We start from the raw sequence: 123,583 nt of genomic DNA, 5'->3' as shown, positions 1-123,583 counted from the left end.
CCCATTTAACCCATTAATGACCCATTTAACCCATTAACGACCCCAATTAACCCATTAATGACCCAATTAACCCATTAATGACCCCAATTAACCCATTAACGACCCCAATTAACCCATTAATGACCCAATTAACCCATTAATGACCCAATTAACCCATTAATGACCCATTTAACCCATTAATGACCCATTTAACCCATTAACGACCCCAATTAACCCATTAATGACCCAATTAACCCATTAACGACCCCAATTAACCCATTAATGACCCAATTAACCCATTAATGACCCCAATTAACCCATTAATGACCCAATTAACCCATTAATGACCCAATTAACCCATTAATGACCCAATTAACCCATTAATGACCCATTTAACCCATTAATGACCCATTTAACCCATTAACGACCCCAATTAACCCATTAATGACCCAATTAACCCATTAATGACCCCAATTAACCCATTAACGACCCCAATTAACCCATTAATGACCCAATTAACCCATTAATGACCCAATTAACCCATTAATGACCCAATTAACCCATTAATGACCCAATTAACCCATTAACGACCCCAATTAACCCATTAATGACCCATTTAACCCATTAATGACCCATTTAACCCATTAATGACCCATTTAACCCATTAACGACCCCAATTAACCCATTAATGACCCAATTAACCCATTAATGACCCCAATTAACCCATTAATGACCCAATTAACCCATTAATGACCCATTTAACCCATTAACGACCCCAATTAACCCATTAATGACCCAATTAACCCATTAATGACCCAATTAACCCATTAATGACCCAATTAACCCATTAATGACCCATTTAACCCATTAATGACCCATTTAACCCATTAACGACCCCAATTAACCCATTAATGACCCCAATTAACCCATTAATGACCCAATTAACCCATTAATGACCCCAATTAACCCATTAATGACCCAATTAACTCATTAATGACCCAATTAACTCATTAATGACCCCAATTAACCCATTAATGACCCATTTAACCCATTAATGACCCAATTAACCCATTAATGACCCAATTAACTCATTAACGACCCCAATTAACCCATTAATGACCCATTTAACCCATTAATGACCCATTTAACCCATTAACGACCCCAATTAACCCATTAACGACCCCAATTAACCCATTAATGACCCATTTAACCCATTAACGACCCCAATTAACCCATTAATGACCCAATTAACCCATTAATGACCCAATTAACCCATTAATGACCCATTTAACCCATTAATGACCCAATTAACCCATTAACGACCCCAATTAACCCATTAATGACCCCAATTAACCCATTAATGACCCAATTAACCCATTAATGACCCCAATTAACCCATTAATGACCCAATTAACTCATTAATGACCCAATTAACTCATTAATGACCCAATTAACCCATTAATGACCCATTTAACCCATTAATGACCCATTTAACCCATTAATGACCCATTTAACCCATTAACGACCCCAATTAACCCATTAACGACCCCAATTAACCCATTAATGACCCATTTAACCCATTAATGACCCCAATTAACCCATTAATGACCCCATTAACCCATTAATGACCCAATTAACCCATTAATGACCCCAATTAACCCATTAATGACCCCATTAACCCATTAATGACCCCAATTAACCCATTAATGACCCAATTAACCCATTAATGACCCCAATTAACCCATTAATGACCCAATTAACTCATTAATGACCCCAATTAACCCATTAATGACCCCATTAACCCATTAATGACCCATTTAACCCATTAATGACCCAATTAACCCATTAATGACCCAATTAACTCATTAATACCCAATTAACCCATTAATGACCCAATTAACTCATTAATGACCCCAATTAACCCATTAACGACCCAATTAACCCATTAATGACCCAATTAACCCATTAACGACCCCAATTAACCCATTAACGACCCCAATTAACCCATTAATGACCCTATTAACCCATTAACGACCCCAATTAACCCATTAACGACCCCAATTAACCCATTAATGACCCAATTAACTCATTAATGACCCAATTAACCCATTAATGACCCATTTAACCCATTAATGACCCATTTAACCCATTAATGACCCATTTAACCCATTAACGACCCCAATTAACCCATTAACGACCCCAATTAACCCATTAACGACCCCAATTAACCCATTAATGACCCATTTAACCCCTCCCCAGGTGCAGAACATCTCGCAGTCCCTGGAGCTGCTGGATCTCCGCACCTTCCGGGACCTGCAGTACGTGCGGAACACGGAGTCGCTGCTCTCGGGTTTGGACTCGCGGCTCCGAGCGGCCTCTGAAGGGCTCAGCCCCCGAAATTTCCAGGTCCACAAAAAAAAAAAAAAAAAATAATAAAAAAAAATTTAAAAAAATTCCCTTTTTTTTTTTTTTTTTTTCCCCCACCCTAACCCCTCCCCTCCCCAACAACAAAAATAAATAAATAAATAAATAAATAAATAAATTTCCCCTTTCCCTGCTTTTTATTCCAACGGTTCGTTCCGGGTTTTTTTTTTTCTCCCGTTTATTCCTGTGATGTTTCCCGTTTTTTTTTCTTGTAGCCGAAGTTCGGATTTTTTTTTTTCTTTCCCCCGCCCCATTTTTCTCCCCACAATTCCCCTTTTTTTCCCTCCCCATTATCCCCATTTTTTTCCACTCCACAATTCCCATTTTCCCCCCATTTCCTCCCCAATATTTCCCATTTCCCCCCCATTTTTCCCCCAATATTTCCCATTTCTCCCCTATTTTCCCACCCATTTCCCCCCCATTCCCCCCCAATATTTCCCATTCCCCCCCATTTCCCCCCCCATTTCCCCCCCCATTTTCCCCCTATTTCCCCCCATTTTCTCCCCATTTCCCCCCCATTTTCCCCCCAATATTTCCCATTTTTCCCCCTATTTTCCCCCCATTTCCCCCCCCATTTCCCCCCCATTTCCCCCCATTTCTCCCCCATTTCCCCCCATTTCTCCCCTATTTTTCCCCCCATTTCCCCAATATTTCCCATTTTTCCCCCATTTCCCCCCCATTTTTCCCCTATTTCCCCCCCATTTCTCCCCTATTTTCCCCTCCATTTTCCCCCATTTCCCCCCCATTCCCCCCATTTTTCCCCATTTCCCCCCCCATTTCCCCCCCCATTTCCCCCCCATTCCTCCCCATTTCCTCCCCATTTTTCCCCCATTTCTCCCCTATTTTCCCCCCCATTTCTCCCCTATTTTGCCCCCCATTTCCCCCCAATATTTCCCATTTTTTCCCCCATTTCCCCCCCATTTTCCCCTATTTCCCCCCCATTTCTCCCCTATTTTCACCCTCCATTTTCCCCTCATTTCCCCCCCAATATTTCCCATTTCCCCCCAATTCCCCCCCATTTTTCCCCTATTTCCCCCCCCATTTCCTCCCCATTTTTCCCCCATTTCCCCCCATTTCTCCCCTATTTTGCCCCCCATTTCCCCCCAATATTTCCCATTTCTCCCCTATTTTCCCCTCCATTTCTCCCCTATTTTGCCCCCCATTTCCCCCAATATTTCCCATTTCCCCCCCATTTCCCCCCCATTTCCCCCCCATTTCCCCCCCATTTCCCCCCCATTTTTCCCCTATTTCCCCCCATTTTCTCCCCATCTCCCCCCCATTTTTCCCCCCAATATTTCCCATTTTTCCCCTATTTCCCCCCCATTTTTCCCCTCTTCCCCCCCCATTTCTCCCCTATTTTCCCCTCCATTTTCCCCCATTTCCCCCCAATATTTCCCATTTCCCCCAATATTTCCCATTTCTCCCCTATTTTCCCCTCCATTTCTCCCCTATTTTGCCCCCCATTTCCCCCCAATATTTCCCATTTCCCCCCCATTTCCCCCCCCATTTTTCCCCTATTTCCCCCCCCCCATTTCCTCCCCATTTTTCCCCCATTTCCCCCCATTTCTCCCCTATTTTCCCCCCCATTTCTCCCCTATTTTGCCCCCCATTTCCCCCAATATTTCCCATTTCCCCCCCATTTCCCCCCCATTTCCCCCCCATTTCCCCCCCATTTTTGCCCCCCATTTCCCCCCCCAGGATCTACAGGAGAAGATGCGTGCTCTGCTGCCTCTGCCCCCCGTTCTGGAGCAGTACCGGGCGGACTCGCGACTCATCTCCATCCTCAAGGACGAGCTCCGGAATCTCTCGGGAATTCTCCTGGAAATCCAGGAGGAGATGGGAGCCTACGACTACGAGGAGCTGCAGCAGAGAGCGCTGCTGCTGGAGGAGAGGCTGCGCGCCTGCCTGCAGAAATTGGGTGAGAAAAATCGAATTTAAGGGTTGGGGGGGGAAATTAATTCGTTAACAAAAAAAAAAAAAAAAAAAAAAAAATCCCATTAAAAAGAAGCGGTTTGGGTTCAAATCCCCAAAAAAATCCCATTAGAAATGAACCGATTTGGACTCAAATGCCAAAAAAATCCCATGAAAAATGAACCCGTGTGGACTCAAATCCCAAAAAAATCCCATTAAAAATGAACCGATTTGGACTCAAATCCCAAAAAAAAATCCCATGAAAAAAATGACCGGTTTGGGTTCAAATCCCAAAAAAATCCCATTAAAAATGAACCGATTTGGACTCAAATTCCAGAATAATCAAATTAAAAAGGAACGGTTTGGGTTCAAATCCCAAAAAAATCCCATTAGAAATGAACCGATTTGGACTCAAATCCCAAAAAAAGCCCATTAAAAATGAACCAATGTGGACTCAAATCCCAAAAAAATCCCATTAAAAATGAACCGATTTGGACTCAAATCCCAAAAAAAATCCCATGAACAAAATGACCGGTTTGGGTTCAAATGCCAAAAAAATCCCATTAAAAATGAACCAATTTGGACTCAAATCCCAAAAAAATCCCATTAAAAATGAACCCATGTGGACTCAAATCCCAAAAAAATCCCATGAAAAAAAGGACCGGTTTGGGTTCAAATCCCAAAAAAATCCAATTAGAAATGAACCGATTTGGACTCAAATCCCAAAAAAATCCCATGAAAAAAAGGACCGGTTTGGGTTCAAATCCCAAAAAAAACCCATTAAAAATGAACCAATTTGGACTCAAATTCCAGAATAATCAAATTAAAAAGGAACGGTTTGGGTTCAAATCCCAAAAAAATCCCATTAGAAATGAACCGATTTGGACTCAAATCCCAAAAAAAGCCCATTAAAAATGAACCAATGTGGACTCAAATCCCAAAAAAATCCCATTAAAAATGAACCGATTTGGACTCAAATCCCAAAAAAAATCCCATGAAAAAAATGACCGGTTTGGGTTCAAATGCCAAAAAAATCCCATTAAAAATGAACCCATGTGGACTCAAATCCCAAAAAAAATCCCATGAAAAAAAGGACCGGTTTGGGTTCAAATCCCAAAAAAATCCCATTAAAAATGAACCGATTTGGACTCAAATTCCAGAATAATCAAATTAAAAAGGAACGGTTTGGGTTCAAATCCCAAAAAAATCCCATTAAAAATGAACCGATTTGGACTCAAATCCCAAAAAAATCCCATTAAAAATGAACCGATTTGGACTCAAATCCCAAAAAAAATCCCATGAAAAAAATGACCGGTTTGGGTTCAAATGCCAAAAAAATCCCATTAAAAATGAACCAATTTGGACTCAAATCCCAAAAAAATCCCATTAAAAATGAACCCATGTGGACTCAAATCCCAAAAAAATCCCATGAAAAAAAGGACCGGTTTGGGTTCAAATCCCAAAAAAATCCCATTAGAAATGAACCGATTTGGACTCAAATCCCAAAAAAAAAATCCCATGAAAAAAAGGACCGGTTTGGGTTCAAATCCCAAAAAAATCCCATTAAAAATGAACCAATGTGGACTAAAAAAAAAAAAAAAAAAAATTAAATCCTCAATATCCCCCTAAAATGCCCCTCAAAAATTCCTCAAAATCCCCCCCAAATTCTCCCTAAAATCCCCTCAAAAATTCCTCAAAATCCCCCCCAAAATACCCCTAAAAATCCCACCAAAAACTCCTCAAAATCCCCCCCAAAAATTCCTCAAAATCCCCCCAAAAATCCCCCTCAAAATCCCCCCAAAAATCCCCAAAATCCCCCTAAAATTCCCCCAAAAACTCCTCAAAATCCCCCCAAAATTCCTCAAAATTCCCCCAAAATCCCCCTAAAAATCCCCCCAAAAATTCCCCAAAATTCCCCAAAATTTCCCCAAAATTCCTCAAAATCCCCTCAAATCTCCCTAAAAATCCCACCAAAAACTCCTCAAAATCCCCCAAAATTCCTCAAAATCCCCCCAAAATCACCTGAAAAATTCCCCAAATCCCCCCAAAAACCTCCAAAAATCCCAAACCCCTCCTTTACCAGATTAAAAAAAACCCCACAAAATTCAACCTCAACCCCCCCCCCCCCAAAAAAAATACTGACCCCGTAATTTTCCCAAAACTTCGATTTTTTAAATTTTTTAATTTTTTTCCCCCCCCCCAAAATTCCCGTTTTTCGCCCCGATTTCCGCAGGCTGCGGGAAGCTCACGGGGGTCAGCAACCCCGTCACGATCCGCGCGTCGGGATCGCGATTCGGATCCTGGATGAGCGACACGATGACGCCCAGCGCCGACAACCGGGTGAGAAAAAAGGGAATTTCCCCAAAAATTGGGGATTTTACCCCAAAAAATTGGGGATTTTCCACACAAAATTGGGGATTTTCGCCCAAAAATTGGGGATTTTCGCCCAAAATATGTCCCATATTTGGGATTTTTGGGTGGATCCTGGATGAGCGACACGATGACGCCCAGCACCGACAACCGGGTGAGAAAAAAGGGAATTTCCCCAAAAATTGGGGATTTTACCCCAAAAAATTGGGGATTTTCCACACAAAATTGGGGATTTTCGCCCAAAAATTGGGGATTTTCGCCCAAAATATGTCCCATATTTGGGATTTTTGGGTGGATCCTGGATGAGCGACACGATGACGCCCAGCGCCGACAACCGGGTGAGAAAAAAGGGAATTTCCCCAAAAATTGGGGATTTTACCCCAAAAAATTGGGGATTTTCCACACAAAATTGGGGATTTTCGCCCAAAAATTGGGGATTTTCGCCCAAAATATGTCCCATATTTGGGATTTTTGGGTGGATCCTGGATGAGCGACACGATGACGCCCAGCGCCGACAACCGGGTGAGAAAAAAGGGAATTTCCCCAAAAATTGGGGATTTTACCCCAAAAAATTGGGGATTTTCCACACAAAATTGGGGATTTTTCGCAAAAATTGGGGATTTTCGCCCAAAAAAACCTCCCAGTTTTGGGATTTTTTGGGAAGCGACACGATGACGCCCAGCACCGACAACCAGGTGAGAAAAAAGGGAATTTCCCCAAAAATTGGGGATTTTACCCCAAAAAATTGGGGATTTTCCACACAAAATTGGGGATTTTCGCCCAAAAATTGGGGATTTTCGCCCAAAATATGCCCCATATTTGGGATTTTTGGGTGGATCCTGGTTGAGCGACACGATGACGCCCAGCACCGACAACCGGGTGAGAAAAAAGGGAATTTCCCCAAAAATTGGGGATTTTACCCCAAAAAATTGGGGATTTTCCACACAAAATTGGGGATTTTTCCTAAAAATTGGGGATTTTCGCCCAAAAAAACCTCCCAGTTTTGGGATTTTTTGGGAAGCGACACAATGACGCTCAACGCCGACAACCGGGTGAGGAAAACGGGATTTTCCCCAAAAATTGGGGATTTTACCCCAAAAAATTGGGGATTTTCCACACAAAATTGGGGATTTTTCATAAATGTTTTTTCCTTCTATTTAACGCAATTTTAAACCCCATTTTAACCCCATTTTAAACACATTTAAACCCAATTTTAACCCCATTTTTAACCCATTTTAACCCCATTTTACTCCTAATTTTAACCCAATTTTTAACCCAATTTTATCCCTATTTTTAACCGGAATTTTTAATCCCATTTTAACCAATTTTAACCCATTTAAATTGCATTTTATCCCCATTTTTAAACCAAATTCTTAACCCCATTTTAACCTCATTTTAGCACGTTTTACCCCCATTTTATCCCCATTTTATTCTTCTTTTTAACCCCATTTTACTCTTATTTTTAACCCCATTTTTCCCCAATTTTAACCCATTTTAGCCAATTTTATTCCCACTCTAACCCCATTTTCACCTCATTTAAATCCCGTTTTAACCCCATTTCAAACCCGTTTTACCCCAAATTTAACTCCATTTTTAACCCCTTTTTACCCCAAATTTTAACCCCATTTTTAACCCAATTTAAACCAAATTTTAACCCCATTTTATTCCCATTTCAACCCAATTTGTAACCCCATTTTAACCCATTTTAACCCAATTTTTATCCCCATTTTAACTCATTTCATCCCCATTTTATTCCCATTTTATTCATATTTTATTCCCATTTTAACCCCATTTTTAACCCATTTTAACCCCATTTTTAACCCATTTTAAACCCAATTTTAACCCCATTTCAACCCCATTTCAACCCCATTTTAACCCATTTTAACCCCATTTTAACCAATTTCAACCCCATTTCAACCCCGTTTTAACCCCATTTTTAACCCCAATTTTAACCCATTTTAACCCCATTTTTAACCCATTTTAACCCAATTTGTAACCCCATTTTAACCCATTCTAACCCATTTTAACCCAATTTGTAACCCCATTTTAACCCATTCTAACCCATTTTAACCCAATTTGTAACCCCATTTTAACCCATTCTAACCCATTTTAACCCAATTTGTAATTCCATTTTATTCCCATTTTATTTCCATTTTAAACCCAATTTCAACCCCATTTTAACCCCATTTTAACCCCAATTTTAACCTATTTTAACCCAATTTTACCCCATTTTAACCAATTTAAACCCCATTTTAACCCATTTTAACCCAATTTGTAATTCCATTTTAACTCATTTCATTCCCATTTTATTCCCATTTCAACCCCATTTTAACCCCATTTTAACCCCATTTTAACCCCATTTTAACCCCATTTTAACCCCATTTTAACCAATTTTATTCCCATTTTAACCCCATTTCAACCCCGTTTTACCCCAAATTTTAACCCCATTTTAACCCCATTTTTAACCCATTTTAACCCCATTTTAACCCCATTTTTAACCCAATTTTAACCCATTTTAACCCCATTTTAACCCCATTTTAACCCCATTTTAACTCCATTTTTAACCCAATTTTAACCCATTTTAACCAATTTTATTCCCATTTTAACCCCATTTCAACCCCGTTTTACCCCAAATTTTAACCCCATTTTAACCCCATTTTAACCCCATTTTAACCCCATTTTAACCCCATTTTAACCAATTTTATTCCCATTTTAACCCCATTTCAACCCCGTTTCACCCCAAATTTTAACACACACACACCCCCCCCCTTCCCAATTTTTAACCCTTTCCCCTCCGCAGATCTGGTACATGGACGGTTACTACAAAGGGGTTGGGATTTCAGCTCGACCACCTTGAAACCCCATTTCAACCCCGTTTTACCCCAAATTTTAACCCCATTTTTAACCCATTTTAACCCCATTTTAACTCCATTTTTAACCCAATTTTAACCCATTTTAACCCCATTTTAACCCCATTTTAACCCCATTTTAACCCCATTTTAACTCCATTTTTAACCCAATTTTAACCCATTTTAACCCCATTTTTAACCCATTTTAACCCCATTTTAACTCCATTTTTAACCCAATTTTAACCCATTTTAACCCCATTTTAACCCCATTTTAACCTCATTTTAACCCCATTTTAACCCCATTTTAACCCCATTTTAACCAATTTTATTCCCATTTTAACCCCATTTCAACCCCGTTTTACCCCAAATTTTAACCCCATTTTAACCCATTTTAACCCCATTTTAACCCCGTTTTAACCTCATTTTAACCCCATTTTAACCCCATTTTAACCAATTTTATTCCCATTTTAACCCCATTTCAACCCCGTTTCACCCCAAATTTTAACCCCCAAATTTTAACACACACCCCCCCCCCCCCCTTCCCAATTTTTAACCCTTTCCCCTCCGCAGATCTGGTACATGGACGGTTACTACAAAGGCCGCCGCGTGCTGGAATTCCGCAGCCTCTCCGACTTCATCAGCGGCCAAAACTTCATCCAGCACCTCCTCCCTCACCCTTGGGCCGGAACCGGCCACGTCGTCTTCAACGGATCCTTGTACTACAACAAATTCCAGAGCAACGTCGTTATCCGTTACCACTTCCGATCGCGGAGCGTCGTGGTGCAGCGGAGCCTCGCCGGCGCCGGTTACAACAACACCTTCCCGTATTCCTGGGGAGGATTCTCCGACATGGATTTCATGGTGGACGAGAACGGGCTTTGGGTGGTCTACACCACCAACCAAAACGCCGGCAACATCGTGGTGAGCCGCGTGGATCCGCACACGTTGGAGGTGTTGAGGAGTTGGGATACGGGATATCCCAAAAGGAGCGCCGGGGAATCCTTCATGATCTGCGGCGTGCTCTACGTCACCAATTCCCACCTGGCCGGCGCCAAGATTTACTTCTCCTACCACACCAACACTTCCAGCTACGAATACACCGACATCCCCTTCCATAATCAATATTCCCACATTTCCATGCTGGACTACAACCCGCGCCAGAGGGTGCTCTACACCTGGAATAACGGCCACCAGGTCATCTACAACGTCACGCTCTTCCACGTCGTCAACGCCGCCGGAGAGCTCTGACGGACCTGCCCGAAAACGTCGTCGACGTCGCGAGCAATTCCTGGGATTTTGGTGGTTTTTTTTTTGGGGGGGGGAGGATATTTTGGGGAATTTTTTTTTTTTTTTCCCCCCGACGCTTCCGCGGTTTTTTCCTTCCCGAGGTGGAAATTTCCCGGTTCTCGACGCGTGCCGAACTCAAATTGGGCTTTGCTGCCGTTGTTTCCTTCCTTTTCTCCCTTTTATTCTTCCCCTTTTCCCCCATTTTTTCCTCTTTTTCTACCATTTTTTTCATCCCTTTCTTCCCTTCTTTTTCCATCCTTCCCTCCATTTTTCTCCCCATTTCCCCTCTTTTTTCCATTTTTCTTTTTTTCCCCATTTCTTCTTCTTTTTTTCCCATTTCTTCTTCCCTTTTTTCCCATTTCTTCTTCTTTTTTTCCCATTTCTTCTTCTTTTTTTCCCATTTCTTCTTCTTTTTTTTCCCGTTTCTTCTTCCCTTTTTTCCCGTTTCTTCTTCTTTTTTTCCCATTTCTTCTTCTTTTTTTTTCCCGTTTCTTCTTCCCTTTTTTTCCCGTTTCTTCTTCTTTTTTTCCCATTTCTTCTTCTTTTTTTCCCATTTCTTCTTCCCTTTTTTTCCCATTTCTTCTTCCCTTTTTTTCCCATTTTTCTTCTTTTTTTTCCCATTTCTTCTTCTTTTTTTTTCCCATTTCTTCTTCCCTTTTTTTCCCATTTCTTCTTCCCTTTTTTCCCGTTTCTTCTTCCCTTTTTTTCCCATTTCTTCTTCCCTTTTTCCCATTTCTCCCTCTTTTCCTCCATTTTCCCTCCCCCATTTCCCCTTTCTTTTCCCCTTCCATTTCCCACATTTCCTCCCTCTTCCCCCCCTCATTTCCCCTCTATTCCTCCATTTCTTCATCCCTTTTTCCCTTCCTTCTTTTCCCCCTTTCCCCCCACTTTTCCACCCCATCCTTCCCCTCTTCCCCTCCATTTCCTCCTCCCATTTTCCCCCTCATTTTTTTTCCCTCCCCCTTTCCCCAACTTTTCCCCCCAATTCCCACCCGGCCGGCGCCAAGATTTACTTCTCCTACCACACCAACACTTCCAGCTACGAATACACCGACATCCCCTTCCATAATCAATATTCCCACATTTCCATGCTGGACTACAACCCGCGCCAGAGGGTGCTCTACACCTGGAATAACGGCCACCAGGTCATCTACAACGTCACGCTCTTCCACGTCGTCAACGCCGCCGGAGAGCTCTGACGGACCTGCCCGAAAACGTCGTCGACGCCGCGAGCAATTCCTGGGATTTTGGTGGTTTTTTTTTTTGGGGGGGGGAGGATATTTTGGGGAATTTTTTTTTTTTTTTTTCCCCCCGACGCTTCCGCGGTTTTTTCCTTCCCGAGGTGGAAATTTCCCGGTTCTCGACGCGTGCCGAACTCAAATTGGGCTTTGCTGCCGTTGTTTCCTTCCTTTTCTCCCTTTTATTCTTCCCCTTTTTCCCCATTTTTTCCTCTTTTTTTTACCATTTTTTTTCATCCCTTTCTTCCCTTCTTTTTCCCTCCTTCCCTCCATTTTTCTTCCCATTTCCCCCCTCTTTTTTCCATTTTTCTTCTTTTTTTTCCCCATTTCTTCTTCCCTTTTTTCCCATTTCTTCTTCCCTTTTTTCCCATTTCTTCTTCTTTTTTTCCCATTTCTTCTTCCCTTTTTCCCATTTCTTCTTCTTTTTTTCCCATTTCTTCTTCCCTTTTTTTCCCATTTCTTCTTCCCTTTTTTTCCCATTTCTTCTTCCCTTTTTTTCCCATTTTTCTTCTTCTTTTTTTCCCATTTCTTCTTCCCTTTTTTCCCGTTTCTTCTTCCCTTTTTTTCCCATTTCTTCTTCCCTTTTTCCCATTTCTCCCTCTTTTCCTCCATTTTCCCTCCCCCATTTCCCCTTTCTTTTCCCCTTCCATTTCCCACATTTCCTCCCTCTTCCCCCCCTCATTTCCCCTCTATTCCTCCATTTCTTCATCCCTTTTTCCCTTCCTTCTTTTCCCCCTTTCCCCCCACTTTTCCACCCCATCCTTCCCCTCTTCCCCTCCATTTCCTCCTCCCATTTTCCCCCTCATTTTTTTTCCCTCCCCCTTTCCCCAACTTTTCCCCCCAATTCCCACCCGGCCGGCGCCAAGATTTACTTCTCCTACCACACCAACACTTCCAGCTACGAATACACCGACATCCCCTTCCATAATCAATATTCCCACATTTCCATGCTGGACTACAACCCGCGCCAGAGGGTGCTCTACACCTGGAATAACGGCCACCAGGTCATCTACAACGTCACGCTCTTCCACGTCGTCAACGCCGCCGGAGAGCTCTGACGGACCTGCCCGAAAACGTCGTCGACGTCGCGAGCAATTCCTGGGATTTTGGTGGTTTTTTTTTTGGGGGGGGGAGGATATTTTGGGGAATTTTTTTTTTTTTTCCCCCCGACGCTTCCGCGGTTTTTTCCTTCCCGAGGTGGAAATTTCCCGGTTCTCGACGCGTGCCGAACTCAAATTGGGCTTTGCTGCCGTTGTTTCCTTCCTTTTCTCCCTTTTATTCTTCCCCTTTTCCCCCATTTTTTCCTCTTTTTCTACCATTTTTTTCATCCCTTTCTTCCCTTCTTTTTCCATCCTTCCCTCCATTTTTCTCCCCATTTCCCCTCTTTTTTCCATTTTTCTTTTTTTCCCCATTTCTTCTTCTTTTTTTCCCATTTCTTCTTCCCTTTTTTCCCATTTCTTCTTCTTTTTTTCCCATTTCTTCTTCTTTTTTTCCCATTTCTTCTTCTTTTTTTTCCCGTTTCTTCTTCCCTTTTTTCCCGTTTCTTCTTCTTTTTTTCCCATTTCTTCTTCTTTTTTTTTCCCGTTTCTTCTTCCCTTTTTTTCCCGTTTCTTCTTCTTTTTTTCCCATTTCTTCTTCTTTTTTTCCCATTTCTTCTTCCCTTTTTTTCCCATTTCTTCTTCCCTTTTTTTCCCATTTTTCTTCTTTTTTTTCCCATTTCTTCTTCTTTTTTTTTCCCATTTCTTCTTCCCTTTTTTTCCCATTTCTTCTTCCCTTTTTTCCCGTTTCTTCTTCCCTTTTTTTCCCATTTCTTCTTCCCTTTTTCCCATTTCTCCCTCTTTTCCTCCATTTTCCCTCCCCCATTTCCCCTTTCTTTTCCCCTTCCATTTCCCACATTTCCTCCCTCTTCCCCCCCTCATTTCCCCTCTATTCCTCCATTTCTTCATCCCTTTTTCCCTTCCTTCTTTTCCCCCTTTCCCCCCACTTTTCCACCCCATCCTTCCCCTCTTCCCCTCCATTTCCTCCTCCCATTTTCCCCCTCATTTTTTTTCCCTCCCCCTTTCCCCAACTTTTCCCCCAATTCCCACCCGGCCGGCGCCAAGATTTACTTCTCCTACCACACCAACACTTCCAGCTACGAATACACCGACATCCCCTTCCATAATCAATATTCCCACATTTCCATGCTGGACTACAACCCGCGCCAGAGGGTGCTCTACACCTGGAATAACGGCCACCAGGTCATCTACAACGTCACGCTCTTCCACGTCGTCAACGCCGCCGGAGAGCTCTGACGGACCTGCCCGAAAACGTCGTCGACGCCGCGAGCAATTCCTGGGATTTTGGTGGTTTTTTTTTTTGGGGGGGGAGGATATTTTGGGGAATTTTTTTTTTTTTTTTTTCCCCCGACGCTTCCGCGGTTTTTTCCTTCCCGAGGTGGAAATTTCCCGGTTCTCGACGCGTGCCGAACTCAAATTGGGCTTTGCTGCCGTTGTTTCCTTCCTTTTCTCCCTTTTATTCTTCCCCTTTTTCCCCATTTTTTCCTCTTTTTCTACCATTTTTTTCATCCCTTTCTTCCCTTCTTTTTCCCTCCTTCCCTCCATTTTTCTTCCCATTTCCCCCCTCTTTTTTCCATTTTTCTTCTTTTTTTTCCCCATTTCTTCTTCCCTTTTTTCCCATTTCTTCTTCCCTTTTTTCCCATTTCTTCTTCTTTTTTTCCCATTTCTTCTTCTTTTTTTCCCATTTCTTCTTCTTTTTTTTCCCGTTTCTTCTTCTTTTTTTCCCATTTCTTCTTCCCTTTTTTTCCCATTTCTTCTTCCCTTTTTTTCCCATTTTTCTTCTTTTTTTTCCCATTTCTTCTTCTTTTTTTTTCCCATTTCTTCTTCCCTTTTTTCCCATTTCTTCTTCCCTTTTTTTCCCATTTTTCTTCTTTTTTTTCCCATTTCTTCTTCTTTTTTTTTCCCATTTCTTCTTCCCTTTTTTCCCATTTCTTCTTCCCTTTTTCCCATTTCTCCCTCTTTTCCTCCATTTTCCCTCCCCCATTTCCCCTTTCTTTTCCCCTTCCATTTCCCACATTTCCTCCCTCTTCCCCCCCTCATTTCCCCTCTATTCCTCCATTTCTTCATCCCTTTTTCCCTTCCTTCTTTTCCCCCTTTCCCCCCACTTTTCCACCCCATCCTTCCCCTCTTCCCCTCCATTTCCTCCTCCCATTTTCCCCCTCATTTTTTTTCCCTCCCCCTTTCCCCAACTTTTCCCCCCAATTCCCACCCGGCCGGCGCCAAGATTTACTTCTCCTACCACACCAACACTTCCAGCTACGAATACACCGACATCCCCTTCCATAATCAATATTCCCACATTTCCATGCTGGACTACAACCCGCGCCAGAGGGTGCTCTACACCTGGAATAACGGCCACCAGGTCATCTACAACGTCACGCTCTTCCACGTCGTCAACGCCGCCGGAGAGCTCTGACGGACCTGCCCGAAAACGTCGTCGACGCCGCGAGCAATTCCTGGGATTTTGGTGGTTTTTTTTTTTGGGGGGGGGAGGATATTTTGGGGAATTTTTTTTTTTTTTTTTCCCCCCGACGCTTCCGCGGTTTTTTCCTTCCCGAGGTGGAAATTTCCCGGTTCTCGACGCGTGCCGAACTCAAATTGGGCTTTGCTGCCGTTGTTTCCTTCCTTTTCTCCCTTTTATTCTTCCCCTTTTTCCCCATTTTTTCCTCTTTTTTTTACCATTTTTTTTCATCCCTTTCTTCCCTTCTTTTTCCCTCCTTCCCTCCATTTTTCTTCCCATTTCCCCCCTCTTTTTTCCATTTTTCTTCTTTTTTTTCCCCATTTCTTCTTCCCTTTTTTCCCATTTCTTCTTCCCTTTTTTCCCATTTCTTCTTCTTTTTTTCCCATTTCTTCTTCCCTTTTTCCCATTTCTTCTTCTTTTTTTCCCATTTCTTCTTCCCTTTTTTTCCCATTTCTTCTTCCCTTTTTTTCCCATTTCTTCTTCCCTTTTTTTCCCATTTTTCTTCTTCTTTTTTTCCCATTTCTTCTTCCCTTTTTTCCCGTTTCTTCTTCCCTTTTTTTCCCATTTCTTCTTCCCTTTTTCCCATTTCTCCCTCTTTTCCTCCATTTTCCCTCCCCCATTTCCCCTTTCTTTTCCCCTTCCATTTCCCACATTTCCTCCCTCTTCCCCCCCTCATTTCCCCTCTATTCCTCCATTTCTTCATCCCTTTTTCCCTTCCTTCTTTTCCCCCTTTCCCCCCACTTTTCCACCCCATCCTTCCCCTCTTCCCCTCCATTTCCTCCTCCCATTTTCCCCCTCATTTTTTTTCCCTCCCCCTTTCCCCAACTTTTCCCCCCAATTCCCACCCGGCCGGCGCCAAGATTTACTTCTCCTACCACACCAACACTTCCAGCTACGAATACACCGACATCCCCTTCCATAATCAATATTCCCACATTTCCATGCTGGACTACAACCCGCGCCAGAGGGTGCTCTACACCTGGAATAACGGCCACCAGGTCATCTACAACGTCACGCTCTTCCACGTCGTCAACGCCGCCGGAGAGCTCTGACGGACCTGCCCGAAAACGTCGTCGACGCCGCGAGCAATTCCTGGGATTTTGGTGGTTTTTTTTTTTGGGGGGGGAGGATATTTTGGGGAATTTTTTTTTTTTTTTTCCCCCCGACGCTTCCGCGGTTTTTTCCTTCCCGAGGTGGAAATTTCCCGGTTCTCGACACGTGCCGAACTCAAATTGGGCTTTGCTGCCGTTGTTTCCTTCCTTTTCTCCCTTTTATTCTTCCCCTTTTTCCCCATTTTTTCCTCTTTTTTTACCATTTTTTTCATCCCTTTCTTCCCTTCTTTTTCCCTCCTTCCCTCCATTTTTCTTCCCATTTCCCCCCTCTTTTTTCCATTTTTCTTCTTTTTTTTCCCATTTCTTCTTCTTTTTTTCCCATTTCTTCTTCTTTTTTTCCCATTTCTTCTTCCCTTTTTTCCCATTTCTTCTTCCCTTTTTTCCCATTTCTTCTTCCCTTTTTTTCCCATTTTTCTTCTTTTTTTTCCCATTTCTTCTTCTTTTTTTTCCCGTTTCTTCTTCCCTTTTTTTCCCATTTCTTCTTCTTTTTTTTTCCCGTTTCTTCTTCCCTTTTTTTTCATTTCTTCTTCCCTTTTTTTCCCATTTCTTCTTCCCTTTTTCCCATTTCTCCCTCTTTTCCTCCATTTTCCCTCCCCCATTTCCCCTTTCTTTTCCCCTTCCATTTCCCACATTTCCTCCCTCTTCCCCCCCTCATTTCCCCTCTATTCCTCCATTTCTTCATCCCTTTTTCCCTTCCTTCTTTTCCCCCTTTCCCCCCACTTTTCCACCCCATCCTTCCCCTCTTCCCCTCCATTTCCTCCTCCCATTTTCCCCCTCATTTTTTTTCCCTCCCCCTTTCCCCAACTTTTCCCCCCAATTCCCACCCGGCCGGCGCCAAGATTTACTTCTCCTACCACACCAACACTTCCAGCTACGAATACACCGACATCCCCTTCCATAATCAATATTCCCACATTTCCATGCTGGACTACAACCCGCGCCAGAGGGTGCTCTACACCTGGAATAACGGCCACCAGGTCATCTACAACGTCACGCTCTTCCACGTCGTCAACGCCGCCGGAGAGCTCTGACGGACCTGCCCGAAAACGTCGTCGACGCCGCGAGCAATTCCTGGGATTTTGGTGGTTTTTTTTTTTGGGGGGGGAGGATATTTTGGGGAATTTTTTTTTTTTTTTCCCCCCGACGCTTCCGCGGTTTTTTCCTTCCCGAGGTGGAAATTTCCCGGTTCTCGACACGTGCCGAACTCAAATTGGGCTTTGCTGCCGTTGTTTCCTTCCTTTTCTCCCTTTTATTCTTCCCCTTTTTCCCCATTTTTTCCTCTTTTTTTACCATTTTTTTCATCCCTTTCTTCCCTTCTTTTTCCCTCCTTCCCTCCATTTTTCTTCCCATTTCCCCCCTCTTTTTTCCATTTTTCTTCTTTTTTTTCCCATTTCTTCTTCTTTTTTTCCCATTTCTTCTTCTTTTTTTCCCATTTCTTCTTCCCTTTTTTCCCATTTCTTCTTCCCTTTTTTCCCATTTCTTCTTCCCTTTTTTTCCCATTTTTCTTCTTTTTTTTCCCATTTCTTCTTCTTTTTTTTCCCGTTTCTTCTTCCCTTTTTTTCCCGTTTCTTCTTCTTTTTTTCCCATTTCTTCTTCCCTTTTTTTTCATTTCTTCTTCCCTTTTTTTCCCATTTCTTCTTCCCTTTTTCCCATTTCTCCCTCTTTTCCTCCATTTTCCCTCCCCCATTTCCCCTTTCTTTTCCCCTTCCATTTCCCACATTTCCTCCCTCTTCCCCCCCTCATTTCCCCTCTATTCCTCCATTTCTTCATCCCTTTTTCCCTTCCTTCTTTTCCCCCGTTCCCCCCACTTTTCCACCCCATCTTTCCCCTCTTCCCCTCCATTTCCTCCTCCCATTTTCCCCCTCATTTTTTTTCCCTCCCCCTTTCCCCAACTTTTCCCCCCAATTCCCACCCGGCCGGCGCCAAGATTTACTTCTCCTACCACACCAACACTTCCAGCTACGAATACACCGACATCCCCTTCCATAATCAATATTCCCACATTTCCATGCTGGACTACAACCCGCGCCAGAGGGTGCTCTACACCTGGAATAACGGCCACCAGGTCATCTACAACGTCACGCTCTTCCACGTCGTCAACGCCGCCGGAGAGCTCTGACGGACCTGCCCGAAAACGTCGTCGACGCCGCGAGCAATTCCTGGGATTTTGGTGGTTTTTTTTTTTGGGGGGGGAGGATATTTTGGGGAATTTTTTTTTTTTTTTTCCCCCCGACGCTTCCGCGGTTTTTTCCTTCCCGAGGTGGAAATTTCCCGGTTCTCGACGCGTGCCGAACTCAAATTGGGCTTTGCTGCCGTTGTTTCCTTCCTTTTCTCCCTTTTATTCTTCCCCTTTTTCCCCATTTTTTCCTCTTTTTCTACCATTTTTTTCATCCCTTTCTTCCCTTCTTTTTCCCTCCTTCCCTCCATTTTTCTCCCCATTTCCCCTCTTTTTTCCATTTTTCTTCTTTTTTTTCCCCATTTCTTCTTCCCTTTTTTTCCCATTTCTTCTTCCCTTTTTTCCCATTTCTTCTTCCCTTTTTTCCCATTTCTTCTTCCCTTTTTCCCGTTTCTTCTTCCCTTTTTTTCCCGTTTCTTCTTCCCTTTTTTTCCCATTTCTTCTTCCCTTTTCCCCGTTTCTTCTTCCCTTTTTTTCCCGTTTCTTCTTCTTATTTTCCCATTTCTTCTTCTTTTTTTTCCCGTTTCTTCTTCCCTTTTTTCCCATTTCTTCTCCCTTTTTTTTCATTTCTTCTTCCCTTTTTCCCATTTCTTCTTCCCTTTTTTCCATTTCTTCTTCCCTTTATTCCCCATTTTTTCCTCTTTTCCTCCATTTATTCTTTCCCCTTTTTTCCCTCTTTTCCTTCCTTTTTTTCTTCCCTTTTCCCCCATTTTCCCTCCATTTTTACCATTTTTTTCATCCCTTTCTTCCCTTCTTTTTCCCTCCTTTCCTCCATTTTTCTTCCCATTTTTCCCATTTTTTTCCATTTCTTCCCTTTTTTCCCATTTCTTCTTCCCTTTTTTCCCCATTTTTTCCTCTTTCCCTCCATTTATTCTTCTTTTCCTCCATTTTTTTCATCCCTTTTTTTCCCTTCTTTATTCCAATTTTCTGCATTTTTCTTTTTCCCCTCTTTTCCTCCATTTTTTCTTCCCTTTTTCCCTTCTTTTCCCCTTTTCTCTTTTCCTCCATTTTTTCTTCCCCTTTTTTTGCTTTTTTCCCACCCTCCTTTCTCTCCACTTTCCCCCCTCTTTTCCTTCATTTTTCCTCCCCTTTTTTCCCCTTTACTTTTTCTTTCCCATTTTTCCCCCTAATTCCCCCCATTTCCCCTCTTTTTTTTTCCTTTTTTTTGTCCAGCTCATTGGACTTTCCTTTTTTCCCAATTTTTTTCTCCCAGCTCTGCAATTCTTCTCCCTTCTCCCCCTTGATTCTCCTGGAATTCCATCGGATTCATGGCGCATCGAGCTGCTCTGCCTTGAGGTTTTCCTGGCATTTTTTTGGGGAATTTCGGGGCCAAATTCCATATTTATTTCAATGGCAAATAAAAAACAAATATTCTCTCCTGCCTTTGGTTGGATTTGGTGGCTTTTTTTTCCCCCCCCTCCTTTTTTTTTTTCTTCTCTGTTTTTATTTAATTTTAAAAGTTATTTTTTAAATTTCTCGCTCCTATGGGTTTTTTCTTTTTTTCCTGATGTTTTCCTGATATTTTTCCGCCTGTTTTTCCAGGATGAAGAGGCGGAAAAGGAGGGGAAAAAAAAAAAAAAAGGATGGAAAAGGGGAAAAAGGTGGGAAAAGGGGAAAAGAGGGAAGGGATGGAGAAGTTGGGATGATCCAGAGGGGAAGGAGGATTTGGGATAAGCCTGAAGGTTTGGGATAATCCTGGGAATGGGCACAGATCCCAGGAACTGGGCACAAATCCCAGGAATTGGGCACGGATTCCATTGGAGATTGGGAACTGGCACAGATCCCAGGAATTGGGCACAAATCCCAGGAATTGGGCACGGATTCCATTGGAGATTGGGAACTGGCACAGATCCCAGGAATTGGGCACAAATGGCTGGGAATGGACATGGATCTCGACCCTGGAAAACGACGAAGAATTTTGGGAAGTGCGGCCAAAATCCCATGGAGAAGCAGGAAAAGGCCCTGCAAGTCTTAATTAGGAATTTAATTGGGAATTTAATCGGGAATTGTGGCCAGCACAGCAGGGAGGGATTCAAAGGGACGGAGCAATGGTGGAGGCGGACAGGGAATGGGAACTGGGAATGGGGAATGGGAACAGGGAATGGGGAATGGGAACTGGGAATGGGAACTGGGAATGGGAACTGGGAATGGGAACTGGGACAGGGAATGGGAATGGGAACTGGGAATGGGAACTGGGAATGGGGACGGGGAATGGGAACGGGGAATGGGGACAGGGAATGGGAACGGGGAATGGGAACTGGGAATGGGAACTGGGAATGGGAACTGGGAATGGGAACTGGTAATGGGAACTGGTAATGGGGAATGGGAACTGGGAATGGGAACTGGGAATGGGGACAGGGAATGGGAATGGGGAATGGGGACAGGGAATGGGAACGGGGAATGGGAACTGGGAATGGGAACTGGGAATGGGGAATGGGAACTGGGAATGGGGAATGGGAACTGGGAATGGGAACTGGGAACGGGGAACGGGGAACGGGGAATGGGAACTGGGAATGGGGAATGGGAATGGGGAATGGGAATGGGGACAGGGAATGGGAACTGGGAATGGGAACTGGGAATGGGAACTGGGAATGGGGAATGGGAACTGGGAATGGGGAATGGGGACAGGGAATGGGAACTGGGAATGGGAACTGGGAATGGGGAATGGGAATGGGAACTGGGAATGGGAATGGGGACAGGGAACGGGGACAGGGAACGGGGACAGGGAATGGGAACTGGGAATGGGGAATAGGGAAGGGGAACGGGGATGGGAACAGGGAATGGGAACGGGGATGGGGAACAGGGACAGGGAATGGGAACGGGGACAGGGAATGGGAACTGGGAATGGGAACAGGGAATGGGGACAGGGAATGGGGAGGGGGAATGGGAATGAAACCGGAGAGGGGAATATGGGAACAGGACAGGGAATGTGGGTCTGTGACTCTGGGAACGGCAACTGGACGGAGATTACGAGACTGGGAGAGGGAATGGGACCAGGAATGGGATGGGCACTGGGATGGGAGCAGGACGGGAGCGGGGTGGCACGGGAATGGGCTGGGGACAAGGGCAGGGACAGCGGGGACAGGGGGATCCCGGTCAGGGGACAGCGGGACGCAGGACAGGGGGACACGGGGACAATTCCAGGGCAGGGGCTCCTTGATCAGGTGCCCCGGAACCTCCAGCAGGGTCTCCCAGTACAGCTGGAGCTGCTGGGCCTGGGGTGCCCAAAGCCTTGAGCCACCCCCAAATTCCTCCCATGGAGCCCTCACGTCCCTGGAACCCAACGTCCTCCACCCCATGTGCCCGAGCACACCTCAGTTCAGCGTCTTTATTTTTACCCCATTTTGGGTGTTTGGGAAGGACAAACAGAAATGCCAAGAAAAAACCCAGGTGAGCCCGAGGAGGACGCGCGGAGCCCCCCGGCCAGGTGCGTTCCCGACGCGGATCAGCGGGGATCATCCAGCGCGGATCCCGCCACGGGATTCCCTCGGCGGTGTCTCCGTCGGTGTCGGGTCGAGGCTGAGCTCGGTGAGAATCTCTTCCCGTACTCCCCACGCTCGCGGGGTCTCTCCCCGCTGCGGACGCGCCGGTGCCCGACGAAGTTGGAGTTGCGCTCGTAGCCCTTCCCGCAGCCGGGGCGGACGAAGGGGCCTCTCTCTCCTCCACGCGGACGCGATGGTGCTGGTAGAGCAGCGAGCTCCTCGGAAAGCTCTCGCTGCATTTCTCACGGAGGCTCGTAGGGCCTCTCCCCGCTGCGGACGCGCCGGTGGCTGCCGAGGCCGGGCTTTGTCCCGAAGCCCTTCCCGCAGTCGGGGCACGGGAACGGCCTCTCCCCCGTGTGGACACGACAGCGCAGCTGGAGACTGCAGGAGCTCAGGAACCTCCTCTTGCATTTCTCACGCTCGTGGGGTTTGTCCCCGCTGTGGCTCTTCCTGCGGGTAACGAGCTGGGAGCTCGTCCTGAATCCCTTCCCACACCGCCCACACTTGTAGGGCCGTTCCTCTGAGTGCATTTTCAGGTGGATGAGCAGGTAGGATCTGAACTTGAATCTCTTCCCGCTCGCTCTCGTGGGGCCGCTCCTCTGAGCGGATCCTCTGGTGTTTCATCAGCTCGGAACTCGACTCGAATCTCTTCCCTCAGCGCTGACGCTCGTGGGGCCGCTCCTCTGAGCGGATCCTCCGGTGACCGACCCGGCGGCATCTCCACCCGAATCCCTTCCCACATTTCGGGCACTCGTGGGGCTTCTCCCCGTCCTGAAGCTGCTCGGGGACCCCCAGCTCCGAGCTCCGGCCGCGTCCCCGGCCCGGGCTGGCCGTTTCCTCCCGGGATCTGCGTTTGCAGCCCCTCCTGCTGCGGGATCTCCGGGGATTTTCCTCCCCGCCGGATTCCCGCTCCACGGAGCCGCTCCAAACGGCCTCTTCCACGAGGTTCTGCCGCGGGGATTTGTCCTCCCCGGTCTCCTTCCCCCGCTCCAGCGGGCCAAGGTTGGGGAATGGGAAATCCTGCTCTGTGGGAAAACAAGGGCTGAGCGCGCTGGGTTTGCTGCTCCCTGTGCCCGAGGGCAGCTGCAGAAGCCGGGGCCCCTTGCGGCCTCGGGGAGCCCAGAGCCCGCTCAGCACCAACCTCCCGCACCCCTCCAGGCTGCCGGGGGTCCCCCGGCTCCGGGATCGCCCCTCTGCGCTCTCCCCGCTCCGGGGCTCCCGCCTTCCCCCCCGGCTCTCCCGGGGGTCCCCGGAGCCGATCTCGCCCCCTCCCCGCCGCTACCGAGCGATCGCCGCGTGGGACCCGCCAAGATCCATTTCGGGCTCGGCTCCGGGCTCCTGCGGGATCCGAACATCCCCCGCCCGTCCCCGCAAAAAAAAACAAAACAAAACAAAACAAAAAACCCTCCCGGAGCCCCCCCCAGAGCCGTGGGTTCGGGCCGAGCTCCCCCTCCCCGCTCACCTGCGGGTTCCGGGAGGGCGATGCTGCCGGACCCGGGGCAGCCGCGGCCGGAGCGGGCGGCCGGGGGAAGCGCGTGCTTCCAAAAACGCTCCTGCTCCTCCTCCTCCTGTGTCCTTCCTCCTCCTCCTCCTCCTCCTCCTGTGTCCTTCCTCCTGCTCCTCCTCCTCCTCCTGTGTCCTTCCTCCTCCTCCTCCTCCTCCTCCTGTGTCCTTCCTCCTCCTCCTCCTCCTCCTCCTGCTCCTCCTCCTCCTCCTGTGTCCTTCCTCCTCCTCCTCCTCCTGCTCCTTCTCCTCCTCCTCCTCCTGCTCCTCCTCCTGCTCCTTCCCCACCCCGGCCCGGGCCGCGCTCTGCCCCGGGGGGATTGCAAAGCGGCTGCGCCCCGCGCGGCACTGGGAGCGATACTGGGAACACTGGGAGTGATACTGGGAGCACTGGGAGTGAGAGTGAGAGCGATGCTGAGAGCCCCGGAAGGAACTGGGAGCGCTTTCCCTGCCAGGACCGCTCTTACTGGGAGCACTGGGAGGGAACTGGGAGCACTGGGAGTGACCGTGAGAGCCCCGGGAGGAACTGGGAGCGCTTTCCCTGTCAGGACCGCTCTTACTGGGAGCACTGGGAGGGAACTGGGAGCAAACAGCGCCCGGACGCGGCTGCAGCTGGCGGTGGGCGGGGCCAGATCTGAGGGCGTGGTTATGCAAATCTAGGAAGGATCGCGCGCTGTGATTGGTGGGCGGGAGCACCGCGGTGTTTCCCCGGTCACGTGAGGGCGGGGGGCGGAGGAACGGAGCGATGGCGGCGGCGTCCGGTGAGAGGGAACGGGAACGGGAACGGGAACGGGAGAGGGAACGGGAACGGGAGAGGGAACGGGAACGGGAACGGGAACGGGAACGGGAGAGGGAACGGGAACGGGAGAGGGAACGGGAATGGGAACGGGAACGGGAACGGGAACGGGAGAGGGAACGGGAATGGGAGAGGGAACGGGAACGGGAACGGGAACGGGAGAGGGAACGGGAACGGGAACGGGAACGGGAACGGGAATGGGAACGGGAGAGGGAACGGGAACGGGAACGGGAGAGGGAACGGGAACGGGAACGGGAACGGGAACGGGAATGGGAACGGGAGCGGGAGAGGGAACGGGAACGGGAGAGGGAACGGGAATGGGAACGGGAACGGGAACGGGAATTGGGAACGGGAGAGGGAACGGGAGTGGGAACGGGAACGGGAATGGGAACGGGAACGGGAACGGGAGTGGGAACGGGAATGGGAACGGGAACGGGAATGGGAACGGGAACGGGAATGGGAACGGGAGCGGGAGAGGGAACGGGAACGGGAATGGGAACGGGAGAGGGAACGGGAACGGGAATGGGAACGGGAACGGGAACGGGAGAGGGAACGGGAACGGGAGAGGGAACGGGAATGGGAACGGGAGCGGGAGTGGGAACGGGAACGGGAACAGGAACGGGAATGGAAACAGGACAGGGAATGGGGAATGGGGATGGGAGAGGGAATGGGGATGGGGTATTGGAATGGGAATGGGAATAGGGATGTGGATGTGGATGGGAATGGGGATGGGGATGTGGATGGGAATGGGAACGGGAAATGGGAAATGGGAATGGGGACAGGGAATGGGAATGGGAACTGGGAATGGGAACTGGGAATGGGGACAGGGAATGGGGATGGGGATAGGAATGGGCATGGAGACAGGGATAAGTGGCCACTGGAATCTCTCCATACTGGGAACAGGGCTGGAGGAGGTGACACTTACAGGAGGGGACATCGGGGAGGGGGGCCCGGGTGGGTAACGGGTACAGGGGACACTGTGCTCGGGAAGGGGGGACACCGAGCAGAGGGGGTGACACCGAGCAGAGGGGGTGACACCGAGCAGAGGGGGTGACACCAGAGTGAGGTGACACCAGAGTCGGGTGACACCGAGCGGAGCGTGACACCGGAGTGAGGTGACACTGAGCAGGGGGGGTGACACCGCACCGAGGTGACACTCGCGGGTGTCGCAGAGACCGAGCGGCTGCTGAGCCGCGGTCCCGGGTACGGCACGGCCGAGGCGGCCCCGGCACCGGTACCGGAGGAGGAGGAGGAGGAGGAGGAGGAGGAGGAGGAGGAGGAAGAGCTGCGGCGCCGCCTCAAGTATTTCTTCATGAGCCCCTGTGACAAGTACCGGGCCCGCGGCAGGCGGCCCGTGAAGCTCGTGCTGCAGCTCGCCAAAATCGTCCTTGTCACCGTGCAGGTGACACCTCTGGGGATGGGACATGGGGGTGGGACAGGGGGATGGGACAGAGGGGATGGGACACGGGGGTGGGACAGTGGGGGTGGGACAGTGGGGACAATGGGGACAGTGAGGGTGGGACAGTGGGGGTGGGACAGTGGGGACAATGGGGACAGTGAAGGTGGGACAGTGGGGGTGGGACAGGGGATGGGACAGTGGGGACAGTGAGGGTGGGACAGTGAGGGTGGGACAGTGGGGACACGGGGATGGGACGAGGGGATGGGACAGTGGGGGTGGGACACAGGGATAGGACACAGGGATAGGACAGTGGGGACAGTGGAGATGGGACAGAGGGGGTGGGACAGGGGATGGGACACAGGAGTGGGACAGTGGGGGTGGGACAGTGGGGACAATGGGGACAGTGGAGATGGGACAGTGGGCACAGTGGGGATGGGGACAGCAGGGATGGGGACAGTGGGGATGGGACAATGAGGATGGCAGGCAGGGACAGCAGCACGAAGGGCTGGGACACCAGGGAGGGGGTATGGGGACATCGGGACAGTGGGGACAGCATGGAGAGGGCACAGGGACACCGAGGAGGGGACACTGGGGAAGAGGTGGCAGGGACAGCGGGGAGGGGACATGGGGACACTTCGCAAGGGACACTGGAGTGTCCTAGGACAAAGCGTGGCAGCATCACCGTGCTGGGACAGGGGCTGATGGCAGCTGTGGCCTTTGTCCCCAGCCATAGGTGACACCGGTTTGCGGTGGAACACGGTGGTGTCACCGGGGTGGGACAGGGCCTGACCCTGGTGGCCTTTGTCCCCAAGCACTGGGTGACACCGTGGTGGGACAGGGTGGTGACAGAGGTGGTGGCCTTTGTCCCCAGCTGATCCTGTTTGGGCTCAGCAACCAGCTGGTGGTGGCCTTCAAGGAGGACAACGCGGTGGCCTTCAAGCACCTGTTCCTCAAGGGCTACGAGGACGGTGCCGATGACAGCCAGGCCATCTACACCCGCGGGGACCTCGTGGAGCACCTGGCCTTCGTCATCGAGAAGGTGGCACGGGGACACCGGCGGGAGCTGGGGACATTGATGGGGTTTGGGGGTATTGATGGGGTTTGGGGACAGTGGGAGTCTGGGGACACCGGGAGGGGTTGGGGACATCAGGAGGGGTTGGGGACACCAGGAGGGGTTTGAGGACACTGATGGGGTTGGGGACACCAGGAGAGGTTGGGGACACCAGGAGGGGGTTGGGGACACCAGGAGGGGTTTGAGGACATTGATGGGGTTTGGGGACACCAGGAGGGGTTTGAGGACATTGATGGTGTTGGGGACACCAGGAGGGGGTTGGGGACACCGGGAGGGGTTTGAGGACATTGATGGGGCTGGGGACACCAGGAGGGGGTTGGGGACACCGGGAGGGGTTTGAGGACACGGGAACCTCGTGGAGCACGAGAAGGTGGCACGGGGACGTCGGCAGGGGTTGGGGACGCTGGGGTGATCTGGGGACACCGGGGTGCCACCGCAGTGCCACCCCCAGCCCCGTGTCCCTGTCCCCACAGTACCTGGCTGTCCCCAACGAGACCCTGGGCCTCTACGCCTACGGTGGCCCCGGGGCTGGCCCGGGGCTGCGGCTGTGCCAGCGCTTCTTCCGCAGGGGGGACATCGACCCCGGCAACGACACCTTCGACATCGACCCCAGCGTCGTCACCGGTGGGGACACCAGGGGTGGGGTTGGGGTTTGGGGTTTGGGGTGGTCCCAAGGGGTTTGGGGTGGTTCCAAGGGGTTTGGGATTTGGGGTTTGGGATTTGGGATGGTCCCAAGGGGTTTGGGGTTAAGGTTTGGGGTTTGGGGTGGTCCCAAGGGGTTTGGGGTGCAGGGTTTGGGGTTTGGGATGGTCCCAAGGGGTTTGGGGTTAGGATTTGGGGTTTGGGGTTTGGGGTGGTCCCAAGGGGTTTGGGGTTTGGCTTTGGGAGTTGGGGTTTGGGGTTTGGGATGGTCCCAGAGCATTCAGGGTGGTCCTGGGCTATTTGGGATTCGGGATTTGGCGACTCCCAGGGGCTGACCCCAATCCTGACCCCACAGAGTGCCTGGAGGTGAAGCCTGGGGACCCCAAACCTCCGGTGCTGGGCGGCACCGACGGAAACTTCACCCTCCAGTTCCACAGGTAAACCCCAAAAACCCCAAAATCCCACCCGGGGCTGTTCCCCATCCCAAAAATCCCCGTGTGGGATTTTGGGGTCCCTTTTCCCAAATTCCTGCGTGGGATTTTGAGGTGGAAGTTTTCCTTTTTTGGGGGGGATTTGAGGGATTTTTGGGGGGGGTTGAGGTGTAATTTTTTTTTTATTTTGGGGGGGGGGGGGGGTTCAGGAATATTTGGGGTTTTTTTGGGACCTCCCGGGGTGGTTTTTGTCCCCTCAGGCTGATCAACGTCACCGTGGAGTTCCAGCTCAAGGCCATCAACATCCAAACGCTGCTGAACCACGAAATCCCCGACTGCTACACCTTCAGTGTCACCGTCAGTGTCCCCAGGTGTCCCCAAGTGTCCCCTGGGTGTCCCCAAGTATCCCAAAGTGTCCCTTGAGTCTCCCCTGGCTGTCCCCAAGTACCCCAAAGTGTCCCCAGGTGTCCCCTGGGTGTCCCCAAATATCCCAGAGTGTCCCCAAGTGACCCCTGGGTGTCCCCAGATATCCCAGAGTCTCCCCTGGGTGTCCCCAAGTATCCCAAAGTGTCCCCAGGTGTCCCCTTGTCCCTCTGTCCTTGGGCTGTCCCCCTGTTCCTCTGCTGGCCCTGAGGGGCAGCCAGCGAGGGACAGGGACAGTGACACAGGAACAGTGACAGAGTGACAGTGACACAGTGACAGAGTGACACAAGGACAGTGACAGTGACACAGGGACAGTGACACAGGGACAGTGACACAGGGACAATGACACAAGGACACAGTGATACAGTGACAGTGACAGAGTGACACAAGGACAGTGACAGTGACACAGGGACAGTGACACAGGGACAGTGATACAGTGACAGTGACAGAGTGACACAGGGACAGTGACAGTGACACAGGGACAGTGACAGAGTGACACAGGGACACAGTGACAGAGTGACAGTGACACAGGGACAATGACACAAGGACACAGTGACACAGTGACAGTGACAGAGTGACACAGGGACAGTGACAGTGACACAGGGACAGTGACACAGGGACAGTGACAGTGACACAGGGACACAATGACACAGGGACAGTGACACAGTGACAGTGATACAGTGACAGTGACACAGTGACACAGGGACACAGTGACACAGGGACAGTGATACAGTGACAATGGCAGAGGGACTGTGACAATGACACAGTGACAGAGGGACAGTGACAGAGTGACACAGGGACAGTGACACAGTGACAGTGATACAGTGACAGTGACACAGTGACACAGGGACAGTGACACAGTGACAATGACAGAGGGACAGTGACAGAGTGACCATGACACAGGGACAGTGACACAGGGACAGTGACACAGGGACAGTGGCACAGTGACCATGACACAGTGACACAGGGACAGTGACAGTGACACAGTGACAGTGACACAGTGACAGTGACAGTGCCACCCCCTGTCCCCAGGTCACGTTTGACAACCGTGCCCACAGCGGGCGAGTGCGGATCCGCCTGGACACCCACGCGGCCATCCGGGAGTGCCACCACCCCTCGCTGCCCGCCAGAGGTGACAACGGGTGACAATGGGTGACAGTGGGGGACAATGGGTGTCCCTGGGAGTGCCACCACCCCTCACTGCCCGCTAGAGGTGACAACGGGTGCCAGTGGGTGACAATGGGTGCCAATGAGTGACAATGGGTGACAGTGGGTGACAGTGGGTGACAATGGGTGACAATGAGTGACAATGGGTGACAGTGGGTGACAATGAGTGACAATGGGTGACAATGGGTGCCAGTGGGTGCCAGTGGGTGACAATGGGTGACAGTGGGTGCCAGTGGGTGACAGTGGGTGCCAGTGGGTGACAATGGGTGACAGTGGGTGCCAGTGGGTGACAGTGGGTGCCAATGAGTGACAATGGGTGACAGTGGGTGACAATGGGTGACAGTGGGTGCCAGTGGGTGACAGTGGGTGCCAATGAGTGACAATGGGTGACAGTGGGTGACAGTGGGTGACAATGGGTGACAATGAGTGACAATGGGTGACAGTGGGTGACAATGAGTGACAATGGGTGACAATGGGTGCCAGTGGGTGCCAGTGGGTGACAATGGGTGACAGTGGGTGCCAGTGGGTGACAGTGGGTGCCAGTGGGTGACAATGGGTGACAGTGGGTGCCAGTGGGTGACAGTGGGTGCCAATGAGTGACAATGGGTGACAGTGGGTGACAATGGGTGACAGTGGGTGCCAGTGGGTGACAGTGGGTGCCAGTGGGTGCCAGTGGGTGACAATGGGTGACAGTGGGTGCCAGTGGGTGACAGTGGGTGCCAATGAGTGACAATGGGTGACAGTGGGTGACAGTGGGTGACAATGGGTGACAATGGGTGACAGTGGGTGCCAATGAGTGACAATGGGTGACAGTGGGTGCCAGTGGGTGACAGTGGGTGACAATGAGTGACAATGGGTGACAGTGGGTGACAGTGGGTGACAATGGGTGCCAATGAGTGACAATGAGTGACAGTGGGTGCCAGTGGGTGTCCCTGGGAGTGCCACCACCCCTCACTGCCCAGCAGAGGTGACACCTCAGTGTCCCCTGTCCCCAGGGGGTGACAGTGACCCTGAGGGGTGACAGTGACCCCAGAGGTGTCCCCGGCTGTCCCCCCAGGTGACAATTCCCTGCGGCTGGCCTTTGACATCCTGGTGACAGCCGTGTGCTCGCTGTCCCTGGTGCTCTGCGCCCGCTCCATCGCCCGCGGGCTGCTCCTGCAGAGGGTCTGTGGGGTGGGATTTGTGGGGTTGGGGTCTGTGGGGTGGGATTTGTGGGGTTGGGATTTGTGGGGTTGGGGTCTGTGGGGTTGGGGTCTGTGGGGTGGGATTTGTGGGGTTGGGGTCTGTGGGGTTGGGGTCTGTGGGGTTGGGGTCTGTGGGGTGGGATTTGTGGGGTTGGGGTCTGTGGGGTTGGGATTTGTGGGGTTGGGGTCTGTGGGGTGGGATTTGTGGGGTTGGGGTCTGTGGGGTGGGATTTGTAAGATGACAGTGATTTATGACAGTGACAGTGACAGTGACAGTGACAATGACAGTGACAATGACGGTGACAGTGACAATGACAGTGACAGTGACAATGGCAGTGACAGTGACAGTGACAGTGACAGTTTTGGTGACCCCAGGACCTCTCACGGTTCCTGCGCCGTCACCGCTCCCTGTCCCTGTCCCTGTCCCTGTCTCTGTGAGATGACAGTGACAGTGATGGTGACAGTGACAGTGACAATGACAGTGACAATGACGGTGACAGTGACAATGAAAGTGACAGTGACAGTGACAGTGACAATGAAAGTGACAGTGACAGTGACAGTTTTGGTGTCCCCAGGACCTCTCGCGGTTCCTGCGCCGTCACCGCTCCCTGTCCCTGTCCCTGTCTCTGTGAGATGACAGTGACGGTGACAATGACGGTGACAGTGACAGTTTTGGTGTCCCCAGGACCTCTCGCGGTTCCTGCGCTGTCACCGCTCCCTGTCCCTGTCCCTGTCTCTGTGAGATGACAGTGACAGTGACAATGACAGTGACAATGACGGTGACAGTGACAATGAAAGTGACAGTGACAGTGACAGTTTTGGTGTCCCCAGGACCTCTCGCGGTTCCTGCGCTGTCACCGCTCCCTGTCCCTGTCCCTGTCCCTTTCGGACCGCCTGGAGTTCCTCAATGGCTGGTACCTGCTGCTGGTCACCAGCGACGTCCTCACCGTGCTGGGCACCGTCCTCAAGATCGGCATCGAGGCCAAGGTGACAGCCCTGGGGACACTGCCACTGCCTTGGGGACACTGTCACTGCCACCCTGGGGACACTGTCACAGCCCTGGGGACACTGTCACAGCCCTGGGGACACTGCCACTGCCTTGGGGACACTGTCACAGCCACCCTGGGGACACTGCCACCCTGGGGACACTGTCACAGCCCTGGGGACACTGTCACTGCCACCCTGGGGACACTGTCACAGCCACCCTGGGGACACTGTCACTGCCACCCTGGGGACACTGTCACAGCCCTGGGGACACTGTCACTGCCACCCTGGGGACACTGCCACTGCCTTGGGGACACTGCCACCCTGGGGACACTGTCACTGCCACCCTGGGGACACTGCCACTGCCTTGGGGACACTGCCACCCTGGGGACACTGTCACTGCCACCCTGGGGACACTGTCACAGCCCTGGGGACACTGCCACTGCCTTGGGGACACTGTCACTGCCACCCTGGGGACACTGCCACCCTGGGGACACTGTCACAGCCCTGGGGACACTGTCACTGCCACCCTGGGGACACTGTCACAGCCACCCTGGGGACACTGTCACTGCCACCCTGGGGACACTGTCACAGCCCTGGGGACACTGTCACTGCCACCCTGGGGACACTGCCACTGCCTTGGGGACACTGCCACCCTGGGGACACTGTCACAGCCCTGGGGACACTGCCACTGCCTTGGGGACACTGCCACCCTGGGGACACTGTCACAGCCCTGGGGACACTGTCACTGCCACCCTGGGGACACTGTCACAGCCCTGGGGACACTGTCACTGCCACCCTGGGGACACTGCCACTGCCTTGGGGACACTGCCACCCTGGGGACACTGTCACTGCCACCCTGGGGACACTGTCACAGCCCTGGGGACACTGCCACTGCCTTGGGGACACTGTCACTGCCACCCTGGGGACACTGCCACCCTGGGGACACTGTCACAGCCCTGGGGACACTGTCACTGCCACCCTGGGGACACTGTCACAGCCACCCTGGGGACACTGTCACTGCCACCCTGGGGACACTGTCACAGCCCTGGGGACACTGTCACTGCCACCCTGGGGACACTGCCACTGCCTTGGGGACACTGCCACCCTGGGGACACTGTCACAGCCCTGGGGACACTGCCACTGCCTTGGGGACACTGCCACCCTGGGGACACTGTCACAGCCCTGGGGACACTGTCACTGCCACCCTGGGGACACTGTCACAGCCCTGGGGACACTGTCACTGCCTTGGGGACACTGTCACTGCCACTCTGGGGACACTGTCACAGCCACCCTGGGGACACTGTCACAGCCACCCTGGGGACACTGTCACTGCCACCCTGGGGACACTGTCACTGCTCTGGGGACACTGTCACAGCCCTGGGGACACGGTGGTGGCACTGTCCCCGTGTCCCCACAGAACTTCTCAGGGTACGACGTGTGCAGCATCCTGCTGGGGACATCGACCCTGCTGGTGTGGGTCGGCGTCATCCGGTACCTGACCTTCTTCCAGAAGTACAACGTGAGTGACACCTGGGCACAGCAGTGACACCTGGGGACAGCAGTGACACCTGGGACAGCAGTGACACCTGGGGGGACAGCAGTGACACCTGGGCACAGCAGTGACACCTGGGACAGCAGTGACACCTGGGCACAGCAGTGACACCTGGGGACAGCAGTGACACCGGGGACAGCAGTGACACCTGGGGGGACAGCAGTGACACCTGGGCACAGCAGTGACACCTGGGGACAGCAGTGACACCTGGGGACAGCAGTGACACCTGTGGGGACAGCAGTGACACCTGGGACAGCAGTGACACCTGTGGGCACAGCAGTGACACCTGTGGGGACAGCAGTGACACCTGGGGACAGCAGTGACACCTGTGGGCACAGCAATGACACCTGTGGGGACAGCAGTGACACCTGGGACAGCAGGGACACCTGGGGACAGCAGTGACACCTGTGGGCACAGCAATGACACCTGTGGGGACAGCAGTGACACCTGGGACAGCAGGGACACCTGGGGACAGCAGTGACACCTGGGGACAGGGGCAGGTGACAGTGAAAGAGTTAAATCCCATTTTTCCTACCCCAAATCCCCATTTTCCCATCCCACACTTGGATAATCATTCCCGTTTCCCCATTTTTCCCATTTCCCCCATTTTTCATTTTCCCCATTTCCCCATTTCCCCCATTTCCCCCATTTTCCCCATTTTTCATTTTCCCCATTTCCCCATTTCCCCCATTTCCCCCATTTTCCCCATTTCCCCCATTTTCCCCATTTTTCATTTTCCCCATTTTCCCCATTTCCCCCATTTTCCCGTTTTCCCCATTTTCCCCATGTTTTATTTTTCCAATTTTCCTCATTTTCCCCATTTTCCCCATTTCCCCATTTCCCCCATGTTTCATTTTCCCCATTTTCCCCATTTTTCCCCCATTTTTCATTTTCCCCATTTTCCCCATTTCCCCATTCCCCCATTTTCCCCATTTTCCCCATTTTTCATTTCCCCCATTCTCCCATTTCCCCCGTTTTCCCCATTTTCCCCATTTCCCCCATTCTCCCATTTCCCCCATGTTTCATTTCCCCCATTTTCCCCATTTTCCCCATTTTTCATTTCCCCCATTCTCCCATTTCCCCCATTTTCCCCATTTTCCCCATTTTCCCCATTCCCCCATTTCCCCCATGTTTCATTTTCCCCATTTCCCCCATTTCCCCCATTTCCCCCATGTTTCATTTTTCCCGTTTTCCCCATTTTCCCCATTTCCCCATTTTCCCATTTTCCCCATTTCCCCCATTCCCCCATTTCCCCCATTTCCCCCATTCCCCCATTTCCCCCATGTTTCTCTTTTCCCGTTTTCCCCATTCCCCCATTTCCCCCATGTTTCATTTTTCCCGTTTTCCCCATTTTCCCCATTCCCCCATTTCCCCCATTTCCCCATTTCCCCATTTCCCCCATGTTTCATTTTCCCCATTTCCCCCATTTCCCCCATTTCCCCCATGTTTCATTTTTCCCGTTTTCCCCATTTTCCCCATTTCCCCATTTCCCCATTTTCCCATTTTCCCCATTTCCCCCATTCCCCCATTCCCCCATTTCCCCCATGTTTCATTTTTCCCGTTTTCCCCATTTTCCCCATTCCCCCATTTCCCCCATTTCCCCCATTCCCCCATTTCCCCCATGTTTCTCTTTTCCCGTTTTCCCCATTCCCCCATTTCCCCCATGTTTCATTTTTCCCGTTTTCCCCATTTTCCCCATTTCCCCATTTCCCCATTTCCCCCATTTCCCCCATTTTCCCCATTTCCCCCATTTCCCCCATGTTTCATTTTTCCCGTTTTCCCCATTTTCCCCATTTCCCCATTTCCCCCATTTCCCCCATTTTCCCCATTCCCCCATTTCCCCCATGTTTCATTTTTCCCGTTTTCCCCATTTTCCCCATTTTCCCCATTTCCCCATTTTCCCATTTTCCCCATTTCCCCCATTCCCCCATTTCCCCCATTTTCCCCATTCCCCCATTTCCCCCATGTTTCATTTTTCCCATTTTCCCCATTTTCCCCATTTCCCCATTTTCCCCATTTCCCCATTTCCCCCATTCCCCCATTTCCCCCATGTTTCATTTTTCCCGTTTTCCCCATTTTCCCCATTTTCCCCATTTTCCCCATTTTCCCATTTTCCCCATTTCCCCCATTTCCCCCATTTCCCCCATGTTTCTCTTTTCCCGTTTTCCCCGTTTTTCCCCCCAGATTTTGATCCTCACCCTGCGCGTGGCTCTCCCCAACGTGATGCGTTTCTGCTGCTGCGTGGCCGTCATTTATTTGGGATATTGCTTCTGCGGGTGGATCGTGCTGGGCCCGCACCACCCCAAGGTGACCCCGAATTTCGGGATTTGGGATGGGGGGATTCCCAAATTTTGGGTTTGGGGGTCGAGGGTTTCCAGATTTTGGGTTTGGGGATCCCCAGATCTTGCTTTGCGCTCTGGGACGTTCCCAAATTCCGTTTTAGGGGATTTGGTTTCGTCCCAAATTCCAAATATTGGTTTTGGGGTTTGGGGGATTCCCAAATTTTGGGTTTTGGGATCGGGGGGATTCCCAAATTTTGGGTTTTGGGGGTCGAGGGTTTCCAGATTTTGGGTTTGGGGATCCCCAGATCTTGCTTTGCGCTCTGGGACGTTCCCAAATTCCGTTTTAGGGGATTTGGTTTCGTCCCAAATTCCAAATCTTGGTTTTGGGGTTTGGGGGATTCCCAAAGCCACGGATGAAATGCGGGTGACACAGGTGTGACACAGGTGTGACACTCAGGTGTGACAGGTGACACAGGTGTGACACAGGTGTGACACAGGTGTGACACAGGTGTGACACTCAGGTGTGACAGGTGACACAGGTGTGACACAGGTGTGACACAGGTGTGACACAGGTGTGACACTCAGGTGTGACAGGTGACACAGGTGTGACACAGGTGTGACACAGGTGTGACACAGGTGTGACACAGGTGTGACACAGGTGTGACACAGGTGTGCTGTCCCCAGTTCCGCTCGCTGTCCATGGTGTCCGAGTGTCTCTTCTCCCTGGTCAATGGCGATGACATGGGGTGACACTCAGGTGTGACACAGGTGTGACAGGTGACACAGGTGTGACACAGGTGTGCTGTCCCCAGTTCCGCTCGCTGTCCATGGTGTCCGAGTGTCTCTTCTCCCTGGTCAATGGCGATGACATGGGGTGACACTCAGGTGTGACACAGGTGTGACAGGTGACACAGGTGTGACACAGGTGTGACAGGTGACACAGGTGTGACACAGGTGTGACACAGGTGTGACACAGGTGTGCTGTCCCCAGTTCCGCTCGCTGTCCATGGTGTCCGAGTGTCTCTTCTCCCTGGTCAATGGCGATGACATGGGGTGACACTCAGGTGTGACACAGGTGTGACACAGGTGTGACACAGGTGTGACAGGTGACACAGGTGTGACACAGGTGTGCTGTCCCCAGTTCCGCTCGCTGTCCATGGTGTCCGAGTGTCTCTTCTCCCTGGTCAATGGCGATGACATGGGGTGACACTCAGGTGTGACACAGGTGTGACAGGTGACACAGGTGTGACACAGGTGTGCTGTCCCCAGTTCCGCTCGCTGTCCATGGTGTCCGAGTGTCTCTTCTCCCTGGTCAATGGCGATGACATGGGGTGACACTCAGGTGTGACACAGGTGTGACACAGGTGTGACACAGGTGTGACAGGTGACACAGGTGTGACACAGGTGTGCTGTCCCCAGTTCCGCTCGCTGTCCATGGTGTCCGAGTGTCTCTTCTCCCTGGTCAATGGCGATGACATGTTTGCCACCTTCGCGGCGCTGCGGCCCAGCGGGGCCCTGGTGTGGCTCTTCAGCCAGGTGTACCTGTACAGCTTCAGCGCCCTCTTCATCTACATGGTGCTCAGCCTCTTCATCGCCCTCATCACCGGCTCCTACGACACCATCAAGGTGAGCCCGACAGGTGGGACATCACCTGTCTGTGTGTGACATCATCTGTGTGTGACATCACCTGGCTCTGCTATCTCACCTGTGTGACATCACCGGGGTGTCACCTTACCTGTCTGCTCTGTCACCTGGCTGTCACTTCATGTGTCTGTCACCTTGTCTGCCAGTCACATCGTACCTTGTCCCCTCACCTGTCCCATGTCCCTCACCTGTCCCATGTCCGTCACCTGTCTCTCACCTGTCCCTCACCTGTCCCATGTCCCTTACCTGTCCCTCACCTGTCTCTCACCTGTCCCTCACCTGTCCCATGTCCCTCACCTGTCCCATGTCTCTCACCTGTCTCTCACCTGTCCCTCACCTCTCACCTGTCCCTCACCTGTCCCATGTCTCTCACCTGTCTCTCACCTGTCCCTCACCTCTCACCTGTCCCTCACCTGTCCCATGTCCCTCACCTGTCCCATGTCTCTCACCTGTCTCTCACCTGTCCCTCACCTCTCACCTGTCCCTCACCTGTCCCATGTCTCTCACCTGTCTCTCACCTGTCCCTCACCTCTCACCTGTCCCTCACCTGTCCCATGTCCCTCACCTGTCCCATGTCTCTCACCTGTCTCTCACCTGTCCCTCACCTCTCACCTGTCCCTCACCTGTCCCATGTCTCTCACCTGTCTCTCACCTGTCCCTCACCTCTCACCTGTCCCTCACCTGTCCCATGTCCCTCACCTGTCCCATGTCTCTCACCTGTCTCTCACCTGTCCCTCACCTCTCACCTGTCCCTCACCTGTCCCATGTCTCTCACCTGTCTCTCACCTGTCCCTCACCTCTCACCTGTCCCTCACCTGTCCCATGTCTCTCACCGCTCACCTGTCCCATGTCTCTCACCTGTCCCTCACCTGTCTCTCACCTGTCCCTCACCTGTCCCATGTCTCTCACCTGTCTCTCACCTGTCCCTCACCTGTCTCACCTGTCCCAGAACCAGTCCGAAGGTGACCTCCCGCTGTCCCAGCTCCACGCCTTCATCGCGCAGTGCCGGGACAGTCCCAAATCCGGGAAGTTCCGCCGGGACAGCTCCGCCTCCTGCTCCGCCTCCTGCTCCGCCCTCTGCTGCTGCGGCCGGTCCGCAAATCCCACACCTTTCTGGGGCAATTTTGGGCAATTTTGGGCAATTTGTGGGGGGGGGGGGGGATTTCGGGGGGTTTGGGGTCACCCCGAGACGGGGTTCGGTGTCACCTGGGGGGATTCCAGCCGTGGTCCGTGGGAGGGGTGGGAGATCCCAAATTATCCCCAAATTCGCCCCAAAAAAAACCCCAAAAATCTGCTCCTCCCCCCAAATCCAGCCCCGTCCCCAAATGCTGTCGAAACCTGGGGCGGAAGCGACCCCAAAATCCAACCTCACATCATCCTAAAATCCAGCCCTCAAAGGACCCCCGAAAAATCCAGCACAAAATGACCCTGAAATGATCCCAAAATCCAACCCCTCATGATCCCAAAATCAATTCCTAAAACGACCCCAAAGTCCAGCCCCCAGATTTCCCGGAAATCCAGTCCTGTCCACAGATGGTCCCGAATTTTGACCCCAAAATTACCTCGAAATTTGGCCCCAAATGGCCCCAAAATCCAGCTCCAAATGACCCCAAAATTTGGCCCCTAAATGACCCCAAAATCCAGCCCCAAATCACCCCAAAATCCAGCCCCAAATCACCCCAAAATCCATCCCTTCCCCCTGGGCTTTTGGGGTCCCCACTCCACTCCTGGGATTTTTTGGGATCTGGAGGGGTCCTGGCCCCCAAAATCCCCCTAAAAATCCCCAAAATTGTGTTCCCACAGGGCTGCGGTGCAGGACAACGCGCTGCTGGTGAACTGAGGGGACATCGAGGGGGGGACACCCCAAAACCCCCCCAAGATTTTTTATTTATTTTATTTTCTGCTTTTACCTGCCCGGGACCCCAAATCTGGGACACCCCGAGACCCCCGGGATGGATTTTGGGGGGTTTTTGGGGACTTTGGGGTCCCCAAAATCTGTTTTTTGGGGACACTTTGGGACTCCCTGGATCTCTTTTTGGGGTCTTTGTCCCTGTCCTTGGGTTCACCGGAGCGTCTCTGGGTCACCCCACACCCAAAAATGTCCCTTTTCAGCCCAAAATTTGGGGTGTGGCCACACTGGGGGTGGGAGGTTCGTGTCCCCAAGGGGACAATAAAGGTGACCTGGGACACGAGGGGTCTGCGGTGACATTGGGGACACGCCCCCATCCCTGTAGTGGTACAGCCCTGTGATAAGGCCTGTCCCCCATCCCCCACAGTGGTACAGTCCACCCCCACTCTTCCTTACATTGGTACGCCCCATACAGCCTCCCCCTGCGCCCATAATGGTACTTCCCACCTCCCCCCCGTCTCAGTGGTACCTCCCATCTCCCCCATCTCCTCTCAGTGGTACTTCCCACCTCCCCCTGCCTCTCCTCAGTGGTACCTCCCATGTCCCCCCCGTCCCCTCTCAGTGGTACTTCCCGCCTCCCCCGTCTCCTCTCAGTGGTACTTCCCACGTCCCCTCAGTGGTACCTCCCACATCCCCCCGTCTCCTCTCAGTGGTACCTCCCATATCCCCCCGCCTCCTCTCAGTGGTACCTCCCATATCCCCCCGCCTCCTCTCAGTGGTACCTCCCATATCCCCCCGTCTCTTCTCAGTGGTACCTCCCACGTCCCCTCAGTGGTACTTCCCGCCTCCCCCCGTCTCTCCTCAGTGGTACCTCCCACTCCCCCCTCACCGCTCCGTTCCCCCCTTGAGACCTCCCCGTTCCCCCCCCCCCCCCTCCGCCGCTCCCGGTACCGCCCCGATCCCCCCCCCCGGCTTTCCCCGATCCCCTCCCGGTCCCTCCGGTGTGGCGGGGACCGCTCTGGCCCGCGCTGTCCCCCCCCGCGGCGCCGGCATGGTGCGCGCCGGCTCCCCCCGCGCGGTGGTCGGCGCCGCCCCGCTCCCGCCGCTCGTTTCCGCGCGAAGCCGCTCCCGGTCCCGCCGAGCCGGGCCCCGAGCGCGGCCCCGAACCCGGCACGAACCGGGCCCCGAACCGGGCCCCGAGCCCGCCCCGCGCCCCCGGCCCGGCCCCCGCCCCGCTCCCGATGCCGGCCCGCGCCGCGCCGCTGCCGCCGGCCCCGCTGCCCGCCGAGCTGCGCCGACGGTGAGTCCCGGCCGGGAGATGGGAGTGAGGTCCCCGTCAGAGCCTCTCGGAGCCCACTCGGGACCCCTTAGAGCCCCTCATGGCCCCTTACAGCCCTCAGAGCCCCTCATGGCCCCTTACAGCCCTCAGAGCTTTCAGAGCCCCTCAGAGCCGTCAGGGCCCCTCACAACCCTCATAGCCCCTCACAACCCTCATAGCCCCTCACAGCCCCCTCAAAGCCCCTCACTGCCCCTCAGTGCCTCTCACAACCCCTCAGAACCTCTCATGGCCCTTTATGGCCCCTTATAGCCCGCCAGAGTTTTCAGAGCCCCTCACAGCCCCCACAGCCCTCACAGCCTCTCAAAACCCTCGGAGCCCCTCATGGACCCTCACAGCCCCTCAGGGCAGGTCCATGCCCAGAGCCTGCCCGAGGTGGGCTGAAGGCAACCAGGATGGGCTGAGACCCCTCAGCCTTGGCAGCATCACCCCTCGTGGCACTGATCCCCCCCCTCAGCCCTGTCATTGATCCCCCCCCCCCCATGGCACTGACAGTTCCTTCGCAGCACTGACCCCCCCGAAATGGCACTGACCCCCCCCGAAATGGCACTGACAGCCCCTCAAAGCACTGATCCCCCCCAACACCACCCTGACCCCCTCAGGACTGGGCTGTCACCCCTGCCTCACCATCACCCTGCACTGACACACCTCCAGAAATTACTCTGATCCACCAGGAGTGCCCTGACCCCCCTTGACTCCCCAGAAATTACCCTGACACCTGCAGGACTGACCTGACCCCCCCCCCCCCTTGAGCCCCCCAAAAGTATCCTGATCCCCCTCAGAACTGCCTTGGGACCCCTAAAAGTGCCCTGATCCCCCTCTGCAGTGACTGTCCCCCCATATGCCCCCGTCCATATTTTAGGGACCCCTCCCCCTTCCCTCGCCCCCCAAGTTCCCCTTCCCCAGTTTTGGGGTGCCCATGTGGCCCCAGCTTTGTCCTCACCCCGTGTCGCCTCTCCTAGTGATTTTTGGGATGGGAGGGGTGGCGCATTTTGGGGTGATCCTTGTGGAAGTTGTCAGTGTTCCCCCTCCCCCCCAAAACCCCTCCTGTCCCTCCCCCACTTCCAGCACCGTCCCCAAACTCTGGGACACCGGAGCCCCCCTAAAACCCCTCTGGATCTCCCCAAAACCCCCCTGGATCTTCCCAAAACCACCCCTGGATGTCCCTAAAACCTCCTTGGATCCCCCCCTACGACCCCTCTGGATCCCCCTAAGACCCTTCTGGATCCCCCTAAAACCCCCCCGATCCCACGGGGGAGAAGGGAGAAGGGAAGAGGGGGTGGATGTGACGCGGGGACAGGGGGTGGCCTGGGGGACAGGAGCCATCCCAGAGGAGCCCATCCCAAATCCCAGGGGATTGGCAATTCCTAGGAATGGCTGTGGCACCAGAGGGGTCCTGACCTGGGTCATGATCCCTGTCCTAACCCCAATCCCGGGGGTCCCCAATCCCGGGGGTCCCCAATCCCAGGGGTCCTGACCCCAATCCCGGGGGTCCTGACCCCAATCCCGGGGGTCCTGACACCAGTCCCAGGGGTCCTGACCCCAATCCCAGGGGTCCTGACCCCATTCCCAAGGGTCCTGACCCCAATCCCAGGGGTCCTAACCCAAATCCCGTGGGTCCTGACCCCAATCCCAGCGGATCTGATCCTAATCCCAGGGGTTCAGGCCCCAATCCTGAGGGTTCTAACCCAATCTTGGGGCTCCTGACCCAAATCCCAGCATTCCCGAGGGTCCCAGCCCCACATCCCAGCGCACGGGGACATTCCTGGGGTTCCCTTCCCTTGGGAATCATTCCTGGTGTCACGGGGGGGTTCCCTGTCCCCCCCCGGAATTCCCACATCCCTGACCCGAGCCGTGTCCCTCTGGGGCCATCCCCTGGTGTCCCTTTGTCCCCTCCCTTGGTGTCCCCTTGTTCCCTGCTGACCCCCAGCTCTGTCCCCCCAGGCTGCAGGACTTGGATCGGGATGAGGAGCACCTGGGAGAGAAGGTGAGTGCTGGCACGTCCCCACTGTCACCTGGGCAGTGTCCCCTCCGTGCCACACGTTGTCCCCTTGGGAAGTCCCTCTGTGGCCTGCCATGTTCCCTCTGTCCCCACACTGTCCCCTCTGACCCCTCAATTCCCTCTGTTCCTTCCATTCCTGCTGTCCCCAGTGTCCCCAGTGTCCCCAATGTCCCCAGGAGAGTGTCCAGGAGAAGCTGAGCCCCATCCGTGGATTCCTGGCCCCGATGTCCCCACCCTGCCCCTGCTGTCCCCAGTGTCCCCACGGTGTCCCCACGGTGTCCCCAATGTCCCCAGGAGAGTGTCCAGGAGAAGCTGAGCCTCATCCATGGGTTCCTGGCCCCGATGTCCCCACCCTGCCCCTGCTGTCCCCAGTGTCCCCACGGTGTCCCCACGGTGTCCCCAATGTCCCCAGGAGAGTGTCCAGGAGAAGCTGAGCCTCATCCATGGGTTCCTGCAGGCCGAGGTGCAGCTGCAGCTCAGTGAGCTCGAGGCCAAGCTGCGCCGGGAGGAGCTCTCCGAGGTGAGACCCTAAAACTCTGGGATTTGGGATAAAACACTGGAGAAAAAGAACAGGATTTGGGATAAAACAATGGGATTTGGGAGAAAACGCCGGGAGCTGGGTCCCTGTGGGATTTGGGATCACATGCCAGGCAGACCCCAGGTTTTGGGTCCCTGTGGGATTTGGATCCCTGTGGGATTTGGGATCAGAGCCCAGGATTTGTGTCCCTGTGGGATTTGTGTCCCTGTGGGATTTGGGATCACACCCCAGGAACACCCCAGGATTTGTGTCCCTGTGGGATTTGTGTCCCTGTGGGGTTTGTGTCCCTGTGGGATTTGGGATCACACCCCAGGAACACCCCAGGATTTGTGTCCCTGTGGGATTTGTGTCCCTGTGGGATTTGGGATCACACCCCAAGATTTGTGTCCCTGTGGGATTTGGGATCACACCCCAGGATTTGTGTCCCTGTGGGATTTGTGTCCCTGTGGGATTTGGGATCACACCCCAGGATTTGGGTCCCTGTGGGATTTGGGATCACACCCCAGGATTTGTGTCCCTGTGGGATTTGACCTCACACCCCAAGAACACCCCAGGAGCCAGGCTCAGCTCCAGGTGCTCCCCTCCCTCCCACCCTCCCCACCCCAGGAGCGTTACCTGGCCAAGGTGAAGGCTCTGCTGCGCCAGGAGCTCTCGGCCCAAAATGGCGCCGGGGGCCCCGGCACCAACGGCTGCGCCGGGAACGGCGCCTACGGCAGCGACGAGGACTCGGAGCGCGCCGGGGACGACGACGGCGCCGCGGATGGCGCCGGGGACGGCGCCATGGAGCTCGAGGAGGGGGTGGCGCCGGCCTCGTCCCCGTCCTGCTCCGGCCCCGCGGCGCGGGCGCGGAAATCCCGCCGGAGCCGCTCCAACGGCGACGCCAAAAGTAACGGTTTGGGGTTCCCGGGGTTTTGGGGTTTGTTTTTGGGGTGTGGTTCGTGGGGGTGGGTGGTGAGGGGAGAAGCTCGGGGAGGGGTTTGGGGTCTTGGGATCCCCTCGGGAAAGGGTTTTGGGGTCTCCTGGATTTGGGGTGTGGTGGTTGCTGTTGGGATGGAGAGGGGGATTCCTTTGGGAAGGGGTTTGGGATCCCCTCGGGAGGCGTTTTGGGGTCTCCTGGTTTTGGGGTGTGGTAATTCCCCTTGGCATGGAGAGGGGGATCCCCTCGGGAAGGGTTTTGGGGTCTTGGGATCTCCCTAGGAAGGGGTTTAGGGTCTTGGGGTTCCTTCAGGAAGGGGTTCTGGGGTCTCCTGGTTTTGGGCTGTGACAATTCCCATTGGGATCAAGAGCTGGGATCCCCTTGGGAAGAGGTTTGGGATCTCCTGGCAGAGGTTTTGGGGTCTCTTTGGTTTGGAATGTGACAGTTCCCATTGGGATCAAGAGCTGGGATCCCCTTGGGAAGGGTTTTGGGATCCATGTCCCTGCTCTTCCTGCAGAGAGTCCCGGCAGCTCCCGCGTCACGCGCAGCTCCGGCCGGCAGCCGTCCGTGCTCAGCCTCCTGTCCAAAGGGTCAGTGCCTCCTCTTCCTCATCCTCATCCTCATCCCAAAATCCCAAACCCTTCCCGTGCCCCAAAAATCCCAGTCCTGGCTCGACCCCGCAGATCCAACAAGCGGAAGTCGGAGGAGGTGAACGGGGAGGTGAAGCCGGAGATGATGAGCGTGGAGAAGGAGGAGGAGGAGCTGGAGGAGAAGGTCGGGGGGGGGAACGACATTTCTGGGGTGATTTCCTGGGATTTTGGTTTGTTGTGACATCCCAGACCTTTCCCACATCATTTTTGGGGTGATTTCCTGGGATTTTGGACACTGGTGACATCCCAGATCTGCTCCAGGTCATTTTTGGGTTGATTTCCCAGGATTTTGGTCACCAGTGACATCCCAGACCCGTCCTGAGTCATTTTTGGGTTGATTTCCCAGGATTTTGGTCACCAGTGACATCCCAGACCCGTCCTGAGTCATTTTTGGGGTGATTTCCTGGGATTTCAGTCACTGGTGACATCCAAGATCTATTCAGGTCATTTTTGGGTTGATTTCCCAGGATTTTGTTCTGTTGTGACATCCACGGGGATTTTGACCATTCTGGGGTTGCATTTTCCTGCTCCTTTCCCCATTGTTTTGCCTTTCTCTCCAGGATCAAGATGAGAAGAGGATGAAAATGGAAACCAAAGACGGGTGAGGAGAAGGGGAACGTTCCCTCTGGAGCCGTGTCCCGGTGCCGGTGACAATGACAGCGATGATGGCACTGCTTCATTCTCATCCCAGAATTCCATTTTTCCCTCCCAGATCAGAAATCAAAGATGAAATCCCTCAGGTTAAAATCACTGCTACTGCTAAAGTAAGTTCCTCCTCATCCCAGTTTTTTTGGGGGGCATTTCTTAATTCCTTAAAATTCCTGAATTTGGGATTTTTTTGGGGGATGAGTTGATTATTCCAAAGGATGGGATAATAAACCCATTTCCAGCCCTTTCAGTTTCCCAAAACCAACCAGCTGAGGCTGGTCCTGATGGAAAATTTTGCTAAAATCCTGGATAATTTTGGGAATCACTTTGGGAAAAGCTGCCTCTCCCTCCGCTCTCCCACAGACCACCCCCCCAAAATGCCTCGACTGCCGGCAGTACCTGGATGACCCCGACCTCAAATTCTTCCAAGGGGACCCCGATGACGCCGTAAGGGATCCAAACCTCCTTCCCCAGTCTCAGGAAAAAGCAGGAACATCCACGAATCCCAGTTTTAAACTTTACTTCCTCCCTCCCGGATGCAGCTGGAAGAGCCGGAGATGCTGACGGACGAACGTTTGTCCATCTTCGACGCCAACGAGGACGGCTTCGAGAGCTACGAGGACCTTCCCCAGCACAAAGTCACCTCCTTCAGGTGAGACCCCGCAGGAATTCCCTCTGGAATTCCCTCTGGAACTGCCTCCCACGCCCCTTTGTGTCCCCCTCCACAGCGTTTATGACAAGAGGGGACACCTCTGTCCCTTCGACACCGGCCTCATCGAGAGGAACATCGAGCTCTACTTCAGCGGCGTCGTCAAACCCATCTACGACGACAACCCCTGCCTGGACGGTGAGGAAACGCCCGGAATTCCCGGGAATTCCCCAATTCCCAGGTGGGAATTGTCCCGTTTCTTTATGGTCTGGCAGGTGGGGTGAGAGCCAAGAAGTTGGGGCCCATCAATGCCTGGTGGATCACGGGATTCGACGGAGGGGAGAAGGCGCTGATCGGCTTCAGCACGGGTGAGGAGGGGGAATCTGGGGGGATTTGGGGCTTTTTTGGGGGTTGGTTTTGGGCTTTTTTTGGGGGGAGGGGGGTCGAGCTTTTTTTAGGGTTGGTTTTGAGCTTTTTTGGGTTGGTTTTGGGTTTTTGGGGGGGGGATTTCGAGCTTTTATGAGGTTGTTTTTGAGGTTTTCTGGGGGAATTTTGAGCTTTTTTGGCGTTGGTTTTGGGTTATTTCAGGCTTTTTTTGAGGATTTTTGGAGGGAAGGTCTCAAGGTTTTTGCCCTTTCTTCTCTTTTTTCTCCCTTTCTCCTCCTTTCCCACCATTTTCTCTTTATTTTTTCTCCTCTTTTTCTTCTTGTCCTTTTCTTTTCCCTTCTCCTTTTTCCCTCCTCTTTCCCCATTTGTTTCCCCTCCTTACCCTTTTCCCCCCTTTCCTTTATTTTTTCTCCCATTTCTCCTCTTTTTCCCATCTTTCCTCCCTTCCTTTTCCTTATTTTTTCTCATCTCTTTCCCACCTTCCCTTCTTTTTTTCCTTACTTTTTTCTCCTCTTTTTCCTCTTTTCCCTTCTCCTTCCCCCCGCCTCTTTCCCCCAATTTCCCCTCCCCTCCCTACCCTTCCCCCCCCCCACAAAATCCCACAATTTGGGGACCATTCCCAGCCTTTGCCGACTACATCCTGATGGAGCCGAGCGAGGAGTACGCGCCGACCTTCGCGCTGATGCAGGAGAAGATCTACATGAGCAAGATCGTGGTGGAGTTCCTGCAGAACAACCGCCACGTCAGCTACGAGGACCTGCTCAACAAGATCGAGGTGACGCCGTCACCTCCCCGCGGTGTCACCTCCCTGTGCCGTCACCTTCCCGTGGCGTCACCTTCCCGCAGCGTCACTGTCACTGTTCCAAAACATCCCCAGCCCAAAACATCCCCAGCCGTCCCCAACCATTCTTGGCCATCCCGAAACCTTCCCAACCATTCCAAATCCTTCCCAACCATCCCCAACCCTTCCCAACCCATCCCCAACCATCCTGAACCATCCCCAGGCCTTCCCAACCCTTCCCAACTCATCCCAACCATCCCCAACCCTTCCCAACCCTTCCCAACTCATCCCAACCATCCCCAACCCTTCCCAACCATTCCCAGTCTTGGTGACTCTTGGAATGGGTGATCTGTGGAGGGGTTAGTGGCCATTCCCAACTCTTCCCAACGATGCCCAACTCTTCCCAAATTCCCCCAGACCACGGTGCCGCCGGCCGGGCTCAACTTCAACCGTTTCACGGAGGACTCGCTGCTGCGCCACGCGCAGTTTGTGGTGGAGCAGGTGGAGAGCTACGACGAGGCCGGCGACAGCGACGAGCCCCCGGTGCTCATCACGCCCTGCATGAGGGATCTCATCAAACTGGCCGGCGTCACCCTGGGCAAGAGGTGACTTTTGGGGGCAGAAACCCCAAAATCGGGAAAATGCAACCAAAATTTAGGAGGCTTTGGGTTCTGGGGTCGCAGAGTTGGGGAAATCGGCGCAAAATTGGGGATTCTCATGCCTGGCATGGGGGAGGTCATCACTGTGGGCAAGAGGTGAGATTGGGGGGCAGAAACGCCGAAATCGGGAAAATACGACCAAAATTTGGGAAGTGGGACGTCAAAAGTAAGAGGATCTACCCAAAATTGGGGAGGGTTTTGGCTTAGTGGTTCCAAAAATGGGAAAATTGACCCAAAATTGAGGAGGCTTTGGGTTCTGTGGCCATGAAATTGGGAGAATGCAACCAAAATCAGGCAAATCTTCCCAAAACCGGTGAAGATTTTGGGTTCAGTGGTTCAGTGGGGATCTGAAACTCTCCCAAAACTGGGAAGATCCTCCCAAAACCACAAAATCTGTCCCCAAAATTGGGCAAATCCTCCCAAAATTGGCCAAACCCAAACCCGCTGCTGCTCCAAAGGGAGGAGGACGCTTTGCAGGGGTTGGGTCCCCAAAATCCACCCACAGCCTTTGGGGTCCCCATCCGTCACCCATGGGGTGTCCCCGGGGCGGCGTCGCCGCGGCCGGGCGCGGCCTGAGCGCTGTCCCCGTGTCGCAGGCGAGCCGTGCGGCGCCAGGCCATCCGGCACCCCACGCGCATCGACAAGGACAAGGGTCCCACCAAGGCCACCACCACCAAGCTGGTGTACCTCATCTTCGACACCTTCTTCTCGGAGCAGATCGAGAAAGACGAGCGTGAGGAGGACAAGGAGAACGCCACCAAGCGCCGGCGCTGCGGCGTCTGCGAGGTGATGGAGGGGCGCCGGGGACATGGTTGTGGGGTGGTTTGTCTTGGAGGGTCTTCCAGCCTTGGTCAACAGCAATGACATGGGTTGGGTTGGTTTGGGGAGTCTTCCAACCTTGGTCAGTGTCAATGGGTTGGGTTGGGTTGGGTTGGTTTGTCTTGGAGAGTCTTCCAGCCTTGGTCAGCGTCAATGGGATGGGTTGGGTTGGTTTGTCTTGGAGAGTCTTCCAGCCTTGGTCAATGTCAATGGCCTGGGTTGGGTTGGTTGATCTTGAAGAGTCTTCCAACCTTGGTCAATGTCATGGGTTGGGTTGGGTTGATCTTGGAGTGCTCTTCAACCTTGTTCACCATCGATGTCCCTGTGCCATGCCAGGTGTGCCAGCAGCCCGAGTGTGGCAAGTGCAAGGCATGCCAGAACATGGTCAAGTTCGGTGGCAGTGGCCGCAGCAAGCAGGCGTGTCTGCAGAGGAGGTGCCTGTCCCTGTCCCCAGCGTCCCTGTCCCCAAAACCCCCCGGCCATGTCCTGGTGACACTCCGGTGACGCTCCGGTGCCCTCCCAGGTGTCCCAACCTGGCGGTGCGGGAGGCGGACGAGGATGAGGAGGTCGATGACAACATCCCCGAGATGCCCTCGCCCAAGAAGATGCTGCAGGGTCGTAAGAAGAAACAGAACAAGAGCAGGATCTGCTGGGTCGGGGAGCCCATCAAGGTGAGACAGCTGGGCAGGTGAGGGACCTGTTCAGGTGAGGACCTGTCCAGGTGAGGGGAACCCATCCAGGTGAGGGAGCCCATCCAGGTGAGGCCAGTACCTGTAACCGTCGCCATGTCCCGGTAGAGCGATGGGAAGAAGGATTTTTACCAACGCGTCTGCATCGACTCCGAGACCCTGGAGGTTGGGGACTGCGTGTCCGTGAGCCCAGATGACCCCACCAAGCCCCTCTACCTGGCCAGGTGAGTTCTCCATGTTCCCATGGGGTGGGATCATCCTCACAGCCCCACCAAGCCCATTTACCTGGCCAGGTGACTTCTCCATGTTCCCATGGGTTTGGGGACACCAAGCCCCTCTACCTGACCAGGTGATTTCCCCATTCTCCCATGGGTTATAGAGCACACCAAGCCCCTCTACCTGGCCAGGTGATTTCCCCATTCTCCCATGGGTTATAGAGCACACCAAGCCCCTCTACCTGGCCAGGTGATTTCCCCATTCTCCCATGGGTTATAGAGCACACCAAGCCCCTCTACCTGACCAGGTGATTTCCCCATTCTCCCATGGGTTATAGAGCACACCAAGCCCCTCTACCTGACCAGGTGATTTCCCCATTCTCCCATGGGTTTAGAACACACCAAGCCCCTCTACCTGGCCAGGTGATTTCCCCATTCTCCCATGGGTTTAGAACACACCAAGCCCCTCTACCTGGCCAGGTGATTTCCCCATTCTCCCATGGGTTATAGAGCACACCAAGCCCCTCTACCTGACCAGGTGATTTCCCCATTCTCCCATGGGTTTAGAACACACCAAGCCCCTCTACCTGGCCAGGTGTTCCCCATTCTCCCGTGGTTTTGGTCACACGTGTCCATCCCCTCTCACTCCACCATGCCCCTCACTCAGGGTGACGGCCATGTGGGAGGACAGCGGTGGCCAGATGTTCCACGCCCATTGGTTCTGCCCGGGCTCGGACACCGTCCTGGGGGCCACCTCGGACCCTCTGGAGCTGTTCCTGGTGGACGAATGCGAGGACATGCAGCTCTCCTACATCCACGGCAAGGTCAACGTCATCTACAAGGCACCCTCGGACAACTGGGCCATGGAGGTGAGCGTCGGTCGACGCGGCCGTAGCCGGTCGACGCGGCCGTAGCCGGTCGACGCGGCCGGAGTCGGTCGGCGCGGCCGGAGCCGGACGTGCCGTTGGTCGTGTCCATCAGGGAGGGCTGGACACCGAGATCAAGATGGTGGAAGACGACGGAAGGACTTACTTCTACCAGATGTGGTACGACCAGGAGTACGCGCGCTTCGAGAGCCCGCCCGGCACGCGGCCCACCGAGGACAACAAGTACAAGTCAGTTTTTTTGGGTGGGAAAACGACGGGGTTTGGGTTCTCCCGGCTCCAAGAAATGGATTTTTTTTTGGGAGAGTCCGGTGGTGTTTTGGTAGGTTCTGCATGAGCTGCGCTCGGCTGGATGAGGTGAGGCACAAGGAGATCCCCAAGGTGGCCGAGCCGCTTGAAGAGGCCGATGGTAAAATGTTCTACGGCGTGGCCACCAAGAACGGCGTCCAGTACCGCGTGGGCGACGGCGTCTACCTGCTGCCCGACGCCTTCTCCTTCAGGTGGGTCTCTGGGTTGGCATTTCGGCATTTTTGGGACATTTTTTGGGTGTTTTTTTGGTAATTCTGTGGTTTTTTTAGAAATTTTTTGGGCATTTTTTTGGTATTCTGAATAAAGGCTACAAAATCCCAAACCATCACCCAGCTCTTGATCCAAAATTTGGAATCACTGCTGGATTACCCAACTTTTGACCCGAACTTTGGATTCCAGGCTCTAAAACCCCTCCAAGACCCCAAAACCCCAAAACCTTAACCCAACTCTTGCCCCAAAGTTTGGAATCAAGACTGGATCACCCAAGTCTTGCCCCAAAATCCAGAACCAATGCTCCAAAACCCCAAAACCTTCACTCAACTCTTGACCCAAAATTCGGAACCGATGCTCCAAAACCCGAAAACCTTCACCCAACTCTTGACCCAAAATTCGGATTCAAGGCTGGATTACCCAACTTTTGACCCAAACTTTGGAATCCAGCCTCTAAAACCCCTCCAAGACCCCAAAACCTTCACCCAACTCTTGACCCAAAATTCGGATTCAAAGGTGGATTACCCAAATTTTGACCTAAAATTCAGAGCCAATGCTCCCAAACCCCAAACCTTCACCAACTCTTGACCCAGAATCCAGAACCAAAGCTCTAAAACCCCTCCAAACCCCCAAAACCTTCACCCACCTCTTGCCCCGAGCACCGCAAACCCTCTTCCAACCCAACGCCCCAACGTTCCCGGCGTCGTTTTTCCCGGTTTCTCCAGCGTTAAACCGGCCAGCCCGGCCAAGAGGCCCAAGAAGGAGGCGGTGGACGAGGAGCTGCACCCCGAGCACTACAGGAAATATTCCGAGTACATCAAGGGCAGCAACCTGGACGCTCCCGAGCCGTTCCGCGTGGCTCGCATCAAGAGCATCTTCTGCGGCCTGCGCGGCAACGGCAAACCCAACGAGGCCGACATCAAACTGGGCCTCTACAAGTTCTACAGGTGCCTCCAGTGCTCCGCAGCTGCTCCACACCTGTGGGGGGAGGTGGTTTGCAGTTGGTGGTCGTTACGGTTTTGGGGTTGTTTTTCTAATTTTTGGGGATTTTTTAAATTTTTTTTTTATTATTTTTCTTGTATTCTATTTTTTCCTTCTTTTCTATTTTTTTCTATCTTTCATTTTTTTCTTTTTTTCTATTTTTTTAATTTTTTCTTTTCTTTCTATTTTTCTTTTATTTCCTATTTTTTATTTCTTCTGTTTTCTGTATTTTTTTCTATTTTTTGATTTAATTTATTCTATTTTTTCTTTTTTCCTATTTTTTTCTGTTTTTTTATTGTTTTCTACCTATTTCCTCTATTTTTTCTTTTTTTCAAATTTTTTCTGTTTTTATTCAAATTTTTATATTTTTTTCTTTTTTTCCTTTTTTTCTATTTCTATTTTTTCTATTTTTTAGTAATTTTTCTCTAATTTTTTTCTATTCTCTTTTGATCTGTTTTTTTCCTATTTTATCTTTTTCATTTTTTTCTTTTCTATTTTTTTCTATTTTTTTCTATATTCTGTTTTTTTTCTAATTTTATTCTATTTTTTCTGTCTGTTTTTTTCTATTTTTTTCTATTTTATCGTGTCTTTTTATTTTTTTCTACTTTTTTCTATTTCTATTTTTTCTATTTTTTTTTTGTACTTCTTTTTTGGCTTTTCTTAATTTTCCTGTATTTTCTATTTTTTTTATTTTCTCTATTTTTTTCTATTGTGCTTTTTTTCCTGTCTTTTTCTAATTTTTTCTGGGTTCTTTTTTTCTATCTTTTTTCTCTTTATTTGGTCTTAAATATTTCTTGGTTGAGCATAGATCTTGTTCACTTTTACAAATTGTGGGTTCTGTGGTGCTTTAAGCCTCCACCTGCTCCAAACCTGTGATTTTTTTGGAGTTTTTTTGGGGAGGTTTGGAGTTGGTGCTGACAGCAGGGCCTGATCTGGTGACCCAAATCTTTGGAAGTTTCTCGGTGACCTTCCTGACCCGGGTGATTCTTGTTGAACCTTCCCAACACTTCCTGCAGCTCTGGATGAGTTCTTTGGGGGGTCTGGATGAATTTTTTGGGGGTCTGGTGGTGTTTCTAGGGGTCTGGATGAGTTCCTGGAGGTCTGAATGAGTTTTTGGAGGTCTGGATTAATTTTTGAAGGTCTGGATGAGTTCCTGGAGGTCTGAATGAGTTTTTGGAGGTCTGGATGAGTTTTTGGAAACCTGGATGAGCTTTTGGAGGTCTGGATGACTTTTTGAAGGTCTGGATGAATCTTTGGATGTCCAGATGAGTTTTTAGGGACCTGGATGAATTCTTGGAGGTCTGGATTAATTTTTGAAGGTCTGGATGAGTTTTTGGAGGTCTGGATGAGTTTTTGAATGTCTGGAATAATTTTTGGAGGTCTGGATGAGTTCCTGGAGGTCTGGATGAGTTTTTGAAGGTCTGGATGAGTTCTTTGAGCTCTGGATGAGTTCCTGGAGATTTGGATGAGTTCCTGGAGGTCTGGATTAATTTTTTGACCTCTGGATGCGTTTTTGGGGATCTGGATGAGTTTCTGGAGGTCTGGATGAGTTTTTGAAGGTCTGGATGACCTTTTGAAGATCTGGATGAGTTTTTGGGGACCTTGGATGAATTAGAGGCCTACAGACCCCATGGATGAAGATAAGTTGATGTTTTCCATGAAGGGATTGCATCCTGAACCAAAATCTCCAAACCCCAACCTCACCAAGAACTGGACACACCTCATGGATTTTTTTCCCCCCCCCTTTTTTTTTTTTTTTTTTTTTTTTTTTTTGGGAATTTCCAGGCCAGAGAACACCCACAAATCCACCAAGGCGAGCTACCACGCCGACATCAACCTGCTCTACTGGAGTGACGAGGAGGCCACCGTGGAGTTCCGGGCGGTGCAGGGCCGCTGCTCCGTGGTCTACGGCGAGGACCTGACCGAGAGCATCCAGGACTACTCCATGGGTGGCCTGGACCGCTTCTACTTCCTGGAGGTGAGGGCTGGTAGAGCCAGGGATGGGGGCTGGAGACGCCGGGGGTGAAATCAGGTTGGGGCTCAGGGTGGTTTTCCATTCAGGAGTTGGGTTTGGGGTTGGTCCTGAGGTTTTGGGGAGCAAATCTTGGAGGTCTGGGTGAGTTCCTGGAGATCTGGATGAGTTCCTGGAGGGCTGGATGAGTTTTTGGAGGTCTGGGTGAGTTTTTTGGATCTCTGGATGAGTTCCTGGAGATCAGGATGAGGTTTTGGAGGTCTGGGTGAGATTTTGGATCTCTGGATGAGTTCCTGGAGATCAGGATGAGGTTTTGGAGGTCTGGGTGAGTTTTTTGGATCTCTGGATGAGTTCCTGGAGGGCTGGATGAGGTTTTGGATCTCTGGGTGAGTTTTTTGGATCTCTGGATGAGTTCCTGGAGATCAGGATGAGTTTTTGGCGGTCTGGGTGAGTTTTTTGGATCTCTGGATGAGTTCCTGGAGATCAGGATGAGGTTTTCGATCTCTGGGTAAGTTTTTTGGATCTCTGGATGAGTTCCTGGAGATCAGGATGAGGTTTTGGAGGTCTGGGTGAGTTTTTGGATCTCTGGATGAGTTCCTGGAGGGCTGGATGAGGTTTTGGATCTCTGGGTGAGTTTTTTGGATCTCTAGATGAGTTCCTGGAGATCAGAATGAGGTTTTGGAGGTCTGGGTGAATTTTTTGGATCTCTGGATGAGTTCCTGGAGGTCAGGATGAGTTTTTGGAGGTCTGGGTGAGTTTTTTGGATCTCTGGATGAGTTCCTGGAGATCAGGATGAGGTTTTGGAGGTCTGGGTAAGTTTTTGGATCTCTGGATGAGTTCCTGGAGATCAGGATGAGGTTTTGGAGGTCTGCGTGAGTTTTTGGATCTCTGGATGAGTTCCTGGATGTCAGGATGAGGTTTTGGAGGTCTGCGTGAGTTTTTGGATCTCTAGATGAGTTCCTGGAGATCAGGATGAGGTTTTGGAGGTCTGGGTGAGTTTTTGGATCTCTGGATGAGTTCCTGGAGATCAGGATGAGTTTTTGGAGGTCTGGGTGAGTTTTTGGATCTCTGGATGAGTTCCTGGAGATCAGGATGAGGTTTTGGAGGTCTGGGTGAGTTTTTTGGATCTCTGGATGAGTTCCTGGAGGGCTGGATGAGTTTTTGGAGGTCTGGGTGAGTTTTTTGGATCTCTGGATGAGTTCCTGGAGATCAGGATGAGGTTTTGGAGGTCTGGGTGAGTTTTTGGATCTCTGGATGAGTTCCTGGAGGGCTGGATGAGTTTTTGGAGGTCTGGGTGAGTTTTTTGGATCTCTAGATGAGTTCCTGGAGATCAGGATGAGGTTTTGGAGGTCTGGGTGAGTTTTTGGATCTCTGGATGAGTTCCTGGAGGGCTGGATGAGTTTTTGGAGGTCTGGGTGAGTTTTTTGGATCTCTGGATGAGTTCCTGGAGATCAGGATGAGGTTTTGGAGGTCTGGGTGAGTTTTTGGATCTCTGGATGAGTTCCTGGAGGTCAGGATGAGTTTTTGGAGGTCTGGGTGAGTTTTTTGGATCTCTAGATGAGTTCCTGGAGATCAGGATGAGGTTTTGGAGGTCTGGGTGAATTTTTTGGATCTCTGGATGAGTTCCTGGAGGTCAGGATGAGTTTTTGGAGGTCTGGGTGAGTTTTTTGGATCTCTGGATGAGTTCCTGGAGATCAGGATGAGGTTTTGGAGGTCTGGGTAAGTTTTTGGATCTCTGGATGAGTTCCTGGGGGGCTGGAGACCCCGGGGGTGAAATCAGGTTGGGGCTCAGGGTGGTTTTCCATTCAGGGGTTGGGTTTGGGGTTGGTCCTGTGGTTTTGGGGAGCAAATCTTGGAGGTCTGGATGAGTTCCTGGAGATCTGGATGAATTTTTTTGGATCTCTGGATGAATTTTTTTGGATCTCTGGATGAGTTTCTGGACGTCTGGATGAGTTCCTGGAGGTCTGGATGAATTTTTTTGGATCTCTGGATGAATTTTTTTGGATCTCTGGATGAGTTTCTGGACATCTGGATGAGTTCCTGGAGGTCTGGATGAAGTTTTGGATCTCTGGATGAGTTTTTTGAGGTCTGAAGAGTTTTTGGAGGTCTGGATGAATTTCTTTGGAGGTTAGGATAAGTTTTTGGAGGTCTGGGTGAATTTTTTTGGATCTCTGGATGAGTTTTGGGGGGTTTGGAGCAGTTTTTGGAGGTCTGGATGAATTTCTTTGGAGGTCTGGATGAGATTTTGGAGCTCTGGATGATTTCCTGGAGGTCTGGATGAAGTTTTGGAGGTCTGGAGACCCCAGGGATGAAGGAAAGTTGAAGTTTTCCATGAAGGGATTGGATTTGGGGCCAATTCCAGCGTTTTAGGGAGTAAATCCTGGACTCTAAACTGGGTTTTTGAGGACCTGGGTGAGTTCCTGGAGGTCTGGAATTGTCCAAGAAGGGTCTGAAGGAGTTCCTGGAGACTCTGGATGTATCCCTGAGGTTCTGCTGTTCCAGATTCACTGAACCATTCCCTGATTCCCACGGGATTTTGGCAATCCCGGGGCCATTCCCGAGCTGGAAAATCTCCTGGTGTCCAATCCCAAATCCTGGAGATTTTTGGGGTTTTTTTTGTTTTGTTTTTTTTCCTCAGGCTTACAACGCCAAAACCAAGAGCTTTGAGGATCCTCCCAACCACGCCCGGAGCTCCGGGAACAAAGGGAAGGGGAAGGGGAAAGGGAAAGGTGAGGCTGAAAAAGGGGTGGGAAAAGGGGCTGGGAAAAGGGCAGAAAAAAAGGGCTGAAAAAGGATGGAAAAAGGGGCAGAAAAAAGGTGGGAAAAGGGGTGGAAAATGGGTAAAAAGGGGGCAGAAAAGGGTCTGGGAGGTGATGGATTACTGGAGGAGGATGAGGAGGAAGAAGAGCAGGGGGCAAGGATGAGGAGGATGAGGATGAAGATCAGGAACTGCCCCATTCCCTCAGGGAAGGCCACAGGGAAGGCAGCAGGAGAGGAGCAGGGGGATGATGAGGATGAGGATGGTGAGGATGAGGAGGATGAGGATGATGAGGATGAGGATGATGAGGATGGTGAGGATGAGGAGGATGAGGATGAAGATCAGGAACTGCCCCGTTCCCTCAGGGAAGGCCAAAGGGAAGGCAGCAGGAGAGGAGCAGGGGGATGATGAGGATGAGGATGGTGAGGATGAGGAGGATGAGGATGGTGAGGATGAGGATGAAGATCAGGAACTGCCCCGTTCCCTCAGGGAAGGCCAAAGGGAAGGCAGCAGGAGAGGAGCAGGGGGAGGATGAGGATGAGGATGAGGATGGTGAGGATGGTGAGGATGAGGAGGATGAGGATGAAGATCAGGAACTGCCCCGTTCCCTCAGGGAAGGCCAAAGGGAAGGCAGCAGGAGAGGAGCAGGGGGATGATGAGGATGAGGATGAGGATGATGAGGATGAGGAGGATGAGGAGGATGAGGATGAAGATCAGGAACTGCCCCGTTCCCTCAGGGAAGGCCAAAGGGAAGGCAGCCGGCCCCGAGCAGAGCGAGCAGGAGCCGCCGCAGCTGCAGGTGCCCAAGCTCCGCACCCTGGACGTGTTCTCCGGCTGCGGGGGCCTCTCCGAGGGCTTCCACCAGGCAGGTGAGCCCCGGCCCCGGGGCTCCGGGAATTCCGGCCCTCGGGAAGGGGCGGGACAGGCCTTGGGGGGCAGCAAATGTGCTGGGTGTTCCCAGTGCCCATTCCCAGTGCCCATCCCCATTCCCAGTGCCCCTTCCCAGTGCCCATCCCCCTTCCCAGTGCCCATCCCCAGTGCCCATCCCCATTCCCAGTGCCCATCCCCATTCCCAGTGCCCCTTCCCAGTGCCCATCCCCCTTCCCAGTGCCCCTTCCCAGTGCCCATCCCCATTCCCAGTGCCCCTTCCCAGTGCCCATCCCCCTTCCCAGTGCCCATCCCCAGTGCCCATCCCCATTCCCAGTGCCCATCCCCATTCCCAGTGCCCCTTCCCAGTGCCCATCCCCATTCCCAGTGCCCCTTCCCAGTGCCCATCCCCCTTCCCAGTGCCCATTCCCAGTGCCCATCCCCACTCCCAGTGCCCATCCCCATCCCCAGTGCCCATCCCCAGTGCCCATCCCCATTCCCAGTGCCCATTCCCAGTGCCCATCCCCATTCCCAGTGCCCATTCCCATTCCCAGTGCCCATTCCTGGCCATTCCCAGTGCCCATCCCCCTTCCCAGTGCCCATCCCCAGTGCCCATTCCCAGTGCCTATTCCCATTCCCAGTGCCCATCCCCATTCCCAGTGCCCATTCCCAGTGCCTATTCCCATTCCCAGTGCCCATCCCCATTCCCAGTGCCCATCCCCAGTGCCCATTCCCAGTGCCTATTCCCATTCCCAGTGCCTATTCCCATTCCCAGTGCCCATCCCCATTCCCTGTGCCCATCCCCAGTGCCCATCCCCACTCCCAGTGCCCATCCCCACTCCCAGTGCCCATCCCCATTCCCAGTGCCCATCCCCAGTGCCCATCCCCACTCCCAGTGCCCATCCCCATTCCCAGTGCCCCTTCCCAGTGCCCATCCCCACTCCCAGTGCCCATTCCCAGTGCCCACCCCTGCCCTTCCCAATCCCCTCAGGAGTCTCGGAGACGCTCTGGGCCATCGAGATGTGGGAGCCGGCGGCGCAGGCGTTCCGGCTCAACAACCCCGGCACCACGGTGTTCACCGAGGACTGCAACGTGCTCCTCAAGCTGGTCATGGCGGGCGAGAGAACCAACTCCTTGGGCCAGAAGCTGCCCCAGAAGGGCGACGTGGAGATGCTCTGTGGTGGCCCCCCGTGCCAGGGCTTCAGCGGCATGAACCGCTTCAACTCCCGCACCTACTCCAAGTTCAAGAACTCCCTGGTGGTCTCCTTCCTCAGGTGGGTGGGGACGGGGTTTCTGTGGGGGGTGAGACCTTGTCTGGTGTCCCCTCATTGGTGTGGAGATGGTTTTTGGGATTTGACCCCATCTGGTTCATCTTCATTGGTGTGGAGATGGTTTTTGGGGTTTGACCCCATCTGGTTCATCTTCATTGGTGTGGAGATGGTTTTTGGGGTGTGACCCCATCTGGTTCATCTTCATTGGTGTGGAGATGGTTTTTGGGATTTGACCCCATCTGGTTCATCTTCATTGGTGTGGAGATGGTTTTTGGGGTTTGACCCCATCTGGTTCATCTTCATTGGTGTGGAGATGGTTTTTGGGATTTGACCCCATCTGGTTCATCTTCATTGGTGTGGAGATGGTTTTTGGGGTGTGACCCCATCTGGTTCATCTTCATTGGTGTGGAGATGGTTTTTGGGGTGTGACCCCATCTGGTTCATCTTCATTGGTGTGGAGATGGTTTTTGGGGTGTGACCCCATCTGGTTCATCTTCATTGGTGTGGAGATGGTTTTTGGGGTGTGACCCCATCTGGTTCATCTTCATTGGTGTGGAGATGGTTTTTGGGGTGTGACCCCATCTGGTTCATCTTCATTGGTGTGGAGATGGTTTTTGGGGTTTGACCCCATCTGGTTCATCTTCATTGGTGTGGAGATGGTTTTTGGGGTGTGACCCCATCTGGTTCATCTTCATTGGTGTGGAGATGGTTTTTGGGGTGTGACCCCATCTGGTTCATCTTCATTGGTGTGGAGATGGTTTTTGGGGTGTGACCCCATCTGGTTCATCTTCATTGGTGTGGAGATGGTTTTTGGGGTGTGACCCCATCTGGTTCATCTTCATTGGTGTGGAGATGGTTTTTGGGGTGTGACCCCATCTGGTTCATCTTCATTGGTGTGGAGATGGTTTTTGGGATTTGACCCCATCTGGTTCATCTTCATTGGTGTGGAGATGGTTTTTGGGGTGTGACCCCATCTGGTTCATCTTCATTGGTGTGGAGATGGTTTTTGGGGTGTGACCCCATCTGGCGTCTCCTGGTGGGGATTTTTGGGGTGTCCCCCTGTCCCCACCATTTTGGGGTGTCCCTCTGTCCCCTCAGTTACTGCGATTATTACCGGCCGCGCTTCTTCCTGCTGGAGAACGTCCGGAATTTCGTGTCCTTCAAGAGGTCCATGGTGCTCAAGCTGACCCTGCGCTGCCTGGTGCGCATGGGTTACCAGTGCACCTTCGGGGTGCTCCAGGTAAGGTCTCCAGGGCTGCTTTTGGGGTGAAAAACCCCAGTTCTGGTACCCTGAGAAACGTTGGTTGTGTTGTTCCTTGGGGGATGATCCCAAAGGAACTGGGAATTGGGAATTGGTCAGTTGGTCATGAAATGGAGGGAGTGACCCCTTGGGTGGCCCTGGGGACATCCCCACCAGAGTTCCTCAGGACCTGTCCTCTCCCAACCCCCTGTGATGGCCCCGTGGCCATTCCCATCCCCCGGTAGCCATTCCCATCCCAGTGGCCATTCCCATCCCCCGGTAGCCATTCCCATCCCCCGGTAGCCATTCCCATCCCAGTGGCCATTCCCATCCCCCGGTAGCCATTCCCATCCCCCGGTAGCCATTCCCATCCCAGTGGCCATTCCCATCCCCCGGTAGCCATTCCCATCCCAGTGGCCATTCCCATCCCCCGGTAGCCATTCCCATCCCAGTGGCCATTCCCATCCCCCGGTAGCCATTCCCATCCCCCGGTAGCCATTCCCATCCCAGTGGCCATTCCCATCCCCCGGTAGCCATTCCCATCCCAGTGGCCATTCCCATCCCCTGGTAGCCATTCCCATCCCCCGGTAGCCATTCCCATCCCCTGGTAGCCATTCCCATCCCCCGGTAGCCATTCCCATCCCAGTGGCCATTCCCATCCCCTGGTAGCCATTCCCATCCCCTGGTAGCCATTCCCATCCCAGTGGCCATTCCCATCCCCTGGTAGCCATTCCCATCCCCTGGTGGCCATTCCCATCCCCTAGTAGCCATTCCCATCCCCTGGTAGCCATTCCCATCCCAGTGGCCATTCCCATCCCAGTGGCCATTCCGATCCCAGTGGCCATTCCCATCCCCCGGTAGCCATTCCCATCCCCCGGTAGCCATTCCCATCCCCTGGTAGCCATTCCCATCCCCTGGTGGCCATTCCCATCCCCTGGTAGCCATTCCCATCCCAGTGGCCATTCCCATCCCCTAGTAGCCATTCCCATCCCCTGGTAGCCATTCCCATCCCAGTGGCCATTCCCATCCCCCGGTAGCCATTCCCATCCCCCGGTAGCCATTCCCATCCCAGTGGCCATTCCCATCCCAGTGGCCATTCCCATCACCCGGTAGCCATTCCCATCCCAGTGGCCATTCCCATCCCAGTGGCCATTCCCATCCCCCGGTAGCCATTCCCATCCCCCGGTAGCCATTCCCATCCCAGTGGCCATTCCGATCCCAGTGGCCATTCCCATCCCCCGGTAGCCATTCCCATCCCCTGGTAGCCATTCCCATCCCCTGGTAGCCATTCCCATCCCAGTGGCCATTCCCATCCCCTAGTAGCCATTCCCATCCCCTGGTAGCCATTCCCATCCCAGTGGCCATTCCCATCCCCCGGTAGCCATTCCCATCCCCCGGTAGCCATTCCCATCCCAGTGGCCATTCCCATCCCAGTGGCCATTCCCATCCCCCGGTAGCCATTCCCATCCCAGTGGCCATTCCCATCCCCCGGTAGCCATTCCCATCCCAGTGGCCATTCCCATCACCCGGTAGCCATTCCCATCCCAGTGGCCATTCCCATCCCAGTGGCCATTCCCATCCCCCGGTAGCCATTCCCATCCCCCGGTAGCCATTCCCATCCCAGTGGCCATTCCCATCCCAGTGGCCATTCCCATCCCCTGGTAGCCATTCCCATCCCAGTGGCCATTCCCATCCCCCGGTAGCCATTCCCATCCCCCGGTCGCCATTCCCATCCCAGTGGCCATTCCCATCCCCCGGTAGCCATTCCCATCCCCTGGTGGCCATTCCCATCCCCTAGTAGCCATTCCCATCCCCCGGTAGCCATTCCCATCCCAGTGGCCATTCCCATCCCAGTGGCCATTCCCATCCCCTGGTAGCCATTCCCATCCCAGTGGCCATTCCCATCCCCTGGTAGCCATTCCCATCCCCCAGTAGCCATTCCCATCCCAGTGGCCATTCCCATCCCAGTGGCCATTCCCATCCCAGTGGCCATTCCCATCCCCTGGTAGCCATTCCCATCCCAGTGGCCATTCCCATCCCCCGGTAGCCATTCCCATCCCCTGGTGGCCATTCCCATCCCCTAGTAGCCATTCCCATCCCCTGGTAGCCATTCCCATCCCAGTGGCCATTCCCATCCCAGTGGCCATTCCCATCCCCTGGTAGCCATTCCCATCCCAGTGGCCATTCCCATCCCCTGGTAGCCATTCCCATCCCCCAGTAGCCATTCCCATCCCAGTGGCCATTCCCATCCCCTGGTAGCCATTCCCATCCCCCGGTAGCCATTCCCATCCCAGTGGCCATTCCCATCCCCTGGTAGCCATTCCCATCCCAGTGGCCATTCCCATCCCAGTGGCCATTCCCATCCCCTGGTAGCCATTCCCATCCCAGTGGCCATTCCCATCCCCTGGTAGCCATTCCCATCCCCTGGTAGCCATTCCCATCCCAGTGGCCATTCCCATCCCCCGGTAGCCATTCCCATCCCCCGGTAGCCATTCCCATCCCAGTGGCCATTCCCATCCCCCGGTAGCCATTCCCATCCCCTGGTGGCCATTCCCATCCCCTAGTAGCCATTCCCATCCCCTGGTAGCCATTCCCATCCCAGTGGCCATTCCCATCCCAGTGGCCATTCCCATCCCCTGGTAGCCATTCCCATCCCAGTGGCCATTCCCATCCCAGTGGCCATTCCCATCCCCTGGTAGCCATTCCCATCCCAGTGGCCATTCCCATCCCCCGGTAGCCATTCCCATCCCCTGGTGGCCATTCCCATCCCCTAGTAGCCATTCCCATCCCCTGGTAGCCATTCCCATCCCAGTGGCCATTCCCATCCCAGTGGCCATTCCCATCCCCTGGTAGCCATTCCCATCCCAGTGGCCATTCCCATCCCCTGGTAGCCATTCCCATCCCCCAGTAGCCATTCCCATCCCAGTGGCCATTCCCATCCCCTGGTAGCCATTCCCATCCCCCGGTAGCCATTCCCATCCCAGTGGCCATTCCCATCCCCTGGTAGCCATTCCCATCCCAGTGGCCATTCCCATCCCAGTGGCCATTCCCATCCCCTGGTAGCCATTCCCATCCCAGTGGCCATTCCCATCCCCTGGTAGCCATTCCCATCCCCTGGTAGCCATTCCCATCCCAGTGGCCATTCCCATCCCCCGGTAGCCATTCCCATCCCCTGGTAGCCATTCCCATCCCAGTGGCCATTCCCATCCCAGTGGCCATTCCCATCCCCTGGTAGCCATTCCCATCCCAGTGGCCATTCCCATCCCCTGGTAGCCATTCCCATCCCCTGGTAGCCATTCCCATCCCAGTGGCCATTCCCATCCCCCGGTAGCCATTCCCATCCCCCGGTAGCCATTCCCATCCCAGTGGCCATTCCCATCCCCCGGTAGCCATTCCCATCCCCTGGTAGCCATTCCCATCCCAGTGGCCATTCCCATCCCCTGGTGGCCATTCCCATCCCCTAGTAGCCATTCCCATCCCCTGGTAGCCATTCCCATCCCAGTGGCCATTCCCATCCCAGTGGCCATTCCCATCCCCCAGTGGCCATTCCCATCCCCCGGTAGCCATTCCCATCCCCCGGTAGCCATTCCCATCCCCTGGTAGCCATTCCCATCCCAGTGGCCATTCCCATCCCCTAGTAGCCATTCCCATCCCCTGGTAGCCATTCCCATCCCAGTGGCCATTCCCATCCCCTGGTAGCCATTCCCATCCCCCAGTAGCCATTCCCATCCCAGTGGCCATTCCCATCCCCTGGTAGCCATTCCCATCCCCCGGTAGCCATTCCCATCCCAGTGGCCATTCCCATCCCCTGGTAGCCATTCCCATCCCAGTGGCCATTCCCATCCCAGTGGCCATTCCCATCCCCCGGTAGCCATTCCCATCCCCTGGTGGCCATTCCCATCCCCCGGTAGCCATTCCCATCCCCCGGTAGCCATTCCCATCCCAGTGGCCATTCCCATCCCCCAGTAGCCATTCCCATCCCCTGGTAGCCATTCCCATCCCCCGGTAGCCATTCCCATCCCAGTGGCCATTCCCATCCCCCGGTAGCCATTCCCATCCCCTGGTAGCCATTCCCATCCCCTGGTAGCCATTCCCATCCCCCGGTAGCCATTCCCATCCCCCGGTAGCCATTCCCATCCCAGTGGCCATTCCCATCCCCTGGTAGCCATTCCCATCCCAGTGGCCATTCCCATCCCAGTGGCCATTCCCATCCCCCGGTAGCCATTCCCATCCCCTGGTGGCCATTCCCATCCCCCGGTAGCCATTCCCATCCCCCGGTAGCCATTCCCATCCCAGTGGCCATTCCCATCCCCCAGTAGCCATTCCCATCCCCTGGTAGCCATTCCCATCCCCCGGTAGCCATTCCCATCCCAGTGGCCATTCCCATCCCCCGGTAGCCATTCCCATCCCCCGGTAGCCATTCCCATCCCAGTGGCCATTCCCATCCCCCGGTAGCCATTCCCATCCCCCGGTGGCCATTCCCATCCCAGTGGCCATTCCCATCCCCCGGTAGCCATTCCCATCCCAGTGGCCATTCCCATCCCAGTGGCCATTCCCATCCCCCGGTAGCCATTCCCATCCCCCGGTAGCCATTCCCATCCCAGTGCCGTCCCCCCAGGCCGGGCAGTACGGCGTGGCGCAGACGCGGCGCCGCGCCATCGTGCTGGCGGCGGCGCCGGGCGAGAAGTTGCCCATGTTCCCCGAGCCCCTGCACGTGTTCGCCCCCCGCGCCTGCCAGCTCAGCGTCGTGGTGGACGACAAGAAATTCGTCAGCAACATCACCCGGTGAGAGCCCGGGAATTCCGGGTGGGAATTTGGGAATTCCGGGTGGGAATTCATCCATCCGGGGTGGGAATTCATTCATCCCGGGTGGGAATTCATTCATCCCGGGTGGGAATTTGGGAATTCCGGGTGGGAATTCATCCAGGGTGGGAATTCATCCCGGGTGGGAATTCATCCCGGGTGGGAATTTGGGAATTCCAGGTGGGAATTCATCCAGGGTGGGAATTCATCCGGGGTGGGAATTTGGGAATTCCAGGTGGGAATTCATCCAGGGTGGGAATTCATTCATCCGGGGTGGGAATTCATTCATCCCGGGTGGGAATTCATTCATCCCGGGTGGGAATTTGGGAATTCCGGGTGGGAATTCATCCAGGGTGGGAATTCATCCCGGGTGGGAATTCATCCGGGTGGGAATTTGGGAATTCCAGGTGGGAATTCATCCAGGGTGGGAATTCATCCCGGGTGGGAATTCATCCCGGGTGGGAATTTGGGAATTCCAGGTGGGAATTCATCCGGGGTGGGAATTTGGGAATTCCAGGTGGGAATTCATCCAGGGTGGGAATTCATTCATCCCGGGTGGGAATTTGGGAATTCCGGGTGGGAGTTCATCCGGGGTGGGAATTTGGGAATTCCGGGTGGGAGTTCATTCATCCGGGGTGGGAATTCATTCATCCCGGGTGGGAATTTGGGAATTCCGGGTGGGAATTTGAGAATTCCGGGTGGGAGTTCATCCCGGGTGGGAATTCATCCGGGGTGGGAATTCATCCGGGTGGGAATTTGGGAATTCCAGGTGGGAATTCATCCAGGGTGGGAATTCATCCCGGGTGGGAATTCATCCCGGGTGGGAATTTGGGAATTCCAGGTGGGAATTTGGGAATTCCGGGTGGGAGTTCATCCCGGGTGGGAATTTGGGAATTCCAGGTGGGAATTCATCCGGGGTGGGAATTTGGGAATTCCAGGTGGGAATTCATCCAGGGTGGGAATTTGGGAATTCCGGGTGGGAATTTGGGAATTCCGGGTGGGAGTTCATCCGGGGTGGGAATTTGGGAATTCCGGGTGGGAATTTGAGAATTCCGGGTGGGAGTTCATCCCGGGTGGGAATTCATCCGGGGTGGGAATTCATCCGGGTGGGAATTTGGGAATTCCGGGTGGGAATTCATCCCGGGTGAGAATTTGGGAATTCTGGGTGGGAATTCATCCCGGGTGGGAATTCATCCGGGGTGGGAATTCCGGGTGGGAATTTGGGAATTCCGGGTGGGAATTTGGGAATTCCAGGTGGGAATTCATCCCGGGTGGGAATTCATCCGGGGTGGGAATTCGGCACTGAGGACTGTGAGGGTTTGGGAATTTTGGTTTGGGAATTTGGCACTGGGGACTGTGAGGGTTTGGGAATTCAGTTTGGGAATTCGGCACTGAGGACTGTGAGGGTTTGGGAATTTTGGGAATTTGGCACTGAGGACTGTGAGGGTTTGGGAATTTTGGTTTGAGAGTTTCAGTTTGGGAATTCAGTTTGGGAATTTGGCACTGGGGACTGTGAGGGTTTGGGAATTTTGGTTTGGGAGTTTCAGTTTGGGAATTCAGTGTGGGAATTTGGCACTGGGGACTGTGAGGGTTTGGGAATTTTGGGAATTCGGCACTGAGGACTGTGAGGGTTTGGGAATTTTGGGAATTCGGCACTGAGGACTGTGAGGGTTTGGGAATTCAGTTTGGGAATTCGGCACTGGGTGTTGAGCGTTGTTTGGTTTGGGAATTCGGCGCTTGGGAATTCGGGGAATCCGGCACCAGAAATTTGGCGCCGCCGGGAATTCCGTGTTGAGCTGGGAATTCCGAGTGGGGAACCCCGTCCCTCAGGACGTACTCGGGGCCGTTCCGCACCATCACGGTGCGCGACACCATGTCGGACCTGCCGGAGATCCGGAACGGCGCCTCGGCGCTGGAGATCTCCTACAACGGCGAGCCCCAGTCGTGGTTCCAGCGCCAGATCCGCGGCTCCCAGTACCAGCCCATCCTCAGGGATCACATCTGCAAGGTGGGAACGGCGCACCCCGCCGGATCCCGCCGGATCCCGCCGGCATCGGGGCGAGGGAGCGGCCCCGGCGCTCCCCGGGGTGGCCGCGGCCAAAATCGGGATGGGGGCAGCTGCTGGGAACTGGTGGAGGAGGAGTTGGGGATTAGGGGAGGTTTTGGGAATGGAGACTTTGGGAATGGTGGAGGAGTTGGGAATGGTGGAAGTTGGACACCAATGGAGTCCGACATCCCCGCAATGGTCTCCAACATTCCCTGGTGGTCCCCAATTGTCCCCAACATCCCCCAGTTGTCCCCAACGTCCTCCAATGGTTCCAAATTGCCCCCAGCACCCCCCCAATTGCCCCCCAACAGTCCCCAACATCCCCTAATTGTCCCCAACGTCCCCCAATCATCCCCAACATCCCCCAATTGTCCCCAATTATCCCCAACACCCTCCAGTTGTCCCCAATGCCCCCCAGTTGTCCCCAGTTGTCCCCAACCCCCCCCAGTTATCCCCAACATCCCTCAATTGTCCCCAAAAGCCCCCAAAACCCCCCAGTTGTCCCCAGTTATCCCCAACACCCCCCAGTTGTCCCCAGTTGTCCCCACCACCTCCCCCGCCGCCGGCGGTGACACCGGGCCTGTCCCCGTCAGGACATGAGCGCGCTGGTGGCGGCGCGGATGCGGCACATCCCGCTGGCGCCGGGCTCCGACTGGAGGGACCTGCCCAACATCGAGGTGCGGCTGTCGGACGGCACCACCACCCGGAAGCTGCGCTACACCCACCACGAGCGCAAGAACGGCCGCAGCAGCTCCGGCGCCCTGCGCGGCGTCTGCTCCTGCGCCGAAGGTGGGTGGGTGATGGAATTCCGGGAACACCTCCCCGGCGCCGGACGGGTCATGACTTGTTTGGTTTTGCTCCTCAAAATTTTGGTTTTTTTTTTTTTTTTTTTGTTGTTTTTTTGGTTTTTTTTGGCGTTTCCCAGGGAAGCCGTGCGACCCGGCGGATCGGCAGTTCAACACGCTCATCCCGTGGTGCCTCCCGCACACCGGGAACCGGCACAACCACTGGGCCGGGCTCTACGGGCGCCTGGAGTGGGACGGCTTCTTCAGCACCACCGTCACCAACCCCGAGCCCATGGGCAAGCAGGTGGGGGAGGGCAACCGTGGGAGCGACCGGCGGCTGGGGTTTGGTGGTGGTGGTCAATGGTCATCGTTGTGCCAGCCATTGATGGTGGTCACTGGTCATCGTCATCCTTGGTCACTGGTCATCGTTGTGCCAGCCATTGATGGTGGTCACTGGTCATCGTCATCCTTGGTCACTGGTCATCGTTGTGCCAGCCATTGATGGTCAATGGTCATCATTGTCCTTGGTCAATGGTCATCGTTGTGCCAGCCATTGATGGTGGTCACTGGTCATCGTCATCCTTGGTCACTGGTCATCGTTGTGCCAGCCATTGATGGTCAATGGTCATCATTGTCCTTGGTCAATGGTCATCGTTGTGCCAGCCATTGATGGTCAATGGTCATCATTGTCCTTGGTCATTGGTCATCGTTGCGCCAGCCATTGATGGTCAGTGGTCATCATTGTCCTTGGTCACTGGTCATCGTTGTGCCAGCCATTGATGGTCAGTGGTCATCATTGTCCTTGGTCACTGGTCATCGTTGCCCCAACTCTTGGTGGTCACTGGTCATCGTTGTGCCAGCCATTGATGGTGGTTGGTGGTCATCGTCGTCCTTGGTCACTGGTCATCGTTGTCCCAGTCCTTGGGTGGTGCTGGTGGTGGTAGGCAATGGCCAACAGTGTCCCAATGGTTGGGTCTGGTGGTCACCGGTGTCCTCAATTGTTGGGTTTGGTGGTCGCCAGTGTTCCCAGGGTCTCCAATGGTTGGATCTGGTGGTCACCACTGCTCCAGTTGTTGGGTGTGGTGGTCCCCAGCGTCCCCAGTGTTGGGTCTGGGGTCTCCCCTGTCCCCACGCCCCAGCGGTGGCTCGGTGCCGTTGCAGGGCCGGGTGCTGCACCCCGAGCAGCACCGCGTGGTCAGCGTGCGGGAGTGCGCCCGCTCCCAGGGCTTCCCCGACACCTACCGGCTCTTCGGGAACATCCTGGACAAGCACAGACAGGTCGGTGGCACCAGGGCGGTGGCACGGAGCCGGTGTCCTGCTGTCCCCATTGTCCCTTTGTCCTGCTGTCCCATTGTCCCAGTGTCATCCCATTGTCCTTTGTCCCCTGTCCTGTGTCCCATTGTCCCTTCTCCCTTTGTCCCTCTGTCCCGTGTCCCGGTGCCCACTGTCCCTCTGTCCCCTGTCCCTCTGTCCACAGGTGGGCAATGCGGTGCCACCTCCCCTGGCCAGGGCCATCGGGCTGGAGATCAAGGCCTGTGCTGTGGCCAAACTGCGCCAGGACACGGCCGGTGAGTGACCGTCCATGGAGTGACCCCTTGGTGTCCCCATGGTGTCCCCGTGGAGTCCCCTGGGCCCCACGATGTCCCCTTGGTGTCCCCTGGGCCCCACGATGTCCCCTTGGTGTCCCCTTGGTGTCCCCATGGTGTCCCCACGATGTCTTCATGGTGTCCCCTTGGTGTCCCCTGGGCCCCACGATGTCCCCACGATGTCCCCACGATGTCCCCATGGTGTCCCCTGGGCCCCACGATGTCCCCATGATGTCCCCACGATGTCCCCACGATGTCCCCTGGGCTCCATGGTGTCCCCGTGGTGTCCCCTGGGCCCCACGATGTCCCCATGATGTCCCCGTGGTGTCCCCTGGGCTCCATGGTGTCCCTGTGGTGTCCCCACGATGTCCCCTTGGTGTCCCCTTGGTGTCCCCTGGGCCCCACGATGTCCCCATGGTGTCCCCTTGGTGTCCCCTGGGCCCCACAATGTCCCCATGGTGTCCCCATGGTGTCCCCTGGGCTCCATGGTGTCCCTGTGGTGTCCCCACGATGTCCCCACGATGTCCCCATGGTGTCCCCTGGGCCCCACGATGTCCCCACGATGTCCCCACGATGTCCCCACGATGTCCCCTGGGCTCCATGGTGTCCCCTTGGTGTCCCCTGGGCCCCACGATGTCCCCATGATGTCCCCTGGGCTCCATGGTGTCCCTGTGGTGTCCCCACGATGTCCCCTTGGTGTCCCCACGTTGTCCCCCTGATGTCCCCGTGGAGCCCCACGGTGCCACCACAGCCCCGTTGTCCCCAGGGCCCCGCGTGGCGCCGCAGGAGCCGATGGAAGCGGCCGGCTGAGCCCCGGACGCCGGACACGGAGACACCGGGGGGACGGAGGGGACGGCCTGGCTGATTTGGGGATGTTTTTGGCTTTTTGCTTTCATTTGGCATTTTTTTTTATCCTTGTTTTTTTCTATTTTCTCTCTTTTTTTCCTCTCCCCCCCCCTTTCTTTTATTTTGCCCCCTTCTTTATATCCCTTGATTTCTTTCTCATTTTCCCCCTTTTTCATGTCCTTTTTCCTGTTTTTCCCCCTTTTTTAACCCCTTCTTTTCCCCTTGGGTTTTAAATTTTTTCCCCACTTTTTTTTTCTGTTTTTTTTTTAATGTTTCCGATTTGCCTTTTGTTTGTTTGTAATTTTTTTTTTTTAAATTCCCCTCCCTCCGCGCTCTCTGTGCTGCACCAACCTCCCCTCAACCCCCTCAGGGCCTGGGCCCTGCTCCCCCGTTTTTATCGCATTGTACCGAACCCCCGCGGCCGCTTTGTACAAGGTGGAACTCGATACTTTATGTAGTTTTTATATGTTGTAATATTTCTTCGAATAAATCGCGCCTATAAGTTATAAACCATTCTCCCCCGCCGCGCTACGAGTAGGCCTCAAGCCCCGTGGTGGCGTTGCTCAGCAACCGCTTCCCGTCATGCCGCGCGCGGGGCGTCGTTCCCGCCTCCCTCCGCCGGAAGTGGCGCGCGCCGGCCGGAAGTGGCGGGAGGCCTTTCCGGCGTGGCGGTGTGAGGGCGGCGGAGGCGATGCCGACCGGGGATTACGAGTGAGGGAGGGAGAGCAGCGGGAAAGGCCCCGGGAACGGCCCCGGGAACCGGGATTGGGATTGGGAACGAGGATTGGCGGCGGGAATGGGGTTGGGGGTGGATCAGGAGCGGCAGGGGGGACGTAGCGGGAGCGGCGGCCTGTGGCTGTGAGGGGGGACCGGGACCGGGATCGAGATCGAGATCAAGAAATGGGACCGGGAACTGCGATCGGAAGTGGAATTTGGGATCCGGGAGCGAGGCCACAGCGGGGCCCGGGGACTGGCGGAGCCCGGCTGGGGAGATCCCCCCGGCTGTGGGGCCTGGTCGGTCCCGACCCGGTGTCCCCGGAGGTCCCGATCGGGGGTCCCGAGGGGCTTCGGGCGGGGCTGTGGCCGTGAAGGGAAGGGGGGGGGAGGGGGGGGGACATCGAGGGTGGCACCGGGACCCTGGGGAGGGGACACAGGGACAGGAGGGGACACAGGGACGCTGAGAGTGCCGCAAGTACCCCGGGGAGGGGACACCCCTGGGGGGGGACCCTGAGGGTGGCACCGGCACAGGAGGGGACACTGAGGGGGACACCAGGAGGGGACACGGGGACAGGACAGGTGACTCTGAGGCCGTTCTGTCCCCACAGCTCCAAGCCCAGCTGGGCTGACCAGGTGGAGGAGGAGGGAGGAGAGGATGGTGAGTGACACCTGGGACACCTGGGGAGGTGACACCTGTGTCCCTTGGGACAAAGAGCCGTTCCAGGGGCTGGGCAAGGCTGGGGCAACTTACCCAGTGAGAGAGGTTACCTGTGCCCAGGTGAAGGGGTGGTTCTGGGATACCTGAGCCCAGGTGAGGCCATACCTGGCCCAGGTGAGGCCATACCTGGCCCAGGTGACCCTACCTGTCCCACAGACAAGGTGATCACCAGTGAGCTGCTGAAGGACTTGCCCCTGCCTGGGGTCCTGGGAGGCCCCTCCAGTGCTGAGGCCGAGCTGCTCAAGGGAGGTGAGACTGGCACACCTGAGACACACCTGGGGGCACCTGAGACACACCTGGGGGGCTCTGGGGAAGAGGGACACACCTGGGGAGGAGGGATACACCTGGGGAGCTCTGGGGACTCACCTGGGGCTCACCTGTCGCTGTCTCCAGGGCCCCTCCCGTCCCCCAAGGAGGTCGTCAATGGCAACATCAAAACCATCACCGAGTACCGCGAGGAGGAGGACGGGCGCAAGGTCAAGGTGGGCACAGGTGGCACTGGTGGGCACCTTGGAGCCTGCAGGTGCCACCTGAGCCTCAGATTTGGCACCTCTGAACCCCAAATTTGGCTCCTGAGGGGCTCAGGTGCTCCAGGTGAGTCGAATTCGGCACCTGAGCCCTAAAATTGGCACCTCTAAACCTCAAATTTGGCACCTTCGAGCTCCAAATGTGGCACCTGTGGGGCTCAGGTGCTTCAAGAGCCCCCAAATTTGGCACCTCTGGACCCCAATTTTGGCTTTTTTGGAATCAGGCACTTTAAGAATTCCTAAATTCGGGTTTTTTTGGGGGCTCAGGTGCTTCAAGAATCCCCAAATTCGGGGTTTTTTGGGGATCAGGTTGTCCAGGTACCCCCAAATTTGGAGGTTTTTGGCATCAGGTGCTCCAGGAATTCCCAAATTGGGCACCTCTGGACCCCAAATGTGGGTTTTTTTGGGATCAGGTGCTCCAGGAATTCCCAAATTGGGCACCTCTGGACCCCAAATGTGGGTTTTTTTGGGATCAGGTGCTCCATGAGTTCCCAAATTCGGGTTTTTTGGGGGATCAGGTGCTCCAGGAACCCCCAGGTTTGGCACCTGTGGATCCCAAATTTGAGGATTTTGACCCAATCCCGAATTTTTTCATTCCCAGATCATCCGAACGTTCCGGATCGAGACCCGCAAAGCCTCCAAGGCCGTGGCCCGGCGTAAGGTGAGGGGAAAAATGGGATTTACCTGGGAATGGCAAAATTGGGATTTTCAGGCTCCTTTTTTTCCTGGGTTTTTCGCCCCCCCAGAACTGGAAGAAATTTGGGAATTCCGAGTTTGACGCCCCCGGGCCCAACGTGGCCACGACGACCGTGAGCGATGACGTCTTCATGACCTTCATCACCAGCAAGGAGGTAGGGACAGGTGTGCTCAGGTGTGACCCCAGGTGTGTCCCTGCCCAGGTATAGGGAGTCAGGTGTGACGCCAGGTGTGTCCCTGCCCAGGTATAGGGACTCAGGTGTGTCCGTGCCCAGGTATAGGGACTCAGGTGTGTCCCTGCTCAGGTGTGACCCCAGGTGTGTCCCTGTCCAGGTGCGGGGGCTCAGGTGTGACCCCAATTGTGCCCAAGGAGTGTGTCTGCCTTGGACTCAGGTGTGCTTACCTGTCCTGCAGGACCTGAACTGCCAGGAGGAGGAGAACCCCATGAACATCCCTGGGTGTGCCCAGTGTCCCGGGGAGGGGGGTTATCCTGGATGCCCAGGTGTGCTCAGGTGTGCCCAGGTGCGCTCAGGTGTACTCACCTGTCCCGCAGGACCTGAACTGCCAGGAGGAGAACCCCATGAACATCCCTGGGTGTGCCCAGTGTCCCGGGGAGGGGGGTTATCCTGGATGCCCAGGTGTGCTCAGGTGTGCCCAGGTGCGCTCAGGTGTGCTCACCTGTCCCGCAGGACCTGAACTGCCAGGAGGAGGAGGACCCCATGAACAAGCTGAAGGGTCAGAAGATCGTGTCCTGCCGCATCTGCAAGGGCGACCACTGGACCACGCGCTGCCCGTACAAGGACACGCTGGGGCCCATGCAGAAGGAGCTGGCCGAGCAGCTGGGGCTGTCCACGGGCGAGAAGGAGAAACTGCCGGGGGGTAGGGACCCCAAAATCCCCTTTCCCTGGGGGCGCCTGGGGATTCCCCCGCTTCTCTTGGAAAACGTGGCCCCGGTGTCCCCGTGGTGGCCCCAATGTCCCCGTGGTGGCCCCAGTGTCCATCCCTGTGGTGGCCCCAATGTCCCCCTGGTGGCCCCAATGTCCCCATGGTGGCCCCAATGTCCCCGTGGTGGCCCCAATGTCCATCCCTGTGGTGGCCCCAATGTCCCCCTGGTGGCCCCAATGTCCCCATGGTGGCCCCAATGTCCCCATGGTGGCCCAAATGTCCATCCCTGTGGTGGCCCCAATGTCCCTGTGGTGGCCCCAATGTCCCCGTGGTGGCCCCAATGTCCCCCTGGTGGCCCCAATATCCCTGTGGTGGCCCCAATGTCCATCCCTGTGGTGGCCCCAATGTCCCCGTGGTGGCCCCAATGTCCCCATGGTGGCCCCAATGTCCATCCCTGTGGTGGCCCCAATGTCCCCCTGGTGGCCCCAATGTCCCCGTGGTGGCCCCAATGTCCATCCCTGTGGTGGCCCCAATGTCCATCCCTGTGGTGGCCCCAATGTCCCCCTGGTGGCCCCAATGTCCATCCCTGTGGTGGCCCCGGTGTCCCTGTGGTGGCCCCAATGTCCCCCTGGTGGCCCCAATGTCCCCGTGGTGGCCCCAATGTCCCCATGGTGGCCCCGATGTCCATCCCTGTGGTGGCCCCAATGTCCATCCCTGTGGTGGCCCCAATGTCCCCATGGTGGCCCCAACGTCCCCCTGGTGGCCCCAATGTCCATCCCTGTGGTGGCCCCAATGTCCCCCTGGTGGCCCCGGTGTCCCCGTGGTGGCCCCAATGTCCCCGTGGTGGCCCCAATGTCCATCCCTGTGGTGGCCCCAATGTCCATCCCCGTGGTGGCCCCAATGTCCCCGTGGTGGCCCCAATGTCCATCCCTGTGGTGGCCCCAATGTCCATCCCTCTGGTGGCCCCAATGTCCCCATGGTGGCCCCAATGTCCATCCCTCTGGTGGCCCCAATGTCCATCCCTCTGGTGGCCCCAATGTCCCCCTGGTGGCCCCAATGTCCCCGTGGTGGCCCCGGTGTCCCCGTGGTGGCCCCAGTGTCCATCCCTGTGGTGGCCCCGTGCAGAAGGAGCTCAGTGAGGTAAAAAGGAGAAACTCCCGGATTTTTTGGGGAATTTTTCCCACCTTTTCCGTTTCTGTGGGAGGTTCCAGGGCTTGGGAACAGCCGGGGTCTCACCTGTGCCTTTCCCTCTCACCTGTCTCTCATCTGTCCCTCACCTGTCCTCACCTGTCTCTCACTTGTCCCTCACCTGTCCTCACCTGTCCCTCACTTGTCCCTCACCTGTCTCACCTGCAGAGCCAGAGCCAGTGGCCGCTCAGGTGAGCAAGACGGGCAAGTACGTCCCACCCAGCCTGAGGGACGGCGCCAGCCGGCGCGGGGAGTCCATGCAGCCCAACCGCAGAGGTGAGCACACCTGGGGGGATAAAAACACACCTGGGGGGATAAAAACATATCTGGGTACACCTCGGGGGGATAAAAACACACCTGGGCACACCTGGGGGGATAAAAACATATCTGGCACACCTGGGGGAGATAAAAACACACCTGGGCACACCTGGGGGGGATACAGACACATCTGGGGGGGATACAAACACACCTGTGGGGGATACAAACACACCTGTGGGGGATACAAACACACCTGTGGGGGTAAAAACACACCTGGGGGGATAAAAACATATTTGGCACACCTGGGGGAGATAAAAACACACCTGAAGGGGATACAAACACACCTGAGGGGGAGGGAAATACACACTTGGACACACCTGGGCACACGTGGAGCCCATCTGGGCACACCTGAGGCCAGCCTCACCTGCGGGCAGCCGATGACAACGCCACCATCCGTGTGACCAACCTGTCGGAGGACACTCGTGAGACCGACCTGCAGGAGCTCTTCCGCCCCTTCGGCTCCATCTCCCGCATCTACCTGGCCAAGGACAAGACCACGGGCCAGTCCAAGGTCAGCTGGCACACCTGGATACACCTGGGTGCACACCTGGATACACCTGGGGGTACCTGGGTGCACACCTGGGAGCACGTGGATACACCTGGGGGTACCTGGGTACACTGGGGGCACACCTGGATACACCTGGGGGTACCTGGGGGCACACCTGGATACACCTGGGGGTACCTGGGTGCAGCCTTGCTACCTGTGCCCAATTTCCTGGTTTTCCCCCCAGATTTCCTGGGGCCTTTCCCCCATTTCCCCGTTTTTTCCCAATTTCCCCGTTTCTCACCCCGATTTCCCCGCAGGGTTTTGCCTTCATCAGTTTCCACCGGCGCGAGGACGCGGCCAGAGCCATCGCGGGCGTGTCCGGCTTCGGCTACGACCACCTGATCCTCAACGTGGAGTGGGCCAAGTACGGCGCACCTGGGCACTCACCCGGGGGAGTTACGCACACCTGGGGGAGTTACGCACACCTGGGCACTCACCTGGGGGGAATTACACACACCTGGAGGGAGTTACGCACACCTGGGCACTCACCTGGGGGGAATTACACACACCTGGAGGGAGTTACGCACACCTGGGCACTCACCTGGGGGGAATTACGCACACCTGGAGGGAGTTACGCACACCTGGGCACTCACCTGGGGGTGGTTACACACAGCTGGGGGAGTTACGCACACCTGGGCACTCACCTGGGGGTGGTTACACACACCTGAGGGAGTTACGCACACCTGGGCACTCACCTGGGGGTGGTTACACACACCTGGGGGGGGTTTATACACACCTGAGCACACCTGGGGGGGGTTTTATACACACCTGAGCACACCTGGGGGGGTTACACATACCTGGGGGGGGTTTTATACACACCTGAGCACACCTGGGGGGGGTCCCTCTCACCTGTCCTCACTCCCCTTTGCCCTCCCCGCAGACCCTCCACCAACTGAGCTGCTCCCAGTTCGGCACCAGTCGGGTCCCAGTTTGGCCCCAGCTCAGTTCCCAGTTTGGCACCGGTTGGCTCCACTTGGTCCCAGTTTGGTCCCAGTTTGGTCCCAGTTTGGTCCCAGTTCAATAAAAGCCCCCCCTGGGTTTTGGCTCATCCCGAGGTTTCCAGATGGGAAAAAAAAAAAAAAAAAAACGGGAATTTTCGGGTGGAAAAAATGGGAATTTCAGGGTCAGGAAATGGGAATTTTGGATGGAAAAATGGGAATTGTAGGAAGGAGGAAATGGGAATATTGAAGGGAAAATGGAATTTTAGGGTGGAAAAAAATGGGAATTTCTGGTTAAAAAAAAAAGGATCCGTGTAGGAAAACGAGGAGAAAGGAAAAAAAAAAAAAAATTGGGGATTTTTGTTGGGAAGAGGATTTGGGCTGGGAAAGGGGAATTTGTGATGGAAAAATGGGAATTTTTCCCTGGGAAAAGGAGATTTTTAGGTAGGGGGAAAAAAACAAAACAAAAAAAAAAAAAAAAAAAAAGATTTTGGGTGGGAAAAGTGGGATTTTTGGGGTGGGGAAAATGGGATTTTACCTGGGGGGGGAAAAAAAACCAAAAAAATTCCACAACACCTGGCCCTGGGGTTGGATCCAACTTTATTCCCATGGGGAAAAAAACCTGGAGATTTTGTTTTTTTTTTTTTTTTCCTTCCTGTTTTTTGGGACTTTCCCCCCATTTTTTTGGGGGCGTTTTTCTCCATTTTTGGGGTTTCCCCCCCCCCCAATTTCTTGGATTTTTTTTTCTTTTTTTTTTCCTGGTTTTTTTTTTTTTTTTTTTTTTTTTTTGGGGGGTGATCTCACCTGGATTTGGGGAATCCCAAAATTCCTCTGGAAATCCCCCCCCAAAAAAAATCTCCTTTGGGGGAATCCCAAAATTCTTGTGGAAATCCCAAAAAATTCTTCTGTTAGATCCTAAAAAAATCTTCTGGAAATCCCAAAAAATTCTTCTGCAAGATCCCAAAATTCCTCTGGAAATCCCCCCCAAAAAAATCTTTGGGGGATCCCAAAATTCCCCTGGGAGATCCCAAAAAATCTTCTGGAAATCCCAAAAATTATTCTGGGAGATCCCAAAATTCCTCTGGAAATCCCCAAAAAAAAAAAAAAAAAAAAAATCTCCTTTGGGGGAAATCCCAAAATTCTTGTGGAAATCCCGAAAAATTCTTCTTGGAGATCCCAAAAAATCTTCTGGAAATCCCAAAAATTCCTCTGGGAGATCCCAAAATTCTGGGGGACTCCAAAACTGCATCCCAGAGACCCCAAATTCCCAATCCCGGTGGGATCAGGGGGGTCCCAAATTCCCTTTTTTCCCTCCCCCCCCCCCTTCAGTTTTTCCTTTTCTGGCCCTTTCCAGGCCGTTGGGAATTTGGGAAATTTGGGATTTTCTGGGGGGTCAGGAGCTTCCCACGGCGGAATTTGGGGTTTTTGGGGTGTCCTGGGTGGGATTTTGGGGATCCAGGTTGGGATTTTGGGGTTTTCTGTTGGGATTTTGGGGTTTTCTGTTGGGATTTTGGGGATCCAGGATGGGATTTTGGGGTTTTCTGTTGGGATTTTGGGGATCCAGGTTGGGATTTTGGGGTTTTCTGTTGGGATTTTGGGGATCCAGGTTGGGATTTTGGGGTTTTCTGTTGGGTTTTGGGGTTTTTGGGGTGTCCTGGGTGGGATTTTTGGGATTCGGGTTGGAATTTTGGGGATCCAGGTTGGGATTTTGGGGTTCTGGATTTGGATTTCGGGGTTCTGGGTTGGGAATTTTGGTTGCCTGGATGGGATCTTGAAATTCCAGGTTGGGATTTTGGGGTCCCAGGTCTGGATTTCGGGGTTCCAGGTCGGGATTTTGGGGTCCCAGGTTGGAATTTTGGGGTTCCAGGTTGGAATTTTGGGGTCCCAGGTCTGGATTTCGGGGTCCCAGGTCTGGATTTCGGGGTCCCAGGTTGGAATTTTGGGGTCCCAGGTCTGGATTTTGGGGTCCCAGGTTGGAATTTTGGGGTTCCAGGTTGGAATTTTGGGTTTTTCTTCCGTCGTTTCCGGGGGCCGGGAGCGCCCGAGGGGCTTCGCTTCCTCTTGGAGCTGCCAGGGAACAAATCTGGGGAAAAAGAGGAAAAAAATGGGAATTCTGAGAGGGGAAAATGGGAATTCTGAGAGGGGAAAATGGGAATTCTGAGAGGGGAAAATGGGAATTCTGAGAGGGGAAAATGGGAATTAACGGGGGGAAAATGGGAATTCTGAGAGGGGGAAAATGGGAATTCTGAGAGGGGGAAATGGGAATTCTGAGAGGGGGAAATGGGAATTCTGGGGGGGGGGAGGGGGATTTGGGGGAAAAAAATTGGATTAAAGGGAGATAAAAATGAGAGTTTTGGGGGGGGAAAATGGGATTTGGGAATAAGGAATTGGGATTTGGGAATAAGGAGTTGGGATTTGGGGTAAAACATTGGGATTTGGGAATAAGGAGTTGGGATTTGGGAATAAGGAACTGGGATTTGGGAATAAGGAATTGGGATTTGGGAATAAGGAATTGGGATTTGGGGTAAAACATTGGGATTTGGGAATAAGGAGTTGGGATTTGGGAATAAGGAACTGGGATTTGGGAATAAGGAATTGGGATTTGGGAATAAGGAATTGGGATTTGGGAATAAGGAGTTGGGATTTGGGGTAAAGAATTGGGATTTGGGGTAAAACATTGGGATTTGGGGTAAGGAATTGGGATTTGGGAATAAGGAGTTGGGATTTGGGAATAAGGAGTTGGGATTTGGGAATAAGGAATTGGGATTTGGGAATAAGGAATTGGGATTTGGGAATAAGGAATTGGGATTTGGGGTAAGGAGTTGGGATTTGGGAATAAGGAATTGGGATTTGGGAATAAGGAGTTGGGATTTGGGGTAAGGAGTTGGGATTTGGGAATAAGGAGTTGGGATTTGGGGTAAGGAATTGGGATTTGGGGTAAGGAATTGGGATTTGGGAATAAGGAGTTGGGATTTGGGGTAAGGAGTTGGGATTTGGGGCGCTGGGATGGCACCGGAAGTGTCAGAGCGTTTACTTTGATCCCAAATCACGGAAATTCAGGAATTTTTGTGTCATCAGCCACTTCCGGGATAAAATCTCCTTCTGTCCCCCCCAAAGCTCACCTGGATCTCCCCAGACTCACCTGGAAACCCCAAAATCCCCACCTGTCCCCCTCACCTGTGTCAGGCTCCTCCCCCAGCTCCTCTCTGTAATATTCGGCGTCGTCCTCGTCCGACGGCTCCGCCTCACCTGGCTCAGGTGCTCCGGGGTCCTCGACGTCGCTGTCACCTGCGGGGTCACCTGGGCCACCCCTGGGGTCACCTGGGCCGCCTCTGGCCTGGCCCATCCCGGCCAGGCTGCGTTCCCTGGAGGGAGGGACAGGTGAGAGAACACCTGGGGATGGACCGGGCCAGGCTGCCTCAAACCTCCCCTGAAGAAGCTCACCTGGGGAACCTCACCTGTGTGACCTTGCTGCCCTGAGCTGGGGGAGCTTCACCTGTGTGACCTTCCTCACCTGGGAGCCCCCTGCCACCCTCACCTGAGCCCGTGGCACACCTGAGCCCTCCCTGACACACCTGTGCTCTCACCTGTGCCACCCTCACCTGTGTCCCTGGCACACCTGAGTTCTCACCTGTGCTGCAGCCTCTGCTGCCGTTTCCGCTCCAGGTTCTGCTCCTGCTTCCGGCGCCGCTCCGCCCTCACCTGCAGCTGCTGCTCCTTCCGGGCCAGCAGCTCCCGCAGCTCCGCCTCACCTTTGGGGGCTGCGTGGGGAAACACCTGAGATACACCTGGGCACACCTGGGATAACCTGAGCTACACCTGGGATCACCTGGGCACACCTGGGATAAGCTAAAATAATCTGTGATAAACCTGGGCACACCCTGGGACACACCTGTCACATACCTTGGCACAGGTGAGATTTCCGCCCCCAGTCACAGGAGTCCCCAGGTATCCCAGTGTGTCCCTCACCTGTCCCAGGTGTGTCCCTCTCTCAGCCAGGTGTGTCCCTCACCTGTCCCAGGTGTGTCCCTCTCTCAGACAGGTGTGTCCCTCACCTGTCCCAGGTGTGTCCCTCTCTCAGCCAGGTGTGTCCCTCACCTGTCCCAGGTGTGTCCCTCTCTCAGCCAGGTGTGTCCCTCACCTTTCCCAGGTGTGTCCCTCTCTCAGCCAGGTGTGTCCCTCACCTGTCCCAGGTGTGTCCCTCTCTCAGCCAGGTGTGTCCCTCACCTTTCCCAGGTGTGTCCCTCTCTCAGCCAGGTGTGTCCCTCACCTGTCCCAGGTGTGTCCCTCTCTCAGCCAGGTGTGTCCCTCACCTGTCCCAGGTGTGTCCCTCTCTCAGCCAGGTGTGTCCCTCACCTGTCCCAGGTGTGTCCCTCACTCACCCAGGCCGTGGTACAGGACGTTCCCCTGGCCCAGCCCCTCCTCCACCTTCAGCAGCTGCAGCGTCAGACGGGGCCCGATCTGGGACAGACGGACAGAGGGACAGAGGGACAGGGGGACAGAGGGGACAGAGGGACAGAGGGACAGAGGGACAGGGGGACGGGGGGACAGAGGGGACAGAGGGACAGAGGGGACAGAGGGGACAGAGGGACAGAGGGACAGAGGGGACAGAGGGACAGACGGACAGAGGGACAGAGGGACAGAGGGACAGGGGGACAGAGGGGACAGAGGGACAGAGGGACAGAGGGACAGGGGGACAGAGGGGACAGAGGGACAGAGGGGACAGAGGGACAGAGGGACAGAGGGACAGAGGGACAGAGGGACAGAGGGACAGGGGGACAGAGGGACAGGGGGACAGAGGGGACAGAGGGACAGAGGGACAGGGGGACAGAGGGGACAGGGGGACAGAGGGACAGAGGGGACAGAGGGACAGAGGGACAGAGGGACAGGGGGACAGAGGGGACAGGGGGACAGAGGGACAGGGGGGACAGAGGGACAGAGGGACAGAGGGACAGAGGGACAGAGGGACAGAGGGACAGGGGGACAGACGGACAGAGGGACAGAGGGACAGAGGGACAGGGGGACAGAGGGACAGGGGGACAGAGGGACAGGGGGACAGAGGGGACAGGGGGACAGAGGGACAGGGGGACAGAGGGGACAGAGGGACAGGGGGACAGAGGGGACAGGGGGACAGAGGGACAGAGGGGACAGAGGGACAGAGGGACAGAGGGACAGGGGGACAGAGGGGACAGGGGGACAGAGGGACAGGGGGGACAGAGGGACAGACGGACAGAGGGACAGAGGGACAGAGGGACAGAGGGACAGAGGGACAGAGGGACAGGGGGACAGACGGACAGAGGGACAGAGGGACAGAGGGGACAGAGGGACAGGGGGACAGAGGGACAGAGGGACAGAGGGGACAGAGGGACAGAGGGGACAGAGGGACAGGGGGACAGAGGGGACAGGGGGACAGAGGGACAGAGGGACAGGGGGACAGAGGGACAGAGGGACAGGGGGACAGAGGGACAGAGGGGACAGAGGGACAGAGGGGACAGAGGGACAGAGGGACAGGGGGACAGAGGGACAGAGGGACAGAGGGACAGGGGGACAGAGGGACAGGGGGACAGAGGGGACAGAGGGACAGAGGGACAGAGGGGACAGAGGGACAGGGGGACAGAGGGGACAGAGGGACAGAGGGACAGGGGGACAGAGGGACAGAGGGACAGGGGGACAGGGGGACAGAGGGACAGAGGGGACAGAGGGACAGAGGGACAGGGGGACAGAGGGACAGGGGGACAGAGGGACAGAGGGACAGAGGGACAGAGGGACAGAGGGACAGAGGGGACAGAGGGACAGAGGGACAGGGGGACAGAGGGACAGGGGGACAGGGGGACAGAGGGACAGGGGGACAGAGGGACAGAGGGACAGGGGGACAGGGGGACAGAGGGACAGAGGGACAGAGGGGACAGAGGGACAGAGGGACAGGGGGACAGAGGGACAGGGGGACAGGGGGACAGAGGGACAGGGGGACAGAGGGACAGAGGGACAGGGGGACAGGGGGACAGAGGGACAGAGGGACAGGGGGACAGAGGGACAGAGGGACAGGGGGACAGGGGGACAGGGGGACAGGGGGACAGAGGGGACAGGGGGACAGAGGGGACAGGGGGACAGGGGGACAGAGGGGACAGGGGGACAGGGGGACAGAGGGGACAGGGGGACAGGGGGACAGAGGGGACAGGGGGACAGGAAGGGAGCCCACGGTGAGCTGCGGTGGCACTCAGGTACTGTCCCCACCCCCCAGTGGTGTCCCCAGTGATGTCCCCAGTGTCCCCAGTGTCCCCAGTGATGTCCCCAGTGATGTCCCCACTGTCCCCAGTGATGTCCCCAGTGGTGTCCCCAGTGTCCCCAGTGATGTCCCCAGTGTCCCCAGTGATGTCCCCAGTGTCCCCAGTGTCCCCAGTGGTGTCCCCAGTGTCCCCAGTGTCCCCAGTGGTGTCCCCAGTGTCACCTCTGTCAGTCTCACTGCGCTCTGCTGTGTCACCGCGTTCCCACGCCCGGAGCATTTTTGGGGCAATTCCAGCACATTTTGGGTCCCGTCCGGCTCCGCCTCGCTCTCGGACAGGACGAGGTCCCTGAGGGGACAGGACAGGTGACAATTCTGGGGGGACGGGGACAGGTGACATCTCTGGAGGTGTCCCCAGGTCTCGTGTCCCCTGTCCCCCCTCAGTATCCTCAGGGTGTCCCCAGTGATGTCCCCAAGGTCCCTGTGATGTCCCCGAGGTGTCCCCAAGGTGTCCCTGACATGTCCCCAATATCCCCGAGGTGTCCCCAATGTCCCCAAGGCATCCTCAATGTCCCCAAGGTGACCCCGAGGTGTCCCCAATGTCCCCGAGGTGTCCCCAATGTCCCCAAGGTGACCCCGAGGTGTCCCCAAGGTGTCCCCGAGATGTCCCCAATGTCCCCAAGGCGTCCCCAATGTCCCCGAGGTGTCCCCAATGTCCCCAAGGTGACCCCTAGGTGTCCCCAATGTCACCAAGATGTCCCCAAGGTGTCCCCGAGGTGTCCCCAAGGTGTCCCCAAGGTGACCCCGAGGTGTCCCCAATGTCCCCGAGGTGACCCCGAGGTGTCCCCAATGTCCCCGAGGTGTCCCCAATGTCCCCAAGGTGACCCCGAGGTGTCCCCAATGTCCCCGAGGTGTCCCCGAGGTGTCCCCAAGGTGACCCCGAGGTGTCCCCAATGTCCCCGAGGTGTCCCCAATGTCCCCAAGGTGACCCCGAGGTGTCCCCAATGTCCCCGAGGTGTCCCCGAGGTGTCCCCAAGGTGACCCCGAGGTGTCCCCAATGTCCCCGAGGTGACCCCGAGGTGTCCCCAATGTCCCCAAGGTGTCCCCAATGTCCCCGAGGTGTCCCCGAGGTGTCCCCAAGGTGACCCCGAGGTGTCCCCAATGTCCCCGAGGTGTCCCCAATGTCCCCGAGGTGTCCCCTGACCCCGTGAGCAGCTTGCTGACGTCGTCCATCCTGCTCAGGTTCGGGAATTTCTCCTGGAGAATTTTCCGGAGCCCCCGGCTGAGCCCCACGGGCACCACCTGGACACTGCTGGATTGGGGGGAAAAAATGGGAATTTGGGAAAAACGTCCAAAAAATGGGAATTTGGGAAAAATGTCCAAAAAATGGGAATTTGGGAAAAATGTCCAAAAAACGGGAATTTGGGAAAAACGTCCAAAAAATGGGAATTTGGGAAAAAAAAACAAAAAATGGGAATTTGGGAAAAATGTCCAAAAAACAGGAATTTGGGTCTTTGGGGATTTGGGAATTTGAGATTCTGGAAATTCCAGAATTTTGGGATTTTGGGAAATCAGGACTTCAGGATTGTGGGAATTTGGGACTTTGGGATTCCGAAAATTCAGGAATTTGCCATTTTTTGGCACTTTGGAATTCAGGACTTTGGGATTTTGGGGAATTTGGGATTTTGGGTATTTGGGATTTTGGGAATTCAGGACTTCAGGATTGTGGGAATTTGGGATTTGTGGATTCCGAAAATTCAGGAATTTGCCATTTTTTGGCACTTTGGAATTCAGGACTTTGGGATTTTGGGGAATTTGGGATTTTGGGGATTTGGGAATTTGGGATTTTGGGGAATTTGGGATTTTGGGGATTTGGGATTTTGGGAATTTGGGACTCACTAGTGCCGGAATTCCAGGAGCTGGGACTCGGAGTCGTAGGAGATGAGCAAACAGCGGCGGATGGAATTCAGATTGACCTGGGATGGGAAAATGGGAAAAATGGGAAAAATGGGAAAAAAGGGAAAAATCCCCTCCCCCTTCCCCTGTTCCCTAATCCCAAATCCTCTCTTTTCCCACCCCTCACCCCATTCCCAGACCCCAAATAAATCCTTTTTAGCCTGTTCCCAAATCCCAGATTCCTGTTTTCCCCACTCCCAAATCCCCACTTTCCCAAATCCTGAATTCCCAAACCCCAAATCCCAAATCCCCACCATTCCCGGACCCTGAATCCCCCAAATCCCAAACCCCAAACCCCCCAAAACCCCAAACCCGAAATCCCCCCAAACCCCAAATCCTCCAAATCCCAAACCCCCAAACCCCCAAAGCCCCAAATCCCTCAAACCCCAAATCCCCAAACCCCCAAACCCCCCAAATCCCAAACCCCCAAACCCCCCAAACCCCAAACCCCCCAAATCCCAAACCCCAAACACCCCAAATCCCCAAACCCCCAATCCCCAAACCCCCCAAATCCCAAACCCCAAACACCCCAAATCCCCAAACCCCCAATCCCCAAACCCCCCAAACCCCAAACCCCCGAAACCCCCAAATCCCAAACCCCCAAACCCCAAACGCCCAATCCCCAAATCCCTCAAACCCCCAATCCCCAAACCCCCAAAACCCCAAACCCCCCCAAACCCAAAACCCCCAAATCCCTCAAACCCCCCAAACCCCAAACCCCCCCAAACCCCAAATCCCCCCAAACCCCAAACCCCCCAAATCCCTCAAACCCCCCAAACCCCAAACCCCCCAAACCCCAAACCCCCCCAAACCCCAAATCCCCCCAAACCCCAAATCCCCCAAATCCCTCAAACCCCAAACCCCCCCAAACCCCCCAAACCCCCCAAACCCCAAACCCCCCCAAACCCCAAATCCCCCCAAACCCCAAATCCCCCCAAACCCCAAACGCCCCCAAACCCCCCCAAACCCCCCAAACCCCAAACCCCCCCAAACCCCAAACCCCCCAAACCCCAAACCCCCCCAAACCCCAAATCCCCCCAAACCCCAAATCCCCCAAATCCCTCAAACCCCAAACCCCCCCAAACCCCCCAAACCCCCCAAACCCCAAACCCCCCCAAACCCCAAATCCCCCCAAACCCCAAATCCCCCAAATCCCTCAAACCCCAAACCCCCCCAAACCCCCCAAACCCCCCAAACCCCAAACCCCCCCAAACCCCAAATCCCCCCAAACCCCCCCAAACCCCAAATCCCCCCAAACCCCAAACCCCCCAAACCCCCCAAACCCCAAACCCCCCCAGACCCCCCCAAACCCCAAATCCCCCCCCCGTTCCCGACCCTGTGCACGTTGATTTTGGGGAACATTCCCTGGAACATCCCGGCCATGAGCTTCAGGTGCATTTGGGGCACCCCAAAATTCCCCAGCACCAGCAGGGGGGGGTGCAGGAACTGCTGCTCGTGCATGCGGTGCCGCCGCAGCGCCGACACCACGTCCCTCACCAGGGAGTACTGGGGGAAAAATGGGAAAAACGGGGGGAAAAATGGGGAAAAACGGGGTTCCATCCCAAAAAAATCCCAAACTCCAGGAAAAATCCCCCAAAAAAACGGCCCCAGGATCCCGAAAAACGGCCCCAGGATGCCTGGAAAACACCAATCCCCCAAAAAAAATAAACCAACTTTGGGTTCTGGATCAGGGAGGGCTGGGAATGGGAAAAATTGGGGGAAATTGGGGGAAAAATTGGGAAAAATTGGGAAAAAACGGGTTTCAATCCCAAAAAAATCCCAAATTCCAGGAAAAATCCCCCCCAAAAAACGGCCCCAGGATCCCGAAAAACGGCCCCAGAATGTCTGGAAAACACCAATCCCAAAAAAAGAAAAAATAACTTTGGGTTCTGGATCGGGGAGGGCTGAGAATGGGAAAAATTGGGGGAAATTGGGGAAAAATGGGAAAAAACGGGGTTCCATCCCAAAAAAATCCCAAATTCCAGGAAAAATCCCCCCAAAAAACGGCCCCAGGATGCCTGGAAAACACCAATCCCCCAAAAAATAAAAAATAACTTCGGGTTCTGGATCGGGGAGGGCTGAGAATGGGAAAAATTGGGGGAAATTGGGGGAAAAATTGGGAAAAATTGGGAAAAAACGGGTTTCAATCCCAAAAAAATCCCAAATTCCAGGAAAAATCCCCCCAAAAAACGGCCCCAGGATCCCGAAAAACGGCCCCAGAATGTCTGGAAAACACCAATCCCAAAAAAAGAAAAAATAACTTTGGGTTCTGGATCGGGGAGGGCTGAGAATGGGAAAAATTGGGGGAAATTGGGGGAAAAATTGGGAAAAATTGGGAAAAACGGGGTTCAATCCCAAAAAAATCCCAAATTCCAGGAAAAATCCCCCCAAAAAAACGGGCCCAGAATGCCTGGAAAACACCAATCCCAAAAAAAAATAAACCAACTTTGGGTTCTGGATCAGGGAGGGCTGGGAATGGGAAAAATTGGGGGAAATTGGGGAAAAATGGGATTTAATCCTGAAAAAAATATTTTAAAAAAACCCCAGCCCGGAATCCCAAAAAAATTCACCCAGAATCCCAAAAATCCCAATCCCAAAAAAAAGCCCCAGGTTCTGGATCAGGGAATGGGGGGAAATGGGAAAAAAAAAAAAAAAAAAAAAAGGGATTTAATCCCCACCCCAAAAAAATAAAATAAAAAAATAAAATAAAACAAAATAAAATAAAATAAAATAACAAAATAAAATAAAATAAAATAAAATAATAAAAAATGATAAAATAAAAAAATAAAATAAAATAAAAATATAAAATAAAATAACAAAATAAAATAAAATAACAAAATAAAATAAAAATAAAATAAAAAAATAAAAAAAAGATAAAATAAAATAATAAAATAAAACAAAACAAAATAAAATAAAATAATAAATGATAAAATAAAAAAATAAAATAACATAAAATAAAATATAAATATAAAATAAAATAACAAAATAAAATAAAATAATATATAATAAAATAAAATAATAAAATAAAATGATAAAAATAACAAATAAAATAAAACAAAATAAAAAAAAAATAAAATAATAAAACAAAATAAAATCCCTGGATTCGGCCCCTCCCCCCCCCCCCCCCCAGGATTCCTTAAAAATTCCTGGAATTCTTGGAAAATTCCCAAAATTCCTGATGCTGCCCCAAAATTTTTGGACTCACCTGCAGCACTTTGAAGGTCAGGGTGGGACCCCCCGGCAGCCGGAAAAGTTTCTGGGAAGGAGGAAAAGCTTCAAAAATCCAGGAAAAATCCTGGAAAATCCTGGGAAAAATCCAGGGAAAATCAAGGAAAAATCCTGGAAAATCCCAGGGGAAAATCCTGGGAAATCCTGGGAAATCCCAGAGAAAAACTGGGAAAAATCCAGGAAAGAAAACAAGGAAAATCCTGGGAAAAATCCAGGAAAAAATCCCAGGAAAAAGTCCCAGGAAAATTCTGGGAAAATCCCAAGGAAAAATCCAAGGAAAATCCCAGAAAAATCCCAGGGAAAATGAAGGGAAAATCCCAGGGAAAAAATCCAGGAAAAATCCTGGGAAAATCCCAAGGAAAAATCCTGGGAAAATTCTGGGAAAATCCCAGGCAAATCCTGGGAAAATCCAAGGAAAAATCCAGGAAAGAATCCCAGAAAAATCACGGAAAATGCAGGGAAAGCCCCAAAAAAACAAAAAAAAAAAAAAAAAACCTGAAAGGGGAAAAAAAACCCTGGAAATTTCGGAATTTCCCCCTCCGGGAATGGTCCGGAACCCCCAAAATCTGGGAATTTCAATCCCAAATCCCAAATTTTGGATCCCAAATCCCAAATTCCCGACCCCAGGCCCATCAGAGCCTTCACTTTGGGGATCAATCCCGGATCAAACTCCTGGAAAATTCTTTCATCCTTTGGGTCCGGGGAGGGTTCGGGAACCCTTCTGGAATTCCCAAAAGAATAAAAAGAAAAGAATTCCCAAAAAAAAAAAAGAGAATTCCCAGGACTGACCAGGTTGATCCCGGACTGGGATTTGCTGAGCACCAGGAACTGGGTGACCCCCAAGGGCCCGGCCACGGCCACCACATCCCGAAGGGAATTGCTCCGGCGCACCTGGAAAACATCCCGGAATTCCCAAAGGGCTCCCGGAATTCCCAAAGGGGTCCCGGAATTCCTGGGGCTTCCCAAAGGGATCCCGGAATTCCCAAAGGGCTCCCGGAATTCCCAAAGGGGTCCCGGAATTCCCAAAGGGGTCCCGGAATTCCCAAAGGGCTCCCGGAATTCCCAAAGGGGTCCCGGAATTCCCAAAGGGGTCCCGGAATTCCCAAAGGGGTCCCGGAATTCCCAAAGGGGTCCCGGAATTCCTGGGGCTTCCCAAAGGGATCCCGGAATTCCCAAAGGGGTCCCGGAATTCCCAAAGGGGTCCCGGAATTCCCAAAGGGGTCCCGGAATTCCTGGGGCTTCCCAAAGGGATCCCGGAATTCCCAAAGGGCTCCCGGAATTCCCAAAGGGGTCCCGGAATTCCCAAAGGGGTCCCAGAATTCCCAAAGGGGTCCCGGAATTCCCAAAGGGATCCCGGAATTCCCAAAGGGGTCCCGGAATTCCCAAAGGGGTCCCGGAATTCCTGGGGCTTCCCAAAGGGATCCCGGAATTCCCAAAGGGGTCCCGGAATTCCCAAAGGGATCCCGGAATTCCCAAAGGGGTCCCGGAATTCCCAAAAGGATCCCAGAATTCCCAAAGGGATCCCGGAATTCCCAAAGGGATCTCGGAATTCCCAAAGGGATCCCAAAATTCCCAAAGGGATCCCAAAATTCCCAAAGGGATCCCGGAATTCCCAAAGAGATCCCAAAATTCCTGGCAAAGAGATCCCAAAATTCCCAAAGGGATCCAGAATTCCCAAAGGGTTCCTGGAATTCCCAAAGGGATCCCGGAATTCCCAAAGAGATCCCAAAATTCCAGGAAAAAAAGGCCCCAGAATTCCAGGAAAAGCCCCAAAAAAATTCCTGCGGGTGCCTGAAATTCCCAATAACATCCCAAAATCCCAAAATCCCAAAATCCCAAAATCCCAATATCCAAATATCCCATTATCCCAGTCCATTCCCAGTACACTCCCAGTCCATTCCCAGTGCTCCCAGTCCATTCCCAGTCCATTCCCAGTCCATTCCCAGTGCTCCCAGTCCATTCCCAGTCCATTCCCAGTGCTCCCAGTCCATTCCCAGTACACTCCCAGTCCATTCCCAGTGCTCCCAGTCCATTCCCAGTCCATTCCCAGTCCATTCCCAGTACATTCCCAGTGCTCCCAGTCCATTCCCAGTACACTCCCAGTCCATTCCCAGTGCTCCCAGTCCATTCCCAGTCCATTCCCAGTACACTCCCAGTCCATTCCCAGTCCATTCCCAGTCCATTCCCAGTACATTCCCAGTGCTCCCAGTCCATTCCCAGTACACTCCCAGTCCATTCCCAGTGCTCCCAGTCCATTCCCAGTCCATTCCCAGTACACTCCCAGTCCATTCCCAGTCCATTCCCAGTCCATTCCCAGTCCATTCCCAGTGCTCCCAGTCCATTCCCAGTACACTCCCAGTCCATTCCCAGTGCTCCCAGTCCATTCCCAGTCCATTCCCAGTCCATTCCCAGTCCATTCCCAGTGCTCCCAGTCCATTCCCAGTCCATTCCCAGTCCATTCCCAGTGCTCCCAGTCCATTCCCAGTACACTCCCAGTCCATTCCCAGTGCTCCCAGTCCATTCCCAGTCCATTCCCAGTCCATTCCCAGTCCATTCCCAGTGCTCCCAGTCCATTCCCAGTCCATTCCCAGTCCATTCCCAGTGCTCCCAGTCCATTCCCAGTCCATTCCCAGTGCTCCCAGTCCATTCCCAGTCCATTCCCAGTCCACTCCCAGTATTCCCAGTATTCCCAGTGCTCCCAGTCCCACCTGCAGGCTCCGAGCCGTGAAGGGCTCCAGGACCCTCCTGAGGTCCCGAAATTCCTGATACCATCCCAATAATATCCCGATATCCCAACGATATCCCGATACCCAGCACCACTCCCAGTATTCCCAGTATTCCCAGTCCATTCCCAGTATTCCCAGTGCTCCCAGTCCCACCTGCAGGCCCCGAGCCGTGAAGGGCTCCAGGACCCTCCTGAGGTCCCGATATCCCAATAATAAATATCCCAATAATAAATATCCCAACGATATCCCGATACCCAGCACCGATCCCAGCACCATTCCCAGTATTCCCAGTCCATTCCCAGTCCATTCTCAGTCCATTCCCAGTGCTCCCAGTCCATTCCCAGTACACTCCCAGTCCATTCCCAGTGCTCCCAGTCCATTCCCAGTCCATTCCCAGTCCATTCCCAGTCCATTCCCAGTGCTCCCAGTCCATTCCCAGTACACTCCCAGTCCATTCCCAGTGCTCCCAGTCCATTCCCAGTCCATTCCCAGTCCATTCCCAGTCCATTCCCAGTGCTCCCAGTCCATTCCCAGTACACTCCCAGTCCATTCCCAGTGCTCCCAGTCCATTCCCAGTCCATTCCCAGTCCATTCCCAGTCCATTCCCAGTACACTCCCAGTATTCCCAGTATTCCCAGTATTCCCAGTGCTCCCAGTCCCACCTGCAGGCTCCGAGCCGTGAAGGGCTCCAGGACCCTCCTGAGGTCCTTCCCGAGGCTCCGCAGGCTCCTCCCGGCGCGGCCCCGCGGGAACACGAAGGAATGAGGGACGGAGCCGAACTCCTGCTCCGACCTGAGCCGGGCCCGCGCCCGCTGCTGCCGCTGGAACCGGCTCTGCCGGACGCACGATTCCCAAATGATCCCGGAGCCGCCCCGAAATCCGGGAATTCCCGCCCGGATACACCGAAATCCGGGAATTCCCGCCCGGATACACCGAAATCTGGGAATTCCCAACTGGATACCCCGAAATTCGGGAATTCCCACCCGGATACCCCAAAATCCGGGAATTCCCGCCCGGATACACCGAAATCCGGGAATTCCCAACTGGATACCCCGAAATTCGGGAATTCCCGCCCGGATACACCGAAATCTGGGAATTCCCGCCCGGATACACCGAAATTTGGGAATTCCCGCCCAGATACACCGAAATTTGGGAATTCCCAACTGGATACACCGAAATTCAGGAATTCCCACCCGGATACACCGAAATTTGGGAATTCCCAACTGGATACCCCGAAATTCAGGAATTCCCGCCCGGATACACCAAAATCCGGGAATTCCCGCCCGGATACACCGAAATCTGGGAATTCCCAACTGGATACACCGAAATTCAGGAATTCCCGCCCGGATACACTGAAATTCGGGAATTCCCGCCCGGATACACCGAAATTCGGGAATTCCCGCCCGGATACACCGAAATTTGGGAATTCCCGCCCGGATACACCGAAATTTGGGAATTCCCGCCCGGATACACCGAAATTTGGGAATTCCCGCCCAGATACACCGAAATTTGGGAATTCCCAACTGGATACACCGAAATTCAGGAATTCCCACCCGGATACACCGAAATTTGGGAATTCCCAACTGGATACCCCGAAATTCAGGAATTCCCGCCCGGATACACCGAAATCCGGGAATTCCTGCCCGGATACACCGAAATTCGGGAATTCCCAACTGGATACACCGAAATTCAGGAATTCCCGCCCGGATACACTGAAATTCGGGAATTCCCGCCCGGATACACCGAAATTCGGGAATTCCCGCCCGGATACACCGAAATTTGGGAATTCCCGCCCGGATACACCGAAATTTGGGAATTCCCACCCGGATACACCGAAATTTGGGAATTCCCGCCCGGATACACCGAAATTCGGGAATTCCCGCGCGGATACCCCGAAATTCGGGAATTCCCAACTGGATACCCCGAAATTCGGGAATTCCCGCCCGGATACACCGAAATCCGGGAATTCCCGCCCGGATACCCCAAAATTCGGGAATTCCCACCCGGATACACCGAAATCCGGGAATTCCCGCCCGGATACACCGAAATTTGGGAATTCCCAACTGGATACCCCGAAATTTGGGAATTCTCGCCCAGATACGCCGAAACCCGGGAATTCCCAACTGGATACCCCGAAATTCGGGAATTCCCAACTGGATACCCCGAAATCCGGGAATTCCCAACTGGATACCCCAAAATCCGGGAATTCCCACCCGGACACCCCGAAATTCGGGAATTCCCACCTGGATACCCCGAAATTCGGGAATTCCCGCCCGGATACCCCGAAATCCGGGAATTCCCGCCCGGATACCCCAAAAATTTGGGAATTCCCAGCCCCTCCCGACGCCTCCATCGAATCAGGATGGATTCCAGAACCCTGAATTTTGGGAATTCCCACACACAGATTTTCATGGAAAAGGTTGGAAACCCCAAATTTTGGGAATTCTGGGACTCCAGATCCCAATTTCCTGGGAAAAGAAAAGGTTGGAAATCCCAAATTTTGGGAATTCTGGGACTCCAGATCCCACTTTTCTGGGGAAAAAAAAAAAAAAGTGTTTGGAAATCCCAGATTTTGGGAATTCCCAGATCCCGATTTTTATATTTTTGGGGGTTTTTTTGGGAACACGAAGGATCCGAACTCCTGGGTTTCGGGATTCCTGGGACCCCCAAACCCTTGCATTCCAGAAAAGCGAGTTTGGAGACCCCAAGCTTTGGGAATTCCCAGCCGATCCCACTTTTCCCCCTCACAATTCCCAAAATTTTGGGATTCCCGAACCGCTCCTCCCGCCGCTTTTTTCCTCCCTCCCGGTTCATTCTCGCTCCCGCCGCGCTCCCCCCGCCATTCCCGAGCCGCCTCCGCTCCGCTCAGCCTTCCCCATCCCGATTGTTCCCGTTTTTCCCGGTTTTTTTCCCCGATTTTTCCCGGTTTTTTTCCCATTTTTTTTCTCCCCGACCTTCCCGGGCCGCCCCATCTCGGCTCCTCCACGCGGCCTCCGCTACTTCCGGTTCCCCCGCATGTGTTCCTGCTACTTCCGGTGTGTCACTTCCGCTCCTTCCGGGCGCCAAGCGTTCCCCCGAATGTGTGTTCCGCTGGGTTTGTTATTCCCCCCAGATTTGGGACCCCCCAAAATCCCCCCAAAATCGCCGCAAAAAATCTCCCCAAAATCCCCCAAAATTCCCCCAAATCCCACCCAGGAACCCCAAAATCCCCCCGGCGCGACAATGAGTGCCAGGGGCCGGCTGTGGGAAGAGTCCCAGGTTTAATAGAGACCCCAAATTCCCCCCAAATTCTCCCCAAATTCCCCCAAGTTCCCCCAAATTCCCCCCAAATTCCCCCCAAATTCTCCCCAAGTTCCCCCAGTTAAAAAACTCAGACCCTTCCCGGGACCCCTCCCCAGTTTTGGGGTCCCCCCTTCAGCAGGTGAGACACCTGAGGACCCCCAGGCTCAGGTGAGACCCCCCCCCCCCCCAAAACCCCCAAAATCCCCCAATCCCCCCCAAAAAACCCCAAAATCCCTCGATTCCACCCCAAATCCCCCCCAGGACCCCCCAAAACCCCCAAATTTTCGAGGTGCTCTCAGACGATGATGACTCAGAGCACACCTGGGCACGCCCAGGCTCAGGTGAGACTCCCCAAAACCTCCCCAAAAAACCCCAAAATCCCTCGATTCCACCCCAAATCCCCCCCCAGGACCCCCCAAAACCCCCAAATTTTCGGGGTGCTCTCAGACGGGGGTGACCCTGCGGCGGCAGCAGCGGCAGGTGAGACACCTGAGCAGCGCCAGGCTCAGGTGGAAGGCGGGGCCGAGGTCGAAGAGGAGGCGCTGGAAGGTGCGAACCCCCAAATCCCCGCGGGGGTCGGCGAAGCGCAGGGCGAGCAGGGGAGAGTACAGGGGGTTGGTGGGGGTCCGGAATGGGGGGCGGGGGGCGCCGATCACCTCCACGATGGCCTGGAGGGGCACAGGTGAGGGGGACCCCAAAAATCCCCGAAAAAATCCCAGCCAGGTAACCCAAAAAACTCCCAAAATTCACTCGGAAAGGTTCAAAATGCCCCAAAAATGGACCCAGAAACCCCAAAAATCCACTCAGGGACCCCCAAATCCCACCACGATGGCCTGGAGGGGCACAGGTGAGGGGGACCCCAAAAATCCCCGAAAAAATCCCAGCCAGGTAACCCAAAAAACTCCCAAAATTCACTCGGAAAGGTTCAAAATGCCCCAAAAATGGACCCAGAAACCCCAAAATTCCAGCCAGAATTGGGACCGAGGGTCTTCAATCACCTGGGGGGGGCACAGGTGAGGGGGACCCCAAAAATCCCCGAAAAAATCCCAGCCAGGTAACCCAAAAAACTCCCAAAATTCACTCGGAAAGGTTCAAAATGCCCCAAAAAATCCCCAAATTCCCCCCAAATTTGGGTCAGAATTGGGACCGAGGGTCTTCAATCACCTGGGGGGGGGGCGGGGGGACACAGGTGAGGGGGACCCCAAAAATCCCCCCAAAAAAATCCCAGCCAGGTAACCCAAAAACCCCAAAAATTCACTCGGAAAGGCTCAAAATCCCCCCAAAAATGCCCAAAAATCGCTTAAAATCCCCAAAAAATCACTAAAAAATCCCCCAAAAAAATCCCCAAAAACCCCCAAAAAATCAAAAAAATTTCACAAAAAAATCACGAAAAGATCACCAAAAAAATCCCCCCAAAAATCTAAAAAAAATCCCAAAAAATCATCCAAAAAATCCTCAAAAAAATCCCTCCAAATAATCCAAAAAAAAATCTCAAAAAAATCCTCAAAAAAATCCCAAAAAAATTCCAAAAAATCTGCAAAAAATCCTCAAAAAATCCCCAAAAAATCTCCAAAAATAATAAAAAAAAATCCTCAAAAAATCCCCACAAAAAGCCCCAAAAAATCAAATAAAATCGCAAAAAATCCCCCAAAAATCAAAAAAAAAATCTTCAAAAACACCCAAAAATCCCCAAAATATCCGCAAAAAATCCAAAAACAATCCAAAAAACCCCAAAAAAATCAGCAAAAAAGCTCCAAGAAATCCCCCAAAAAATCCCAAAAAATCTCCAAAAAATCCACAAAAATTTCCCAAAAAATCCCAAAAAAATCCTCAAAAAAACCCAAAAAATCCAAAAAAATCCCCAAAAAATCCCCCAAAAAAAACCCCCAAAAAATCCCTAAAAAAATCCCTAAAAAATCCTCAAAAATCCCCAAAAAACCCCCAAAAAACCCCCAAAAAATCCCTAAAAAATCCTCAAAAATCCCCAAAAAACCCCCAAAAAACCCCCAAAAAACCCCCAAAAAATCCCAAAAAAATCCTCAAAAATCCCCAAAAAACCCCCAAAAAATCCCCCAAAAAAATCCCAAAAAAATCCTCAAAAATCCCCAAAAAACCCCCAAAAAACCCCCAAAAAAATCCCTCAAAAATCCTCAAAAATCCCCAAAAAATCCCCAAAAAACCCCCAAAAAATCCCTAAAAAATCCTCAAAAATCCCCAAAAAATCCCCAAAAAACCCCCAAAAAATCCTCAAAAGTCCCCAAAAAACCACCCAAAAAATCCTCAAAAAATCCCCCAAAAATCCTCAAAAAAATCCCCCAAAAATCCAAAAAAATCCCCCAAAAATCCTCCAAAAATCCCCCAAAAAATCCCTAAAAAATCCTCAAAAATCCCCAAAAAACCCCCCAAAAATCCCTAAAAAATCCTCAAAAATCCCCAAAAAATCCCAAAAAAACCCCCAAAAAATCCCTAAAAAATCCTCAAAAATCCCCAAAAAAACCCCAAAAAATCCCTAAAAATCCCAAAAAAATCCCCAAAAAATCGAAAAAAATTGCCAAAAAACCCCTAAAAAATCCCTAAAAAATCCTCAAAAATCCCCAAAAAACCCCCCAAAAAACCCCTAAAAAATCCCCAAAAAATCCTCAAAAATCCCTCAAAAATCCTCAAAAATCCCCAAAAAATCCCCAAAAAACCCCCAAAAAATCGAAAAAAATTGCCAAAAAATCCCCAAAAAATCCCCAAAAAATCCTCAAAAAATCCGCAAAAAATCCAAAAAAATTGCCCAAAAATTGCCAAAAAATCCCGAAAATTTCCCAAAAAATCCCGAAAAATCCCCCAAAAATCCCCCAAAAAACCCCCAAAAAATCCCTAAAAAATCCTCAAAAATCCCCAAAAAATCCCCAAAAAACCCCTAAAAAATCCCCAAAAAATCCTCAAAAATCCCTAAAAAATCCTCAAAAATCCCCAAAAAATTGCCAAAAAACCCCCAAAAAATCTCAAAAAAAATCACAAAAATCCCCAAAAAACCCCCAAAAAACCCCCAAAAAATCCCTAAAAAATCCTCAAAAATCCCCAAAAAACCCCCAAAAAACCCCCAAAAAATCCCTAAAAAATCCTCAAAAATCCCCAAAAAATCCCCAAAAAACCCCCAAAAAATCCTCAAAAATCCCCAAAAAATCAACAAAAAAATCCCTAAAAAATCCTCAAAAATCCTCAAAAAATCCGCAAAAAATCCAAAAAAATTGCCCAAAAATTGCCAAAAAATCCCGAAAATTTCCCAAAAAATCCCGAAAAATCCCCCAAAAATCCCCCAAAAAACCCCTAAAAAATCCCTAAAAAATCCTCAAAAACCCCCAAAAAACCCCCAAAAAACCCCTAAAAAATCCCCAAAAAATCCTCAAAAATCCCTAAAAAATCCTCAAAAATCCCCAAAAAATTGCCAAAAAACCCCCAAAAAATCTCAAAAAAAATCACAAAAATCCCCCAAAAACCCCCAAAAACCCCCTAAAAAATCCTCAAAAACCCCCAAAAAACCCCAAAAAAATCCCCAAAAACCCCCAAAAACCCCCTAAAAAATCCCGCGCAAATCGCCCACCCTCACCTGTGCGACCTCGTCGGGGCTCTGGCCGAAGGTGTGGAACACCTGGCGGCTGGCGGGCAGGTAAATCTCGCGGAAATAGCGCAGGGTTTCGGGGTCGCTCCCGGGAAATTCCGAGTTTTCCACTTCCTGCAGAACTTTGCGCTCGAATTCCGAATTCACCGGGCCGGGCTCCACCAGGGACACGCTGAGGGTTGGGGGGATTTTTGGGGGGGTTTTTGGGGGGTTTGGGGATTTTTTGGGGATTTTTTGGGGATTTTTTGAGAAATTTTTGGGGATTTTTGGGGGAGTTTGGGGGATATTTTGGGGGTTTTTGGGGATTTTTGGGGATTTTTCGGGGATTTTTCGGGATTTTTTGGGAAATTTTCGGGATTTTTTGGCAATTTTTGGGCAATTTTTTTGGATTTTTTGCGGATTTTTTGAGGATTTTTTGGGGTTTTTTTGGGGATTTTTTGGCAATTTTTTTCGATTTTTTGGGGATTTTTTTGGGGATTTTTGAGGATTTTTTAGGGATTTTTTTGTTGATTTTTTGGGGATTTTTGAGGATTTTTTGGGGGTTTTTTGGGGATTTTTTGGGGATTTTTGAGGATTTTTTAGGGATTTTTTGGGGGTTTTTTAGGGGTTTTTTGGGGGTTTTTGAGGATTTTTTAGGGATTTTTTGGGGGGTTTTTGGGGTTTTTTTGGGGATTTTTGTGATTTTTTTTGAGATTTTTGGGGGTTTTTTGGGGATTTTTTGGGGATTTTTGAGGATTTTTGAGGGATTTTTGAGGATTTTTTGGGGATTTTTTGGGGGTTTTTTGGGGGTTTTTTGGGGATTTTTGAGGATTTTTTAGGGATTTTTTAGGGGTTTTTTGGGGGATTTTTGGGGGATTTTTCGGGATTTTTTGGGAAATTTTCGGGATTTTTTGGCAATTTTTGGGCAATTTTTTTGGATTTTTTGCGGATTTTTTGAGGATTTTTTGGGGATTTTTTGGGGATTTTTTGGGGATTTTTTGGGGATTTTTTGGGAAATTTTTGAGAAATTTTTGGGGATTTTTGGGGGAGTTTGGGGGATATTTTGGGGATTTTTGGGGATTTTTCGGGGATTTTTCGGGATTTTTTGGGAAATTTTCGGGATTTTTTGGCAATTTTTGGGCAATTTTTTTGGATTTTTTGCGGATTTTTTGAGGATTTTTTGGGGATTTTTTGGGGAATTTTTGGGAAATTTTTGAGAAATTTTTGGGGATTTTTGGGGGAGTTTGGGGGATATTTTGGGGATTTTTTGAGGATTTTTTTGGGATTTTTTGGGGGTTTTCTGAGGATTTTTTGGGGATTTTGGGGGATTTTTTGGCAATTTTTTGGCAATTTTTTTGGATTTTTGAGGATTTTTTGGGGACTTTTGGGAATTTTTGGGGATTTTTGGGGATTTTTTGGGGATTGTTTGGGGATATTTTGTTGATTTTCGGGGAGGGTTTTGGGGATTTTTTGGGGATTGTTTGGGGATTGTTTGGGGATTTTTTGGGGGATTTTTTGGGGGATTTTTTGGGGATTTTTTGGGGGATTTTTTTGGGATTTTTGGGGGGATTGTTTGGGGATTATTTGGGGATATTTTGTTGATTTTCGGGGAGGGTTTTGGGGATTTTTGGGGGAATTTTTGGGGGATTTTTTGGGGGATTGTTTGGGGATTATTTGGGGATTTTTTGGGGATATTTCGTTGATTTTCGGGGAGGGTTTTTGGGGATTTTTTGGGGAATTTTTCGGGATTTTTTGAGGATTTTTTGGGGGATTGTTTGGGGATTTTTTGGGGATTTTTTGGGGATTTTTTGGGGGATTGTTTGGGGATTATTTGGGGATTTTTTGGGGCTATTTCGTTGATTTTCGGGGAGGGTTTTGGGGATTTTTTGGGGGATTTTTTGGGGGATTTTTTGGGGATTTTTTGGGGGATTGTTTGGGGATTATTTGGGGATTTTTTGGGGCTATTTCGTTGATTTTCGGGGAGGGTTTTGGGGATTTTTTGGGGGATTTTTTGGGGGATTTTTTGGGGGATTGTTTGGGGATTATTTGGGGATTTTTTGGGGCTATTTCGTTGATTTTCGGGGAGGGTTTTGGGGATTTTTTGGGGGATTTTTTGGGGGATTTTTTGGGGGATTTTTTGGGGGATTTTTTGGGGGATTGTTTGGGGATTATTTGGGGATATTTTGGGGATATTTTGTTGATTTTCGGGGAGGGTTTTGGGGATTTTTTGGGGATTTTTTGGGGATATTTTGTTGATTTTCGGGGAGGGTTTTGGGGATTTTTTGGGGATTGTTTGGGGATTTTTTGGGGCTATTTCGTTGATTTTCGGGGAGGGTTTTGGGGATTTTTTGGGGGATTTTTTGGGGGATTTTTTGGGGGATTTTTTGGGGGATTGTTTGGGGATTATTTGGGGATATTTTGGGGATATTTTGTTGATTTTCGGGGAGGGTTTTGGGGATTTTTTGGGGATTGTTTGGGGATTTTTTGGGGCTATTTCGTTGATTTTCGGGGAGGGTTTTGGGGATTTTTTGGGGGATTTTTTGGGGGATTTTTTGGGGGATTTTTTGGGGGATTGTTTGGGGATTATTTGGGGATTATTTGGGGATATTTTGTTGATTTTCGGGGAGGGTTTTGGGGATTTTTTGGGGATTGTTTGGGGATTTTTTGGGGCTATTTCGTTGATTTTCGGGGAGGGTTTTGGGGATTTTTTGGGGGATTTTTTGGGGGATTTTTTGGGGGATTTTTTGGGGGATTGTTTGGGGATTATTTGGGGCTATTTCGTTGATTTTCGGGGAGGGTTTTGGGGATTTTTTGGGGGATTTTTTGGGGGATTTTTTGGGGGATTGTTTGGGGATTATTTGGGGATTTTTTGGGGCTATTTCGTTGATTTTCGGGGAGGGTTTTGGGGATTTTTTGGGGGATTTTTTGGGGGATTTTTTGGGGGATTTTTTGGGGATTATTTGGGGATTTTTTGGGGCTATTTCGTTGATTTTCGGGGAGGGTTTTGGGGATTTTTGGGGGATTTTTTGGGGGATTTTTTGGGGGATTGTTTGGGGATTATTTGGGGATTTTTTGGGGCTATTTCGTTGATTTTCGGGGAGGGTTTTGGGGATTTTTTGGGGGATTTTTTGGGGGATTTTTTGGGGGATTTTTTGGGGGATTTTTTGGGGGATTGTTTGGGGATTATTTGGGGATATTTTGGGGATATTTTGTTGATTTTCGGGGAGGGTTTTGGGGATTTTTTGGGGATTTTTTGGGGATATTTTGTTGATTTTCGGGGAGGGTTTTGGGGATTTTTTGGGGATTGTTTGGGGATTTTTTGGGGCTATATTGTTGATTTTCGGGGAGGGTTTTGGGGATTTTTTGGGGGATTTTTTGGGGGATTTTTTGGGGGATTTTTTGGGGGATTGTTTGGGGATTATTTGGGGATTTTTTGGGGCTATTTTGTTGATTTTCGGGGAGGGTTTTGGGGATTTTTTGGGGATTTTTTGGGGATATTTTGTTGATTTTCGGGGAGGGTTTTGGGGATTTTTTGGGGATTGTTTGGGGATTTTTTGGGGCTATATTGTTGATTTTCGGGGAGGGTTTTGGGGATTTTTTGGGGGATTTTTTGGGGGATTTTTTGGGGGATTTTTTGGGGGATTGTTTGGGGATTATTTGGGGATTTTTTGGGGCTATTTCGTTGATTTTCGGGGAGGGTTTTGGGGATTTTTGGGGTCCCCCCGCACTCACAAGACGTTGAACTGCAGCAGCTGCACCGCCAGGCTCTCGCACAGCCCCTCCACCGCAAACTTGGAGGCCGAGTAGACGTCGTTGAAAACAACCCCTGCGGGCACCCCAAAATTTTGGGGGGGTCTGGGAGGGGTTTGGGGGCTCCATCCCCCCAAAATTTGGGGTTTGGGAGGAGTTTGAGGTCTCCATCCCCCAAAATTTGGGGTCTGGGGACTCCATGCCTCCAAAATTTGGGGTTTGGGAGGGGTTTGAGGTCTCCATCCCCCCAAAATTTGGGGTCTGGGGGCTCCATCCCCCCAAAATTTGGGGTTTGGGAGGGGTTTGGGGGCTCCATCCCCCCAAAATTTGGGGTTTGGGAGGGGTTTGGGGGCTCCATCCCCCCAAAATTTGGGGTCTGGGGGCTCCATCCCCCCAAAATTTGGGGTTTGGGAGGGATTTGGGGGCTCCATCCCCCCAAAATTTGGGGTTTGGGAGGGGTTTGAGGTCTCCATCCCCCAAAATTTGGGGTCTGGGGGCTCCATGCCTCCAAAATTTGGGGTTTGGGAGGGGTTTGGGGGCTCCATCCCCCCAAAATTTGGGGTCTGGGGGCTCCATTCCCCCAAAATTTGGGGTCTGGGGGCTCCATCCCCCCAAACTTTGGGGTTTGGGAGGGATTTGGGGGCTCCATCCCCCCAAAATTTGGGGTTTGGGAGGGGTTTGAGGTCTCCATCCCCCAAAATTTGGGGTCTGGGGGCTCCATCCCCCCAAAATGTGGGGTTTGGGAGGGGTTTGAGGGCTACAGCCCCCCAAAATTTGGGGTCTGGGGGCTTCATTCCCCCAAAATTTGGGGTTTGGGAGGGGTTTGGGGGCTCCATCCCTCCAAAATTTGGGGCTTGGGAGGGGTTTGGGGGCCCCATCCCCCCAAAATTTGGGGTTTGGGAGGGGTTTGAGGTCTCCATCCCCCAAAATTTGGGGTCTGGGGGCTCCATTCCCCCAAAATTTGGGGTCTGGGGGCTCAATCCCCCAAAATTTGGGGTTTGGGAGGGGTTTGGGGGCTCCATCCCCCCAAAATTTGGGGTTCGGGATGATTTTGGGGTGGATTTGGGGTGAATTTTTCGGGGGTACCGGGTAAGATTTTGGTGTGAATTTTTGGGAGTTCCGAGGAGGATTTTGGGGCGATGTTTTTGTTTTTGTTTTTTTTTTCTTTTTGTGTTTACCGAGGATGATTTTGGGACGATTTTTGAGGCGATTTTTTTGTTTTTTGTTTTTTTTTTTTTTTTGTTTTTACCGAGGATGATTTTGGGATGATTTTTGGGGCGATTTTTTTGGTTGTTTTTGGTTTTTTGTTTTTTTTGTGTGTGTTTACCGAGGATGATTTTAGGACGATTTTTGAGTCGATTTTTTTTTTTGGTTTTTTTTGTTTTTTGTTTTTTTTGTTTTTGTTTTTACCGAGGATGATTTTAGGACGATTTTTGGGGCGATTTTTTTGTTTTTTTTTTTTTTTGTTTTGTTTTGTTTTTGTTTTTACCGAGGATGATTTTAGGGCGATTTTTGAGTCGATTTTTTTTTTGTTTGTTTTTTTTTTGGTTTTTTTGTTTTTGTTTTTACCGAGGATGATTTTAGGACGATTTTTGAGTCGATTTTTTTGGTTGTTTTTTTTTTTTTTTTTTGTTTTTACCGAGGATCATTTTAGGACGATTTTTGAGTCGATTTTTTTTTGTTTTTTTTTGTTTTGTTTTGTTTTGTTTTTACTGAGGATGATTTTAGGACGATTTTTGAGTCGATTTTTTTTTTGTTTGGTTTTTTTTTGTTTTTTTTTTGTTTTTGTTTTTACCGAGGATGATTTTAGGACGATTTTTGAGTCGATTTTTTTGGTTGTTTTTTTTTGTTTTGTTTTGTTTTGTTTTTGTTTTTACCGAGGATGATTTTAGGACGATTTTTTTTTTTTTTTTTTTTTTGTTTTGTTTTGTTTTGTTTTTACTGAGGATGATTTTAGGGCGATTTTTGAGTCGATTTTTTGTTTGTTTGTTTTTTTTTTTTTTGTTTTGTTTTGTTTTTGTTTTTACCGAGGATGATTTTAGGACGATTTTTATTTTTTTTTTTGTTTGTTTTTACCGAGGATGATTTTAGGACGATTTTTTTTTTTTTTTTTTTTTTTGTTTTTGTTTTTACCGAGGATGATTTTAGGACGATTTTTGAGTCGATTTTTTTGGGTTTTTTTTTTTTTTGTTTTTACCGAGGATGATTTTAGGACGATTTTTGGGGCGATTTTTTTGGTTGTTTTTTTTTGTTTTGTTTTGTTTTTGTTTTTACCGAGGATGATTTTAGGACGATTTTTTTTTTTTTTTGTTTTGTTTTGTTTTGTTTTGTTTTTACCGAGGATGATTTTAGGACGATTTTTGAGTCGATTTTTTGGGGTTTTTTTTTTTTTTTTTTTTGTTTTTACCGAGGATGATTTTAGGACGATTTTTGGGGCGATTTTTTTGGTTGTTTTTTTTTGTTTTGTTTTGTTTTTGTTTTTACCGAGGATGATTTTAGGACGATTTTTTTTTTTTTTTGTTTTGTTTTGTTTTGTTTTGTTTTTACCGAGGATGATTTTAGGACGATTTTTGAGTCGATTTTTTGGGGTTTTTTTTTTTTTTTTTTTTGTTTTTACCGAGGATGATTTTAGGACGATTTTTGGGGCGATTTTTTTGGTTGTTTTTTTTTGTTTTGTTTTGTTTTGTTTTTGTTTTTACCGAGGATGATTTTAGGACGATTTTTGAGTCGATTTTTTTGGTGTTTTTTTTTTTGTTTTTTGTTTTTTGTTTTTACCGAGGATGATTTTAGGACGATTTTTGAGTCGATTTTTTGGGTTTTTTTTTTTTTTTTTTTTTGTTTTTACCGAGGATGATTTTAGGACGATTTTTGGGGCGATTTTTTTGGTTGTTTTTTTTTGTTTTGTTTTGTTTTGTTTTTGTTTTTACCGAGGATGATTTTAGGACGATTTTTGAGTCGATTTTTTTGTTTTTTTTTTTTTTGTTTTGTTTTGTTTTTGTTTGTTTTTGTTTTTACCGAGGATGATTTTAGGACGATTTTTGAGTCGATTTTTTTGGGTTTTTTTTTTTGGTTTTTTTTTGTTTGTTTTTGTTTTTACTGAGGATGATCTTAGGACCATTTTTTTTTTTTTTTGTTTGTTTTTTGGGGAGGGTGGGGGTCTCACCTTGCAGCCCCATGACGCTGCTGACCACCACGATGTGGCCGCTGCGGCGTCGCTTCATTTGGGGGAGCAGGGCCTGGGCCAAGCGCAGAACCCCAAAAACGTTGGTGTCGAACACGCGCTGAACCTGCGGCCCCGTGGCGCTTTCCAGGGGTCCCACCAGCCCCACCCCGGCGTTGTTCACTGGGAGGGGTCGGGAGGGGGGAGAGGGGGGGGGCGGTCAGGGAATAAACTCCCCCCTCCCCAAAAAAAAAAAAAAAAAAAAAAAAAATCCCGAAATCCCCACTAAAATCGGTCCAGGGGGTTCAGAGTTACTCAAATCTCATCAAATCCCACGAAATCAGCGCAAAATCCCATAAAATCCACCACTCCCCCCCCGTAAAAATTAATATTAATATTAATATTAGTATTAATATTAATATTAATTTTAACAGTATCATTAATATTAGTATTAGTATTAATATTAATATTAATATTAGCATTAATATTAATAGTAATAGTAGAATTAATATTAGTATTAATATTAATATTACTATTAATATTAGCATTAACATTAGTATTAATATTAATATTAATGTTAATGTTAATGTTAATATTAACAATAATGATAATAATAATAGCAATAATAATAGTAATAATAATAGTAATAATAGTAATAATAATGATATTAATAATATTAATAATAACAATGGTAACAATAATAATAATAATAATAATAATAATAATAATAAAATAATAGTAATAATAATAATAATCCACTACCCTGGGTGGGTATAGGGGGATAAGGAACGACCCCCCCCAAAAAAGAAAATAAAAATCCCGAAATTCTCCCCTAAAATCTGCTCGTGAGATGCAAAACTTTCAAAAGGCCCCAAAACCGCCCAAACTCAGCCCAAAAACTCCCCCAAAATCCCCCCAGACCACCCCAAAATCCCCCCAAAGCAACATCGAACCACCATAAAATCCCAAAAAACCCCTCAAATTCCCCCAAAACGCCCCCAAACCACCCCAAAACCCCCAAAATCCCCCTAAACCACCCCAAAACCCCCCAAAATTCCCCCAAACCGCCCCAAAACCGACATCAAACCACCCCAAATTCCCCCAAAATCCCCCCAAACCACCCCCAAACCCCCCAAAATTCCCCCCAAACCACCCCCAAACCCCCCAAAATTCCCGCAAACCAACCCAAAACACCCCAAAATTCCCCCAAACCGCCCCAAAACCGACATCAAACCACCCCAATCCCCCCCCCAAAATCTCCCCAAACCCCCAAAACCGACATCAAACCACCCTAAACCCCCTAAAATCCCCCCAAACCACCCCAAAACAGACATCAAACCACCCCAATCCCCCCCTAATGCCCCTAAACCACCCCAAAATTCCCCCAAACCACCCCAAAACCCCCCAAAATCTCCCCAAACCCCCAAAACCGACATCAAACCACCCCAAATTCCCCCAAAATCCCCCCAAACCACCCCTAAACCCCCCAAAATCCCCCCAAACCACCCCCAAACCCCCAAAATTCCCCCAAACCGCCCCAAACCCGACATCAAACCACCCCAAACCACCCCCAAATCCCCCTAAACCACCCCTAAACCCCCCCAAAATTCCCCCAAACCAAAACCCCCCAAAAATTCCTCCAAACCACCTCCCAAAACCCCCCAAAATCTCCCCAAACCACCCCAAAATCCCCCAAAATCTCCCCAAAACCCCAAAACCGACATCAAACCACCCTAAACTCCCCCAAAATCTCCCCAAACCCCCAAAACCGACATCAAACCACCCCAAAACCCCCCAAAATCCCCCCAAACCACCCCAAAACTCCCCCAAAATCTCCCCAAACCCCCAAACCCGACATCAAACCACCCTAAACCCCCTAAAATCTCCCCAAACCACCCCAAAACAGACATCAAACCACCCCAAAACCCCCCAAAATCCCCCCAAACCACCCCAAAACTCCCCCAAAATCTCCCCAAACCACCCCAAAACCCCCCAAAATCCCCCCAAACCACCCCAAAACCCCCCAAAATCCCCCCAAACCACCCCCAAACCCCCCAAAATCCCCCCAAATCACCCCAAAACCCCCCAAAATCTCCCCAAACCCCCAAAACCGACATCAAACCACCCTAAACCCCCTAAAATCTCCCCAAACCCCCAAAACCGACATCAAACCACCCTAAACCCCCCCAAAATATCCCCAAACCCCCAAAACCGACATCAAACCACCCTAAACCCCCTAAAATCTCCCCAAACCACCCCAAAACAGACATCAAACCACCCCAATCCCCCCCTAATGCCCCTAAACCACCCCAAAATTCCCCCAAACCACCCCAAAACCCCCCAAAATCTCCCCAAACCCCCAAAACCGACATCAAACCACCCCAAATTCCCCCAAAATCCCCCCAAACCACCCCCAAACCCCCCAAAATCCCCCCAAATCACCCCAAAACCCCCCAAAATCTCCCCAAACCCCCAAAACCGACATCAAACCACCCCAAATTCCCCCAAAATCCCCCCAAACCACCCCAAAATCCCCCAAAATTCCCCCAAACCACCCCAAAATCCCCCAAAATTCCCCCAAACCACCCCAAAACCGACATCAAACCACCCCAAACCACCCCCAAATCCCCCTAAACCACCCCTAAACCCCCCCAAAATTCCCCCAAACCAAAACCCCCCAAAAATTCCTCCAAACCACCCCCAAAACCCCCCAAAATCTCCCCAAACCACCCCAAAATCCCCCAAAATTCCCCCAAACCACCCCAAACCCGACATCAAACCACCCTAAACTCCCCCAAAATCTCCCCAAACCCCCAAAACCGACATCAAACCACCCCAAAACCCCCCAAAATCCCCCCAAACCACCCCCAAACCCCCCAAAATCCCCCCAAACCACCCCCAAACCCCCCAAAATCTCCCCAAACCCCCAAAACCGACATCAAACCACCCCAAAACCCCCCAAAATCCCCCCAAACCACCCCAAAACTCCCCCAAAATCTCCCCAAACCCCCAAACCCGACATCAAACCACCCTAAACCCCCTAAAATCTCCCCAAACCACCCCAAAACAGACATCAAACCACCCCAATCCCCCCCTAATGCCCCTAAACCACCCCAAAATTCCCCCAAACCACCCCAAAACCCCCCAAAATCTCCCCAAAACCCCAAAACCGACATCAAACCACCCCAAACCACCCCAAAATCCCCCCAAACCACCCCAATCCCCCCCAAAATCCCCCCAAACCACCCCAAAACCCCCCAAAATCTCCCCAAACCCCCCAAACCCGACATCAAACCACCCCAATCCCTCCCCAAAATCCCCCCAAACCACCCCAAAACCCCCCAAAATCCCCCCAAACCACCCCAATCCCCCCCCAAAATCCCCCCAAACCACCCCAAAACCCCCCAAAATCTCCCCAAACCCCCAAAACCCGACATCAAACCACCCCAATCCCTCCCCAAAATCCCCCCAAACCACCCCAAAACCCCCCAAAATCCCCCCAAACCACCCCAATCCCCCCCCAAAATCCCCCCAAACCACCCCAAAACCCCCCAAAATCTCCCCAAACCCCCAAAACCCGACATCAAACCACCCCAATCCCTCCCCAAAATCCCCCCAAACCACCCCAAAACCCCCCAAAATCCCCCCAAACCACCCCAATCCCCCCCCAAAATCCCCCCAAACCACCCCAAAACCCCCCAAAATCCCCCCAAACCACCCCAATCCCCCCCCAAAATCCCCCCAAACCACCCCAAAACCCCCCAAAATCCCCCCGAACCGACCTCAAGCCCCCCCAGATTTCCTCACCCACGACGTCCACGCGCCCCCCCGGGATCCCCCCCAGGCACTCGGCCACGGAGCTGTCGCTGGTGACATCGAGCTGCAGGATCCGCAGGGTGTCCCCAAGGGTGGCCCCGGCCGCGGCCTCCAGCGGCCCCCGGCGCGACAGGTCCCGCATGGTGGCCAGGACTGACACCCCAAAAACGGGTCAGGGACCCCCAAGGATTCATCAGGGATCCCAAAAACCCCAAAAACGGGTCAGGGACCCCCAAGGATTCATCAGGGATCCCAAAAAACCCCCAAAGATTCATCAGGGATCCCAAAAACCCCAAAAACGGGTCAGGGACCCCAAAGAGCGGCCAGAGATCCCCAAGAAACCCCAAAGATTCATCAGGGATCCCAAAAACCCCCAAGGATTCATCAGGGATCCCAAAAAAACCCCAAAGATACATCAGGGATCCCAAAAAACCCCAAAAATGGGTCAGGGATCCCAAAGATCGGCCAGAGATCCCAAAAAACCCCCAAAGATTCATCAGGGATCCCAAAAACCCCCAAGGATTCATCAGGGATCCCAAAAAAACCCCAAAGATTCATCAGGGATCCCAAAAACCCCAAAAACGGGTCAGGGATCCCAACGATCGGTCAGAGATCCCAAAAAACCCCCAAGGATTCATCAGAGATCCCAAAAAACCCCCGAAGATTCATCAGGGATCCCAAAAACCCCCAAGGATTCATCAGGGATCCCAAAATCCCATCTTGGGGACAGTCCTGGGGTGTCCCTTAAAGGGTTGGGGACAATCCCGGGGTGTCCAGTCCCTTCTCTCTCACCTTGGGGACATTTGGGGACATTTGGGGACCCCTCCTCACCCTCCTGGGGTGTCCCACGTGTCCCTTAAAGGGTTGGGGACAATCCCGGGGTGTCCCCTCCCAGCTGTGCCCAACCCCTCCCCTCCCGCCCTGGGGACATTTGGGGACATTTGGTGACACCTCCCCTCACCCTCCCCTCCTTGGGGACACCCGGGGACATTTTGGGGACCCCTCCTCACCCAGGTATCGCCTCCGGGGGTCCCGGGCGAGCCGCACGGCCAGGGCCAGGCCGATGCCCGAGGAGCAGCCGGTGACAAGGACAGTGCGGGCCGGGGGGGTGGCCATGGTGTCACCTGCCCCTCCCCTCCCCCCGGGAAAAGGCTCTTAACGGGATCAGCGCTCACGTGATGGGATCGGGATCGGGATCGGGATCGGGGTCGGGGTCGGGGTCGGGGTCGGGGTCCGGATCGGGGTCGGGATCGGGATCGGGATCGGGGTCGGGATCGGGATCGGGATCGGGGTCGGGATCGGGGTCGGGGTCGGGATCGGGGTCGGGATCGGGGTCGGGATCGGGGTCGGGGTCGGGGTCGGGATCGGGGTCGGGGTCGGGGTCCGGATCGGGGTCGGGGTCGGGGTCGGGATCGGGGTCGGGGTCGGGATCGGGATCGGGGTCGGGATCGGGGTCGGGATCGGGGTCGGGGTCGGGGTCCGGATCGGGGTCGGGGTCGGGGTCCGGATCGGGGTCGGGGTCGGGGTCGGGATCGGGATCGGGGTCGGGATCGGGGTCGGGGTCGGGATCGGGGTCGGGATCGGGGTCGGGATCGGGGTCGGGGTCCGGATCGGGGTCGGGGTCGGGATCGGGGTCGGGATCGGGGTCGGGATCGGGGTCGGGGTCGGGGTCGGGATCGGGGTCGGGATCGGGGTCGGGGTCGGGGTCGGGGTCGGGGTCGGGATCGGGGTCGGGGTCGGGATCGGGGTCGGGATCGGGGTCGGGGTCGGGATCGGGATCGGGATCGGGATCGGGGTCGGGGTCGGGGTCGGGATCGGGGTCGGGGTCGGGATCGGGGTCGGGATCGGGATCGGGATCGGGATCGGGATCGGGATCGGGGTCGGGATCGGGGTCGGGATCGGGGTCGGGGTCGGGATCGGGATCGGGGTCGGGATCGGGATCGGGGTCGGGGTCGGGGTCGGGGTCGGGATCGGGGTCGGGATCGGGATCGGGATCGGGGTCACCGGAGGGAGGGGACAGGGGGGTGACAGCCCGGGATGTCCCCAATGAGGGGGTGACAAAGGGGGGGGTGACATCCCGGGATGTCCCCAATAAAGGGGGGTGACAAAGGGGGGTGACAGCCCGGGATGTCCCCAATGAGGGGGGACACAAAGGGGAATGTCCCCAATGTAGAGGAGGTGACACCGCGGGATGTCCCCAATAAAGGGGGGTGACAAAGGGGGGGTGACACCGGGACCACCCGGACCGGGATCCAAGCTCCGCTCCAGGCAGGTACCGAGCCCCCCCCCCCCCCCCCCCCCCCCTCTCGGGAAGGTTCCCCACGCCCACCCCCATCCCCAAAATCATCCCCAGGGATGAAATTTGGGGTCACCAGAGACCCCCAAAAGGTGGAGAGGGGAAATTTGGGGATGAATTCGCCTGGAAAGGGAGAATTGGGGGGGAGAGGGGGGGGGCGGTCCTGAGGGGGGGGATGGTCCTGAGAGTTTTTGGAGGTGGCGCCCCAAAAATCCGGGGGGGGGGGGTCACCAAAACCTCAGGAAGGTCCCAAAACTTCAGAGGGGTCCCCAAAACTTCAGAGGGGTCCCCAAAACTTCAGAGGGGTCCCCTAGCCCCAGATTAACCCTTGAGGTCCGGAGGGAGTCCCTGAGGCTCCGGGGAAGGGAAGGACCCAAAATTGGGGGGGAGTGGGGGGGTCCCAAAAAACCCGAGACCCCAATGTGGGGGGGATCACGGAGATCCCCACAGTGCAACGCGCAGGAATTTCGGGATGATTTGCATAATCCCACCCACCAAAAAAAACCAAAACAAAACAACAAAATAAAAACTGACCAAAAAAAGGCGGAAAACAAAATTTTATTTGCATAACCCCGCCCCCAGCTTACCAAAAATCGCGCGCGAATGAATATTTGCATAGCCACGCCCACGTTCCCTCGGACACGACTGCGCGGAGAACGCGCCCACCAATCAGGACGCAGAATCAGAATTCATTTGCATAATCACGCCCATTGCTCTGGCCCCGCCCACTTCGGCTGCAGCCCCGCCGGGCGCTGTTTGCTCCCAGTTCCCTCCCAGTGCTCCCAGTAAGAGCGGTCCTGGCAGGGAAAGCGCTCCCAGTTCCTCCCGGGGCTCTCAGCATCGCTCTCACTGTCACTCCCAGTGCTCCCAGTATCACTCCCAGTGCTCCCAGTAAGAGCGGTCCTGGCAAGGAAAGCGCTCCCAGTTCCTCCCGGTGCTCTCACGGTCACTCCCAGTGCTCCCAGTTCCTTCCCAGTGCTCCCAGTAAGAGCGGTCCTGGCAGGGAAAGCGCTCCCAGTTCCTTCCGGTGCTCTCACGGTCACTCCCAGTGCTCCCAGTTCCTTCCCAGTGCTCCCAGTAAGAGCGGTCCTGGCAAAGAAAGCGCTCCCAGTTCCTCCCGGTGCTCTCACGGTCACTCCCAGTGCTCCCAGTTCCTTCCCAGTGCTCCCAGTAAGAGCGGTCCTGGCAGGGAAAGCGCTCCCAGTTCCTTCCGGGGCTCTCAGCATCGCTCTCACTCTCACTCCCAGTGCTCCCAGTATCACTCCCAGTGTTCCCAGTATCGCTCCCAGTGCCGCGCGGGGCGCAGCCGCTTTGCAATCCCCCCGGGGCAGAGCGCGGCCCGGGCCGGGGTGGGGAAGGAGCAGGAGGAGGAGCAGGAGGAGGAGGAGGAGGAGGAGGAAGGACACAGGAGGAGGAGGAGGAGGAGGAGGAAGGACACAGGAGGAGGAGGAGGAGCAGGAGGAAGGACACAGGAGGAGGAGGAGGAGGAGGAGGAAGGACACAGGAGGAGGAGGAGGAGGAGCAGGAGCGTTTTTGGAAGCACGCGCTTCCCCCGGCCGCCCGCTCCGGCCGCGGCTGCCCCGGGTCCGGCAGCATCGCCCTCCCGGAACCCGCAGGTGAGCGGGGAGGGGGAGCTCGGCCCGAACCCACGGCTCTGGGGGGGGCTCCGGGAGGGTTTTTTGTTTTGTTTTTTTTTTTTTTTTTGCGGGGACGGGCGGGGGATGTTCGGATCCCGCAGGAGCCCGGAGCCGAGCCCGAAATGGATCTTGGCGGGTCCCACGCGGCGATCGCTCGGTAGCGGCGGGGAGGGGGCGAGATCGGCTCCGGGGACCCCCGGGAGAGCCGGGGGGGAAGGCGGGAGCCCCGGAGCGGGGAGAGCGCAGAGGGGCGATCCCGGAGCCGGGGGACCCCCGGCAGCCTGGAGGGGTGCGGGAGGTTGGTGCTGAGCGGGCTCTGGGCTCCCCGAGGCCGCAAGGGGCCCCGGCTTCTGCAGCTGCCCTCGGGCACAGGGAGCAGCAAACCCAGCGCGCTCAGCCCTTGTTTTCCCACAGAGCAGGATTTCCCATTCCCCAACCTTGGCCCGCTGGAGCGGGGGAAGGAGACCGGGGAGGACAAATCCCCGCGGCAGAACCTCGTGGAAGAGGCCGTTTGGAGCGGCTCCGTGGAGCGGGAATCCGGCGGGGAGGAAAATCCCCGGAGATCCCGCAGCAGGAGGGGCTGCAAACGCAGATCCCGGGAGGAAACGGCCAGCCCGGGCCGGGGACGCGGCCGGAGCTCGGAGCTGGGGGTCCCCGAGCAGCTTCAGGACGGGGAGAAGCCCCACGAGTGCCCGAAATGTGGGAAGGGATTCGGGTGGAGATGCCGCCGGGTCGGTCACCGGAGGATCCGCTCAGAGGAGCGGCCCCACGAGCGTCAGCGCTGAGGGAAGAGATTCGAGTCGAGTTCCGAGCTGATGAAACACCAGAGGATCCGCTCAGAGGAGCGGCCCCACGAGAGCGAGCGGGAAGAGATTCAAGTTCAGATCCTACCTGCTCATCCACCTGAAAATGCACTCAGAGGAACGGCCCTACAAGTGTGGGCGGTGTGGGAAGGGATTCAGGACGAGCTCCCAGCTCGTTACCCGCAGGAAGAGCCACAGCGGGGACAAACCCCACGAGCGTGAGAAATGCAAGAGGAGGTTCCTGAGCTCCTGCAGTCTCCAGCTGCGCTGTCGTGTCCACACGGGGGAGAGGCCGTTCCCGTGCCCCGACTGCGGGAAGGGCTTCGGGACAAAGCCCGGCCTCGGCAGCCACCGGCGCGTCCGCAGCGGGGAGAGGCCCTACGAGCCTCCGTGAGAAATGCAGCGAGAGCTTTCCGAGGAGCTCGCTGCTCTACCAGCACCATCGCGTCCGCGTGGAGGAGAGAGAGGCCCCTTCGTCCGCCCCGGCTGCGGGAAGGGCTACGAGCGCAACTCCAACTTCGTCGGGCACCGGCGCGTCCGCAGCGGGGAGAGACCCCGCGAGCGTGGGGAGTACGGGAAGAGATTCTCACCGAGCTCAGCCTCGACCCGACACCGACGGAGACACCGCCGAGGGAATCCCGTGGCGGGATCCGCGCTGGATGATCCCCGCTGATCCGCGTCGGGAACGCACCTGGCCGGGGGGCTCCGCGCGTCCTCCTCGGGCTCACCTGGGTTTTTTCTTGGCATTTCTGTTTGTCCTTCCCAAACACCCAAAATGGGGTAAAAATAAAGACGCTGAACTGAGGTGTGCTCGGGCACATGGGGTGGAGGACGTTGGGTTCCAGGGACGTGAGGGCTCCATGGGAGGAATTTGGGGGTGGCTCAAGGCTTTGGGCACCCCAGGCCCAGCAGCTCCAGCTGTACTGGGAGACCCTGCTGGAGGTTCCGGGGCACCTGATCAAGGAGCCCCTGCCCTGGAATTGTCCCCGTGTCCCCCCTGTCCTGCGTCCCGCTGTCCCCTGACCGGGATCCCCCGGTCCCTGCTGTCCCTGCCCTTGTCCCCAGCCCATTTCCGTGCCACCCCGCTCCCGTCCTGCTCCCATCCCAGTGCCCATCCCATTCCTGGTCCCATTCCCTCTCCCAGTCCCGTAATCTCCGTCCAGTTGCCGTTCCCAGAGTCACAGACCCACATTCCCTGTCCTGTTCCCATATTCCCCTCTCCGGTTTCATTCCCATTCCCCCTCCCCATTCCCTGTCCCCATTCCCTGTTCCCATTCCCCATTCCCAGTTCCCATTCCCTGTCCCCGTTCCCATTCCCTGTCCCTGTTCCCCATCCCCGTTCCCATTCCCTGTTCCCATCTCCGTTCCCATTCCCTGTCCCCATCCCCGTTCCCATTCCCAGTTCCCGTTCCCTGTCCCCGTTCCCTGTCCCCGTTCCCTGTCCCCGTTCCCTGTCCCCATTCCCAGTTCCCATTCCCATTCCCAGTTCCCATTCCCCATTCCCAGTTCCCATTCCCTGTCCCCATTCCCAGTTCCCAGTTCCCATTCCCTGTCCCCATTCCCAGTTTCCATTCCCATTCCCTGTCCCCATTCCCAGTTCCCATTCCCTGTCCCCATTCCCAGTCCCCATTCCCCATTCCCTGTTCCCATTCCCCATTCCCTGTTCCCATTCCCCATTCCCTGTTCCCATTTCCCATTCCCAGTTCCCATTCCCCATTCCCAGTTCCCAGTTCCCATTCCCTGTCCCCATTCCCAGTCCCCATTCCCAGTTCCCATTCCCCATTCCCAGTTCCCATTCCCCATTCCCAGTTCCCATTCCCCATTCCCAGTTCCCATTCCCTGTCCGCCTCCACCATTGCTCCGTCCCTTTGAATCCCTCCCTGCTGTGCTGGCCACAATTCCCTATTAAATTCCCAATTAAATTCCTAATTAAGACTTGCAGGGCCTTTTCCTGCTTCTCCATGGGATTTTGGCCGCACTTCCCAAAATTCTTCGTCGTTTTCCAGGGTCGAGATCCATGTCCATTCCCAGCCATTTGTGCTCAATTCCTGGGATTTGTGCCCAATTCCTGGGATCTGTGCCAGTTCCCAATCTCCAATGGAATCCGTGCCCAATTCCTGGGATTTGTGCCCAATTCCTGGGATCTGTGCCAGTTCCCAATCTCCAATGGAATCCGTGCCCAATTCCTGGGATTTGTGCCCAGTTCCTGGGATCTGTGCCCATTCCCAGGATTATCCCAAACCTTCAGGCTTATCCCAAATCCTCCTTCCCCTCTGGATCATCCCAACTTCTCCATCCCTTCCCTCTTTTCCCCTTTTCCCACCTTTTTCCCCTTTTCCATCCTTTTTTTTTTTTTTTCCCCTCCTTTTCCGCCTCTTCATCCTGGAAAAACAGGCGGAAAAATATCAGGAAAACATCAGGAAAAAAAGAAAAAACCCATAGGAGCGAGAAATTTAAAAAATAACTTTTAAAATTAAATAAAAACAGAGAAGAAAAAAAAAAAGGAGGGGGGGGAAAAAAAAGCCACCAAATCCAACCAAAGGCAGGAGAGAATATTTGTTTTTTATTTGCCATTGAAATAAATATGGAATTTGGCCCCGAAATTCCCCAAAAAAATGCCAGGAAAACCTCAAGGCAGAGCAGCTCGATGCGCCATGAATCCGATGGAATTCCAGGAGAATCAAGGGGGAGAAGGGAGAAGAATTGCAGAGCTGGGAGAAAAAAATTGGGAAAAAAGGAAAGTCCAATGAGCTGGACAAAAAAAAGGAAAAAAAAAGAGGGGAAATGGGGGGAATTAGGGGGAAAAATGGGAAAGAAAAAGTAAAGGGGAAAAAAGGGGAGGAAAAATGAAGGAAAAGAGGGGGGAAAGTGGAGAGAAAGGAGGGTGGGAAAAAAGCAAAAAAAGGGGAAGAAAAAATGGAGGAAAAGAGAAAAGGGGAAAAGAAGGGAAAAAGGGAAGAAAAAATGGAGGAAAAGAGGGGAAAAAGAAAAATGCAGAAAATTGGAATAAAGAAGGGAAAAAAAGGGATGAAAAAAATGGAGGAAAAGAAGAATAAATGGAGGGAAAGAGGAAAAAATGGGGAAAAAAGGGAAGAAGAAATGGGAAAAAAGGGAAGAAATGGAAAAAAATGGGAAAAATGGGAAGAAAAATGGAGGAAAGGAGGGAAAAAGAAGGGAAGAAAGGGATGAAAAAAATGGTAAAAATGGAGGGAAAATGGGGGAAAAGGGAAGAAAAAAAGGAAGGAAAAGAGGGAAAAAAGGGGAAAGAATAAATGGAGGAAAAGAGGAAAAAATGGGGAATAAAGGGAAGAAGAAATGGAAAAAAGGGAAGAAGAAATGGGAAAAAGGGAAGAAGAAATGAAAAAAAAGGGAGAAGAAATGGGAAAAAAGGGAAGAAGAAACGGGAAAAAAAAGAAGAAGAAATGGGAAAATAAGAAGAAGAAACGGGAAAAAAAGGGAAGAAGAAACGGGGAAAAGGGAAGAAGAAATGGGAAAAATAGAAGAAGAAATGGGAAAAAAAGGGAAGAAGAAACGGGAAAAAAAGGGAAGAAGAAACGGGAAAAAAAAGAAGAAAAATGGGAAAAAAAGAAGAAGAAATGGGAAAAAAGGGAAGAAGAAATGGGAAAAAAAGGGAAGAAGAAATGGGGAAAAAAAAGAAGAAAAATGGAAAAAAGAGGGAAAATGGGGAGAAAAATGGAGGGAAGGATGGAAAAAGAAGGGAAGAAAGGGATGAAAAAAATGGTAGAAAAAGAGGAAAAAATGGGGAAAAAGGGGAAGAATAAAAGGGAGAAAAGGAAGGAAACAACGGCAGCAAAGCCCAATTTGAGTTCGGCACGCGTCGAGAACCGGGAAATTTCCACCTCGGGAAGGAAAAAACCGCGGAAGCGTCGGGGGGAAAAAAAAAAAAAAAAATTCCCCAAAATATCCTCCCCCCCCCAAAAAAAAAACCACCAAAATCCCAGGAATTGCTCGCGACGTCGACGACGTTTTCGGGCAGGTCCGTCAGAGCTCTCCGGCGGCGTTGACGACGTGGAAGAGCGTGACGTTGTAGATGACCTGGTGGCCGTTATTCCAGGTGTAGAGCACCCTCTGGCGCGGGTTGTAGTCCAGCATGGAAATGTGGGAATATTGATTATGGAAGGGGATGTCGGTGTATTCGTAGCTGGAAGTGTTGGTGTGGTAGGAGAAGTAAATCTTGGCGCCGGCCGGGTGGGAATTGGGGGGAAAAGTTGGGGAAAGGGGGAGGGAAAAAAAATGAGGGGGAAAATGGGAGGAGGAAATGGAGGGGAAGAGGGGAAAGATGGGGTGGAAAAGTGGGGGGAAAGGGGGAAAAGAAGGAAGGGAAAAAGGGATGAAGAAATGGAGGAATAGAGGGGAAATGAGGGGGGGAAGAGGGAGGAAATGTGGGAAATGGAAGGGGAAAAGAAAGGGGAAATGGGGGAGGGAAAATGGAGGAAAAGAGGGAGAAATGGGAAAAAGGGAAGAAGAAATGGGAAAAAAAGGGAAGAAGAAATGGGAAAAAAAAAGAAGAAGAAATGGGAAAAAAAAGAAGAAAAATGGGAAAAAAAGGGAAGAAGAAATGGGAAAAAAGGGAAGAAGAAATGGGGAAAAAAGGGAAGAAGAAATGGGGAAAAAAAAGAAGAAAAATGGAAAAAGGAGGGGGGAAATGGGAAGAAAAATGGAGGGAAGGAGGGAAAAAGAAGGGAAGAAAGGGATGAAAAAAATGGTAAAAAAAGAGGAAAAAATGGGGAAAAAGGGGAAGAATAAAAGGGAGAAAAGGAAGGAAACAACGGCAGCAAAGCCCAATTTGAGTTCGGCACGCGTTGAGAACCGGGAAATTTCCACCTCGGGAAGGAAAAAACCGCGGAAGCGTCGGGGGAAAAAAAAACAAAAAAAATTCCCCAAAATATCCTCCCCCCCCCAAAAAAAAAAAAAAAACCACCAAAATCCCAGGAATTGCTCGCGGCGTCGACGACGTTTTCGGGCAGGTCCGTCAGAGCTCTCCGGCGGCGTTGACGACGTGGAAGAGCGTGACGTTGTAGATGACCTGGTGGCCGTTATTCCAGGTGTAGAGCACCCTCTGGCGCGGGTTGTAGTCCAGCATGGAAATGTGGGAATATTGATTATGGAAGGGGATGTCGGTGTATTCGTAGCTGGAAGTGTTGGTGTGGTAGGAGAAGTAAATCTTGGCGCCGGCCGGGTGGGAATTGGGGGGAAAAGTTGGGGAAAGGGGGAGGGAAAAAAAATGAGGGGGAAAATGGGAGGAGGAAATGGAGGGGAAGAGGGGAAGGATGGGGTGGAAAAGTGGGGGGAAAGGGGGAAAAGAAGGAAGGGAAAAAGGGATGAAGAAATGGAGGAATAGAGGGGAAATGAGGGGGGGAAGAGGGAGGAAATGTGGGAAATGGAAGGGGAAAAGAAAGGGGAAATGGGGGAGGGAAAATGGAGGAAAAGAGGGAGAAATGGGAAAAAGGGAAGAAGAAATGGGAAAAAAAGGGAAGAAGAAATGAAAAAAAAGGGAAGAAGAAACGGGAAAAAAAAAGAAGAAGAAATGGGAAAAAAAGGGAAGAAGAAACGGGAAAAATAGAAGAAGAAACGGGAAAAAAAAGAAGAAATGGGAAAAAAAGAAGAAGAAGAAACGGGAAAAAAAAGAAGAAGAAATGGGAAAAAAAGAAGAAGAAATGGGAAAAAAAGAAGAAGAAATGGGAAAAAAAGGGAAGAAGAAATGGGAAAAAAAGAAGAAGAAATGGGGAAAAAAGGGAAGAAGAAACGGGAAAAAAAAGAAGAAGAAATGGGAAAAAAAGAAGAAGAAATGGGAAAAAAAGAAGAAGAAATGGGAAAAAAAGGGAAGAAGAAATGGGAAAAAAAGAAGAAGAAATGGGGAAAAAAAGAAAAATGGAAAAAAGAGGGGAAATGGGGAGAAAAATGGAGGGAAGGATGGAAAAAGAAGGGAAGAAAGGGATGAAAAAAATGGTAAAAAAAGAGGAAAAAATGGGGAAAAAGGGGAAGAATAAAAGGGAGAAAAGGAAGGAAACAACGGCAGCAAAGCCCAATTTGAGTTCGGCACGCGTCGAGAACCGGGAAATTTCCACCTCGGGAAGGAAAAAACCACGGAAGCGTCGGGGGAAAAAAAAAAAAAAAAATTCCCCAAAATATCCCCCCCCCCCCCCCAAAAAAAAAAAAAAACCCCAAAATCCCAGGAATTGCTCGCGGCGTCGACGACGTTTTCGGGCAGGTCCGTCAGAGCTCTCCGGCGGCGTTGACGACGTGGAAGAGCGTGACGTTGTAGATGACCTGGTGGCCGTTATTCCAGGTGTAGAGCACCCTCTGGCGCGGGTTGTAGTCCAGCATGGAAATGTGGGAATATTGATTATGGAAGGGGATGTCGGTGTATTCGTAGCTGGAAGTGTTGGTGTGGTAGGAGAAGTAAATCTTGGCACCGGCCAGGTGGGAATTGGTGACGTAGAGCACGCCGCAGATCATGAAGGATTCCCCGGCGCTCCTTTTGGGATATCCCGTATCCCAACTCCTCAACACCTCCAACGTGTGCGGATCCACGCGGCTCACCACGATGTTGCCGGCGTTTTGGTTGGTGGTGTAGACCACCCAAAGCCCGTTCTCGTCCACCATGAAATCCATGTCGGAGAATCCTCCCCAGGAATACGGGAAGGTGTTGTTGTAACCGGCGCCGGCGAGGCTCCGCTGCACCACGACGCTCCGCGATCGGAAGTGGTAACGGATAACGACGTTGCTCTGGAATTTGTTGTAGTACAAGGATCCGTTGAAGACGACGTGGCCGGTTCCGGCCCAAGGGTGAGGGAGGAGGTGCTGGATGAAGTTTTGGCCGCTGATGAAGTCGGAGAGGCTGCGGAATTCCAGCACGCGGCGGCCTTTGTAGTAACCGTCCATGTACCAGATCTGCGGAGGGGAAAGGGTTAAAAATTGGGAAAGGGGGGGGGGGTGGTGTTAAAATTTGGGGGTTAAAATTTGGGGTGAAACGGGGTTGAAATGGGGTTAAAATGGGAATAAAATTGGTTAAAATGGGGTTAAAATGGGGTTAAAATGAGGTTAAAACGGGGTTAAAATGGGGTTAAAATGGGGTTAAAATGGGGTTAAAATTTGGGGTAAAACGGGGTTGAAATGGGGTTAAAATGGGAATAAAATTGGTTAAAATGGGTTAAAATTGGGTTAAAAATTGAGTTAAAATGGGGTTAAAATGGGGTTAAAATGAGGTTAAAATGGGGTTAAAATGGGGTTAAAATGGGTTAAAATTGGGTTAAAAATGGAGTTAAAATGGGGTTAAAAATGGAGTTAAAATGGGGTTAAAATGGGTTAAAATGGGGTTAAAATGGGTTAAAATTGGGTTAAAAATGGAGTTAAAATGGGGTTAAAATGGGGTTAAAATGGGGTTAAAATGGGGTTGAAATTTGGGGTAAAACGGGGTTGAAATGGGGTTTCAAGGTGGTCGAGGTGAGATCCCAACCCCTTTGTAGTAACCGTCCATGTACCAGATCTGCGGAGGGGAAAGGGTTAAAAATTGGGAAGGGGGGGGGGGGGTGTGTGTTAAAATTTGGGGGTTAAAATTTGGGGTGAAACGGGGTTGAAATGGGGTTAAAATGGGAATAAAATTGGTTAAAATGGGGTTAAAATGGGGTTAAAATGGGGATAAAATGGGGTTAAAATGGGTTAAAATTGGGTTAAAATTTGGGGTAAAACGGGGTTGAAATGGGGTTAAAATGGGAATAAAATTGGTTAAAATGGGTTAAAATTGGGTTACAAATGGGGTTAAAATGGGGTTAAAATGGGGTCAAAATGAGGTTAAAATGGGGTTAAAATGGGGTTAAAATGGGGTTAAAATGGGGTTAAAATGGGGTTAAAATGGATTAAAAATGGGGTTAAAATGGGGTTAAAATGGGTTAAAAATGGAGTTTAAATGGGTTAAAAATGGGGTTAAAATTTGGGGTAAAACGGGGTTGAAATGGGGTTTCAAGGTGGTCGAGGTGAGATCCCAACCCCTTTGTAGTAACCGTCCATGTACCAGATCTGCGGAGGGGAAAGGGTTAAAAATTGGGAAGGGGGGGGGGGGGGGTGTGTGTTAAAATTTGGGGGTTAAAATTTGGGGTGAAACGGGGTTGAAATGGGGTTAAAATGGGAATAAAATTGGTTAAAATGGGGTTAAAATGGGGTTAAAATGAGGTTAAAACGGGGTTAAAATGGGGTTAAAATGGGGTTAAAATGGGTTAAAATGGGGTTAAAATGGGGTTAAAATGGATTAAAAATGGGGTTAAAATGGGGTTAAAATGGGTTAAAATGGGGTTAAAATTTGGGGTAAAACGGGGTTGAAATGGGGTTAAAATGGGAATAAAATTGGTTAAAATGGGTTAAAATTGGGTCAAAAATGGAGTTAAAATGGGGTTAAAATGGGGTTAAAATGGGTTAAAATGGGGTTAAAATTTGGGGTAAAACGGGGTTGAAATGGGGTTAAAATGGGAATAAAATTGGTTAAAATGGGTTAAAATTGGGTTAAAAATGGAGTTAAAATGGGGTTAAAATGGGGTTAAAATGGGGTTAAAATGAGGTTAAAATGGGGTTAAAATGGGGTTAAAATGGGTTAAAATTGGGTTAAAAATGGAGTTAAAATGGGGTTAAAATGGGTTAAAAATGGGGTTAAAATGGGGTTAAAATGGGGTTAAAATGGGGTTAAAATGGGGTTAAAATGGGGTTAAAATGGGGTTAAAATGGGTTAAAAATGGGGTTAAAATGGGGTTAAAATGGGGTTAAAATGGGGTTAAAATGGGGTTAAAATGGGTTAAAAATGGGGTTAAAATTTGGGGTAAAACGGGGTTGAAATGGGGTTAAAATGGGAATAAAATTGGTTAAAATGGGGTTAAAATTGGGTTACAAATGGGGTTTAAATGGGTTAAAATGGGGTTAAAATGGGGTTTAAAATTGCGTTAAATAGAAGGAAAAACATTTATGAAAAATCCCCAATTTTGTGTGAAAAATCCCCAATTTTTTGGGGTAAAATCCCCAATTTTTGGGGAAAATCCCGTTTTCCTCACCCGGTTGTCGGCGTTGAGCGTCATCGTGTCGCTCAACCAGGATCCACCCAAAAATCCCAAATCCGGGAGATTTTTTGGGCGAAAATCCCCAATTTTTACAACAAATCCCCAATTTTGTGTGGAAAATCCCCAATTTTTTGGGGTAAAATCCCCAATTTTTGGGGAAAATCCCGTTTTCCTCACCCGGTTGTCGGTGCTGGGCGTCATCGTGTCGCTCAACCAGGATCCACCCAAAAATCCCAAATATGGGGCATATTTTGGGCGAAAATCCCCAATTTTTGCGAAAAATCCCCAATTTTGTGTGGAAAATCCCCAATTTTTTGGGGTAAAATCCCCAATTTTTGGGGAAAATCCCGTTTTCCTCACCCGGTTGTCGGCGTTGAGCATCATCGTGTGGCTTCCCAAAAAATCCCAAAACTGGGAGGTTTTTTTGGGCGAAAATCCCCAATTTTTGCGAAAAATCCCCAATTTTGTGTGGAAAATCCCCAATTTTTTGGGGTAAAATCCCCAATTTTTGGGGAAATTCCCTTTTTTCTCACCCGGTTGTCGGTGCTGGGCGTCATCGTGTCGCTCATCCAGGATCCACCCAAAAATCCCAAATATGGGACATATTTTGGGCGAAAATCCCCAATTTTTGCGAAAAATCCCCAATTTTGTGTGGAAAATCCCCAATTTTTTGGGGTAAAATCCCCAATTTTTGGGGAAATTCCCTTTTTTCTCACCCGGTTGTCGGTGCTGGGCGTCATCGTGTCGCTCAACCAGGATCCACCCAAAAATCCCAAATATGGGACATATTTTGGGCGAAAATCCCCAATTTTTGGGCGAAAATCCCCAATTTTGTGTGGAAAATCCCCAATTTTTTGGGGTAAAATCCCCAATTTTTGGGGAAAATCCCGTTTTCCTCACCCGGTTGTCGGCGTTGAGCATCATCGTGTGGCTTCCCAAAAAATCCCAAAACTGGGAGGTTTTTTTGGGCGAAAATCCCCAATTTTTGCGAAAAAGCCCCAATTTTGTGTGGAAAATCCCCAATTTTTTGGGGTAAAATCCCCAATTTTTGGGGAAATTCCCTTTTTTCTCACCCGGTTGTCGGTGCTGGGCGTCATCGTGTCGCTCAACCAGGATCCACCCAAAAATCCCAAATATGGGACATATTTGGGGTGAAAATCCCCAATTTTTGCGAAAAATCCCCAATTTTGTGTGGAAAATCCCCAATTTTTTGGGGTAAAATCCCCAATTTTTGGGGAAATTCCCTTTTTTCTCACCCGGTTGTCGGCGTTGAGCGTCATCGTGTCGCTCAACCGGGATCCACCCAAAAATCCCAAATATGGGACATATTTTGGGCGAAAATCCCCAATTTTTGCGAAAAATCCCCAATTTTGTTTGGAAAATCCCCAATTT

General features: G+C 52.4%; 9 protein-coding genes and 1 long non-coding RNA gene across 11 annotated transcripts in view; 6 read left to right on the top strand and 4 right to left on the bottom strand.

Moving 5' to 3' along the window:
* The first annotated feature begins 2,091 nt into the window (after nucleotides 1-2,091).
* On the top strand, nucleotides 2,092-10,781 carry LOC134055486 (noelin-2-like). Its single transcript, XM_062511864.1, has 4 exons — nucleotides 2,092-2,385; nucleotides 4,102-4,321; nucleotides 6,548-6,654; nucleotides 10,104-10,781. The coding sequence occupies exons 1-4, from the start codon at nucleotides 2,215-2,217 to the stop codon at nucleotides 10,779-10,781; spliced, it is 1,176 nt and encodes a 391-aa protein (XP_062367848.1). The 5' UTR covers nucleotides 2,092-2,214.
* Nucleotides 10,782-20,133: 9,352 nt separating this feature from the next.
* MCOLN1 (mucolipin TRP cation channel 1) lies at nucleotides 20,134-39,619 on the top strand. Its single transcript, XM_062511845.1, has 14 exons — nucleotides 20,134-20,145; nucleotides 25,908-26,048; nucleotides 26,917-27,084; nucleotides 27,591-27,741; nucleotides 28,115-28,196; nucleotides 28,451-28,547; nucleotides 29,646-29,745; nucleotides 30,838-30,944; nucleotides 31,796-31,951; nucleotides 33,369-33,470; nucleotides 35,688-35,810; nucleotides 37,205-37,411; nucleotides 38,379-38,521; nucleotides 39,233-39,619. The coding sequence occupies exons 1-14, from the start codon at nucleotides 20,134-20,136 to the stop codon at nucleotides 39,267-39,269; spliced, it is 1,626 nt and encodes a 541-aa protein (XP_062367829.1). The 3' UTR covers nucleotides 39,270-39,619.
* LOC134055512 (zinc finger protein 239-like) lies at nucleotides 22,379-23,136 on the bottom strand. The gene has a single exon (XM_062511894.1). It carries the CDS (start codon nucleotides 22,875-22,877, stop codon nucleotides 22,590-22,592), a length of 288 nt encoding a protein of 95 aa, XP_062367878.1. The 5' UTR covers nucleotides 22,878-23,136; the 3' UTR covers nucleotides 22,379-22,589.
* A 770-nt stretch (nucleotides 39,620-40,389) lies between the features above and the next one.
* Nucleotides 40,390-70,595, top strand: DNMT1 (DNA methyltransferase 1). 2 transcript variants are annotated; one of them, XM_062511788.1, is made up of 34 exons: nucleotides 40,390-40,578; nucleotides 42,559-42,601; nucleotides 43,029-43,136; nucleotides 43,761-44,040; nucleotides 44,588-44,660; nucleotides 44,754-44,844; nucleotides 45,281-45,321; nucleotides 45,433-45,484; nucleotides 45,732-45,815; nucleotides 45,911-46,020; nucleotides 46,097-46,215; nucleotides 46,293-46,385; nucleotides 47,028-47,179; nucleotides 47,603-47,790; nucleotides 48,441-48,630; nucleotides 49,000-49,097; nucleotides 49,187-49,334; nucleotides 49,461-49,576; nucleotides 50,235-50,436; nucleotides 50,549-50,682; nucleotides 50,778-50,951; nucleotides 51,696-51,917; nucleotides 53,737-53,929; nucleotides 56,562-56,652; nucleotides 57,419-57,550; nucleotides 58,540-58,822; nucleotides 59,918-60,059; nucleotides 64,678-64,844; nucleotides 66,693-66,870; nucleotides 67,503-67,698; nucleotides 67,835-67,998; nucleotides 68,856-68,972; nucleotides 69,172-69,262; nucleotides 70,047-70,595. In XM_062511788.1, exons 1-34 carry the CDS (start codon nucleotides 40,520-40,522, stop codon nucleotides 70,088-70,090), a joined length of 4,575 nt encoding a protein of 1,524 aa, XP_062367772.1. In that variant the 5' UTR covers nucleotides 40,390-40,519; the 3' UTR covers nucleotides 70,091-70,595. The 2 variants fall into 2 exon arrangements, with proteins under 2 accessions (XP_062367772.1, XP_062367773.1); XM_062511789.1 differs by lacking the exon at nucleotides 45,732-45,815.
* Nucleotides 70,596-70,759: 164 nt separating this feature from the next.
* On the top strand, nucleotides 70,760-76,770 carry EIF3G (eukaryotic translation initiation factor 3 subunit G). The gene is made up of 11 exons (XM_062511870.1): nucleotides 70,760-70,837; nucleotides 71,452-71,501; nucleotides 71,718-71,810; nucleotides 71,955-72,043; nucleotides 72,690-72,749; nucleotides 72,835-72,939; nucleotides 73,474-73,663; nucleotides 75,026-75,133; nucleotides 75,550-75,686; nucleotides 75,980-76,086; nucleotides 76,603-76,770. Exons 1-11 carry the CDS (start codon nucleotides 70,818-70,820, stop codon nucleotides 76,616-76,618), a joined length of 975 nt encoding a protein of 324 aa, XP_062367854.1. The 5' UTR covers nucleotides 70,760-70,817; the 3' UTR covers nucleotides 76,619-76,770.
* A 473-nt stretch (nucleotides 76,771-77,243) lies between these two features.
* PPAN (peter pan homolog) lies at nucleotides 77,244-93,765 on the bottom strand. Its single transcript, XM_062511843.1, has 13 exons — nucleotides 93,748-93,765; nucleotides 91,456-91,626; nucleotides 88,857-88,958; nucleotides 88,045-88,095; nucleotides 86,175-86,345; nucleotides 84,783-84,859; nucleotides 84,088-84,195; nucleotides 83,109-83,232; nucleotides 81,043-81,121; nucleotides 80,292-80,421; nucleotides 79,838-80,025; nucleotides 78,497-78,743; nucleotides 77,244-78,328 (listed from the first exon to the last, which is right to left on the bottom strand). Exons 1-13 carry the CDS (start codon nucleotides 93,763-93,765, stop codon nucleotides 77,986-77,988), a joined length of 1,809 nt encoding a protein of 602 aa, XP_062367827.1. The 3' UTR covers nucleotides 77,244-77,985.
* LOC134055519 (uncharacterized) lies at nucleotides 80,412-84,259 on the top strand. Its single transcript, XR_009934089.1, has 2 exons — nucleotides 80,412-80,573; nucleotides 84,126-84,259. It is a non-coding gene; the product is annotated as an uncharacterized LOC134055519 (long non-coding RNA).
* Nucleotides 93,766-94,518: 753 nt separating the features above from the next.
* On the bottom strand, nucleotides 94,519-109,506 carry RDH8 (retinol dehydrogenase 8). The gene is made up of 6 exons (XM_062511874.1): nucleotides 109,401-109,506; nucleotides 108,382-108,543; nucleotides 104,578-104,757; nucleotides 101,397-101,490; nucleotides 97,674-97,857; nucleotides 94,519-94,743 (listed from the first exon to the last, which is right to left on the bottom strand). Exons 1-6 carry the CDS (start codon nucleotides 109,504-109,506, stop codon nucleotides 94,519-94,521), a joined length of 951 nt encoding a protein of 316 aa, XP_062367858.1.
* Nucleotides 109,507-112,973: 3,467 nt separating this feature from the next.
* LOC134055513 (zinc finger protein 239-like) lies at nucleotides 112,974-113,731 on the top strand. Its single transcript, XM_062511895.1, has one exon. It carries the CDS (start codon nucleotides 113,233-113,235, stop codon nucleotides 113,518-113,520), a length of 288 nt encoding a protein of 95 aa, XP_062367879.1. The 5' UTR covers nucleotides 112,974-113,232; the 3' UTR covers nucleotides 113,521-113,731.
* A 5,601-nt stretch (nucleotides 113,732-119,332) lies between these two features.
* Nucleotides 119,333-123,583, bottom strand: part of LOC134055408 (noelin-2-like) — a 6,565-nt gene continuing 2,314 nt past the window's right edge. Inside the window, exons 7-8 of the mRNA XM_062511744.1 lie at nucleotides 123,265-123,303; nucleotides 119,333-120,041 (exon numbers count right to left, since the gene is read on the bottom strand). Of these exons, the coding sequence (XP_062367728.1) occupies nucleotides 119,364-120,041; nucleotides 123,265-123,303 (717 nt within the window). The 3' untranslated portion in view covers nucleotides 119,333-119,363. The remainder of the gene's footprint in view (nucleotides 120,042-123,264; nucleotides 123,304-123,583) is intronic.

The sequence above is a fragment of the Cinclus cinclus genome, chromosome 32 (genome assembly GCF_963662255.1).
Source record: "Cinclus cinclus chromosome 32, bCinCin1.1, whole genome shotgun sequence".
NCBI lineage: Eukaryota > Metazoa > Chordata > Aves > Passeriformes > Cinclidae > Cinclus > Cinclus cinclus.
This window is presented reverse-complemented; position numbering and strand designations above follow the sequence as displayed.

What these genes read in the sequence shown, in the direction of transcription:
- LOC134055486 (XM_062511864.1), top strand. Translation starts at nt 2,215, where the DNA reads ATGACCCATTTAACCCCTCCCCAGGTGCAGAACATCTCGCAGTCCCTG. An exon ending in CGCCTGCCTGCAGAAATTGG is followed by an intron (nt 4,322 to 6,547) that starts GTGAGAAAAATC and finishes CGATTTCCGCAG; the next exon opens with GCTGCGGGAAGCTCACGGGG. An exon ending in CGCCCAGCGCCGACAACCGG is followed by an intron (nt 6,655 to 10,103) that starts GTGAGAAAAAAG and finishes TCCCCTCCGCAG; the next exon opens with ATCTGGTACATGGACGGTTA.
- MCOLN1 (XM_062511845.1), top strand. An exon ending in TTCACCCTCCAGTTCCACAG is followed by an intron (nt 28,197 to 28,450) that starts GTAAACCCCAAA and finishes TTGTCCCCTCAG; the next exon opens with GCTGATCAACGTCACCGTGG. An exon ending in AGATCGGCATCGAGGCCAAG is followed by an intron (nt 31,952 to 33,368) that starts GTGACAGCCCTG and finishes GTGTCCCCACAG; the next exon opens with AACTTCTCAGGGTACGACGT.
- LOC134055512 (XM_062511894.1), bottom strand. Translation starts at nt 22,877, where the DNA reads ATGCACTCAGAGGAACGGCCCTACAAGTGTGGGCGGTGTGGGAAGGGA.
- DNMT1 (XM_062511788.1), top strand. Translation starts at nt 40,520, where the DNA reads ATGCCGGCCCGCGCCGCGCCGCTGCCGCCGGCCCCGCTGCCCGCCGAG. An exon ending in AGGAGGAGCTGGAGGAGAAG is followed by an intron (nt 44,845 to 45,280) that starts GTCGGGGGGGGG and finishes CTTTCTCTCCAG; the next exon opens with GATCAAGATGAGAAGAGGAT. An exon ending in TTCGTCAGCAACATCACCCG is followed by an intron (nt 64,845 to 66,692) that starts GTGAGAGCCCGG and finishes CCCGTCCCTCAG; the next exon opens with GACGTACTCGGGGCCGTTCC.
- EIF3G (XM_062511870.1), top strand. Translation starts at nt 70,818, where the DNA reads ATGCCGACCGGGGATTACGA. An exon ending in AGGACGGGCGCAAGGTCAAG is followed by an intron (nt 72,044 to 72,689) that starts GTGGGCACAGGT and finishes TTTCATTCCCAG; the next exon opens with ATCATCCGAACGTTCCGGAT. An exon ending in AGACCACGGGCCAGTCCAAG is followed by an intron (nt 75,687 to 75,979) that starts GTCAGCTGGCAC and finishes ATTTCCCCGCAG; the next exon opens with GGTTTTGCCTTCATCAGTTT.
- PPAN (XM_062511843.1), bottom strand. An exon ending in GCGCAGTGAGACTGACAGAG is followed by an intron (nt 81,122 to 83,108) that starts GTGACACTGGGG and finishes CGTCTGTCCCAG; the next exon opens with ATCGGGCCCCGTCTGACGCT. An exon ending in GGGGGAGGAGCCTGACACAG is followed by an intron (nt 78,744 to 79,837) that starts GTGAGGGGGACA and finishes CTTTTTCCCCAG; the next exon opens with ATTTGTTCCCTGGCAGCTCC.
- RDH8 (XM_062511874.1), bottom strand. Translation starts at nt 109,506, where the DNA reads ATGGCCACCCCCCCGGCCCGCACTGTCCTTGTCACCGGCTGCTCCTCG. An exon ending in CCCCCGGAGGCGATACCTGG is followed by an intron (nt 108,544 to 109,400) that starts GTGAGGAGGGGT and finishes TTGGGGTGTCAG; the next exon opens with TCCTGGCCACCATGCGGGAC. An exon ending in CAGCGTCATGGGGCTGCAAG is followed by an intron (nt 101,491 to 104,577) that starts GTGAGACCCCCA and finishes GGGTGCCCGCAG; the next exon opens with GGGTTGTTTTCAACGACGTC.
- LOC134055513 (XM_062511895.1), top strand. Translation starts at nt 113,233, where the DNA reads ATGCACTCAGAGGAACGGCCCTACAAGTGTGGGCGGTGTGGGAAGGGA.